Source organism: Barbus barbus (assembly GCF_936440315.1).
Source record: "Barbus barbus genome assembly, chromosome: 23".
Lineage (NCBI taxonomy): Eukaryota > Metazoa > Chordata > Actinopteri > Cypriniformes > Cyprinidae > Barbus > Barbus barbus.
In genome coordinates, this window is record NC_136751.1 from 11,445,484 (window position 1) to 11,557,330 (window position 111,847).

The 111,847-nt window shown below is 39.4% G+C and overlaps 4 protein-coding genes across 5 annotated transcripts; all 4 read right to left on the reverse strand.

Annotated features, from left to right (window-relative positions):
- Positions 1–400: 400 nt before the first annotated feature.
- On the reverse strand, positions 401–4,032 carry cyba (cytochrome b-245, alpha polypeptide). The gene is made up of 6 exons (XM_079373838.1): positions 3,781–4,032; positions 3,270–3,339; positions 3,021–3,095; positions 2,736–2,819; positions 2,528–2,609; positions 401–981 (listed from the first exon to the last, which is right to left on the reverse strand). Exons 1-6 carry the CDS (start codon positions 3,836–3,838, stop codon positions 790–792), a joined length of 561 nt encoding a protein of 186 aa, XP_079229964.1. The 5' UTR covers positions 3,839–4,032; the 3' UTR covers positions 401–789.
- A 10,042-nt stretch (positions 4,033–14,074) lies between these two features.
- On the reverse strand, positions 14,075–46,028 carry mvda (mevalonate (diphospho) decarboxylase a). Of its 2 annotated transcripts, none has more exons than XM_079373529.1 (10): positions 45,994–46,028; positions 43,353–43,423; positions 43,110–43,224; positions 42,874–43,020; positions 33,406–33,608; positions 26,117–26,191; positions 24,581–24,799; positions 15,925–16,040; positions 15,697–15,805; positions 14,075–15,314 (listed from the first exon to the last, which is right to left on the reverse strand). In XM_079373529.1, exons 1-10 carry the CDS (start codon positions 46,004–46,006, stop codon positions 15,219–15,221), a joined length of 1,164 nt encoding a protein of 387 aa, XP_079229655.1. In that variant the 5' UTR covers positions 46,007–46,028; the 3' UTR covers positions 14,075–15,218. The 2 variants fall into 2 exon arrangements, with proteins under 2 accessions (XP_079229655.1, XP_079229654.1); XM_079373528.1 differs by lacking the exon at positions 45,994–46,028 and adding an exon at positions 44,035–44,281.
- Positions 46,029–54,301: 8,273 nt separating this feature from the next.
- On the reverse strand, positions 54,302–65,920 carry LOC306842664 (programmed cell death protein 5-like). The gene is made up of 6 exons (XM_079373661.1): positions 65,677–65,920; positions 63,381–63,424; positions 62,967–63,028; positions 55,602–55,693; positions 55,445–55,516; positions 54,302–55,335 (listed from the first exon to the last, which is right to left on the reverse strand). The coding sequence occupies exons 1-6, from the start codon at positions 65,740–65,742 to the stop codon at positions 55,288–55,290; spliced, it is 384 nt and encodes a 127-aa protein (XP_079229787.1). The 5' UTR covers positions 65,743–65,920; the 3' UTR covers positions 54,302–55,287.
- A 7,359-nt stretch (positions 65,921–73,279) lies between these two features.
- Positions 73,280–77,061, reverse strand: uraha (urate (5-hydroxyiso-) hydrolase a). Its single transcript, XM_079373834.1, has 4 exons — positions 76,782–77,061; positions 75,214–75,356; positions 73,850–73,985; positions 73,280–73,486 (listed from the first exon to the last, which is right to left on the reverse strand). The coding sequence occupies exons 1-4, from the start codon at positions 76,950–76,952 to the stop codon at positions 73,397–73,399; spliced, it is 540 nt and encodes a 179-aa protein (XP_079229960.1). The 5' UTR covers positions 76,953–77,061; the 3' UTR covers positions 73,280–73,396.
- Positions 77,062–111,847: the final 34,786 nt, after the last annotated feature.

Below are 111,847 nucleotides of genomic sequence, written 5' to 3' on the forward strand. Positions count from 1 at the left end.
GAACAATCAGATCTTTCTGACCTACAGAACTTATTTCTTCAATGTACATGACAGTGAATTTAACATTAGATATCAAAGAAACAGTCATAATCAAATGAGCACAAAAGACAATGAGTTTCATTTTTCTTTGAGCAAGATTAACTTCCTTGTTCCTTGTTGAGTAATGGAGGATTACGAAAACATGTGATTTACATTCTGCCATAATATAATGATCATTGTACATGGCTTTATTTCTTTAGTAATGAATATAGACATTTAAGGATGACATGCATTTTAGAGGAAAAATGTCGCTACGTTTAAAACATTGTGTAAATAAAATAACATTAGGTTATACATATGCACAACACATAAAAAAGGGAATGAAGCTTGGCAATATTTCAACTCTATAGATGACAAATGATTGAATTAAACATCCTGAGTTTATTGTAAGTACAAATGATGACATAACTATATACACTCTCTTGAGGTAAACATACACAATCACTGTTAACATTTTAACAGCAGCCCAATAAAATGATTTTTTTCTTCAATGATTATATAAATGATAAAAAAAATCTCTTACATAAAAATTTCTCCTCTATTAGTAGCAATAATAACTGGGATGTTTCAAATTGATCAAGAGTTACACACCATAGATATTATAAAATAAACATGATACAAGTCAGTGCTAGCTCTCTCTCTGTTTTGATGCAGTTTGTTAGTATAAACTCATACATTTTTCATATCAATACAGTTACTTGTTACTGAAGCCTCCTTGAATAACGGGTTACTGTTTTCACAATGGAATCCTTATTCATTGACGGTCACAGACATGGGATTGTCATACGCAGCAGTCTCCAGTTTATCAGCTTTCTTCCGGCGGAGTTCAGGAGGAGGCCGAGGTGGAGGGTTTATTGGAGGTTCTTTGATGCTATCCCCAACACGCTTTGGTGGCTCTGTGCGGGGCAGTATGGGCTCCCAGTGCTCTCCATGAATAGCTGCCTGTGATGCCAAAGTTGAAAATCATGCATGAAATCAAAGGCCACACAACCAAATGCATCTAAAAATAGATGTTGTCCAAAGAGTTCTTCTCCAAGTGACAGTTCATGAGTCAAATTACATAAAGTATTATACAAAAATACTGTGGGATGGATCATCATATTACACTCACATCAGCACATCAGTGGTCAGCGCAAATAATCAGATTCAGAGACATTTTTAAAACTTTAGTTAACTCAAAATTCTGTCGACATCTACATCATTGGCTGCGCCTGCGTTTACACTTGGCATTAACATGCGACCTGTATCCGGATGTTGTCCACATACATATTGAAAAACCAAGAAAACGCGCTTCTGATCGGAATGTTATCCGATCAGCGTGTCCTGCTCCAGAAGTAGTCGAGGATGTATTGTGATCGGATCTCAGTGTAATGTAAATGCAATCCAGCCATCGTGTCTGCATTTGCAGGTCGACATCATGCAAAATGCCGCCCTCTCTGCCATGAACTGTCAGGAAAAAAGACGGAGAACGTGTGGAGCGAGTCTACTACGCTTATCTACGCTTAAAATGCTTTTCAAAATAAAACCCACCACTTCAGGTTGACTTTGCACCGGGGCCATTCTCTGCAGACTTATTTAAATAATGCACGGAAAAGACAGATCCAATCGGTTATTCATATAGAGAAGTCACCTGATGTTGCCAAGTGTAAACGCGCCCTGTTCAGATTGACTGATGATCTGATCTGCTTGATCGGATCACAGTGATCACATGTTAATGCCAGGTGTAAACACAGCCATTCATACTCATGTCATAAAATTTTCTTTCTTCTGTGGAACGCAAAAGGGTAATGTAATGGCACTTTTCCACTGCGTGGTACTACTTCGCTCGGCACGGCTCAGTTCGGATCGGTTTGTGTTTCCACAGCAGTTTAGTACTGCTTTAGATTTAAATCTAGCGGGTCTGTTGTGTCTTGTGCTGAAAGTTCAATGACGCAGGCCAATCAGTGATCAGCAGAGTTTACACATCATGTTTTGGTAACGGTACGGCTCGCTTGGAACCTCGAGCCCCCCCCAAAAAAAGTGAGCTGTACTGAACCGTACCGTGCTGTACCATGCAGTGGAAAAGCGCCATAAGAATGTGCATATGAACTGCTTTTTTATATTCCGGTGCTTTTTGTAATTTTTGAAGCTTGACGATATCTGTCCCCTTTCATTTTCATCATTTAAAAACATTTTTCTAAACACTTCCATTTGTGTTCTACAAAAGAAATACAATCATATGGGTTTGAAACAACATGCGAGTGAGTAAATAACAGAATTTTCATTTTGGCTGAACTGTTTCTGCAACAGTTTGAATGTGAAAAAGGGGATTTTATAGGAGGAAGCAAATGAGCATGAAGCAATATCTTTTTTTTTCTTCTTCCTATCTTCTTTTAGTTACAGTGGTATTCACATTCATTCAGTCATGTTGTTTATCTGGAGTTCAGATGAAAAAGTACTGAATTGAATTGACTGGTCTTTTGAATTTACAGAAATTTACTGAACTTACTGAAAGATAGATTAAACTGGCAATTCCTAGACACACACATCCCAGAACTGTGGCTAACATGAACCCTCCAGGAACACACAGCCTGCAAAGTAAAACACACAGAGACAGACATATTTGTGCATTATTTGAAACACAAGTAAGATGGTATCTTATATGACAAGAGAAGGGACATGCATGACAACACCTGACTGAAATATAACAGACTTACGCAGCGTGCAAGAATGCTCTGACGTAATAGTTTCTGGTCAGGGGTCCAAAAGACTTTACACAAACTGTGAAGCAGTACTGACCACTGAAATCAAACAGAAAAGCTTTCCATGAGAAGTTTATGATTCAAAGCACACAAAGGAAGTCTTCATTATACAAATGACTCAGTTTAAAATATTTTGCATAGGAATTATTGAAATGAGTGTGTTGAAATAACCAGCCGGTACTTCCTGCAACTAGTTACAGTCTCAAATGAGTTCAGATTGACTCTTCATAAAACACTTACGTTCTCTCAACGCTGGTGCCTTTGCCCCGTTTGCTTCGTGGATATTCAAGCAAACACACAAACACACCGGCAGCACTATTACAGTCAAGGATATAAACGAGTACGCTTGAAATACACTTTGGTACTTTACCAAAAAATGTGGACTTCACAAGTCAAAAGACAAGAAGCTCACATGAGGAAATGACAATGAGGGCAAATCAGAGTCTCACGCATTTATAGGAAAGAGCCATGTAGAGGTTGTAAGGATACATGCCGAAAGCTGCAAACTGCCAGCCTCTGAACTGACCAGCCACCCCAACGATCCCACCAGTCGCATAAACTGTAACAGGAAAAAAAGTTAATTTCACTTCCTCATTTACATTTCCTCATATTCACACTAGACTACATCAACTTAAATATTATATTTCAAATATAAAAAATAAAATAAAACCATCTTTTTAAATATTGTTATTTTACATTCAACGTAACATTAGCTCTGAGAGTGGTTTTTTTAAAAGATAAAAAAAAGAGATTAACACACAATCTAAACAAAATAAAAATAAAACAATAAAAACAAAAAACACTTGAATGACAGCTGCTAGATTTATACTTTAAACACCATGTTGTATGTAGTTGCGGTCTTCTCTTTAGTTTTACATATCTATAGTCACGACAGTATTCGAGAAACATTAATGTAAGTAATACTTTAGTCCTTGTCTAAATGTTCTAGAGCGCCTGAAAAACTAAACGAGGTATAGAATTAGAGTATGTGTGTTCTTACTGAGTCCAGCAGCCAGAGCTTGCTCGTTTGCCCACATCGCCCACTCAATTTTCCCCATGATCACTTGAGTGCGGACTGACACTGATAAGTGAAGTTTATTTTCAACTTAATTCTATAAAAGAAAAGTAGGAAGTGGCCAGCGTGTCATAAACCCAGCCCTTTTCGTTTCATCACCCGTTAATAAAACGAAGTAACACAGGAGGCGGGACGACAGCAAACTGGAACTTTCTTCTTCTTCTTCAGTTTTATGGCGGGGCATTATCGCCACCTACTGTATTGGAGTGTGGACCAGAGTTTACCCATTTCATAATGAAAGTGAGGAGGTAACAAACAAACAAAATGAAAAGAAATAAACATTTTTTAAATAAAGAAATTAAACCTCTAAATGCTCTTAATCAGCTCTGTTCTCTTGAGATAAAGAGGAAACAAACAAACAAAATGAAAAGAAAAACATTTTCAAATAAGAAATAAAACCTCTAAATTCTCTTAATCAGCTCTGTTCTCTTGAGATAAAGAAATAAACTCTCTAATCCACAAGTAAATAATATATTTTTAAACTTTAGTTAATCCATTCCCACCTTCCTAAATTCATTCTTCATTGTTTCTCGTTCATTAGTATACTTTTGACAAACAAAAATAACATGTTCTAGTGATTCCTCTTTTCCACAATGCTCACATAATCCTGTTGGATGTTTATTTATTATTTTTAAGGTTTTATGGTGAATAACCAACACTCTCTCCACCCTCAATACCACGACTGAGGTGAGACCCTTGAGCAAGGGACCGAACTCCCAACTGCTCCCCGGGGGCCGCAGCATTGGCTGCCCACAGCTCTGGGTGTATGTTCACTACTGTGTGTACACTTGGATGGGTTAAATGCAGAGCACAAATTCCAAGTATGGGTCACCAAACTTGGCCACACACCACTTCCCTTTCCCTTATTCAGCATAGTATCCAACCCTTAATCTTGTTAGAATATTTTCTTCTTTGGTGCTTCTTTTAGTTATCCTCACAGGAACTTTCTCGTTGGTCAGATATGTCTATCCCATACGGAAAGGTAATATATTCACATATATGTGAAGCACTGTTAAATATATTGTAATATATTTTGAAAATATATTTTAAAAATGCATAGCTTTTATGCTCATGTTGTGTGTGTTTACAGGCTATTTGTGAAATTATATTCATGCCTCATATGATGTATTTTTAATCAATGTGTTTTTGCAATGCAGCAATGCATTTTGTTTCTACACTAAGTTTACCATTTTTAAAGCTATTATTATATTATATTATATTATATTACAAACCCGATTCCAAAAAAGTTGGGACACTGTACAAATTACGAATAAAAAAGGAATGCAATAATTTACAAATCTCATAAACTTATATTTTATTCACAATAGAATATAGATAACATATCAAATGTTGAAAGTGAGACATTTTGAAATGTCATGCCAAATATTGGCTCATTTTGGATTTCATGAGAGCTACACATTCCAAAAAAGTTGGGACAGGTAGCAATAAGAGGCCGGAAAAGTTAAATGTACATATAAGGAACAGCTGGAGGACCAATTTGCAACTTATTAGGTCAATTGGCAACATGATTGGGTATAAAAAGAGCCTATCAGAGTGGCAGTGTCTCTCAGAAGTCAAGATGCCAAGAGGATCACCGATTCCCCCAATGCTGCGGCGAAAAATAGTGGAGCAATATCAGAAAGGAGTTTCTCAGAGAAAAATTGCAAAGAGTTTGAAGTTATCATCATCTACAGTGCATAATATCATCCAAAGATTCAGCGAATCTGGAACAATCTCTGTGCGTAAGGGTCAAGGCCGGAAAACCATACTGGATGCCCGTGATCTTCGGGCCCTTAGACGGCACTGCATCACATACAGGAATGCTACTGTAATGGAAATCACAACATGGGCTCAGGAATACTTCCAGAAAACATTGTCGGTGAACACAATCCGAAAATAGGTCAAAAAAGAAGCCATATCTAAACATGATCCAGAAGCTCAGGCGTTTTCTCTGGGCCAAGGCTTATTTAAAATGGACTGTGGCAAAGTGGAAAACTGTTCTGTGGTCAGACAAATCAAAATTTGAAGTTCTTTTTGGAAAATTGGGACGCCATGTCATCCAGACTAAAGAGAACAAGGACAACCCAAGTTGTTATCAGCGCTCAGTTCAGAGGCCTGCATCTCTGATGGTATGGGGTTGCATGAGTGCGTGTGGCATGGGCAGCTTACACATCTGGAAAGGCACCATCAATGCTGAAAGGTATATCCAATTTCTAGAACAACATATGCTCCCATCCAGACGTTGTCTCTTTCAGGGAAGACCTTGCATTTTCCAACATGACAATGACAGACCACATACTGCATCAATTACAACATCATGGCTGCGTAGGAGGAGGATCCGGGTACTGAAATGGCCAGCCTGCAGTCCAGATCTTTCACCCATAGAAAACATTTGGCGCATCATAAAGAGGAAGATGTGACAAAGAAGACCTAAGACAGTTGAGCAACTAGAAGCCTGTATTAGACAAGAATGGGACAACATTCCTATTCCTAAACTTGAGCAACTCCTCAGTCCCCAGACGTTTGCAGACTGTTATAAAAAGAAGAGGGGATGCCACACAGTGGTAAACATGGCCTTGTCCCAGCTTTTTTGAGATGTGTTGATGCCATGAAATTTAAAATAAACTTATTTTTCCCTTAAAATGATACATGTTCTCAGTTTAAACATTTGATATGTCATCTATGTTGTATTCTGAATAAAATATTGAAATTTGAAACTTCCACATCATTGCATTCTGTTTTTATTCACAATTTGTACAGTGTCCCAACTTTTTTGGAATCGGGTTTGTATACAGTATTATATTATATTATACTATAGAATAGAACAGTATATCCTATATTCTCATTCAATTTAGGCCTACCAACTTAATATGTTATGAAGTTTCAGGACAAGTTTCTAATTTTATGTACTATGTACACTGCGGAACTTTGATGTGTTTGATGGGTACTCGCGTTGAACATTCGAGGCGCCTTTAAACTGGAGTGGAGGGAGTTACCATGGAAACGGGGTGTCAACTCAGCTGACAAGGAGCAAAACTAAGTCTCTCACTGTTGTTTTTACTGCTCTCAGGTAAGTTTAGTCCCTAAAATTACACAAATAATACATACAACTGTTCCTGACACTTTCTTGCATGTAATTGACATGCTTCTGTTGAATATTTACTTTAAATGGTTCAGTGTCATCGGAAAAAGTATGTTAGCGTCACAACCGTGAGCCAACTATAGAGGCTAACTATAATAGGTAAGCTAACTATAGATTCGAGCTCTTATTTATGAAAGTTTTGGATTTTAATCACACATTATGTGTAGATGAGCGGTTTTGATAGCTTTGTAAATGTTTTGATGGCAATTTGTTAAAGGGGTGATCGGATGCCCATTTTCCACAAACTGATATGATTCTTTAGAGTCTTAATGAAAAGTCTATAACATACTTTGGTTAAAATTTCTAAAAATTTTCTGGTAGTGTAAAAAAACACATTTTACCCTGTCAAAATCAGCTCTGTTTTCATCAAGCCATTTTTTTAGTCCATGTCCCTTTAAATGCTCATGAGCTCTGCTTGCCCCGCCCCTCTCTTCCGTGGGGTGACGAGCAGTACTGTTTACTTTAGCTGCGAAACTGGCTAACTAGCACATATTAGGAAATGTGATTAGCAAAGATTCATAAAAAACCCTTATACTCACTTCTTCTGTAGATGAAGCTGGATCACAAATGATTTGTGCGAACATTGATGCATTTAGACAGATCAGGGATCAGCACATTCACTTCAAAGCGAAAGTAACGTTAATCCTCTGCATCTTCAGTGGCTCAGATGTCGGGAGTAAATGATGACTGCTTTATTCATTATTACATCCAACAACAAAACACCTCAAATCGCTTAATCGGAGACATCTTTATGAAGGTAAAATAATGCCATAAAGATTTGCATGTGCAGGGTAAGATTTGTGAAAGTGTAAATCACGTTTCAAGCGCAAGAAAAAATTATTTGCTGTTACTCGTAAGTGTAATTCATGTATTGTGAAACTGCATCTTCATGCTAACCCAAAATAAATATGTTTTGCATTCTTATGACTTCCATTTTTATGCGCTTACACTTTTGGCATGTTTTTTTCGCAAAAATGTGGTCAAAAGCACTGCAAGCCTGTGAACAGTGATTTGCAAGCGAAAACAACAGTTTAAAGAACTGTAAAACGGATTGACCGCGTAGAACCAATCTGTATGTGTAAAAACACAGACTGTCAAATGTCTAAATGACTTCTTGTGTATGTAGGGCAGAAAGTTCCCGAAATAATCTGATATGTACAGCTCCGTCATTCTTTTCTCTGCGCTTACAGTTTTGGCACCATTCTTTCACTAACTGAGTTTTGCAAGCGTGAGGGGGAGGGCGGGTCCACCTTCTCTTTGTAGCCAATCAAATGAGGCTCTTGCTGACTCTCCATTTACTCTGTCTGATTGGTTCAAATAAACACATCATAAGCCAAGACATTTATCTTCATTTAGTTAGGGAATGTTCTCGATACTTTTAACGTACACATACAGTAAAAATAAATAAATAAATAAATAATATTAAAAAAAATGATATTTTATAAGTCGTGTTCCTTTAGGCTAGACTCCCATGTGTTCATACTGAATTACAAGCTGGTGTTAACATTATTTGGTTTGGTTTTGCTTTAAAATGAAATTTCATAATCTGTTTACACCACTGATGTTAAACTTTATAATTAAAATGATGTTATGTGACAATGCTCAACACTTTTTTTCAACACGCAAAAGAAGATGAATAACTAGATAAAAAAGTCTGTCAAGACAAACTTTAAGTTGGCTTGGGAAAGCCGGATCAGAAAGTTTGAAAAGTTTAAAAAGTTTAAGAAGCTTAAAAAAGTTTTACGTTTAATGGTTTGCAGTCTGAAATAGTTTAAAGTAGTTTTAAAAGCTTAAAGTTTGAATGTTTTAAAGGCAATACAGCCTTTATAGAATGTTTTTAGCATAAGCATGCTACTAGCATGTTGCTAGCATGTTTCTAACATGATTAACATGTTACTAGCATGTCGCTAACATGTTTCTAGCATGATTAGCAAGTTACTAGCATGTTTCTAGCATGATTACCATGCAACTAGCATGTCGCTAACATGATTAGCAAGTTACTAGCATGTCGCTAGGATGTTTCTAGCATGATTAGCATGTATCTTTACATGCTGAACTTTAACTCACACTCAGATTGTTCATGTCATTTCCCTCTCTCTTTTGAATTTATTCATGCTATACCTTTCCTCCCATTTGAAAAGACTTTAACAAATACAAACTTAAACCATTGCTAGACAAGGCAGCTAATTTTCACAGGAATAAGGCATTTATCTAAGACTGGTCTCTTCCCCTTGTAGTTAGACGCAATTAATGCTGGGCCTTAGCCTCATTGCTTTGATAGGAAGATAATTCATTTAATTATAGTTGCGCTCATGATTTTAAGGATATCAGCGTGTGAATTGCTATGAAATATTTGGAACTGATAATTTAATTTCATAACTATTCCCAGATGTGAAATTAAACTCATTTGATTAAAATAATTTCAGTTCCTGATTCCATATAGACTGATTGAGATAATTATGTGTGCTCTGATAATTTAATAATAACATTAAGATCTTAATTATTAACTATCAATGTGTTTGATTGTCGGGTCCGGGAGAAATTTATAATTGAGATGGTAAGGATTGATTTGTTCTGATGGTTCTAATGACACAAGGAGGAATTAGTAATCTGTTAGGTTTAGGGATGTGGAATTTGTAATTTAATTTCATAATTAATTACAGTTCCTGTTTCCATACTGGTTCCAGTTGTTGTCATGAGTCCGGGTCCGGCACTTCTCCCTGTCGCCACAGGAGGCCGCCATCTCCCGTCCTCATTTCCCATAACCAAATACACCTGCCACATTACTCACACCTGCCGCATCATTATTACACTCACGACACCCGCAGCTGTTCCCCATTGCCACAGACTATTTAGTCTCCCCTCTCCCACCACTCTGCCTGGTTGCGTTATATGATATTTGATATTTGTTATCTGATGTGTTTTGTTTCTAGTGTCTGCTCGGATCTGGGATACATGCACTGTGTTGCCGTTTTGTATCCCAGTCCGTTTCTGTTTTGTTTTTTTTGTGCCGTGTTGGCATTTTTGTTTGTATTAAAAGCACCTTACCTGCACCTGGACCCTGACTCCGTCTTTTCGCGGCGCCGCTTCGCGGTTGCGTGACAGAACGCAACCAGCAATCATGGGTCCAGCAGGGAGGTTGCTCAACATCCGCCAGGGAGACCGGAGCATGGAGGAGTATGCCAGGGACTTCATTGGAGTGGCTCGGCGGGCGGCTATGGATAAGACCTGCCTCATGGTCTTCTTTTACGGAGGCCTGGCCGAGCCCTTCAAGTCCCTGGTGCCATACTGGGACCCCGAGGAGTCGCTGGAAGACTACATCGACCTGGCTCTGCAGGTGAGCGGCTCATTCTTCAGGGTGGAGTTAGCTGCGGAGCCCGTTCACAGTTCTCCCGAGGCGGCGATCCGGGGGGCGGCGGAGGCGTCGTCGGCCGCGCCCAGTGCCTCACGCCCGCTTCCGGAGTGTCCTGGGCTGATGCGCAGCGTGTGGGAACCCCAGCTAATGTCGGTGCGAGCGGCGTTGACCGCTCACGTTCCTCCCGAGAGAGCGGTGCTTGCTCACGAAGCTCCCGAGAGCGCGGTGTTCGCTCACATTCCTCCCGAGGGCGCGGTGTTCGCTCGCATTCCTCCCGAGAGCGCGGTGTTCGCTCATGAAGCTCCCGAGACAGCGGTGCCCACCCACGTTCCTCCCGAGAGAGCGGTGTTTGCTCACGTTCCTCCCGAGACAGCTGTGCTCGCTCACGAAGCTCCCGAGGCGATGGTGACCGCTCACGTTCCTCCTGAGACAGCTGTGCTCGCTCACGAAGCTCCCGAGACAGCTGTGCTCGCTCACATTCCTCCCGAGACAGCAGTGTTCGCTCACGAAGCTCCCGAGGCGATGGTGCTCGCTCACGTTCCTCCCGAGACAGCTGTGCTATTCACGAAGCTCCCGAGACAGCTGTGCTCGCTCACGTTCCTCCCGAGACAGCTGTGCTCGCTCACGAAGCTCCCGAGACAGCGGTGTTCGCTCACGTTCCTCTCGCTCACGTTCCTCCCGAGACAGCTGTGTTCGCTCACGAAGCTCCCAAGACAGCTATGCTCACTCACGTCCCTCCCGAGACAGCTGTGCTCGCTCACAAAGTTCCCGAGAATACAAAAGTGTGGGTTACAGCAAGTGGAGCCACCCGTTCAGACGTAAACCTGGTGCAGGCTGGAGGGAAAAACTGAATATCTCTGTCCTAGTGTTGCACAGTGAAGTTCCGCAGCAGGCCTAGCAATCAGATGAGGAGTCAACAGGCTGACTGGGAGAAGGTGCAGATATACCACTTTGGCTAGCTATTGACTGAGGTACGTCAGACTCCGGGTCTGCGCCGACAGGATAACTCCCGAGATCTAGCCCTGCCCCTCTTCAGGCCAGCAGTTAATGACGTGCCTCACCCGTGTCTCAGCCCAGTTGTGCCAAAAGCCACACCTGTTTGAGAGGCTCACTGCAACTACGGTGGGGACTGAGTGTGCGGCAGGACCCTTACAGGAGCTCACCTGGTGTGCTAGGGCGGAGGGCCTTGCTGCTGTACTCCACTGGACCAATTTAATTCCTCACCCTGCCTAGGGCACAAGAACTTAATCTTCTAATTAGCCAAACTCCAAAAGAAAATTAGGTTTTTCTCAATACTTAGGCCAGCGTGTTTTACCCTACTAAAATTAGCAAAGTCAAACCCCTTGGTGCATCAACTCAACTGCGCCACCACGCTGCCACCCTTATTACTAATCCTGACATTGGGAGTAAATCCTCACTCTTCTTGTTCTCTTTTCTCCCTGCCACTATCTTCTAATTTGACTACTGCTGCTGTTTGCTGGGATTTTGCCTGAGGGAAAGCATAAGCAGAGAACTTTAGCAATTGAATAGGTATTTGTGAAACTTGAGAATGACGTTTCAAAATTGTTTTCCATTTACCTTCCTCTTTGTGAAATCCTACCCCACCAGGCTAAAGCAGATCAACGAAAAGGTAGGCGTTGGCGAGATTTCCAGCATGCACGAGGGACACTCTAACTAGCGTTGTGGTGTCAATCTTGCCATTACGGGACCAGTACTGTCATTGTTATTATTTTTCTTCACCTTGGAGAAAAATATTAGTAATCATAGACTTACAAAAAAAAAATCCTTTTACAAATCTCTGACTAAGAAGCAACCTTCTAACATCAGACTTTAAAAAAAAAAAAAAAGTCTAATATCAGAAAGAGATATTTTGTTCTTGTCCCTCTCCCTCACTTTGGCATTAGCCTAATCTTCGTCCTTGGGAAAAAAAAGAAAAGAAAAAAGAAGGGCTTTCCTTTACAGGAAAAGGTGGAAGCATTCAATTATCACCTGGTTCCTTGCTCCATTGGTGTTCTTCTTCCCTTCATCTGTTCTCTAGCTGTGCTATCTGTGTGTGTGTGCTCAATTTTTCCCCACAGAGGCAACAAATTAGAAGCACAGAGAACCACACTCACCTGCTTTAATACACACTCAACACTAGTACACACGCTACAGTGCATATCTACACCCCTTGTTTGTTTGAATCGTTTTGTTTGGTTTTTGTTTTGGTTTGTTTTGTTTTTCTCTTCAAGGTCTGTGTCAGTTGCGGTTTGAGACCTCCCTCACCCCGTCAGAACATGTCTCGCACGACAGAACATGTCGGTCACTGGGAGGATCTGGAAACATGGCTAAGTGTTGCGACAGACAGCCTCCTCCCTAAAGCCGCTGAAGCACTGTAACACCAGTCACAGGACCAGCTGGATGAAAACATAACAAGTCTCATGGCACAAGACCCAAGTCAAAGCTACAATAACAAAGAATTAGCTAAGATCACTGGCTCCTTAAGCCACACACTCATCGCTACCGTCAAGTTGAGCGACAAGCACGCTGCACAGCTCCAGCAGGAGCTGACACGCGCACAACGACGCATCGAGCAGCTGGAACTGGAAGCTCAGGAACGATGGGAAAGATCCGATGAGGTGGGACAAGGCGCTGAGGAGGAGATCAAAAGGCTACAAGAGACCCTAGCAGCTACTAGCCAAGAAATGAAACAAGTCAAGGCAGACTATGCTGATCGGTCTGAAAAGCTACAGTACGCAGAACAGCTGCTGGAGAAAGCAAAGGCCGACTTCAGGGCTGACAGTTTCCAAGAGGAACTCAAGCACACTTATGAACTGCGCCGTGAGCCATCGAGGACATGACACGCACCGACCTCACCCCTGCCAAGCAGGACTGGGTCACCTGTTCCTGGACTGACACGTGAGCAAAAGGTGGAGGGGGTGGTGTTGAAGCATTCACCAACTCCCCCTGGAGAACTTTACCTCACTTTACCTCAGCCAAAAGAATCTGCGGCAGCCAGCCACAGATCATCGCACGGCTTGGACCTAAAAGACCTCGACAAGCTCGCCAGGAACATTGGCAAATTCACCCAGAGCGTGCCAAATAGCCAAACTGTCCAAGCTTATCTCCAAGATATCGATTTACATCTGGAAATGCGACCTAACGTTACGGACAAAGATTGACTCTATTTACTCCGAACGACATCCAGTTCTGAAGTTCGCAGCTTCCTGGACAGGCAGCCTGCTCACACGAAGACTGATTACCAACTGCTCCGAGAAGCCCTCATTAAAGAGTTCTCCGACCCGGAGTCCGAACAAGGCCTAGTGGCTGCCCTGGAGACAAGACAAGGACATCACGAACCTCCGCAAGTCTACTACAGCCGACTCAAACGAGCATACTTCGGAACTCGCAACGAACCCGACATGGAGGACGAACTAAACTTCAAAACTCTCTTCCTAAGGAACCATCACCCCGGCGTAAGCCACCATCTTGGCGTTCTCGCATGTCCACGCACAATGCTCAACTGACCATCCCAGCACATAACAAGTCAAACATAACATCACAAACAAATGTCATAACCTATTAAAACCTATTATTTCCTATTATTATAGACATAATTTCAATATCTTTTTAATTTACAGCATGCATTTGAGAAAATGAGCATTCATATTTGAAGTTACCAATGCTTTGTCAATGTTAAGATTATTTTTAATACACTAATAAAAATACTGCAGGCTTTCTTTGAGTCTTTATTGCTTTATTAAAATTATGCAAAACAAAAATGTTTACTTTCATGAGCGGTCACGTATTTGCTCTCAATACAGTGTTTTCTCTCAAAGGTGGCATTTAATGAATCCTCAATATCAAGAACACATCCACGTATTTCCATCTGTCCTCTGCACTTGTGTTCTTGATGGCTGATTACAAGAATACAAGATAACTTAAAAAATGTAAATAAATTAAAGATTTCTTGTCTGTGACAAAATAACTGTAAAATTATGTCCAACCTAAACCACGGAGGTCATGCATCAAGGTTTCTGATGACAAGATGACGCACAACACTGTTTATGTATATTGTTCTTTTATGTTGATCTATTTGCTGGTTGAAAAAAACAACTCATTGCTGTTTTTGTTTTTTATAAACATCCGTAACTTACACTGCCCTCCAAAAGTTTGGAAACGCCCTAGAAAAGTGGAGTTTTGGACAATATTGGCATGAATCCTTTTTAATTTGAGATAATTTTGCACTAAGGGACAACGCAAACTATGAAAACATATTTCATTACATACACAGTTTATACATAAAAAAAACTTACATTTTCGATTCATCAAAATTATCCACCATTAGCAGCTCTGCATAATCTGGGCATCCGAGCTGTCATTTTATTCAAACATTGACTTTGAATTGGCAATCAATTGTTGAAGCTAGAAGGTGTGCCGACCCAAAAATCTTTTAAAAACCTGGGCCAAGTTTAAACCAGTAACCAGGCATCACAGCTGGCAAAGGGGCATGTCTGGTTTGACATGTATATATTGCCATTATTATGTTTTATTGCTGGTCTTCAAAGATAATGTCAAGTTACTTTAATGTATTTGCACCAAAAAATGATAAGGATTTATGCTGATATCATCCAAAACCGCACTTTGCCAGGGGTGTTTCCAAACTTTTGGAGGGCAGTGTAAATGTCCCCCATTCTTTAAGACTAATTTATATGAGTCTAAACAAAGATCAAATGCAGATCAGACAAAAAGACAAACTATGTCATCATATAAATCACTATTTTAATCAGAATAAATTCACTCTTTACCAGCAACTTATATTGAAATATATTTACAAAATATCTTTAATGATGCAAAACATATTTTTTTCTTTCTCTATAAGGATCTTTAGGGTTCATCTGAAATAGCACTCTTCTTGGGCAGCCCATCAGCCCCCAACAAATGAAGGTTTGGATCCTTCACCACACATGGCCCAGGACCAGCCTAAAAGCACATTATGCAGCAATTATGGTAAACAGGTCATACATACATTTTTTTCCTGACACAGGATTCAATATAGGGTATAGTGTTATATATTCTCATAGCATCATAAAATTACAGCTGAATCACTGATGTCACATAGACAATTTTAGCAATGTCTTTACTACGTTTTTGTGCCTTGACCATAATAGTACCCTTGCTGTCCATGGGGGTTCAGAGAGCTCTCAGATTTAATCAAAAATATCTCAATTTGTGTTCCGAAGATGAACAAAGGTCTTACAGGTTTGGAAAGACATGAGGGTGAGCAATTAATGACAGAATTTTCATTTTTGGGTGAACTATCCCTTTAATAAAGTACAGATTGAAGCCATTTTCAGACAGTTACCTCAGTGCTGATAATATAGCGTATACCCTTGGGCGTGGCATCCATATTAATGTCTCTCTTTAGCTCCTCAGAAAGGTCAGCTGAACACACAGGAAGACCTTTGACAAACCTGCAAATTAAAATGACTGAGCTTAGAGTTATGATCATAGCATGATGCACCTGTGCTCTCAATTTTTTTATTATTTTTTTTAAAATGAATACTAACATCATGCCTGATTTGTAACTTACTCTTCTCTGCTGACATCCGGGGGAAAGACATGACAGACCACCTGCACAAACTCTGGCAAGTGGTCTTGCAATGTGTAAATAACAGCATTAGGACCAGCATCAAAGGTATATGCCACCTGAAACAAGGCAAACGTTGCAAATACATCAATTCACTTATATCTAAACATAACAGTATGCTATAAGAATTAATAAAGAGTCAGAATAGGCTCAGTATTCAATACAGAGGCACCGATGTATCAGCTGCCAATATTTATGGGCCAATTTTTTATCAATTTGAAATCACTGGCATATCGGAAATGTCCAAAATGTCCACCCTGTCATTGTTCCAAAATGTCCTGTCGGCCATTTAGACTTGATAGAGTGGATTGAATGAAAATTAATGGGGAGGGGTCAGTATATCAGTGTGATTAAGGATGTAATTATATTATTTATTATTATAATATAATTTTTTTAGAAGTTGAATAAATGTTTCATTTTCATATTTTGTCATGATCAGTGTCTTCTGCATTATTTTAAATAATTCAATCATATCTATATAATCCAGTGTGGTCAATAGCTAGGTGTGGGGGCAATAACATGCAAACAAAAAACTGCATCCAAATATCAGTTTTCTCCAAATAAGAAAAAAAAAAAACAAACGTGTGAATTGTATGAGCTTCTTTAAAAACACATGGTTTACATCAAATCTTTTATTTCTTTATAATTTGAAAGCAAACAAATAACCCTGTTTATGAAAGGGACATCATACCTTTCAGAAAATATAATTTGCATCTTAATTTTGCAATGAAAACCTATTTAACAGTAATATATAAGTCCATGACAAGGTGGACATATCTTATGGTTTATGCTTTGAATAATGGCCCATAATTATCTAAAAACAATGTGTGGGAGCGCAGCTAATATGTTTCTATAGTACTTGAGTGTCTACTATTTTTGATATGACAAAGCGAATTGGAAATTAAAAGGAAAATGTTTGAGTATTGTGAGGGTTGAAAGGCACTCTATGGTCATATTGACCCATTTATATTGATATAATATGCTGTGATGCTTGGAAATACACGGCCTTTTCTTATGTAAACTAAATACACAATACAGTGATAGAACGCTAAAGTAGAATGTGGCTAATGTGATAGCTCAGTGAAAATGATTAAAAATTCACTTTAACCTTAACAGTTTACATTTATATACAGGTATAATGAACATTAACATAAATCTGATAATTACTTACAAGTGATGCTGACGCAAGGTTAAAGATTACAGAAATATACGCCGTTTAAAGAGAGCCATCGTTACCGCTGCCCGCATGGAGCACTCACTATTTCCTGATTCACATGAACACCAGAAATCGCAATTTAAAGTAACATTAAACTTGCAACTAGATGGAAGCTCTAAACTATTAATAAAGTGAATGGGAGAATTACTGTCATTAAAGAATTGTACTCAATAAACAATTGAATCTCTAATCAAATTAAACATTAAACATGGAAATTGTTTAAAGTGAAGTGATGTGTGGCCAAGTATGGTGATTTGTGCTCTGCATTTAACCCATCCAAGTGCACACACACACAGCAGTGAGCACACAACACACACCGTGAACACACACCCGAAGCAGTGGGCAGCCAATGCCAAACTTGTACCAGCACACTCCCCGTCTGGCGTGGGTAACACGCCACTACCACAGGTAATTTAAACTGACCTAGTCAAGTTTCTGAGGAGTGAGAAGGATTGTCTTAGTGATAGGCCGTATGAAAATCGTAGGGCCTTCCTTTTTAAAGACCTTGACTTCTACCTTGCAGACTTTATTGTCCTTGCTTGGGAAGACTTGAGTGACACGTCCCATTGGCCATTCATTCCTTTTTTGTTGTTCATCTTTCAAGAGCACAATGCTTCCTGGTTCAAGGTCAGGCTTACCAGAAGGCCACTTTTTTTTTCGGTTGCAAAAGAGTTAGGTACTGCTTTTTCCATTTATCCCAGGGGTGTTGTACCCTGCGCCACTGTCGGTTGTGAAGATTTTTGACCCAATCAGCAGCTGGGACAGGTGCACCTTGTGACCTTTTGGGTTAAGAGTGCATTGGGTGTTAGTTGAATGGATAATCTGGGTAAATTGAGGTCTGGCATTAATTATAGCAGCAACTTCTGCCATAAGAGTGGAGAGCATCTCATGTGTTAGAGCTGGAGTCAAGTCAAGTCACCTTTATTTATATAGCGCTTTTAACAATACAAATCGTGTCAAAGCAAATGCACAATATCAAAATAGGAAAATAGTGCGTCAATAATTTAAAATGACAAGATTAAACAGGTTGTGGACAGGTGTCTTTTATACTGATAACGAGTTCAAATAGGTGCCATTAATACAGGTAACGAGTGGAGGACAGAGGAGCCTCTTAAAGAAGGAGTTACAGGTCTGTGAGAGCCAGACATCTTGCTTGTTTGGTGGTGACCAAATACTTATTTTACCGAGGAATTTACCAATTAATTCATTAAAAATCCTACAATGTGATTTCCTGGATCCTTTCCCCCCATTCTGTCTCTCTGTTTCCCCCCATTCTGTCTCTCTGTCTGTCATTCTGTTGAAGTGTACCTATGATGAAAATTACAGGCCTCTCTCATCTTTTTAAGAGGGAGAACTTGCACAATTGGTGGCTGACTAAATACTTTTTTGCCCAACTGTATGTGTTCTCTTCATGAAGAGTCGTTTAGAAGAAACTTTGGTCCATAAAGCCAGTTGGTGTCTTGGAGATGAGCAGCAGTGTCAGACCTTGTTACAATGTCTGCTGGGTCATTCCATGTCAACTCAACCGGAGGTCTCGACTAAATGTTAATATTTATTCTGAAGAAAGATAAACATGTATAGAGGTGTTCATGGTCATCTTCACTGTTTTGAGTGTGTTGAGCTCCAGGTTGTTGAGACTGCACCTGACAGCCAGCTCTTTAACCTCCAGTGATGAGTCTGCTTACAGACAGGAGGTTAAAGAGCTGGCTGCCTGATGCAGTCTCAACAACTTGGAGCTCAACACGCTCAAAACAGTGGAGATGACCGTGGACTTCAGGAGAAACCCCCCTGCACTCCCCCCACTCACCATCATGGACAGCACTGTAATGACAAGTGGAGTTATTCAAATTCCTAGGCACCACTGTCTCTCAGGACTTGAAGTGTGACACTCACATTGACTCCAAAAAGGCCCAGCAGAGGTATTTCCTTCGCCAGCTGAGAAAGTTTAACCACAAGATCTGCTGAAACAGTTCTACTCGGCCATCATTGAATCCGTCCTCTGCACTTCAATAACTGTCTGGTTCACCTCAGCTACCAAATCTGACCTCAGAAGACTACAGAGGATAGTCTGGACTGCGAATCACTGGTACAACCCTCCCTACTCTCCAAGAACTGTACTTATCCAGAGTGAGCAGGCCTGTAACTCAAAAAGCATTAAAGATATCTTAATGCTCTTTTAGATATTGGGTCTTAAAGCTCTCCTTTGGCATCTTCATTTTAAAGGCCCTTAGTAAGGTTTCACAAAATAAAACGGAGCAAATAAGTGTAATGATATTAATAAAAACAGTATTCTTCCACCAAACAATGTAGTTCCTCAGAAACAGTTGTGGTTGGGACCTATGGTTGGAACAAAGTGGTTGCCAAGCAACACACAAACAAAGGTGTAGGTTTGTAGTGTAATTTACAACGGCTTCAAACGTGGCTCAACCAATCAGAATCAAGGACCAGAACAATCCGTTTTATAAAACCAAATGTGATCACTTTGCAAAAATATGATAATTATTTTCTTTTAAAGAAGAATGTCTGAAGAACAAATAATGTTGAAACTAGAAATGTATCTCATTTCCTTCTGTCAAAACAACTGCATTGAACATACCTGCCTTGAGTGCCATAAGTATTTTTCTTCCAAAGTTTGTGCTCAAGAAGTCTTAAAGATATCACATTATAATTTTAGATTCTAGTTCTTAATAAACTTTTCTTTTGGAATCTTTATTTTCAAGGCCCTGTATCATCATGGTGACAGACTGAAAGCAGCTGTTTTTTTTTTTACAGAACATTTATAGTTAATAATAGTCTACTGGTGTTATACCTTCAGTCATTTTGAAGTTGAACTGCCTCGACTTTTCAGATTTTTTTAAAGCATTTTCCTCGTATTATTTCTGAACATATATGTACAAGACAAGTTTGTACAAGATGTAGTTGTAGTTCATGCATCTTTTCAGCATAGATATTTAAAGGGGTGGTTGATTGTGATTTCACTTTTTTTTTACTTTAGTTAATGTGCAATGTTGCTGTTTGAGCATAAACCATATATACAAAGTTAAGAGTTCAATGCAAACAGAGATATTGCGTTTTAAAATCATGTCAGTTTATTGCCTACAAAAATGGCTAGTAGGGACTACCACAAGCTACTTCCCGGGTTCGTGACATTACAAACCCAGAAATTTACATAAACCCTGCCCCCGGGAACAAGCAACAAAGGAGGAGAGACCATGTTGCATTGCTTTAGAGAAGAGGAAGACTTGTTGCCATACCGTCAAAACTAGGGGTGCACAAAAAATTATATTCTTATACAAATCGTGATTCTGTCTTCTAACGATTCTAATGGATTCACAAGTTTCAAAATCAATGGTCTAAAGCAGTGGTTCTTAATCCTGTTCCTCGCATCCCCCTGCTCTTCACACGCTCTGCTCTGCATCTCTCTCGCTCTCTCTCTCAGCTGAATCAGATCATCAGCTCATCAGGTCCTTCAATGAACGGTGTTCCAATTATGTACTTTAGACAGATAGATATTTTTCACATAGCTACGAGAAGCGTTAAACATGGATGTGCACATGGTTGCTGTGGTAGTAGCTGGCAAACACTTCTTACTGTTACTGCTACAACGCAATCATGCATTCTGCTGTATTACAGCTTTAATCAGGATAAATTTGCTGATTAACATTTACAATTAACAGAATGTATGAGATAACAACAAACAAAGAAACATGCCATTCTGAAACGTCCTGTAAGAGCCGTGCTTGCACAGGTTCTGCGCGATCCTCTTCACTAATATTCTCTGGGTCTCAATCAAGCTCAAATTGATAAGCAATATTGACATTGTTTACAATACAACCAGAGTGCATTCTGAGGTGAGGGGCACAACGTTTCTGAATGCGCACTACGCGGTTTAGCGAATCACAACACACTGGACCAGCTAACCAATCTGAGCCCATTGCGTATTTCTGAGGGAGGGGCTTCATTAAACCAGGAAATCATCAGATCGTTCATTGGAGGACAGAACAGTGTAGAATAAAGGTAAATTATGTGAAAATAATGCGTTTTAAAAAAAAAAGAAACATTAACATGTTAGACTGATCCCCATAAACACAATAAAGCCTAGAAAAAAATCAGTCAGTGATTTGTGATTTGTTTAACATTTACATCATGTTGACAACTTCATGTGTGGTGCACTTGTAATAGAATTTTCTTTAACTAGAGGGTTAATAAAGAAAAAGCTACTTGAATCATGTTGTAGTTACATTTGTTGACAAGTTAAAAATCGTAAAAAAAAAAAAAAAAGAATCGGTCAAACGTTCTGAAAAAAAAAAAAAGAAAATCAAGATTTAAATTTTTTGCCATATTGCCCAGCTCTAGGTCTTCTTTTATTTGTGTATAGTAATAATAACAACAAAACAATGTGTGTTTGTAAAATAAAGAAAACAAACAGGGTGCACTCTCTGCCGTCTGAATCTGAATCTTGCGAATACTTGCCTCACAGACATGATAAATATATGTATCAGTGGTGTTTCCTCCGAGGAGGCAAGGGAGGCAGTGTGTCCTCTCCTCAAAATTGGATGAGAAAATAATCGATATTAAAAAAATAAAACGGCGCAAATATGATTAAATATGATATTAAAAGTCTTAAGGTCACTAGTTTTTATAAAGTAACACTGTCCAACAGCGACACCTGCAGGTAAAGTTACAGTGGAGACTGCCTCCCTTCGGTCCATTGACTTTCTACAGAGACCTCTTAGTGTGCCGTGACTTTTCTGGAGGCTTATTGAGATGAATGGGGGAAAGTCACGTTAGAGGAGGCAATGCCTCCATCGCTCTGTAATTGGATATGACCGGTTATGATTGGATGTGATTGGTTCTTGAGATAAATCCTGCCTCTTGTTTTCGTGCAAGCTCTCGATCTGAATGAAGAAAATTATGGCGTTATTGACTAATTATAAAGTAAGTAAGCAATTCTCCCGCTTAAATATCACTGCTTTGTGTCATGTCAAAATGAAACATGAAATGGCTTGAAAACGTGATGACTGTCAATTTTTTGTGAATATTCAGCTTGATGAAATGAAAGATGTATCTTCGTGCCTGTGACAATGTTTGTGACAGGGCTTTTATGACGATGACCTGAAAATAAGTTGACTATTAAAAAGAACAGCTGAACCTCAGTTCACAAATACAAAACAGAATGTCTATTTACAAGTGCAAATATTGGCCGCCTTGTTGGCAGAGATTATTTACACTAACTCCGCCCATCAACATGTGATTACAAAGTACTACAGCTCCAGTGGCGCATATGGAGAAGTGTGTCGAAGTTGTTTTTGACACGATCGACCGGGGTTCGAATCCACGTTTTGCCAAACTTTTTTCCTACCGTTTCAAATCATGTCGGAAAGGCATATTTTCAATAATAATGAAGTAAATGATCTAAAAGTTGAACATAAAGTATCGGGTAGGGTTAGGGTAGGTGTAGGGAGGGATTTATTGTCCCAATAAGGTAACATCCATTTAATAATTTGAATTAAAATTATATTTTACACTCAATATATTATTATTGCATACTGTTTTATAATGTACTACAATACTGAAGTGCAGATAATTGTCACTACTTGCAAAAAGTAGTATAAATAGCAGAAAATCCTGCTAGGTGTAAACAGAATAGCTATTTGCACTTAGTGTAAACATTAAGTGTAACAGGGACATGAATATATATATATATATATATATATATATATATATATATATATATATATATATATATATATATATATATATATATATATATATATACACATACAGTGCCCTCCATAAGTATTGGAACAGCAAAGACAAAATTGCTCTGTTGGTTACAAAAAAAATTCTGCTGTACTTAAGGTTCCTAAGAGCACAGTGGCATCCATAATCCTTAAATGGATGACGTTTGGGACGACCAGAACCCTTCTTAGAGCTGGTCGTCTGGCCAAACTGAGCTATCGGAGGAGAAGAGCCTTGGTGACAGAGGTAAAGAAGAACCCAAAGATCACTGTGGCTGAGCTCCAGAGATGCAGTCGGGAGATGGGAGAAAGTTGTAGAAAGTCAAACATCACTGCAGCCCTCCACCAGTCGGGGCTTTATGGCAGAGTGGCCCGACGGAAGCCTCTCCTCAGTGCAAGACACAAAAAAACACCTGAAGGACCACAAGATGGTGAGAAATAGGATTCTCTGGTCTGATGAGACCAAGATAGAACTTTTTGGCCTTAATTCTAAGCGGTATGTGTGGAGAAAACCAGGCACTGCTCATCACCTGTCCAATACAGTCCCAACAGTGAAGCATGGTGGTGGCAGCATCATGCTGTGGGGGTGTTTTTCAGCTGCAGGGACAGGACGACTGGTTGCAATCGAAGGAAAGAAGGAAAGATATCCCAAGTACAGGGATATCCTGGACGAAAACCTTCTCCAGAGTGCCCAGGACCTCAGACTGGGCCGAAGGTTTACCTTCCAACAAGACAATGACCCTAAGCACACAGCTAAAATAACGAAGGAGTGGCTTCACAACAACTCCGTGACTGTTCTTGAATGGCCCAGCCAGAGCCCTGCCTTACACCCAATTGTGCATCTCCGGAGAGACCTAAAAATGGCTGTCCACCAACGTTTACCATCCAACCTGACAGAACTGGAGAGGATCTGCAAGGAGGAATGGCAGAGGATACCCAAATCCAAGTGTGAAAAACTTGTTGCATCTTTCCCAAAAAGACTCATGGCTGTATTAGATCAAAAGGGTGCTTCTACTAAATACTGAGCAAAGGGTCTGAATACTTAGGACCATGTGATATTTCAGTTTTTATTTTTTAATAAATCTGCAAAAATGTCAACAATTCTGTGTTTTTCTGTCAATATGGGGTGCTGTGTGTACATTAACAAGGAAAAAAAAATGAACAAATGATTTTAGCAAATGGCTGCAATATAACAAAGAGTGAAAAATTTAAGGGGGTCTGAATACTTTCCGTACCCACTGTATATATAAACCCCATAATCCCCAACCCCTCCACCCTCAACCTGCTGTGGGAATTCTCAACTCCCAGTTGAATTCAAAAGTTGGCAGCCCTGCATCTGTGTTTGGCATTTGATGGCTTTTTTAGGGTTTGTAAAGCTCCTTAGTCTCAAACTCAGGTGTCGTACCCACAGTCCTCTCTGATGGAATATTTCATACAGAAATGCTTTCTAGTGACCATTGTTGTGTTTGACTAATTTAACATCGGTTTCATCTGTCTGCCAGGAAACAATATTTGTGTTTACAGGGTAATAGGTTGAGATTATGAGCTCTTTTCAAGGATGAAATAATGATGGGATTTCTCAAAATTTGCATGGTTAGTGACATTAAATCTCTGAATATTTGAATGTATTACTTGCACTCACCCTGGTCTCCCCATAGTACTGGTTGTAGCGGTGCACTAGGCTGATGATCTGGTGCGATATGTTGTTCAGGTAGAATATGGGTGGGTAGGTGTCCAGACAGATGGCATGAAACTGATTACTGTCTTTCATGGTCAGCTCACCAAATGCTGGAAAGTCTCGTTGTTGTATAACCCTGATCATCTCCTCCATACGACTGGGGACCACAACATCTGCCCGGTACTGTGAAAGAGTATAGAAGGTGAATTTATTTGTCTACAAACCTATGTAAATTAAACAACCTAAATTATTTTCCTTGTATTGCACTGCTAGATTACAAGATGTAAATTCTGATTGCAAAAAATGTGTTAAATAATTTCAGGTTACATGCAGGTTACATTGTTACATCAGTAGAGTGGATCACTGTGGGTCACTGAATCACCCATTCATGAATTGTCCCAAAATCCACACTTGTGGTCTTTGCACTCGTCCACCTGCCAATTTGCATGACGTATTTCCTTACAACATGCTTTTGTTTAGATTTTTTAATTGGCACAGCAATAATACACAAGTTACTCAACATTAACTTGTTTTTTTTTCCTATTTCAGACTGAAGATCATGATCATGAAGACCAGCTGTGATAATCTGTGCTGATATGCACAGTGCTGGTAGATCACTTGCAAAATGTAATCTGTTACTGATTTCAAATTACATGATGAAAATTGTAGTTAGAAACAATCTATTAGATTACTTGCTTTAGGTAATGTGCTCTGGCTACTTTTTGATTACTTTTATAAAAAGTTTTTACCCAACTCATTTATTACATAGATATGAATAGCAGTATAAGCAGTGTTCAGTAACTTGCAAAATTATCTCTCTCATGCATGGTCTAACTGACTGAGGTGCTTTTGTTATAGATCACAAATTTATTTGTGATATTTTTATGCCATTCTATTTTTATATTCTATATACACAGTAGGATTTTTAGAGGTGATGAATAATTTAATTGATTATTCATAAAAAAGCAACTATAATTTGTGAGCATTTTAAAATGTTATACAGTCTTAATTTAATATATAAAGTTACATGGTACTTAAAGGGATACTCCACCCCAAAATGAAAATTTTGTCATTAATCCCTTTCCCCCCATGTTGTTCCAAACCCGTAAAAGCTTCGTTCAAATCAAACCACTGATGGCAGATGGACTATCCTGATGATGCTTTTCATACTTTTATGGACCTTGACAATGCAATTTACTATGCAATCAATGGGACAGTCACAAACCTCCCGGTTTTCAGCCAAAATATCTTAAATTGTGTTCCGAAGACGAACAAAGCTTTTACAGGCTTGGAACAACAAGGGGGTTGGTGATTATTGACAAAATTTTCATTTTGTGGTGGAGTATCCCTTTAACTTTCGGAATCTGATTGCATAATCTGAATATGATATCATCATATAAATTGATACCCAGCACTGTTCACAGAACAACATCACTTGCACTTGCTTGTGTGATATTGCTAAAATACATGCCAGTAGAATGCAAATAGAAATGACAAAACCTTCAGAAGTTGGCTTGTCTCCACACTAGTATGCATTCCAGATGTGCTCCCAACAGACTTCTGATCAGCACTCACCTGAGAAGAAACATCTACAGATCAGATACAGAAATGAGTAGCTGACAAATGGACATTAGCATTTTTCAAGATCTCAGGGTAAACTGATTTTATCTGTATGAGGCAAGTGTATGATTTAAGATCCTTTAACTGGCCACCACATTCAGAGGTGGTGTGAGTCCTCTAGAATGCATCTTGCAGGACATTTAATGATCTGACCAGTAAAAACACGAAATGAGAAAGTGTAAATACCCTCTTTCTGTCATTCTGTCACATTTATAGTGTAAAAGGTAATGATTTCTGATACATTATATACAACACGATTGCTTACCTGTCAATCAATCACTGCACAAAAAAACAAGGGCTTATACTTTGACAAAGCTGTCAAGTCAAGTAAAGAAAACAACAACTAATAAATAAAAAAGTGAAAGAAAAGGAAAAAGTGGAAAAAGTCAAAACAAACAACACAAAGACTTAAAAGAACATTTTGAACATGCCGTAGATTATTGAACATGGTGTATATGATTTGCTTTGAACAAAAGCTTGTTAAATGAAAAGTAGATAGAAGTAAAACATATTTTAAGTTTTAAAATAACCCCTTCTAAAATGACAACATTAATTTTGTTCATAAAATCATGTATGTTGAGTAAAATCAAGTATTTGGAAGTAACAGTATAGCAGATTTTTTGTGCCTTGTCATTAATGTGATGACAGGAAATAGATATCCAGGTGTTAAAGGTATTTAAACTCTTTTAAAAGAGTTTAAAAAGGTTTGTTAAACTCGCTTCTTATCTGAGAAAATGTTTTCAGCAATTTTACTGAACATTCTTAATGAAACTCACCAGAAAGATTCATGTTTACCAATAAGGACTGTCACGTCATAGCTTGCTTTAGTAATGTTTTCATTGGACTCTTTTGCCCTGATGAATAATTGATGCTCGGAAAGTAGCAAGGCTTCCAGTTGTTTAACTTCCTCTTATTCGCTGTCGGAGAACCTCTGATATAAGTTTGCATGCATTGTCTTGTAATACCTCTTCACTTTATATTCTTTCATAATGGAGACTGTGTCTTTGGCAAAGGAGACAAACACAATTATTATGACTGTAAGTGAAAAAAATAAATAAAATCTGATTTCCAGCACTAATTAAATCAAAAGGGCTTTTTATGGATGCTTCTCAAACGGAAGGACACATCCTAGTGAGGATGCGCTCTTCCTAGTCCAGTCCTCCTAAGGCTTCAATTAGGAATGCAACGATTAGGGTAAACATACCTATTAAGCTCACGTACCCATTAAGCACACTACCATTTTGAGCTCAGATTATAAAAAGAAAATATAATGCATTATCCTACTTGAGGTCTTAACCAATTGATGTGTTTGTTACTACCTTCCGCCTGTAATTTCAAGTCAATCAGATCATTGCACACTGAGATATGGGTCTCCGTGTGTTCACACTGTCTGGTGGCCATTTTGAAAGCCGTCTAAAAACTTTCACCAAAAGAGCAGCTCCTTAAATATGCATTTTTTTTTTTTTTTAGATGTTTAAACCTTTATTTTGGGCAAATTTCACTACTTACTGTAAAATTAAGAGATGAATATTTATACTTTTGCATATTATAAACTGGAACTTGGATGTGGGAAATAATTACAGTTAGATCCAAAAGATAGTTTTAGCAACATAGCACAGATGCTACAGAACACAGTTAGCTGACTAGCTGTATAAAATTGTGTGCTATGCTAATATATTACTTCACGGGCATTACTAGTTTGTAATTATAAATCCATAATATTATAAATTGACAGTTTATTGCTGGTCTGTGGTTTTACACTGCTGTAATTCTTAACAATTTCATATTATTGCAAGGTGAGCTTAAAGGGTGCACTACTATGAAAATCACAGCTTCAGTGTCAATAAGAAAAACTATCATTTCATAGATATTGTTAATTGTAACATCTGCTTATGATTCTTGATGGTCGTTGGAACTTTATGTCTTAAGAGACCCCTCTTAGCCTTTTGACATTTGCATATAATTCACAGACCTGGCCCCACATTCTACCTTTATATGGGTGCTAAATTGCCAATGGTTGCCCCCACTGTAAAAAAGACGTTAGATAGACTACTATCTGTTCTCTCCATCGGACTTCAAACACATTCCAGAGAACTAAATGACCCTCGATACCAGACACCAACGCACTGGCTGACCAGTGGACTACCTCCATGAGTACAACACACACGCATAGAGACATTTCCTTTATTTAGACCATAATTAATCAGTTACAAAGGTATCTGGTATAGGCATGTGTTGTTTGTATGTTTCCTTATTATATTAGCCTAATGACCACTCGTGATTTGTATTAGTAAGCTCTAAACACTCATATTCAGGTGTATGAATGTATCTCTGGTTTAATATATTTTAGATGTCACTTTCTTGATATCAAAATGATCTGCTCTTTATTTCTCAAACAATGATGTACACTGTGACCTCGTGAAATGCATCATACTATTCTTACGGCACTGTGGGAAGAATTACACCGATTGAGCAGAACAGTCATAAAACATGCAAATGAGGTGTCAAGTGAGACAAAGAAACACTTTCCCGCTGAAACTATGTGCCTTGTTATTGGTCAAACTGACCAAAATGGGTATTACAGGGAAACCAGATAAAACTTCTCCCACACCCAAAAGGCAAGTTCTTCTCTTCACCTTCGGTGCGCTGGAGACACACATCACCGTGGAAACCTCTCGACTCCCCTTTCGGGGGGAGTCCGAGCTTCTGGCAGTTTTGAGCTCAGTAAATTTGGCGATTTAATTTCGGACCAATCAACCTGTGGCTGGAATGATGAAGCTTTCACTCCTAAAGGAATTCATCAAGAATCTACGCATTATACATGCACCAGGACACTTTACTCAGCACCAACAAAACCAATATGCAAGTAACCGCTTGTTAACTATTTAGATGCGCTTCCAGGCTTCGACCCCTTTTGATTAAGGTGATGTAATTCTTTGATGGTTCTAACAGGTTGTGTTTAGCTGATGTGCAAATCCTGCCATTATGCTCTCTCTTGCGCGAGCGCTTTCTTTCCATGCCTTCCGTGCGTGTGTATGTGTGTATACACATTTATTGTGTGTATGTTTGTGTCTAGTTCAATGGTACATGTTCCCCTGTAGTGTAGTTTAATAAACATCCATATGTATTCACGCTTCTTTGTCTGTGTCTGCGGCTCAAAGAAGGTCACTTTAACGTTCCGGTTTCATTACATGCTCTATGAGCAGTGTGTTAGTGAGGAAATTATTTTTCGTGACCAGATAAATTATTTTCCTTGGAGTCAATAGATGATTAAAACTGTCCGTACTGCGGACGAACAAATCATTAATGCTACAGTTCATTCCTGAAGATTAATATAAAATTGATAACAACCCATTATGATTAATTATGTTCATCTCACTTTGAGCTAATTTGCTACATAATAATAGTTGTTCATATTAATATATGTATAAACTTAATACATGCTTAATACATGAGATTATTTATTTTGCAAAATCTTGTCATTTTAATCAATATTACATGCAATTTATAAAAAAATGTTGCTGCTCCAATTAAGCTCAGTGTGCTATCTTTAAGCTTTTCCACATTGAACGTGTATGTAAACACTTCATAAACAGACTTTTAATATTAACTGATGGTTGTCATTTTAAATTCAACTTTCCTTCATTCTGTATATATATATGTGTGTGTGTGTGTGTTTTGCTTAGTTTAGTTGTGTGTTTATGTAAGCTATAGTTTCATATATTTAATCCCTTATATTCACAATTGATTGTCTCTGTGTTCTGCTCACGATTCGAAGTCACTGAATGCTACTCCTTGCTACATGCTAAACTACTGCTATACTGTTCATGTAGGAAGGCTCTTGTTCCTTGGCCAGGAAAATAATCTTTCCTAGAATTGATAAATAATTATAGTGCCTGCTCGGTGGACGGACAGATCAAATAATTGTAATATCGATTCTGCTACAGTTAATTCTAAGATCTAATCTAAATATTTATTATTAATTATAACCACTTATAATTAATGATAAATATTCCCCTTTTAAGCTAATTTGCTACATAATGTTTTGAATGTGTAGGTTTCATAAATGTAGACCGTTTTCAAGTCGTGTTCAAAGGAATTTAATGAAATCCATTGAAGTAAGTACTGGTAATATTCAAATACAATTTCTTAAATATTGATCAAATATGCATCAAGCTGGGTTTGCTGTAGTTCTTTTACAAGATTTAAATTTGAAAGAATTTCTCAATTTTTTAATTAATAAAAAGTGGTTAAATGTTGTAATAGCACGGTAAAACCTGTTAACATTAAATATTTGCACACTCTCAATAGAGACGTTACTCATTAATAAATAAACTTATCAAAATTATTTTGTAAATAATTTTTTATTGTAAATCCCATTTTATCTTTGACCTAGTGCAGTGGTTTTCAAACCTGTCCTGCAAGCACCCCTGCCCTGCACATTTTGTATGTCTCCCTTATCAGACACACCTGATTCAACTCATCAGCTCATTAGTAGAGACTGTAAGGCCGTTTCTCAATACCAAGTTCGCAGAGTCTGGACTTCCGTCCTTTCGAGTTTGGACTTGCCAAGTTCGACTCGGAAGAACGAACTCTCGAGGATGAACTGAATTCTGGGTTATGGCCCGTATCAAGTCCGCACAAGTCACCTCTCGATGCATCCTCGGTAAAAGGGGCGGATCAAGAACACATCCGGGGATTTGAACTGGACTTGGCTAGATGTGAACTTTGAATTGGAACAGTACTTCGGCAGCGACTGATGACGTTTCACAAGTCCACAAGAACACAAGTACAGATAAGTACGCATATTGAGAAACGGCCTAAGACTTGAAGAATTGGGTGTGTCTGATAAGGGAGACATACAAAATGTGCAGGGCAGGGGTGCTTGCAGGACAGGTTTGAAAACCACTGACCTAGAGGAATGCAGCTGCTCAAAACTTCAATATATATATATATTTTTAATAGTTCATGAACATTTTAAACCTTTTTATTTGCAAATCTGTAAAAAATATAAAGAAAATGAATTTAAAAATAGGACTTTATATTTGCTTTTAAACCGTAAACGTTTTTCACCAAGCTGTTTTTCCAATTTTTCAAGTTCTACAGTTTCTCCTTAGCTCCATGTCGCAGTAAGTTTTGGGAGTTCATTTTTAGTCCATCTCCTATCCTGAAAGTCTGTCTTACAGGACTGACTTAAATTGAGCTCTTAAAACTTACTGCCATATTCTGGAAGATAAATTATTCAAACAGTGATACAAGAGGATGTGGTGCCGGTCCTTTATGAGTCACTCTCAACTTATCTGTCTATAAAGCCTATAAAAAAAATTCATCATCTATTTCACAACACTTCAGCATGTTATTCTTATTAAGTGAGGATAATATTTTAGGATTTTTAATAATTCTGCACACCTGAATATAAGGAGTTTTTCACTTCCAGCTTCATGGACAATTATATAGGCCTATCACTTATAAACGATTAAATACAAAATTAAGGGAGTTAATTGGTTAGCTGATGTTCGGGAACAGGGCCACGCCCCAAATGATCACCTGACTTCCCGAAACCTCCATACATCGGGCCGCCTCATACCATACTGTTTGTCTCTTTCTCTCGAACCCACCCTTCCCTCCCTTTCTCATCCATTCAGACAACCTTATCCTACATTCTTTTTCGTTCAGGTTGTATCGGGGGTCCTAATTTTCTGGCCTAAATATATGATTGAGACAGTACCCCCACAGCCGTTTCCTTCTGTCTTTGACAGCACATATAGGACCAATTTTGAAATAGCGCCATAAACAAAATTTTTTTTTTATTTAATTCAACCACTTTCAAGGACCCATGTTTGTTTTCAAGTACTTTCCAGGCCTTGAATCCATATGTCTGAAATTCAAGTACTTTCTCAGGGGCCATGCTAATCTTCTCTCTATCGATCCAATTTTAGTATATGTGTCGCCGTGGCGAGTACAATTCAAGTAATTTCAAGAAGCGTGGGAACCCTGGAACGTTATCAAAAGTATTTGTGTGTTGCTCATCCATCATTGCAAATGGGCTGTAAAAACTCTACAAGTACATAAATGTATCAAATAAATATTCTGAGATGTCCTGGTTCATCCTCATAGCTGTTTCTCTCCATCTGTGTCTGACTCCGGTGCATACATGTAATTGAAGACCGGCTCCCTCGCTCTGTCATGTTGCTTCTACCAGCTGTTTACTGCTGTAGATATGCAAAGTAGAGATGTATGCGCTACGCCCTCTTCTGAAGACGGGGCGGGAATACTCAGCTCATTTGCACTTGAAGTAATGCACACCAAAATATCTCTTTTTAGACAGCCCTCATCCCCCTCCCCCACCCCCTGCTATTTTTTTTCTTTCACATTTTCCATTTCATAATAAATGATGAGCTGAAACTTCACAGACACATTTGGGGGACACCCAAGACAATATTGCATCTTGTAAATAGGGGCATAATAGGTCCTATTTAAGAATGTGTGGGGGGCCCTGAAATGCCCCTTTTGTCTGATTAGTCAACCTTCTCCCATCTTCTGTACTACACCATACACAGCAATTCAAATTTAGTTCATTTTCGATAGGAGAGACATGGCAGGCGAGCCAAGCTTGTTCACGAGAATCTTGCAGCTTTGTAGTGTAGGCTGCTGGTGGCACTTACAAGATTTAAAAAAAATATATATATATTTTTTTTTTTAAATTGCGGCTGCTGCATTGTTTTGAATCAGGAATGACTATTCATAACCACTAAAACAGAATTTGACTTTGGTTGATCTTTTTTTTTTAGTTAATTTTTTTATATAATATCATTTGTGTTTCATGGTGAAAAACCCAATCCTATTAAAAATAATAATAATAATTAATAAAAAAATATGAAAAATCTGGCTTAATTTAAAATTTTCCACTTCTTAAACAGAAAAAAAAATGACCAGAAGGTACACAGACCCCGAATACTTGTTTTTTTCCTTCTCATTATTCTATTTTCAATATTATATAGAAAATCTTGTGATAAAACATTATTTTTTTATCAACTTTTAACCCCAATTTATATGCATCCTAGGAGATACAACTTGTTAAAGTAAAAAAATTCAAGAAAATTTTTTAATAACTTTTTGGAACAGTATTTCTATGCTACTGCCATTATAAGGATTAAATCCACACTCACCACTAGGATCAATATTCTGAGCTGTGGCCAGTACGACTCAGATTCCACTTGTTCAGCGAGACTGTCTTTCCCGTCCGACCGTTCCCCCAGGTTCCACTGGACAAAGCCACCATACAAACTCCTGCATGCACTGCCAGAGCCCTGTCGTGCCACTGCAGACAACTGCTCGTTCTCCACACCAAACAACTGTGACAGCGTGTACACTAAAAACATACAAAATTTTCACATCATCATCATCATTAGGAGAACAGGATGTCCCCCCCAGACACTGTAATAATTCACAAATGTCAGATTTTCTGAAGATCTATTTAGTAACACTTTAGTACAGGAACTAATTATCACTATTAACTAGTTGCTTATTAGCATGCCTATTATTAAAATATTGGCTGTTTATTAGTACTTATAAAGCACATACTACACGACCATAGTCTACATCCGTAATCCTACACAAAGCTAAACATAACTACCTTACTAACCAGTGTTTCCCCTGCCATTATATTAGCGGGGTGGCCCGCCCCCCAACGGCAACCCCCACCCCCCTTGAAGGTCAAGTTAATTTTATTTTCTCTATAGCACCAGATTACAACAGAAGTCATTTGAAGTTACCTTTCCTATAAAACAGGTCAATACCTTGTTCTTTTATTAAACAAACTAAATAGCCTCTTAGGTTATTTATCTTATTTACACGACTGCATGTCATTTCGGTCTCTACATTACATAGTCGCGCTCTCTGTATCGCGTACAGCGGAGTTCCACCACGATGCGCTCCCACACACACACCAGGGTAGAGTTGCACCAGCCATTCGTAAGTTCTTACTTAAATTAGAATGTTAAGTCCACACTAGAGGCTTAGTAACGACTAGCTATTTTGTAACTAAATCTATACATTATTTGGTTGCACCAGTTGTTCGTAAGGCAGGACGTAGCTAGTAGTTTGTAAGCTCTCCGTAAAGTAACGCATAGTCGCATAATATGACGTTTACCCTAAATCATCCAATAGAAACCTTCAAATACGTGAGCAGAACTTGATTAAATGCTATGAATTTTAATTTATCCTTCATTCTAACTTCTTTTGCCTCACGTACACTAACGGTAAAAACAAGTTTCCATTAAAAACGATATTAATTACATTAGTCTATATGTAAGCTATTTCATATGTAAATAACATTCAGAAACTGTAATTGAAATAAATAAGGATCAATAAATACTGAAAGAAAAAAAACATAAATGCCATTTGTTTATTTCATCTGACATGTGCAACTATAGATGAGGTGTTGAAGACGCGCTAATAAAAACAAAGTACGTTTATTCACACTCTGAAGTATGTTTATTCTCTATTAATATGTACGTGAGTGTAAATGTCAGCAGCATCATATATGCCTAAATGATTGAAGGTTGTTGAGTAAAAGAAGAGCATATTGATGCAGTTCACTCAGTCTGCTATTTTATTCCAACCGTTACTCCTGACCAGGGTTTCTGCAGGATTTTTAAGATCAAATTTAAGACTTTTTAAGACCTGCAAAAATAAAATTAATACCATATGAGCGGGGTAGGGCAATGTCTATAGTACCATATTAAATTGTAAAATGACTGTCAAAAGCATAATTTACAATTCAGATACAGGTTTTCACAAAAACAAAAAGTTTTATAAAATGATAAACTTTACATTTCAGCCTTTAAACCATTTTTAAGAAAATGGATAAGTCAAAAAGTATTAATTATATTGATTTTAACAATTATCAATAAATTATTATATAAATTAAATAACATGAACTAGGGGTGTGAGAAATTTACAAAAAAAATTATATCTTGATATTTTCTGGAATTTTATCGATAACAATAATTAGACGATATTTTGCTGAATGTGTTATTGTACTGGTATCTTAAAGATTACCATGGACAGCTGACTCCTGAATTTGTTTTGACATTCTTCATATTCTGTGTGGTCAGTTCACATCAGTGATAGTAGTAGTAGCCCTTTGTCACTAGTCACAAGTACCAGCGAAATTAGCCATCAACCTGTCCATACATACACAAACATACATACAATACAATATGACTGGGGGGTGGACAGGACAGGAAGACAGGGAATTGAGGAAGAAATACAGCTTAAACATGAGGAAGGAGGGGAGAAAAAAAAAATAACCCCCAGACTATGCTCCTATGGGAGTACAGTGTGAGAACAGGAAAAACACCCCAGCAACAAAAACACATAATCAATACACCATAGACACACGACTTGCAACAGGTGGGGGGTAATCCAGCTCCTACAAACAGCCATCCGGTCCAGAAGCTATTCTCAGCGCCGGTCACAGACCCGCCTGTCAGACTGGCGGAACAAAGCGGCTAAGACGAGGGATCGGGGGGGGGGGTGAATGGAATGTATATATGGGTATGTGTGTGTATGTATGTGAGTTCGTGTATTTGTAAGCCTGGAGATTCACCACGCTGGTATTCAAATCAAGTTGTCTCAGTCCGCAGATTGTGATAGCGACACAGCAATTGCCATGGAAACGGCCTTGATCGGGACCAGGTGTCTGTGCAATGGGGGAGGAATGTAAGAGCATCTCACTGCAGCGCTCTTCCGGGGGGTTGTTTTGGGAAGCCGAAAGAAGATAAGATTGCGAATTGTTTGGTCTTGGGGCGAGTAGCTGCATACCAATTTCACAGCTACTCTCTTTGTCCATTCTGGTCTCCAAATCCATCAATTTTTCTCAGCAAAGCCGTGAGCTTATCCGTGATAAAATCCATATTGCGGTTGATAGTCTCAGTGCTGACCGCTCTGCCCACTGCTTCAATCATGACGGGCAGCCTTGTGAGGCTTTGGACAGCTGTTCCCGTCTCCTGAATTTTCCGATAACCCAGGGCAAAGCCTAATCCAATCAGCAGAAACCCCATTATCATGGTTCCGAATAGGTAGATGTCTTCAATGTCCTCCACGGAAAGAGCCGCACACGAGACACACGACCCCGCCATCTCTCCCATGCGTCCATCGTGTAGCCAGTAGCGAACGTTCCAGCAGGACAGCCAGGTTCCCCGAACCCAAAAATGGGGTCAATTGCGTTGGGAGACCAGTTGATCAAATCCATGATTTTTCAGTTTGGAGAGCAGTGCAGAGAGAGTCTCTCAAGTATTAGACAGTAGACGAGACGAGACGAGACGAGAGAGCAAAGCAGGGAGGGTAAGGGTAGGAGAGGAAAGAAAAGAAAAATGCGTCCGCCTTCGTTGACAGCCAAAGTAGAAGAAATGAATTTAAAAATGAAGATACTTTAAATGTGAAATTAAAACCGCCAGCAGGTGGCAGCGAGTCACTGTTAATAAGTGAGTCATTGCGATTGAACTGAATCAGGAAAATGGTGTTGAAAACGTAAGTATCTTAATATTAACTTCTTGTTTACTGAACAGTTGCATAAAATCAAAATCACATTTGTAATCATGCTGACTTTTGGAGAAAAGTATGGCACTCTTCATGTGATTATTAACTATATGAAATGATATCAAGTCAAGTTGAGCTTTATTGTCATTCTGCTACATGTGGGGACATACAGTGGAACGCAGGACCACGGTGCTACATAAATACAGACATACAACAATGAAGTAAAAAAAAAAAAAACTATAAACCTATACACAACTAACCTACTGACAGATTTAACTAAGTATACTATATATATATATATATATATATATATATATATATATATATATATATACAGTTGAAACCAGATATTTACATACACTTCAGAAAAAAACACAAAAACGTTTTTTTCTTTACTGTCAAACATTAAATCGGAGTAAACTTTTTCTGTTTTATATCAATAAATATTAACATATTTTTTGCATTTGTTAAATGTCAGAATCGAGCGAGGGAGAATTTTATATATTTTTTTTTATCACTTTCATCAAAGTCAGAAGTATACATACACTTCCTTAGTATTTGGTAGAATTGCCCCGAAACTGTTTCACTTGGGCCAAACGTTTTGGGTATCCTTCCACAAGCTTTCTACAATAGTTTGCTGGAATTTTGGCCCACTCCTCTTGACAGAACTGGTGTAACTGGGTTAGGTTTGTAGGCCTTCTTGCTCGCACTCGCCTTTTCAGTGCCGCCCACAAATTTTCTATGGGATTGAGATCAGGGCTTTGTGATGGCCACTCCAATACCTTGACTTTGTTGTCCTTAAGCCACTTTGTAACTAATTTGGAGGTATGCTTGGGGTCATTGTCCATTTGGAAGACCCATTTGCGCCCAAGCTTTAACTTCCTGGCTGATGTCTTCAGATGTTGCTTCAATATATCCACAAAATTTTCTTTTCTCATGATGTCATCTATTTTGAGAAGTGCACCAGTCCCTTCTGCAGCAAAGCAGCCCCACAATATTATACTACCACCCCCATACTTCACAGTTGGGATGGTGTTCTGAGGCTTCAAAGCTTCGCCCTTTTTCCTCCAAATATACCGTTTATCATTATGGCCGAACAGTTCAATTTTTGTTTCGTCAGACCACAGGACATGTCTCCAGAAATTAAGATTTTTGTCCCCATGTGCAGTTGCAAACTGTAGTCTAGCTTTTTTTATGGTGGTTTTGAAGTAATGGCTTTCTCCTCCCAGAGTAACCTTTCAGCTCATGGTGGTACAGGACTCGTTTTACTGTGGATAAGGACACTGGTCTTACCAGTTTCAGCCAGCATCTTCACAAGGTCTTTTGCTGTTGTCCTGGGGTTGATTCGCACATTTCGCACCAAAAAACGTTCCTCTCTGAGACTCAGAATCTGTCTCCTTCCTGAGCGGTATGATGGTTGTACATTCCCATGTTTTTATACTTGCATATTATTGTCTGAACGGATGAACGTGGGACCTTCAGGCATCTGGAAATTGCACCTAAAGATGAGCCACACTTGTGGAGGTCCACAGTTCTTTTCCTGATGTCTTGGTTGATTTCCCCATGATGTCAAAGAAAGAGGCTCTGTGTTTGAGGTGTGCCTTTATATGCATCCACAGGATTAACTCAAATTGACTCAAATTTAATCAATTAACCTAACAGAAGCTTCTTAAAAAGAAAACTCCAGATGATTCCATTCTGAGCTTGTTTAAAGACACAAGAAACTTAGTGTATGTATACTTCTGACTTTGATGAAAGTGATAAAAAAATACATAAAAATTCTCCCTCGCTCGATTCTGACATTTAACAAATGCAGAAAATATGTTAATATTTATTGATTTAAAACAGAAAAAGTTTATTCTGATTTAATGTTTGACAGTAAAGAAAAAAAAGTTTTTGTGTTTTTTTCTGAAGTGTATGTAAATATCTGGTTTCAACTGTATATATATATATATATATAAGTATTTACCCTATACAAACTAAAAGAATAAAAACATACAAACTATACGAATGCTTCACAAATACTGTACATGTGCAAAGAGAAACATTTTGAGTCAAGCAGCTGGTTGGGGAACAGTGCAGGATGATTTGTAGTGCATGAGCATGTAAACATACATATATTGTATATAGTCTTTTGTGGGATTGTATACACGAAGCAGTGTGTGTAAAGTGTCTAGTGCACATAGAGGAGAGTGTGTTACTACAGGTGGTTTGTACAGGCCCACTCACCTGTGTGTAGCACACATCGAATTGCACAACAAAAAGAAGTTCCATACAGTTTTTTCTTTGGTGTGGTAAGTTTGGGGGGGGGGTCAATCTTTCAGGAGGTAGGGGTCTGCATGGGGTTTCAGAGGGGGGCGGGGTGATTCGAGTTCAGGGCTCTCACAGCCTGGGGGAAAAAGCTGTTGAGCAGTCTGGCGGAGCGGGCTCTGATGCTCCGGTACCGTCTTCCTGATGGTAGGAGCTGGAAGATACTGTGGGAGGGATGGGTGAAGTCCTTCACGATGCTGTTGGTTTTGCTGGAGCATCGTGTAAGAAAAATGTCCAGGATGGAGGGGAGAGGGGCACCGATGATCTTTGCAGCTGTGCTCACTGTCCGCTGGAGGGTCTTGCGGTCAGCAGCACTGCAGTTCCCGTACCAGACAGTGATGCAGCTGGTCAGCACACTCTCAATGGTGCCTCTGTAGAATGTGGTAAGTATGGATGGAGGGAGACTTGCTCTTTTCAGCCGATGGAGAAAGTGTAGGCGCTGTTGTGAGAGTGACGCCTTTTTGGAGTGTGACATGGTGTTGGTGGTCCAGGTGAGATGTGCACCCCCAGGAATTTAGTGCTGCTGACTCTCTCCACAGTCGAGCTGTCGATGGTCAGTGGGGGGTGGTCAACGGAGTTTCTCCTGAAGTCCATCACAACCTCCTTTGTCTTCTCCACAGATTGTTAGTGCCACACCATTCATCAGCTGTGCCACTTCCTCTCTGTAGTGCGTTTCATCGTTGTTGCTGATGAGACCTACCACTGTTGTGTCATCAGCAAACTTGATGATGTGGTTGGAGCTGAACTTGGCAGTGCAGTCGTGGTTCAGCAGTGTGAAGAGCAGCGGGCTGAGCACACAGCCTTGTGGGGCCCCTGTGCTCAGTGTGGTAGAGCTCGAGGTGTTGTGGCCGACACGGACTGACTGAGGTCTTCCGGTTAGAAAGTCCAGGATCCAATTACACAGGGAATTGTTAAGGCCCAGCAGGTTTAGTTTATTTATGAGCTGTTGTGGGATTATTGTGTTGAATGCCGAGCTGAAGTCAATGAACAGCATTCTAACATAGGAGTCTTTATTTTCTAGGTTGGTAAGAGCCAGGTGGAGGGTGGAGGAAATTGCATCGTCCGTAGAGCGGTTTGGACGGTATGCAAACTGGAGCGGGTTGAGTGTGTTGGGGAGGTTGGTTTTGATGTTGTGCATGACTAGCCTCTCAAAGCACTTCATCATGATTGGAGTCAGTGCTATGGGACGGTAGTCATTGAGACAGGACACAGGTGATTTCTTTGGTACCGGTATGATTGTTGTGGATTTGAAACATGTCGGGACGACTGCCTGGCTCAGCGAGGTGTTGAAGATATCTATTAGGACATCTGTCAGATGTGCAGCACAGTCTCTCAGAACACGGCCAGGTATGTTGTCAGGACCCGCAGCCTTGCGTGGGTTAATTCTAGATAGGGTCTTCCTTACGTCGGCTGGAGACAGACAGAGCGCCCGGTCGTTGGAAGGTGTGGGCAGTTTTTGTGCAGGTGTGTCATTCTGCATTTCAAACAGTGAATAAAAGCGGTTGAGTGCATCGGGGAGGGATGTGTCCTCATCACAGGCCTGTGGCGGGGGCTTGTAGTCAGTGATGGTCTGAATGGCTTGCCACAGGCTCAGTGTGTCTCTGCTGTCTGTGAAGTGGTTGTTGATTTACTGTAAATGTAGGCTATACATTTTCTGCCCCCATATCTTAAATGATGTAATCATTCTAAATGCATTTTAATAGACTGAATCGTGCAGTGAAACTCGTACGCGCACTAGTTTAACCTATGTTAACTTACTCTCGCGTAGCCAGACCTTCAGACTGACGGCTGAAGGTCTGGAATATATGGCCGTTTTCATTCGCCAAGGCCTGCCCATGAGGCCATTTGACTGACATGTCAAACAACCAATCATAGTTCGCTTCGTTTAGTTAGGGGTGTGGAAATGTCGCCACAATAACAAACTGGTGTGTGAAACTCTCGGATGCATTTTAAAGACTATATGCCACGAACATTAAATATTTACAATAATAGATGGCACTCCTGGAGGTATAGGAAAACAAAGTTCTTTATGAACCGCAGGAATAATGAAGATTGTAATAAAGATATAAATACTAAAGAAAAGGCAGTAGAGCTGACTTTCTGTCAATGGTAAGTTTTAATTTAGAATGAAAAATTCTACATAAGAAGGCGGCTTCAATCAGATGGTGATCGAATCGGCAGATACTGCTTTCTGTGATCGCCGAACGGCCTCAAAAATCCTGACCGGAGCTCCCGTAGTATTTATCATGTCAATGTATTTGCTGAGTTTTGGTTCCGTTTTGGTGAAGCATTCCTGTTCAAGATCAAGACTGCAGAAAGTCACCCCGTTGGTTTTGTTTATTTTATGTCGGCGTATTTTAAATTTCCACAAAAAAAATAAAAATATGCAAGTGATCGCCCTAGTGCCTAGTTCTTCAAAGTTCGCTGCAGCTTCTACTCTTAGCACAAACGATTGGATAGGCCTATTCATCACACATTTATCTTAATTTTTTTTATTTATATTGTGAAATGAATGAAATTATTTATGTCTCAAATCGTGTTTATTTGAGGAGGCTAAACTGATCAAACATATGCTCAACTCACTGTCTGGCCCTGGCCGCTTGGTTTAAAAAACAAACAAACCAAATAAAACTTGAATTTAACAAACATAAAATGTTCCAATCATGTTTCTAAATTAGCTAACTTAATAAAGAAAAAAACTAAATATAACCACTTTGCCATTAAAAACCAAAACTGTACTTTTTAATGGCTGCAACAGCAGCTGTATAAACGGGCACCTGCATACTCTGCATACCCAGACGCTACGCACCTTCTTTTGTTAAACAAACTCTTTTCCTTTGCTATTTGCTGGTCCATGTTGGCTCTCGTTCATGTTGCAATTTGGAGCTGGTTGTAACATTTGTAAATACTGTAAATGCCAACAATCATACCAATAAAGCTTATATGTGACCCTGGACCACAAAACCAGTCATAAGTAGCATTGGTATATTTGTAGCAATAGTCAAAAATACATTGTATGGGTCAAAATTATATAAATTTTTTTTTGCATCATTAGGATATTAAGTAAAGATCATGATCCATGAAGATATTTCGTAAATTTCCTACGGTAAATATATCAAAACTTGTTTTTTTATTAGTAATATGCATTGCTAAGAACTTCATTTGGACAACTTTAAAGGTGATTTTCTCAGTATTTTGATTTCGGCCAAATATTGTCATATTATCATAAACCATACATCAATGGAAAGCTTATTTACTCAGCTTTCAGATGATGTATGAATCTCACTCAATCATGACTGTACTTCTGTAAGCCTACACCAGCAATAAATAAACTGATTTTACCATATGGGAATTTCTTCATCATATATCATATATATTTCTTTGCCTAGTCAATTATAAGCTACATTAGTATGTAAGTATGTATAATTCTAAACACATAATTAGTGGAATGACAATACATAATGTTAATTAGGTGGAAAAGTTGAAAATAAAGCAAATCTCGTTTTATTAATTTGTTAATTTTTTTTATATATTTTTTGTGAAACTCCTGTATATATTGGTGGATCTTATTTTTAAATTTGTTTAATAATTGTAAATACCTTTACCTTTATTTGTGTCTCAAAATATATTTATCTGGAAATATGCAACAATCCTAACCCCATAACTGATGTCTTGGTTAAACTGCTTTCATAAAGTTATGTTCACGGGAGCAGAATGTCTTACAGGTCAAGGGGGTTGAATAATTTTGATTGCAACTGTATATGATATTTGTTTTCACTCACCCAGACAGGCGTAGCCTGATGCAGATGATGCCAGGCCAGCAGCAGTTGGAAAATTATTCACAGAGCAAATATGGACCTTATGCGACACACTGTTGACGTCAGAAGTGGAATCACCAGTATTTCGTCTCTTGCGAGCAAACCTTCGAACTGGTGAATTTAAATGAGATTGACATCACAATGACAGCTCCTGACATACAGTTTAACTTATTTTAATGTTCTGAAAGTCAGGAACGTACTCTCCTGCAGACATGACTGCAGCCTGGGGTTGCTGATATCCTCTTCTTTGCCATTCAACCAGATGCGGTCTTGCTGGAAATTTCTGCTGCATGCAATTGTTGTGGTTGTTTTGAGCTGAGAAAGAGAGTTATAGTATATAATGGTGACTTCATTGTTTGAGCTAATAATCTGGAGCTCTTTAAATGAATTGAGGTACAACGACAGATGCTGACAGGGTTAATAATATCGGGACTATCATTCACCTGGTCCTGATGCAATGTTACGCTGAGGGATGAATTGATTGGCAGAATGAGATCTTCATCACGTTTCCCCCCTGATTCAATGTCAATAATTAATAACTCAACAAAACAGATGAAAATATAAGCAGAACATGTTCAATGTTATTTTCCGTTCATTTTCATTGTCTACACTTTTGTAAATAATATTAATTTTATTAACAACAAAATTTTCAGTGTCACCAAAATGTATTTGGTCACTTAATTCACACTAACAAATGTGTGACTGTCACTGCTTTGTATAAAGTGTCTCTTCTTTATTCCCCCCCCCCCCCCCGGCCTTTTTAGTGTTTTGGTGATTTTAGTAGATGCATTAAATAGGGTCTCCCTAAGATTATACAGTTAGCAGTATAGTTCATCACATTAACTAGAAACATGTTCCACTAAAATTTTACAAACTCAAAGTGTTACAATATGTTTTGCCTTTATCCTCAGCACTATATGTTTTAACATTTCAAACCTACAGTAATTTAACAAATACGCTTTGCTGCCACGGTGTATATAAAGGGTTACAAACATGAAAATGACATGGACTTGGTAAATTACAAAAAGAAGACACTGAACACTTTCTCAAAACAAAAATAATGATAATCTTACATCATAATAATCACAACTGAATGTTACTGTTACTGAACTTTGATGCACTTACAGTATTTGATGACAGCGATGTTTACCGGTGCTGTGCAGGTGACCATAGCGAGATTTTGTTTACCGTTTTCTGGCATATTCACAAGTTTCTAAATATCGACAGATAATTGCCGCGCAGATAATTTAACAAAAGTGAAAGATTATTAACAAAAACAACTTGCACTGGTTACCAGCTATTGTTTACCAGCCTGAAACACTGTAAAATCAAATGAAACACAACCTTGAGTGTAGATTGGTTCACGCTGAACACGAGGATCCGTATTTGACCAATTAGAAAAATCATTGCACAACCCTATATTTAAGGGACCCAATCATTGGCGTCGGACCATGGTCTTACAAGAACCAGAGATGGCCTTATTGTGGGGAGATACTAACCTCCGCGGCTCCACCTTTGGAGAAAACGTCACGGCCAACTGGATCATGGAGAAGGGTGTTTCTGCACAACCATAGATATACTAGATGCCTCATTAGCGACTGTTTCTATGGGCCGCTATACGTAAGCCTCCGCCATATTGTAGCGGTATACTTGACGTCATTCTCCATAGTAATCACTGAATATTCGAAAGATGCCACAATCCTGCACAGAACGGCTTAACGCGAACCTATAGTATGGTGAATGACATCAAAAATACCGTTCCAAGATGGCGGCCGCATTTACGTGCCTGGAGCGGTCGATGGCGCCGCCATGTTGGTCCGGGCAACTCTCCAGAAAACATACCTGACCGGCGGCAGTCCGTCGCACAATAATAAAAACAGATGTCGGGGTAGCATCTTTCACAGGTAAGACTGAATAGTTGTTTCTGGATGTTTTTGGTCATTTTTAACATTATGTTGACAGTTTAATTAGACACCAGTGTCAGACTATTAATAGCTAACGTTAGCGATATCGCTAGTAAGCTGTGAAAGCTGAGACTTTATAACAAATCAAAGTTTAAATGAATTCTAATTAAGTTTTAACTTGTAGTTTATATCATAAACTAAATTGTGTTATGAGCACAATATGTACAGTGAGCACTTTGACAAGACAGTGTCAGACTATCAGGAGAGGGATGGACCTAAAGCATCTTTAATTTCACTACACATTTACAAAGAGCAAGTTTATCATAACTAGATTATAAGGATTTCATAGTTTATCATAAAACTGTGGACTGATTTATATATATATATATATATTTTTTTTTTTTTTTTTTTTTAGCCAACTGCAAACAGGACAACGCAAGCCTCGAGAAAATCTGAAGAAAGCCTGTTCTCTGCATTTCCAAGAGACTATAACTCCACAGCCTAATGTTGTATTTGTACTAGTTATAGCCCTGAATGACCGGCCAGAATGACCCTGATCATACTCAAACCACTCTCTCTTCCCGGAACAGACTTCCTGGAGCATTTATAACCTTTGTAAGGGTAATTTTTATTACAATACAATTACCTTATTAAATGTTTCTGTCGTTTTTGTAAAATATTGAAAAATAACCAGTTTCTTCAGTCAATCACAATACTATAGTTATTCTTCATTATTGTCTATTCTGTATTATTCCACCCTTGATATTACATATTCTGTTTGCTATTATTCATCTATTGTTATTCATTTGTTTATTTATGGTATTACACATATAATTTATGCTATTATAAATCTATTATATCACTTATGTTATTGTGCTGTTGTACTCGCTTTTTATATATATATATAAAAAAAAATATTCACTTTACTGCAACTTGTACTTCATATACTTCATAAATGAACAATGCAATTAATTGTCTACCTATTAGATTGTTTTAACATCTAAACCTTTTGTTGGTTTTGATTGCTTATGTCCTCATTTGTAAGTCGCTTTGGATAAAAGCGTCTGCTAAATGACTAAATAAATAAACCTACCCTAAACCTCCCCCTTACAGGAATGAAAAAATAGTAACTATTGTTGTACATTGTGACAAAAATTACGCTGTATTGATCTGTGCATACCCGGTAGCGCCATACGTATCCCTTCTAGCCTTAATCTGCACAACCGGAGGAGCTGCAGTTTCAGGACCGCAGTACTGGAACCCCATCTTTTTTGTAACAGCGCCACCTACTGAATTGGATGATATAGCGGAGGCTGTAGTTTCAGGACCGCATTTCTAAGACCCTAGTGGTTTAATTTGTAGTAATGTTTGTATATGTTGTTAAAGATATTGAATCTCAGAAACATTTTTATTTCCTGATATTTTGATTTATAATGAAATATTATTACAAAGTGTTTAATGCCTGCTTTTGAGTAACAATTTTAAATTTAAACAATTTATACTTAAAATATAAATGTATTTCAATCTTTAAACAACTGAAAAAGTGGAGTATCTTAAGTCTTAATTTCTTGAAAAATATTGATTAACCCCCTTAAATTTAACTAATTAGCTCGTTATCAGGTATAGCCTAATAAAGATGGAATCAAATGAAATCAGCATTTGCAGTCATTAAATTACAGCCAGATGTTCAAAAGTTTGTAAAGAGGCAAGACACAAGAATGATTCAATAATTTAATTTCTGTACTCATTTTTGCAATAACATGTAATACAAAATCATAAAAAAGACCCCCTTTTCCATCAGCTGCTGCATGGACAGATAGGCTTCATCTCCTGAGAGAGATAAAAAGAGAGCAGGGGGGGTTGAAATAAGAAACGCATTCTTTAACATGTTTAACTCTGTAAAATATCTTTCTGTTTTAACACTTATGCACTGTTGGGGTTGTAGAGAGAGGGAACCAAATAGAATAATCATGTTACTGACATCTAACTCTAAATTTAAGCATATAAGAGCAATACCCACAAACTGAATCTTCTTCCTTCTTTCCTCAATTGTTTGTCAATCCAGTAACACCTTCTATGAAGCCCGTATTTATAATACATTATAAGGATATTCTTAAATCAAGTCAAGTCAGGTCACCTTTATTTATATAGCGCTTTTAACAATGCAGACTGTCAAAGCAGCTTTACAGTATTAAATAGGGAAAATAGTGTAATAAGTAATTATAATGAATGCATAAAGCATTATAAAAAACCTTATGTTGTATAATCTCATAAATAATCATAACAATTATAATACATTAGAATACTTACGCATTTGTGGTTGTAACTATTAAGAGTACGATTATGTATAGCACACAGTGAATACCAAAATAAATCGACTTAATTTACAATAGATTATCTCATATCTTGACATTGTATATTTAAGATCTGGACAGTATCTTACTACATCTTGTGAGTGGTTGAGTGTTGCCTGTGAGGTTAATGTTAATTTTGCTAGTTTAAGATCAGTTGTAATACAGTCAAACTAAAAAAATATATATTTTTATTTTTTATATTAGATTACATTTTATTTTGATGGTTCCCTTTAGTCTCTTGACTATAAGCAACTTTGCAACTATATGTAAACTAACACTCATTAAAGTATTAGAAGGATTAGGTTAAGGTTAGGGTTGAATAACTTGTGTAATGTGTCCCACTCTGCTCCGAGCGTGTCAGCGGACGCGCTAACAAGGAGGCTAAAGACTGCAGCCACTAGCGTCAGTCGCTAGTGTGTCTCTTGAGCTCAGGGGAGTGAGGTTTACCTGCACAGCACCTACTAGCTGGCCTCCGTTACACTCATCCCCCTAAACCTCACTCCCATCTGGGTCACGGCACCATTGTAACGGGTCCCACTCGCCTGCTCTGAGTGGGTCTTGAACCCAGTTCTCCGGCGTGGGAGACGGACACGCTAACTCGGAGGCTAAAGACTGCAGCCGCTAATGTCAGTTGCTAGTGCATCTCTTAAGATCAGGGGAGTGAGGTTTACCTGCAGAGTCAAGTGAAGTCAAGTCACCTTTATTTATATAGCGCGTTTAACAATACAGATTGTATTTCCAATAACTTTCCAATATCAAAATAGGAAAATAGTGTCAATAATGTAAAATTACAAGATTAAACACTCAATTTTCAGTTAAAGGCATTTCATTATTGAATTCCATTATGTCATCGTCCAGCACAGTTACGTTTAAATAGTATCTGTGCAATCAAGTCGACGATATCGCTGGAAATTAAGTGTCCCCAACTAAGCAAGCCAGAGGCGACAGCGGCAAGGAACCAAAACTCCATCGGTGACAGAATGGAGAAAAAACCTTGGGAGAAACCACTCTCAGTCGCGGGGGCAGTTCTCCTCTGGCCAGACAAACCAGCAGTTCAATTCCAACTGCAGCAAAGTCAGATTGTGTAAAGGACTCATCTGGTTCCCGAGGTCTTGTCCTGATGGCCGTCTAGGTGACAAGGTCTTCAATGGGGATCTGTCTCTGGGGCTCATCTAGGTGTCCTGATCTCCACTGACGTTCAGGGCTATAGAGGTCGTCTTTGGGTGCTAATCCACCATTTGATCTGGATACGGACTGGATCCAGGTGACTGCAGTGACCATCTGATCTGGATACGGACTTGATCGGGTGGCTACGGTGATCTCGGAGTAAGAAAGAAACAGACTAATATTAGTGTAGATGCCATTCTTCTTACGATGTAACAAGTACATTGGGTGTTATGGGAAGTGTTCCTGGTTTTGGTTGACCTAATTAATGCAGCCTAGCAATACTTTAACGGATTTGAATATTGGAAGCGTATTAGTGTATTATGTGTAAACCAGGTTAAAGAGATGGGTCTTTAATCTAGATTTAAACTGACAAGAGTGTGTCTTCCTCCCGAACAGTGTTAGGTAGATTGTTCCAGAGTTTTGGCGCTAAATAGGAAAAGGATCTGCTGCCTGCAGTTGATTTTGATATTCTAGGTATTATCAAATGGCCAGAGTTTTGAGAACGTAGTGGACATGGAGGACTATAATGCGATAAGAGCTCGCTCAAGTACTGAGGAGCTAAACCATTCAGGGCTTTATAAGTAATTAACAAGATTTTAAAATCTATACAAATAGGGAGCCAGTGCAGTGTTGACAGAACCGGGCAAATGTGGTCATACTTCCTGGTTCTAGTTCTAACTCTAGCTGCTGCATTTTGGACAATCTGGAGTTTGTTTATTAAGCATGCAGAACAACCACCCAATAAAACATTACAATAATCTAACCTTGAGGTCATAAATGCATGAATTAACATTTCTGGTTTTGACTTTGAGAGCATAGATCTCAATTTAGATATATTTTTAAGATGAAAAAATGCAGCTTTACAAATGCTAGAAACGTGGCTGTCAAAGGAAAGATTGCTATCAAATAGCACACCTATGTTCCTAACTGATGACAAAGAATTTACAGAGCAGCCATCAAGTGTTAGACAGTGTTCTAAATTATTACATGTGCGGGTTTTAGGTCCAATAAATACGTTTTTTTTCCAGAATTTAGCAGTAAGAAATTACTCATCATTCAGTTTTTTATATTGACTATGCATTCCATTAGTTTCTCAATTTGGTGTTTCGCCGGGCCGCGAAGAAATATACTGTAGAGCTGAGTATCATCAGCATAACAGTGAAAGCTAAAACCGTGTTTCCTGATGATATTTCCTAAGGGTAACATGTAACGCGTGAAAAGTAATGGCCCTAGTACTGAGCCTTGAGGTACTCCATACTGCACTTGTGATTGATATGATACCTCTTCATTAACTGCTTCAAATTGATGGCGGTCAGATAAGTACGATTTGAACCATGCTAATGCACTTCCACTAATGCCAACAAAGTTTTCTAGTCTATTCAAAAGAATGTTGTGGTCGATAATGTCGAACGCAGCACTAAGATCCAGTAGCACTAATAGAGCGATACAACCACGATCGGATGATAAGTGCAGGTCATTTGTAACTCTAATGGTAGCAGTCTCAGTACTATGAAACGGTCTAAATCCTGACTGGAAATCCTCAAATAAAGCATTTTTCTCTAAGAAGGAATATAATTGTGAGAATACTACCTTTTCTAGTAACTTTGACAGAAAAGGGCGATTCGAGATCAGTCTGTAATTAGATCTTTGGGGTCAAGTAGTAGTTTTTTAATGAGAGGCTTAATAACAGCCAATTTGAAGGTTTTGGAAACATATCCTAATGACAATGATGAATTAATAATAGTCAAAAGAGGATCTATGACTTCTGGAATCACATCTTTTAGTAGTTTAGATGGAATAAGGTCTAACCTGTTGTTGGTTTCGTTTTAAACCACTGACATTACAACTTAGAAGATTAATTTCAGTCATTACTATCAAACAAGAAAATGAACTGAACAAATGAGAGAAAATAATACCACTGCAAATTAATTATCTCAAGTCTGCCTTTAACCTATCCTTCCCTCACCGAAAAATCCATTAACAAAGAAAACCCACCCCTTAGAACTTTTACAGACTGGGTTGAAAACAAACCCCAGTCTGCAGCCCTCCCGTCTTAGTCAGTGACATTAACATGACAGCCAAAGAAATTCTCTAGAACACTGCCATTAGCCCTATTGTAAGAGAACAGAATAACTTCAAATTCACAGAGTAATAAAGTAGGGTAAAGAAAAGGGGTATGTATACTTTCTATAATGAGGAAGCAAACACAAACAATTGCATCATGTGCACCGAAAACTGCACATAAGGGACTGCCAGTAGCCGATTGTTACATGAAGATCCAGACCAGCAAATCAGAAGTCGAGTCGGTGTTATCAAACCCTTATGCCACGTCTATCCCAGGAGAATGAGGAGCAGGAATCAAACTCAGGAATTGACACGCTTCGTCCGGTGAGTGCATTAGTTTGGTCTCGCCGTGACAATCTTCAGAGTAGCTGGATACTGAAGAAAGGTTTACCGACCTACCTCTTTCAATTCCTTCCGTATTGTACTGAAGGAGCTCCACGTCTTTGCCGTCATGGGAGAGAAGTCGGGGAAAAAGCTCAACATCGCCCCATCACCCACTTTTACAGGACACGGCGGCGTCTTGCTTCACTTAGAATCAAATTCCTGTCATTGTAGCGTAACAGTTCAAAGAGAAACAGTCGTGGTTCGGAGTGATTCATTGAAGCTCTGGAGTAAACTTGATGCGCACGTTCGATCTCGATATCTTTGCCCCAAAGTGATGGAATCCAGATTGGCAGTGACCATTTCAGTAAGTCAATCGGGTCATCCTTTTCGGCCCCTTCAGGTAGTCCCAGCAGGCGGAGATTACTGCGTCTGCTGCGGTCTTGTAAATCAGTCACTTGTCGCTGGAGGGTAGTCTTGTATAGCCAGACCTTCAGACTGACGGCTGAAGGTCTGGAATTTATGGCAGGTTTCATTGGCCATGAGGCCGTTTGACCGACATGTCAAACAACCAATCATAGTTCGTTTAGTTCATAGCGTCATGTTTCGGGGCGTGGAAATGTCGCCACAATAACATTTCCATGAAACTGTGAAACTCTCAGATGTATTTTAAAGATTCTATGCTGCGAACTTTAAATATTTCACATACTTTTGAAAATCCAGTGTTTAGTTGACCCTGATAAGCATTCATTGTCACATTTGTAAACACGACGGCTTTCTTCTTTCGTGAGGGGGTTTGGCGCCACGGAATCTTTGTTTCCCGGCGGACCGAAAATAAACGAGTGTCTGGCGTCTCCCGGAAATCCGGTTTAATTCAACCAGTCAGATGACGACTTCGACATTCCTGAAGTGTTTCCAGAAAAGCATGCCATATGCATCAGACGTTTAGCCAACGTTCCGTGGGTATGACTTCTGAGGCATCCAGACGCACAGTGTGTTCGTTGATTACCTTTTTCTGCTCTCTCTGTTCCACGATTAAATAGCCAACTTTAGAGCATATATTCTGGATTGTAGTCATGTGAGATGCGAATTCGGTGCGCATTGCTGCTAATTCAGTGTTCAAAATGTCCTCGAATCTCTTTATAGTGATTGCCATATTGTCCTCCTCCATGTCTGCTTGGCCCGCTGCGGCGGCTGATTTAGTTTTCTTCTTAATTGGCGAGGATGACGGTGAAAGATAAGCGAGTTTATGACTGTGTGACATCTACAGACCAACGCCACACGAAAAACTACCCAAATGTAAAAAAAAAAGTTGAACAACAGTAAATAAAACGGGCTACATACGCGTTATACTCAGCTAATGTGCGTCTCAGCTCATGAAAGCGTCACCGCTCAGGGTCTTTTCAAGGTGCAGAAGATGGTCTTCCCAAGTCGTACTGTATATGATGACATCAACTAGAAAAGCGGCTGACCATTCTTCACAGCCTCTGAGGACTTGGTTAATCGGATGTTAAAATGTTGTGGGTGCCCCATGCAACCCGAATGGTAGAACGGTGAAATTATTCAAACCCCTTAATTTTTTTCACGTTTTTTTTGTTGTTGTAGCCTTATGTTAAACTGCTTTAAATTACTTTTTTCCACCTTAATCTACACTCTATACACTTTAACTATACAACTACACATCTACACTTTAATTTCCTCACAATTAAAGTGCATTAAGTAGCTACAAAATTAGTTGTTTACCAGTTTAGTATACCAAAAGTACAAATGCAGGATATTTTTATTAAACACTTAAATATTTAAATGTATTTGTAGTATACATAACATAACAAAAAAGCCAAAAAAAAAAAGCCATGTAAGCCAAGATAAAAAAAAAAGAGGCTTTAAAAGTATAATTTCATGTTAACTATTGTGTAGCACATTTTGTCACATCTCTGCATGATGAGGTATAAGGTATAATATTTATTTTAATATTGTGTTTATGCATAAAATGCATTTTTTATGAATAAACAGTTAAGCTAACAGATGACTGTATATAAAAAAAAGTCATCTTCAGTCTACCTCACTAATAAATATTTGTCATCATAAATATGACTATATGTACAATCCCCTGTAATGGGCCATATGTACAATGCCTTGTAATCTGTGGAGTTACAGATAGCAGCAAGTCAATAGCAACATGACCAAATCGTTTTTTTGTGTCAGTGCAGTACAGTGGTCCTCAAACTGGGGGTCACAAGCCCCAGAATAATTTCAAGGGGTGACGAGAGGGTTTAAATTTTTTTATTTTTTTGTGATTATAATAGCCTAAATATTTTTCAGTATTACAAGTAAATACTACACAAATATTTTCAGATTTTTAAAGATATTACTGAGTAATTTTTAGAGACTTGGCGACTGGCTCACTAATTATCGCTGCAGCGCTCACCTGCATGTGGAAACAGCAACTGCAGAGATGGATAAATTTGTAATTTGCAAACCTAAAAATGTTGAAGATATTGTGGACAGTTTGCCTGAGTCATCGGAACAGTGTACTTCGACTAAAGCCGGGCTCACACTGTGCGATTTTTAATAATCTTTTGCGATTGCTGCTTGTCACACTGTACGAACATGATCCCCATGTCAGACTGTAGGATCTCAGTTGTCTTAATGTCAGACTGTACGACAGTCAAGACGCGATAAAAACGGATGTACGCAAGAAGAATTGTCCGGAGTTTTACGTCATCAATACGTGACCCGTGTTCTCTCGCTATAATGGTAGCTAGCAAACAACAGCAACGTGTAGCGTTAGTTTTATTAATTACATGCCTTGATGTAAAAAAAAAAAAAAAACCCCGAAAAAGACGACGTGTGTGGAGCAAGTCATGGCTGGGCAAAAGAGGACTTTATGGACTTCCAGTTCTACAGAGCGAACTTGAGGTAATTTTGTTATTCGAGTTTAAACATCCTGCCCCTTAATAAATAAACTTTAAGTAAACTTTACGTTGTACATATATTGTTTTTACAAATAATGAATGGTTTGAAGTTGTCGCGCTAATTGCGTCAAGTTCAGTGCTCCTATTGGTTCTTGGTTTCACGGTCGTCGTAGGAGATGTCACACTGCAGGAAAGTGTCTGAAATCTTCTGACACTGCCAGAATTTAATCGGAGGAAAAAATTGATCGCAACGGCCATTAATCGGCTGTCGGTGAACATGTCAAACCAGCGATCTAGACAACCGATTTTAGCCTAGGATTATTGGAATCTTTTAGGATTTTCAAAATTTGTCTCAGACGACCAAATCGTGGCCAAAATCGCACAGTGTGAGCCCGGCTTAAGTATAAGAGCAAGACCCCATCAGACCAAAGTAGAAAACGTCGTAAATATCAAGAATAATTAATAAAGTATGGATTCAGTTGCTCTAAAGTTACTGTCAACAACAATCTGCGAGTAGCTGCATCCACCATCAGATCACAGATGAAGCTTTTGTGATGCCAAAAACAAGTACACCCATCCCATTGAAAGGTAAGCCCAAATTAATTTGATGTATAGTAAATATAGTTAAAATATTGTGAACGGCTTAAAATAAGTTTGTTTATTTTTTGTGTATGCTTTGGTAGTGGGGGTCGCGAGTTCTTGTCGCTCTTACATTAGGGGGTCGATGGCTTAAAAGTTTGAAACCACTGCAGTAGAACTTAATGGAGCTTTCCGAGCCTCAGACAATATGCCCTCACTTGCACCATGCATCATTATTGTTTGGGAGCTACACACCCACGGCCAGAAACGTCCTGGGCACACAAGAAAATTCAGGGCAGTGTATCTGCAGATAACCCCCCCCCCCCCCCAAAAAAAACCCCCCACAGTTTTATTAGATTAACAGAGATTATTTTTGTACAAGTCTATACTTTATTTTTTGGACAATTCTGCATGGTGCACCTTTAAAATCAATGCTTTGTAAAGTGAACTTTTGACCAAAACGGTTTATGCTTACCAGCATGGAAAAAGACTACAAAACACATGTCTTTGCACTTACGAGTTTGGCATGTTTTTGAAAACTGAAGGGTTATAAGACTGAAATAATATCAGTTTAACAAAAACAAAATAAGACAATATTTGCTCCATCAAATCTCAAATAAAAGTATTTTTGTGGCATGACCCAGAGAAAAGTGCAGTTTGGTTACAAGCAATGAAACCGATGTAACAAGTATTTCTTGAAATTTTTGTTCAAGACCTTTATTATGTAAACCGTTGCACATATAGGTTTCCTCAAAAAAAGTCCACACAATCAAAGATATGGGGCAAGTTCCAATTATTGCAATAACAAGAGATCAGAATTGTCCACTGTATTCACAAAAAAAGTCTCTAAATGTGTAGCAGCTTTGCTGCAATGTGCTGAATGAAGAGAATCTGCTAAACTAAAGATGAAAAACAGTAACACAGTTCCTGTATCATCACAGATCAAAATTCTTTGGCTGTGATTGTGATTTGGGCAGGGCAACTGATCTGTCACTGTCATGTCCGGGTCAGCAGACCAGAGTATCAAAAGTATCATGAGTACAGAAAACCTAGTTGACTCATGACACCTCCATATCAGTCATCATCCTCATCATCTGAGTCCATTACCCGTCGTCGGTTAAACTGGGAACAAAACAGAGACATTCACTGGACACTTGTGTTTATAGATTTATGAAGCTTAAATTTTTACAATCTTGAGAACGTATTTTTAATACAATCACAATGTTCTTACTTTTACAGTCGTTTTCTTCTCTGTTTGTTGACTGACTTTCTCCAGGATCTCTATTAGTCCAGCCTCTGTAATCTAAAGATACAACACTCAATGCTATAAAAAACACATTCTAAAATTATTAAACACTTTATGAATGATGCTTCATCTGTGTTCTTACTTTTCCTCCAAGCTGTCCAAAGCGAGCCATCTGTATCAGGTAATTCTCCACTGCTTTTGCTTTATCTGGCTTTACAAGAGCCAAATTACTCACTAAATAATAATAAAAAAAAGCAACAACACCGTTACTGTAGATCTTAGTTTTAAAATATTTAAAGGTACAGTATGGAATATTGACAGCTAGCAGTTGAAATGAGTACTGAATCACAGAATCACAGAGACCAAAAGCAAAAACAGATATTCTGACACAGAACACATCTCAAAATACAATAACTGGCTGGAGCATTGAAACAAGTGTGTCAATTTAGGATGTTTCCTAAATATCTGCAAACATATTATGGTATTATGGTATGGTTTATGCTTTAGTATAGTCAAACAAATTACATACAGCACCTTTAAAAGGGTCCACAATAAAAATAAAAATAATTTAATCCTTTACTCATCCTCATGTTTTTCCAAACCCACAAGTCTTTTGTTCATCCTTGGAAAGCAAATCAATGTACATACATAGAGCACATCAATAAAGGTACAGAAGCAAAAAAATGGATTGCATTTTGTATTTGAATTTTAATTTGTTTCCACTGAAAACAATGCAAGTGTTTGTGCTGGTGTCTCCATGTCCTGCAGAGCGCGCTGTGCACATTATTATTATAGCGCAGGTTTAATGTTTAAACATTGTTATATACTTGAACTGTTTAAGTATATCTATAGATTTTATTTTAGGCAAGTCGTGATGATATGAGAAGGCTAAATTGATCAAACATAGGCTATGATCAGCTCATGCCGCTGGCCGCTTGGTCATTACTTTAAAAAAAACAAAAACTTATAGGCTATTTAACGAACAAAAATGCTCCAAACGTTTTTCTAAATTAACTTAATAAAAAAATGAAACAAAATAATAATTTTGCCATTACACACAAAACTGAACTATTTTAATAGCCGAAACAGTAGTATAAACTGTTTTAGGAGAAAGGGGAAAAAAAGACAGGGTCGGACTCGGGCCAGTAATCCTGATAAGATGTCGGACGTGGGCCGGGTTTAGGGCCTGAGCGTCTCGGGCCAGGGCCGGGCTAGGGCCTAAATTTGTGGCTCGTGCAGGGCTCTAGACCACAAAACCAGTCATAAGGGTTTATTTTTATAAAATGAGATTTATACATCATCTTTCCATTGATGTATGGTTTGTTAGGATAGTACAATATTTGGCCGATATGCGATATACAACTATTTTAATATCTGGAATCAGACGGTGCAAAAAAAAAAAAAAAAAGTTATAATAAATAAGTGTTGATATTTTTATGGTAGGAAATTTACAAAATATCTTCATGGTGCATGATCTTTACTTAATATCCTAATGATTTTTGGCATTAAAGAAAAATCGATAACTTTGACCTATACAATGTAGTGTTGGCTATTGCTACAAATATACCTGTGCTACTTATGACTGATTTTGTGATCCAGGGTCACATATCTGATGTGATCTAAGTGCAGTAGTCAATGTTTCCATGCAGGGATACACATAAGTGGTGTGCATGTGCGACCAAAATAATAAATGTGCTGGGTAAATAAGTTCAGACCGCTCATACACTTCATTCATGCTTCAGGTTTTTTTCTAGGTTTGAAAATTATGAAAATTCATATAAAAGACAAAAATGGAAAAAATAAAATTTTTATATTAACAAATAATTGTAGTTTATTTAATACTCAATTTTTATCTTAAAATAAAATAGCATTATCATACTATGTTTTGTTATTTTGTTGAAAAACTAAATAAAGTGCAATAACATTATTAATTATTTTTACTTTGTATAGTTATATTTAACGGGTCACACCATGTGCAGTGTGAGCACCAAACCAAATCTCCAGGTGCTCTCATGAAGATGAAAGTCTGAAGGGTTTTGAATGACAGCACAGAATAAAATATCTGGTAAGAATAGAGAAAATAGTATCTACAAGCATGCATGCAAGGTTGGGGAGTAACGGAATGCATGTAACAATTACATATTTAAAATACGAAATATGAGAATCATTAAGATGCATTGCGTTGTCTTCTTGAGCATCAATAAAGGTTTAACCAAAAGGAAAATAAAGTCCAATGTTTGGCAGATAGCAACAAAATCCGCAACAAATTACTTTTTAAAGCATGCGTTTTGTAAATTTTCAGAATGCATCAGGATACCTCTAGAATCGATTCTGAGCTTAGAGTTAACAGCAGATGGCGCTCTACTCTAGTTTTTATCCGCATACTCAAAAGCTCAAGAAGAGCGCTTGTGCGTTCGGCCGAGTCATGTAATTTCACCTCAGCTTAGAATGCTTTTATGACGCGAGATTAAAGGGGTCATATTATGTTGCTAAAAAGAACATTATTTTGTGTATTTGGGTGTAATGCAATGTGTTTATGTGGTTTAAAGTTAAAAAACACATTATCTTCCACATATTGTACATTATTGTTGCTCCTCTATGCCCCACCTTTCTGCTTTTACAAAGCTCATCGTTCTGAGAAGCGAGACGGGCTCTGATTGGCCAGCTATCCAGTGTGTTGTGATTGGCCGAATACCTCAAGCGTGAGACGGAAATGTTACGGCCCTCACCGTCTGATTTCTACTTTTGTCCTCTTTTGGAAGCCCAAACAAAGTACTTTCGCTTTCACAATGAAAGACAGCGTCTCCACGACATGCCGCCGGCGGCAGCAACAACAATACTAAAGCGAGAATAATAGTTCCGCCTTCTTTCATTGTGTATACATTTGGGCGGTGCTTTGCAAATCTTCCCACACCGTGACGTAGACGTGGGGATGTGTTTAAATGAGCCGTTTTAGGGGGGCGTGGCAGAGTCTTAACTTTTATAAAGAATATCTCTTTGGTTTTGAAACTTTAGTCTTTGCAACTTCAGGGATATTATCTATGCGCAAACAGCTTGTAACACTCCAAAGAGAAAGGAAAACTTAAAATCGCATCATATGACCCCTTTAATGTAAACAGCCCACTGTGAACACCCTTGTAATTCGCTTCAACCTTTTCAAATTTTATGAATGATTATTTTAGGTTCAAATGTGTTTAAGGATTTGGAAACAAGCACAGTGCAGCTGTTTCTAAAGCATGCAGTGCCATCTGTTATAATCTAAGCTCAGAATCGATTCCAGAGGAATCGCGATGCATTCAGAAAGTCTCAGAATCGATCCATGAATCGATTCTGCATCGATTTATCGTCCCAGCCCTAGTATTTTGTAATCTGCAGTGAAACACATTTTAAATGTAACCGTCCCAACGGCTGCATTTACACTGCACAGTTCAAGTGACCCAATTCCGCTTTTTCCTCCCATGTGGCACAGATGGGATATGGCCCACGACCATGTAAACAGGGAAGAGAATAATTGAAAAAATAAATAAATAAAAACCAATCGCATGGATTCCGATATTCTCCAATCGGTTTCAGGCCTCATTCATATGTGGAAATAAATCAGATATGAATCGGATACTTCCCTGTAACTCCGTCATCGAAAAGTGATTTTTTAAGTAGCAGTTGAGTAGTCTACTTGAGTAGCAGAGGATTAATTAAATTTGTTTGCGTTAAATAAAAGGCGATCTGACGCTGAAATGTGGTGCTTTTGAAATCACGCTGAGTGCTCGTTGCTGCTATTGTCACAGACGAGCGCTTCAGTCCCGTTCATGCCATTGAAACCACAAAATAAAATGCACACAAATATGTCCCTGCCTTTGATATACAATCACTGATGAACGCATTTGGTTTTAATTACTAAAAAAACACAGACGATGTGGCATGCTTAACAATATTTACCACCTGAGTATTATTCGACAAGCTTTCAGCAGAGCTGCAAACATCACTGTCCTGAAGAATTTGTTCTAGGCTATATAATAATTTTGATGTAGGCTATAAATATAACTATTGCATTACAAACGTTTCTACTGTATATGAATTCCATGTCAATAAATTAACAGTGTGTCTATTTACACTAAGTGCAAATAGCCCGCCTGTTGGCAAAGGCCATTTACACTAACTCCGCCCACTAACGTGTGATTGGGATAGTCAACACAAAAAAACCCCCGCTTTTTCCACATCAGTTTCCGTGGCATAGATGGCAAGACGCGATCGACCCAAGTTCAAACCTGCCTTTTGCCAAACTTTTTTTCTCCCTTTTCAAATCTCACATCACATCAGAAAGGCATTCAATTTTCAATAAAAAAGAAGGAAATCAAAAAGTTGAAAATAAAAGCATCGGGTAGGGTTGTAGGGAGGGATTTATTGTCCCAATAAGGTGGCATCCATTTAATAATTAGAATTAAAACTATAATTTACACTCAATTCGTTATTACTGCGTACTGTTTTATAATGTACTACAATACTGAGGTGCAGATAATAGCCACTATTTGCAATAAGTAGTATAAATAGCAGAAAATCTTGCTATTTTAACAGTGTAAATAGAATCTATAGCTATTTGCACAGTGTAAATAGTACCTATCGCTAAAAAATATGCTATTTGCACAGTGTAAATAGCATCTAATTGCTATTTGCACTTAGTGTAAATAGAATCGCATCGCTATTTACACAGTGCAAATACCTGCTGCCATAAATTAAACTCAATGTACTATTCAAATTGATTTGTGATGTCATATGCTATTTTTGGCTCGTTTCACCAAGTGCAGAGTAAAATACCCACTTAAGGCCTCGTTTACACTGCAGGTCTTGATGCTCAATTCCGATTTGTTGCCTATATCCGATTTTTTGTCCGTCCATTTACATGTTCTTTCAGTTGTGACCATAGACTGTAAAAAAAGATGGACGACACGTCTCCACTTCCTTCCACTATAGAAAAGTGAAGCGAATACATTTCAGTATGGCCGCTGCCATAGAGTAAATGACGTAATTTGGAGGCCGAGTCTGCGCAGTAGAGCTTCGTTTGGAGCCAGAGTCTGCGCAGTAGTGTCATGAGGTGGAGCCATGGAATCAAACTCCCGCCCAAACTCCCGAAGTACCAATCAACCATAACGTCACGCCCTGTTTTTATAGCATCAAATTACTATCTAAAATCAAACTTACCGCAAAAACGAACAATTGAACATTTATCAGCGTGATAACTACCTTAAATGACCAAAAACATATTTCGGAAAATTGTATTGGAAGTGTAAATTATTTATTTTGACTGAAGACCCATTCGTTTACATGGAGAGGGTGGGGTTTATGACCTGTATTGCAGCCAGCCACAAGGGGGGTGATCAAAGAGCCCGCAGCTTCACTTTTAAGGATGAGTGAGACACACCCGGTTGTGACCCATATCCGATTCATGCGTTTACACTTGTCATACCATCTGAAACATCCCGCATGCGTTGTCGTCATTTAGCGCCTCCACACGTGCTTGCTGAGAATAATGTGACCTATGCTGACAAAACGAATCGAGCAAATTTGAAATTTTTTTTATTTTTATGTTCACATTCTCCATTAAAAGACCTTCAAAATAATGTATGATTTTTTGGAATCAGACAAAAAATGTTTGCTACACCCCTTTAAAGTATAGAGTCAGCAAGGTTGATAAGAAAGATTAAAGTTGTCCTCCAGTTCTTTTCTTATTAATAATTAGGCCAGTTATTTTCTTATTAATAATTAAGCTACCATATTAATAATCACAATATAGCTGTTTTTTATTTCATCTTTCCTATTATAAATAAAAACAGATGAAAAAAAAACAGTATAGGAACAAATAGCCTAGAAACAAACAAATAATGCATTACCTTTATAATTTCACATCTAAACAAAAGCATTCATATAGCCTGCTAAAAACAAGTTATCAAATGTAAAAATTCACTTCAGTGTGTTCATTACAAATAAATTGATTTTTAAATTTACAAATAAAGTGCTACGAGTGATTCCCTCTTTTCTTTTAGGCTATTGATAGATAACACCGAGACAGACGGTAATGCACGAATCATATAAAGTTACACATCAGATGTTCCCCAAGCTTTCACTTAAAACAGAACAGATTATTGTTTGCGTGAATACTGAAATACTATAATTCTGTGTATTTATCGAGATCGCGCAGCGTTATGCGCGCTCTTCAGATGACAGTCAGCGCGAGAAGCGAGCGGAGAAAAGGTAATCCGCTCAGAAAATATACAATTAAAGATACTTTTAGATGTTTAATTACTAATTGGAGCATTGGGATCGCTAAACGAGGTCTTAATTAACTATTTGTTGTGAAAATCTCAAATGCAACTAAAATCAACATTTTTCCCTTTTATTTATTTTTGCCTGTAGCTCAAAATAGCCCGTGTGCATTTACATGATTTACACTCATATGACGTCATTAAACCGTGGCGAAGTACTAAATTGTCGCAGTTTTAATGACGTACAGAACGCGATGCCTCAGAAAATCCGATCTGCCTGTTTACATGACAGTTGCATTGGCACATATCCGATTTATTTCATATGAATGAAGCCTGAATCCGATCTCACTATATCCGAATGCATGCGTTTTTTTCCTGTTTACACTGTCATAGAACAGATCCGATCTGTGTCACATACGAGCAAAAAAAAAAAAAAAAAAAAAAAAAATCGGAACTGGGTCACATTTAACTGACAGTGTAAACGGGGCTTAGAATAATTTTCTTCCTGACCCAACTGTTCCCATTAAATTTAGATCTCATTTCCAGAATCTCACATTTAAATTTCCACTACTGAAAATGAGAGATAACAAATAAAAATGTAGTCTGCACAAATATTGTATTTGTTATTTTATTCATCTTAAGATACAAAATTCATTTAATATTTTTAGGTCAACACTGTAGGAAAAAGTGTCGCAGAGAAAATAAAAATGTAGGTTGTACAAAAATTGTAGACTGTTATTTTTATTTGTCTTGTCAAAATACACAATTCGTCTAAAATTTTGCTGTCAACACTGTAAAAAAAAAAAGAAGTGTCGCACAGAAAAAAAACAAAATGTAGGTTGTACACAGATTGTAGACTTATTTTTTTTCGTCAAAATACAAAATTTGTTTAACATTTTGCTGTCAACAGTAGGAAAAGTATCGCAGAGGCAAAAAATAAATAAATACATATGACATTTGTCATTTAAACTTACAAGCAAAATATGAAAAATATTTGAGTGCAGGCTGTAAGATAAGAATGAGTAAAGTCGGGAACGGGATATTGTTAGACCGCCCGTTGCCGTTTAAATCACACCAGAGTTACCAACCACTACCGTGTTTTATTCGGAAATTTAATCCCGAGTCGCAAGAAATCTGGTCAGGTCCCACGGTTCCCGGGGGAGAGCCACGGGAATGCAGACCTCTAGTCCCAACCCTGCTTACATGACAATACTAGTGATAGCTTGCAAAAGGTTTGTAAATGAACTTACACCTGGCACGGGCAGACTGATCCAAGACTTGAGCCAATATGGAGTTTCTCATCTCCGTCTCTCTGTGAAAGTGACAATGATAATAAAACTGTTCAGACATAATCCTTCTAGACAACAATTAAGCAATGAAAGAAACATTTTGTGAAATTACGTAATAGAGTGAAAATGGTCTAAATTATCTGAATTCCTCTAAATAAATGTGGTTAATTTCAATTAATGTTGCCTTTCATAAAGCAGTGAAGTTAAGTTGAATTTAATTGTAATAAAATGTGTTACATTGTTACATAAACAGATATTTTAAGTATTTGAGCATGATCAACATTGGGTAACAGAAATAATAATACTTTTCAAAGACCAATAACTTTTAATTTAATGTATCAGAAAACTTTTGTTTGTTATTATTGTTTGATGTACCTCTGTTTGGTCTCCTGCTGCCCCTGCTGGTCACTAGAAGGATCCTAAAAGGGGATATGTAAAATTCATATGCATTATCTCTTTAGGGGTCCAAGCACCTAATTCCAAATTTCTTCTTTCCTGCCCTAAATGGGTCCATACTTCAGAAACCGTAAGTTGTAGAGACACTAAACTATAAAACTATATGCCATTTCTATTTTGGTTCATATCTCTAGAATCGTACAGGCTAGCTTCAGATTTGTTTTCCTCTGAGGGGGCATTTACATGCCACTATTTTAGAAAAAAAGGGTAGGCATTTTGCCAGTTCATTTAGACGACAACAGTGTTTTGGGGGCCTGAAAATGCAAACTTAAAAAAAAAAAAGGGTTTAAAATTGCAAGTTCTTGGAAACAATACCATTATGGTTTTCGTGGAAACTATAAAAACATGTGCATTACGTGTTCAGTCTGTAGGAATGTGAGAGATTCTTTACAAAGTTACCCCAACTACTCGCCCAGCATGCATAACAGCGTTTTTAGTATTCTTCGTGGATCTGTGTGAAGGGGTTTGTTGTCTGTATGTGAAACTTTCCAAAAACACAACAGAAAACTTTACCTTTTGTAGTACATTAATTGTCATGTGAAAATACCTTGAATCATTGATTCATGTCCTACAAAATGTTGGTCTGCATTGAGGGGGTTTGGGTCATTTTAATGAATTGAACTATATCACTAAAACGCAAAGTCGGACCTTGACAGTTCCGCTTCAGTTCCGTTAACTCTTCAAATATATACTAAAATCATAAATATAACTCTCTTAACTTATAATCATTATGAAGCTCTAGAGCCCATTAAAGTCACAAAACATTAGCCTGTAACATTTCACTTAATTCAGCCATTCTTGAGACACGGGAAAAAACATGTCCAGCAATTGTAACTGCTATTAGGTTTAAAAAATAAAAATATTTTCAATTGTAAATGTTATGGGGATTAATAATAGTATGTATTTAACACAATTATCCCCTTCAATTTAATTTTATATTTATTATGTGAAATCTATGACACTTATTGTCTTCTCATTACATCGAGAACAGTGTGTCCACAGAGAAGGGTTCAATCATTCATATGCTAAAAAAGTTGATAAAATATCAAAGCAAGGTTGTTTTTTTAGTGACACGCATGTTTCATAAGGCTTCACAGTTGTGTCCCCAATTTTAGTCAACACTGTCAGACATTCATTAAAATCAGGGAATATCAGGGGCAGCTATCACTCTTTAAAGGACCCCTTGCCACAATCCTTCTCTGCAGAGTGCATCACTGTCAGACAGACTTTGGTCAGTTTTATAGTTTTAGAATATTTAAAATCCTAATGTTAATATCTCCTGGTCACAACCATTATATGTCAACACCATCTTTCAATTTCTGAGGAAATTATTTGAAATATTTAGATCATTTTATTCTCCTAAACAGGTCCCATTAGCATCCACAGAAAAAAAAAAACTAAATGGCTACTACATGAACTCCATTTGTTTTGTGAAAGAAATGCCAAATTTGTCACCACCGTCAGATTTTGTTCCAATAATATATCAAAATACTTAAATGTGACTCGTGAATAAAAGCTTTATAAACAATAGCATACTCACTGTTTGATGTGTTTGTTTTAAAACAGTAATTGATTGATTCAATGTAGTTGACAGTTAAAAAAAAAAAAGACAACAAATTCAAGTTTTCACCTCCGTAAGAGGAATATTTTTGATAATATTTCATTATATTTTATATTTGTTGAGGAATTGTTGGTCACATGTGAAAGTGACTTCTGTCTGCTAACACGAGAATGTGTTTAGAAATGTTAAAAACACATTGAATGCTGTGAAATATTAAGTTGAAATTATATTACACAGTTAAAGGTAAAAAGCACATTTTGTTAAAAAAAGAGAAAAGTTGGGAGGTTGAATCAAAGCATAGCTCGGTAGCTTATATATAATATAACGTTAACTTACATAAATGTAGTTTCATTTTTCTGCGTACAAGGTTTTATTTGTTCCATTTTGCACCCCGTGTTGTCCCGCTTCTCAAGAATGGCTGAATTAACTCGGTGGCTAATGTTTTTCTGTCGGCTCATCAGTCAGCAGCTCGAGAGCGAGATGTAAATGTATTATAGAGAACGTTTAGATGGGTTTTAGGGCGGTCTAGGCGACAATAAACGCGAACGGCGAGAATAGATTTGATTCATACCGAAGGGCCTGATGTAAGTTACAGTTCAATATACGTCTAAAAATACTATTAATTTTGCTCGTTTCTTTCCCCGTTTCTCTTACCCCATGTTTCGCCTGCAGTTCTGCCATACGTTGCCGCCTAATGGCTTCCAATTCTTCATCAGCCATGATTTTTAAATACAGAGCAAGCTTTCAGAAAGAAATACGACACGATTGGCGTGCGTGTTCTGCTTCTGCATGGAGAAATACAGTGAAGCTAGCAAGCTACGTTGGTTCCAGGTTGTGTAAATCAAAACCAGAGCGATCGAATCATCGAACCTCACTCTTTCTTCTTCTTCTTTTAGGATTTAATGGCGGTTCGCAAACCAACTTAAAAGGTGCATTTCCGCCACCTGCTGGAAAGAAGTGTGAAGCGCACAATGAATAGGAAGTTTAGAAACAAGAGCTAAAAAAAACACACAATAAATAAACCGGTATCCTAAATCTTATTGATCAATCCTGTTTCCTTTAAATAAACAACTAATTCACGATATATTCTTGATTGTTTAGGTCCATCACCTAACAAAACCTGGATTGACATATTTATTTCAAAATATCTTAAAGCTTGACTTAGTTGGAAATGTTCTCTTTCATAAGCCTCACATGTTATCACTACATTTTCTATTAACCCACATTTGTCACAATTTCCATTCTCATGTTTTCCTATTCTATGTAAGCACTGCTTTAATAAACAATGTCCAATATGCATTCTTGTTATTAAAACATCCTCTTTCCTGTTTCCAAATCTTCTTCTCTCTGAAATAACTTTCTCTTGTATGCAGTATAATGTTCCTTCTTTCCATTAATTCTGCCATATTTCCTGTACTCCTTTCGCTATTATTGCTTTTATTTCTGTTTTACTTAATGTTACTTCAGTGTCTATTTGTGAATGATTTAATGCCTGTTTAACCAGATGATCAGCCTCCTCATTTCCTTTCACAACCGTATGTGATGGTCTATATATCTATATATTTCTGTACAACTAAACTTTCTAATATTTGCTTCATTATTATGTTTTTCTTTATGCAACTGGATATCAATCAAAGGCATTGGGAAAAGCCAAGAAGGAATTGCTGACCTAGCCACAGTAAGGGGCAATATGTCACGTAAAACCATTTTCTGTGCTTCCTCATTAGCCTTCCATCCAAAGCTTGATAACTTTTTATATTCATATTCCCGACAGTCCTTCAACACCATTTTAACTGGATGACTATCCGAATGTCCCTTTATACTTATCCAGTACCTCATCCTTAACTTGAGCCTATGAATTTCTTGAGGTATCTCGCCCATCTCTACATGAACTGCTGATAATGGGGATGATCTAAAAGCTCCGCAAACAAATTTGCATTGCTTGTGATTGTGTTGCCTCTAATTTTAAAAGTTGTGTTTTACATGCAGAGCTATATACCATACTGCCATAATCAATATCACTCTTTCTTCTTCTTCTTCTTGGTTTTTAACGCGGCTGACAACCAACGTAAATAGGTGCATTATCGCCAGCTTCTGCTCCAGAGTGTGGAACAGAGTTTTATATTCTATTTATCAATCCCGTCTCTCTAATAAAATCATAGAAGGCTTTATTATTTACTTCACTTGACCATTTAATTAAAACCTTAAAATTTAGATCCTGAATTCCATTTTTCCTTAATTCTTCTATCATTTTTCCTCTTTCTTGTTCATACTTCCTAGATTCAATAAATACATGAGGTGTTGTTTCTTCAACATTACAGTATTCACACAATCCATTTGGATGTTTCCCTATTATTTTAAGAGTGTTATTTAAATTTGAGTGCCCTAATAATATTCTGTTAAAGATAACCTCATCTTTCCTTGACTTTCCTACACTTTATATTTTGATTTTCATTCTTCTTCTTCTTCTTCTTTTATGGCGTTAAGCTGCATTACCGCCACCTACTATACTGGAGTGTAGACCAGAGTGACTAACAGAACTTTATTTATAAATAATAAATAATAGTAATAAAAAAATGTAAACTTTATATTCTATTTATTAACCCAGTTTCCCTCAAGAATACAATTAAAGAATTATAATTTGCTGTAAAAAAGAGAAATCCAAGGCACTCTTCTTCAAAATAATTTAAAAAGCCTTTAGTATACTATTTCATGATAGAAAATTTAAAAGACTTGGGAAGAAGCAACGCACGCGTAGCGGCGCAAAACGCCTTCTTTAGGGTGTGCTTCCCAGACAAACAGTTTCCCCTTTTGTGTATACAATGATTGCACCAAGTAATCTGTTTTTTACCAAGTCATCTTCCTGCCAAAAAACAGATTACTTTGCTTCACAGACAGTTAAAAGGTACTTACAAATGTGGGTCGTGCAATCATCGTTCCAACATTAAAGAATGCAAACAATTTTGTGATTTCAAGACAAATAAGATGTACAACATAAAAGCATTCATTAATTGTAACACTACTTTTGTGGTATACAGGTTATCATGTAAATGTGGATGCTTTTATGTAGGCCGAACCAAGAGATGTCTCAAAGACGGAATATCGGAGCACAAAAATGCCTTTTGAAAAGCCAATTTAGATTATCCTATGGCAAAACACTTCCAAAATATGCACAATAGCAATCCAGAAGGCCTAATGGTTGAGGGTTTAGAAACTATCAAAAAGAACATTCGGGGTGGTGACTGATTAAAATTACTTTTACAGAGAGAAACATTTTATATATAGAATTTACAGGCCACAGTGTACCCTGGGTTGACTGAAGAAATAGATTTCAGTCCTTTCTTGTGATCATTTTCTCTCTCTCTCTCTCTCTCTATATATATACAGGTATGTATATATTTGTTTGGGTTTAACTTGTAATGTAGCCACCTAGTGGACTCTTTTTGTATGTGGATATTTACGATGTATGGCCACCTAGTGGACTGTTTCTTTGTTTTTTTTGTTTTCATTCTTTTGTATGTGAACATTCAGAGTCAGCCACCTAGTGGATTGTTTTGATATGCTTCATGTGGTAATTTACCATATCACTCAGGTGTTTCTAATCAGTATACACAAAAGGGGAAACTGTTTGACTGGGAAGCACACCCTGAAGAAGGCATTTTGCGCCGCTACGCGTGGGTTGCTTCTTCCCAAGTCTTTTAAATTTTCTATCATTAAATAGTCAGTATAATAAAGGCTTTTAAAATTATTTTGAAGAAGAGTGCCTTGGATTTCTCTTTTTTACATCCATTTGTATTCCCGGCCCCAAAGAGCACCTTCAAATATCTCATTGAACTCCCTGAGCACCCTGGACTTTTTTTTGTGTTTTATAATTTCCTGTTTGACCAAGTATTTGCTTTGGATCTATCGCCTGTGGTGTCCTTCTGAATATGTCTCTTTCTGTAATATATTTTTGCCAGTGACATAGTGACTTAGTACAATACATGTTGTACTGATTCTTCCTCCTGACCACACTCACACAGACCTGTTGGATGTTTTCCAATGAGATGTAATCTCTTATTTAGTCTTGTGTGACCCAGTCTTAACCTTGATATTATATTTTCCTCCTTGGTACATCGCATTGTCATCCTCATCCTTCCCACTTCCTTCTGGATGGTATAAAGATGTCTGCGTGTACTTCCCTTGTTCCATTTATCTTGCCATTTGCTGATGATTTTACTTTTAATTATTGTCTTTATTTCTGTTTTGCTAAATAAAATGTCCATTGTGTTTTCCTGCCTGATTGCGTCCTTTGCTTATGAATCTGCTATTTAACTCCCCTGTGAGCTGGCACCCACATAAATGTGAACACTATATTCAATTTATGAAGTCTGAAAAAGTTTCATATATTTCATTAACTATGTCTTGCCTACTCCAGGATGAAAATGACTGTAAAGATAATAACGCTAAACTGAGCATGGAATAACTTTGTTTAGTTTAACTGGCTCTACCCAGTGTAGAGCTGTTGCAATTGCTATTAACTCAACTGTATAAACTGCCAGTTGATCTGATGTTCTCCTATTGATAGATACTTGTAAAGATGGAATGGTAAAATGCTGTTCTTCCTGTAGGATCTTTAGATCCATCAGTATATATTGTTACATAACTCTAATACAATGTTTGAATCCTATCCTCCACCAACACTGGTAGATTTCCTGTATCTTTGAATAGATTACTATTTTTCCAGTTGATATAAATCAACGACTACTGAGAGAAATAACCATGGATGAGTTACTGTTAATGGGACTGTAAGAATATATGTTTCCTGATCTAATCCCATTTTTCTTGCTATATCCACTGAGACCCATGCAAAACATTTACTCTTAGCTCTCCAGAGTTTGTACAAGGTGCGTAAAGTGCTTGAAGTACTTGAATTTGACTTTTTGAAATTGAAGTCCTGGAAAACCCTTGAAAACAGCCACATTTATGAAAAGGTACTTGAAAATAACTTGAATGCTTAAAAGGCAGTGTAAGAAAATATAGTCTGCCTCGACCCAGATTCCACTCCACAATATATGTTTGATCATGCTCATTTCCCAAAATGGCTTAATTATTATAGAGTAGAATAAAGTCAACAGTTATGTTGTTTGTAGACCATTTGGGATGATCACATCCTGAGCAAATGGTCACCAACTGTAGAATGGGAGCGGGTGTGGGACACCAACTACCTCAGACAAAGGGGTGTCAGAAATTAATTAACATACAGAACAGTTACAAATGACCTGCTTCTATCATCTGATCGTGGTTGTATCTCTTTATTAGTTCTACTGGATCTTAGCTCTGCGTTCGACAATATCGACCACAACATTCTTTTGAATAGACTAAAACACTTTGTTGGCATCAGTGGAAGTGCATTAGCATGGTTCAAATCATACTTATCTGACCGCCATCAGTTCGTAGCAGTGAATGAAGAGGTATCATATCGATCACAAGTGCAGTATGAAGTACCTCAATGCTCAGTACTAGGGCCATTACTTTTCACACTTTACATGTTACCATTGGGAGATATTATCAGGAGACATGGTGTTAGCTTTCACTGTTATGCTCATGATACTCAGCTCTATATTTCTTCGCGGCCCGTTGAAAACACACTAAATTGAGAAACTAACGGAATGCATAGTTGATATAAAAAACTGGATGACGAGTAACTACTTACTGTTAAATTCAGAGGTGTTAATTATTGGACCTAAAAACCCCACATGCAGTGGTGTCAAAAGTATTCACATTCATTACTCAAGTAGAAGTATAGATACTAGGGTTTAAAAAGTATCAACTCAAGTTTTTTACTCAAGTAAAAGTATAAAAGTACTGGTTTCAAAACTACTTAAAGTATAAAAGTAAAAGTAATGGAAGGAAAAAAAATGCCATTAAGGACAAAAGCTTAGGCCGCGGCACAGGGGCCTATTGTGCACTACCCCACCTCCTCAAAAAATTTTTTTTCTAAAGGCCATAATGACTATAATGTTATATTAAAATGTTAATGTTGAAAAATGTGGGATGCACTAGGCTACCTGTTTCAGCCGGATATGTGCCCGCTGAAAATGAACGCATTTTAGTACAATGCAAATACATTAAAAAACCATATATGTGTACTACTGAGCATTAACGTGTTTCATGGAGCGGAAGATATGATGACTAGTTGCCTGTAAGTATTGTAATGGTGCAAAAAGTCAAACTTCAGAGGCATGTCATCAATAACCTTTATTGGAATGTAAATGTACATCCAAGCTTAGCTGCAGGAATCTGTGAGGGCAACGGACGAAGAGAAAGCACCCATTTGATAAATGAGCCAGTAGTGGAGAAATAATAACTTTTAAGAAATAATCTTTTTTGAGTGTGACGTGATTTGTGTCATGTGCAGGTGCGATGGATCGCGTACAAACCAATAGGGTGTCAGAATGGTATAGGTTTATATTCTCATCCAACCACAATTCACTCTATCCGGATGGCGCGATTTATCTGGATAGGTTTTTATTTTATTTTTTAAATTTTTTGAGCGATGACCAAGGGCGATGCTAGGATTTTCATTTTAGGGGGGCTCAGCCCCCAATGATGGTATAATAATAAAAAATAAATAAATATTTACAAAAAAATTTATTAATAGTACCCTGCATATACTAAACTTATTGCAGTATTCCACTGTATTGCATAGATGGGTATAACATCCGAGTACAAGCCAAATACAAGTCTACCTGATCTCACACACACACACACACACACACACACACACACACCTGTTTACTGTACAAACCAAAAATGTCACTGTTTGCATTACTAGTACAAATCTTTTTCTATGCTTAAGTACAAACAGAAAATTGTAAACATAAAACATCATATCACTTTAAACTTACACTGACTATCCATATTAGCAATATAAACAACACAGCTATAAGGCTGGACAATGGATTAAACTATGTGGGTGCCGTGATTAACTTTTAAAAGTAAAAACAAAAACAAAAACAAAAAACAGCAAAACTGAAGCAGTCTGTGAGAAGGACACACAATGTTTCAATCTCTGTCAATCACTCTGATATGCAATTAAAATGAGTGCACTGACTGAGTGCTGTCTGTCACTGTCTTTAATCACTTCTATGCATAACTGTATTGTAGTTAATGCCACATGCACTGTAATATTAAGTTCTATATTGAAAGCTAAATTTTCAAATGAAAATAGCAATAACGTGATCGTTTTATAAAGTATGCGTATAATGTGTTAAGGGCTTTCGCTGAAGGAAACAGCTGTGGTGTGATGAGTGGTGAATGCAGCGAAAACTTTACAGAAGATTGGAAACCGATTGCTCTCCCATGACTTTTTGTAAACTGTATTTAAGACAAAGAACTGCACAGATGTAGATATTATAACAATCTATCGATAAACACACCTTGTCCTCTCCTCTGCGCCACCGCAGTCTGTGGATTGAAGAACGCGCAGAAAGATGGGGAGGAGCCGAAGTCTGCTGCCGTTTGAAATTTAAAGGGGAAGAATCGCAAGATTTTTAGGGGGGATGAGCAGAAATTTAGGGGTGCTAAAGCCCCCCTAAAAATGACCTAGCAACGCCCATGACGATGACAAGCCGGAATGAAAACGAGCCGAAATGAAATAGGAGTAAGGAGGCTATTTTTAAGATGTAAGGAGTAGAAAGTACAGATAATTGTTCAATTTCGAAATCCTTCAATTTTACAATGGTAATTAAAAGTTTTGTATGTTCATCCCAAAGCTGTCACAATAGGTAATAGTGAATGAGGCTATATGGGCAATTTCAGACACAGTCTCAGTCATAAAATACAGTGTGGATACTGTATACAACCACAGTGGTGTTAATTCACAATATATCACAGTAAATACAGTATCTTTATAGGAAACAGAATGCACTGTTTTTCACAGTATAGTACTTTTTTAATGTAAAATATTATTTGACTGGTTTTACAGTATTTTATTACAGTGTAACATACAAGTACTTAATGATACAAATTGTAATTATGTTTAACAAATTATACAGGCTACTGATTATTTACTAGGGATTTGGTCGTTATTTGTTCATGATCAACCAGTGTGTATCAAGATACCAATTCCAGTTTCAAGATACCAAGTGAAATAAGTGATTCATAATATATCTTCAAATTAAGTATTTAATAATGATTAGTTTGTAATGATTTTAAGATTTACAAAAACAATTTTATGACAACAAATTTGTAAGTTAAGACAAATATGTATTAATGTTTAGTAAATTATTAACTCATTATTGACAAAAACTGAACACTATTATGAAGTGTTACCACAGTAGAGAAAACATTTACTTGTGCATAGGCATTGAAAGATGCATTCACTTTACATCTAACTTCCTCTATATGTACTATAAGAGAAACGGCTCAGAAGCAGAGGAACATGGTACTTCTGTAAAGGATCAGTAATGGTGAAGACAACCTGGAGAGAGAGAGAGAGAGAGAGAGAGAGAGCGCATACAATGATAATTAACACAATAACAGATGATTTTAGAAGGACTATAAAGCAGTGGTTTTCAGTCTTGTCCTGGGGATTTGCACATTTTGTATATCACTATTAAACACACCTGATTAAGATGCTATGAGAATATGAAAATATGAATTTAACTGAGTGTGTCAGGTAAGAAAGACACACAAAATTTCCTCTGCAAAGTAGTGTATCACCAGGACCAGGATTGAAAACCACTGGTGTTAAGTGTCTGAACATTTCCTAAAATCACATTTAAAATAATAGCAAATAATTATCCTAGGTAATTGTTTAAAAGGAAGTTTAATTTTCTCATACCTCTGCATATGGATAGAAGCATGTCTCCCCCAAAGCATCCCAGTATTTTCCAGTCTCAAAATGTATTTTATACACACCGGCAATGAAGCTTTCTTTGCTGATTAAGCCAGGACACCGTCCATCATCATTAGTTATCCTATAATTAATACATTTTTTATTATCTTGAGAAGCTTTTGAAATTGATTTACTTGGAATTGACAAAACCGCTACATCATCTTAAATAGGCATACAATCAGACTGGTCAGTCAGATTGTATGCCTTCAGTTTATACAAAACTGAAGACCAGTGTTGGGGGTAATGCATTACAAGTAACGCAAGTTACGTAATCAGATTACTTTTTTTCAAGTAACTAGTAATGTAACACATTACTTTTTAATTTACAAGAAAATATCTGAGTTACTTTTAAAAAAAAATTAGGCCAGTTACTTTGTTTTCCCATTTACTGACTGACAGCTCTCCTGTCCCCATGTTGGGAGAAATCGGAAGTACAGAGGTGTTGTGTGTGAACATGATGTTACTGTAGTTCTAGACTAAATGTGAATATGCACTAATTCATCTCACTCGCAAAAAACTGATTTAGTATTCATCAAAATGAATTAAAACAGTGCAATACAAACTCAGAATATGACGCAACCCAGCAATAATTAAATGTTAAATGGTGGTGGTGGCGCAGTGGATAAGACACATGCCTTTGGTGTGAGAGACCCGGGTTCGAATCCACTGTGAGACACCAACGTGTCCCTGAGCAAGACACTTAACCCCTAGTTGCTCCAGAGGCGTGCGACCTCTGACATATATAGCAATTGTAAGTCGCTTTGGACAAAAGCGTCTGCTAAATGAATAAATGTAAATGTAAATAACACATATCTATCTAATCCCATTTTATTAACCGATGTCTTTGCTGCTGATCTTTGATGATCCAGTTTAACCATATTAATAAGCAAAAATGACTTTAGATAAACTAACAATTGTGCTTCATTGTTTTTTTTTATTGCTGAAGAGTGTTGAACCTTCTTCTCCTGCGTTCTACTGTACAGACGTGAATTTACTTTTCCTTCAGCCTGAGGTTTATTCATTACACGTTTTGGTGTGAAAGGGCTTTTACTCTGGCTATAAATAGAACTTCTAATATTAAAAACAAACAATCAAGCCTTGCTCATATTTAAAAAGTAACCTGGAAGTAACGCAAAAGTAACGTAACACATTACTTTCCATAAAAAGTAACTAAGTAATGTAATTAGTTACTTTTTTAGGAAGTAACGCAATATTGTAATGCATTACTTTTAAAAGTAACTTTCCCCAACACTGCTGAAGACATTTAATCAGTGGAATAATTTGACACTACACTTGAATTATTTGTTTACCTTGTTGTGAGTAAATTCCACTCTGATGAGATGGGGTTTAGGTGATGGAGGCTAATGGTCATGTTAGCTCCAGGAACTCCATGGCCTATATTCAGCACATGAGTTGTGAGGGGGCTTGGCAGGGTAGCAACTATGTTCATATTCTGTGGCAGAATGTGATATTACATTAATGCAATATAATCCAGCTGCTGTTAAGACATTTTTAATTAAATGAGGATAATCTGTAGAAGCTTAATGATAGGAATCCTGATCAAACTTCCAAAATGTTTACATTTGAAAGACCTGTTAAAATACAGTGCGTTTTTCTTGACATAATCAACACAAAATGTTAAAACACACCATTTCAAATTTTTGAATATTGAGAACATCAATGAGAACATGATTGTTTTTCTGTCAGTTGAAAACCAGAAACCTTTTGTTTTGCAGAATGAATTTTAATCATTTTTAATAATTTTTAAAGATTACTATTTAATGAGCCGAAAAGAACGCATGTCACACCTCTGTTCATCAAATTGCACTGGCTACCAATAGCTGCCTGCATAAAATTTAAGGCATTAATGTTTGCCTACAAAACCACCACTGGCTCTGCACCCCTTTACCTAAATTCACTGCTTTAGACTCATGTGCCATCTAAAAGCTTGCATTCTGCAAGTGAATGGCGCATTATTGTACCATCCCAAAGAGGCACAAAATTACTTTCACAGACTTTTACCTTAACTATTCCCTCCTGGTTCGATGACCTTCTCAATCTGAGCAGCCAATTTGAGTCCTTGGCCATCTTCAAGAAATGGCTAAAAACACATTTCTTCCATCTTTATTTGACCCTCTAACTCTAGCACTTTCTATTCTAATTCTATTTTATCTACGTTTTATTTTTTATTAAAAAGAAAAACACTTGCACTCTATTCATTTTCTAACTCTTTTCTTTAAAAAAACAAAAAACAATAAAAAACCTTGCTACGTGTTCTGCGTTAGGATAACTGAGACTTGTCATAGCACTGGCATATGATTGCTATTTTGTTTATTTTGATTGCGTGTATTGCCCTCATTTGTAAGTTGCTTTGGGTAAAAGCGTCTGCTAAATGACTAAATATAAATGTGATGTAAATATAATGGTGTGCTGTGGACATTTGAAGCATTTTGATTAAAACAGGTAGGTTTATTGAAACATCTTGGAGATGTTGCCACATTTCTTCTGGATTGAGTCTGTCTACATTTGTTCTGTTTCTTTATGTTATTCCAGATCAGATCTGTGTGGAGCACTGGCTGTTGTCAGACTCCTTGTGCAAACAAAAATCTCACTGGATTATTACAATTAATGGCAAAATGAATGTTTGGAAATGTAAACTGATATTTCCTACTGACACACTACAGCAAAAGATAGAAATAAATGACTTAAAACCATTTTTTAGCTGGTGAAAATACTAGTGTTCTAATAATTTTGGCCACCACTGTATGTTACAAAAGATATCCTTTAGTGACTGACTCAATGTCATCAGGTACTTTCATATTTACTTTATTGCTAAACAAATTTAATTGCTGATGTAGATACACAAAAATAATCTTACCTTATCTGCTGAAACAATATGACCCTTGATATGTTCAAGTCTGTTCATCTGAAGTGTGTCTTGTGGTATTGCACACCAGTGGTGTAAGTTAAATATAAAATGCAGTGAGGAACAATAAAAGGAGCAGCGATATATGAGCAGAGGCAGTATCACACATGAGAGATCACACATGAGCCAGCACCCAGCAACCCATGAAAGACTGTCTTGTGAGAAGAAAATTTTAATCGGTTTGATACAGATTCCTCAGCTGAGCACAAATGCTGGTTGTCTGATTTCAGAGTTTTTTCACTAAACATGTGGACTGTGTGTCTGCAGAAGTGTAAACAACAAGTCAGTGACCTCTGGGTAATTTGCCTTGCATTGATAACTCGGTGCAAAGGGCAATGAATGTTTACAAAATTAAAATTACTGTAAGGAGCTTTATAAATTCATATTGTATACACATAAACACCAAAATGATCCTTATACACTAATTTAAACTTTTTTTGTTTGTTTGTTTAAATTATGTTTTTCTTGAAGCATGGGACTCAAAAGGCTATACAAGTGCAAAAATAAAATATAATACAAATAAATAAATAAAAACCTTTATGCAAAATCCCGTCAGAAATGAAGAAATTGGCATGATTTGATGCTCAATAAACATTTCTTTTTTAAAATTTTCAATGTTAAAACAGTCATTCTTGAGAAGTGGGACAAAAAAGGGTGCAAAATTTAAAATATAAAACCTTGTACTAAGACAAATGAAACTACATTTACAGTATCTCACAGAAGTGAGTACACCACTCACATTTTTGTAAATATTTTATCTTTTCATGTGGCAACACTGAAGAAATGACACTTTGCTACAATGTAAAGTAGTGAGTGTACAGCTTGTATAACAGAGTAAATTTGCTGTCCCCTCAAAATAACTCAACACACAGCCATTAATGTCTAAACCGCTGGCCACAAAAGTGAGTATCATGCTCTGCTTCAGACATGTTGGCATTCATGGTTCCCTCAATGAACTGTCGCTCCCCAGTGCCAGCAGCACTCATGCAGCCCCAGAACATGACGCTCCCACCACCATGCTTGACTGTAGGCAAGACACACTTGTCTTTGTACTCCTCACCTGGATGCGGCACACATGCTTGACACCATCTGAACCAAATAAGTTTATCTTGGTCTCATCAGACCACAGGACATGGTTCCAGTAATCCATGTCCTTAGTCTGCTTGTCTTCAGCAAACTGTTTGCGGGCTTTCTTGTGCATCATCTTTAGAAGAGGCTTCCTTCTGGGACGAGAGCCATGCAGACCAATTTGATGCAGTGTGCGGCTAAATTTTCAACTAAAATTATTTGAGGTCCAGTAATGAACCCTCCCACCAGCCGAGGTCCGGACAATTCTAAAAAACAATTGATGGTTTTTGCTAGGCCAGGGTATATGCAAGATATTTAAGCTTAATTTCAAGACTTTTAAAGACCTTTTTTAAGACCTGCACAAAAATAAAATAAATAAAATAAAACGACTGTAAAAAGCATGATTTACAGTTCAGACGCAGGTTTTCACAAAAACAATCAAGTATTATATTAATTAAATAACATATATAAATATATTTTACTGCCTTAATTGTTTACATTTTACAACACATTATCTTCTTGTTGATCCACCAGTTCACATTTACAACTCTGCGTGTTTGCTGCTTAAAATCATGGGTTGTTTTCACATTGGTCTTTAACAACAGCAGACGTACAGACTGATTGAAAATGGAAAATCATTCTCTTCCAGCGGGTGGAGCTTTCGGAACGGCAGTACACAAGCCCAAGAGACAGACTCCACAAAGCAGCGCAGCAGCTGAATCTGAAACGTGCAGTGCTCATATTTATTGAATGAATAGCCTTGTTTATTTGAAAATTTTACATTTTTGAAAATGCTATCGTTTTCACTCACTGAAAGTTTAATCTGTCCGCGCACATGCAGCGCACCGCTCTTTGCTCTCATCACTGCATGCTCGACTGCACCCAAATGGCTCTAGAGTTGACTTTGATGTGCTTAATATAAATTTGATTGATTAAATTAGCATTTGGTATTTATTTATTTCATTATGTCAAAAGCCTTCACGAATTCGGACTGGGGTCTGCCAGTTGGCAACCCCACTACCACTACCGTAAAGACTACAAAAGCTGGGCCGGTTGAAATAGAAGCGCCCCGTCAGGTTTAAACCTTAACCTTCTGTTTTGGCTGTAGACGGGTCCGCATGGGATGGCTTTTGGGTCCGGACCAGGACGGCGGTCCGCCTGTTAGTGACCTATGATGTAGAGCAACAATTCTTTTTTTCAGATCCTCAGAGAGTTCTTTGAGAGGTGCCATGTTGAACTTCCAATGACCAGTATGAGAGAGTCAGAGCAATAACACCAAATTTAACAGACCTGCTCCCCGTTCACACCTGAGACCTTGTAACACTAACAAGTCATATGACACCGGGGAGAGAAAATGGCTAATTGGGCCCAATTTGGACATTTTCATTTAGAGGTGTACTCACTTTTGTGGCCAGCGGTTTAGACATTAATGGCTGTGTGTTGAGTTATTTTGAGGGGACAGCAAATTTACACTGTTAGACAAGCTGTACACTCACTACTTTACATTGTAGCAAAGTGTAATTTCTTCAGTGTTGTCACATGAAAAGACATAATGAAATATTTACAAAAATGTGAGGGGTTTACTCACTTCTGTGAGATAATGTATGTATCTTATATGTACTAAGCTACCGAGCTATGCTTTGATTCAACCTCCCAACTTTTCTCTTTTTTTAACAAAATGTGCTTTTTACCTTGGACTGTGTAATATAATTTCAACTTTATCTTTAACAGCATTCAAGATGTTTTTAACATTTCTAAACACATTCTCATGTTAGCAGACAGATGTCACTTTCACATTTGACCAACAATTCCTCAAAAAATATAAAATATCATAATGAAATATTATCAAAATATTCCTCTGACGGAGGTGACAGAACTGACGGAGTTGACGGGAAACCTGAATTTGTAGTCATTTTAACTATGAAATACATTGAATCAATCAGTTACTGTATTAAAACAAACACAACAAACAGTGAGTATGTTATTGTTTATAAAGCTTTTATTCAAGATTCATATTTAAATATTTTGATATATTATTGGAACACAAAATCTGACAGTGGTGCCATCTGTAGGTGTTGACAAATTTGGCATAGGCATTTGGCATGTTCCCTTCATAGGCAGCCCTATGAAGGGAACATAGGAACATGATGAAATTTGGCACACTTGTAGTGATGGCCATGATTAGTGATCTGACCAACTTTGGGGTCTCTAGGACTAACTCCATAGCACCACCACCTGTTCAAATATTCAACATTGAAATGGTAATAACTCCTGAACCCCTAATTCTAGAAAAATTTATCTTAGTACACCTGATTACTCTCATCATGCTGATCACATAGCTTACATTAAGACTCCACCCATTACAGTAGCGGCCATTTTGAAAAGTACAGTATTCTTTCTTTTCGCTACTACTCCTTCAAAATCTGTCCAATTCTTCCCAAAATTGGATCACATGATCTTCGGACTGAGATCACAGAAATGACTGAACATATATATTTTTAATTATCTTTGTTCAAAAGTTATGATGTTGTGAATTTAACAAAGTCGACCCAAAATTGGTTCAGAGGCTGTATCTCTGCCAAACTTTGATCAATCAAAATGAAACTTGGTATGCTTCATCAACACCATGATCTGAGGGTCCATGCCAAAGTTGGGAACAGCGCCACCTATGTGTCGTGAGATACCAAAAATGACCATTTTCGCTTATAACTTTTGAACAGTCAGTCAGAAAATTATTATCTTTGTGTCTATGGATTCCTTGGGTATCCTTGTAAATTTTGCCAGGATTGGCTAAACCACGTGTCCGCCATTTTGAAATTAGTCATAAATTGCTTTATCTTTTGAACCATTTCACATATCTGCACAAAAATATGTCAAAAATATGCACGGTAGGGATCATCAACACGATGTTCTGGAGGTACCCCGGGAAGAATGGAGACAGCGCCACCTAGTGTTCCAGAGATATAACTATTCTTGCAAAAACACATAACTTTTGAAAATATTGTCCAAAATGTGTCATTTTTATGTCGTTTCGTTCCCTGTGTTATGCCGATTCTGACGATGTCTCATTTGTCATTTTCCATTAATGTACCTGTCAGCCATATTGAATTAAATGAAAAACAGTTTTATTACTACTCCTTCAAATTCTTCCCAAAATTGGTTCATATGATCTTTGGACTGAGACGCATAGAAATGACTGCACAGAATGTTTTGACCTACTGGTGAAAAAAAAGTTATGATGCTGTTAAGCAATGTTAATTTCGTTGACGATGACAACGACGGAAAATATTCGTCAACGAACCTTTTTTCTGTGACTAAGACGAGACGTTGACGAGCTAAAACTAATATCTGATGATAAAAACTATGACGAAATTTATGCTACATCTTTGTTAACAAGACGAGACGGGACTAAAATGTTATTTGAGGACTACCGGACATTCAAAATACATCCTATAGGCTAAGTTAACTGTCTTGTCTTTCAAAATGTGCGTCTCTGTCATTGGATAAGGTGCGTTTGCATGGCAGTGGACTGATAGCCTACCAAAACGCAAACTAGCGATCTGAAACAATGGCCTCAGCACCCGAAGGGTTAGGGAGTGGGTGACTAGACGTCCCATTTTTCCCGGGAGTCACAATTGTTGATTAACTTAAAGTTAGTGAAGGTGCGTTAGGCGGAAACGCACTGATAGAAGTGCTCTCTCTCGCGCACGCTCCACTTCTTCAGTTCTCATACAGCGCGCGATCAGTTCTCAAATACAGACACAGCAGTCCAAATGTCTATCATGTAGAGTATCTCACGGAAATACAGTCCGTTATGGTTTAAGTGAGCTTAAACAGGTGGGTGAAAACTGAATGTATGTCAGTAGGCTATTACATGCATATCTTCCGTCTTAAATGGACAGCATTCCTAATTATCTGTCATAAATGTTAACCAACAAAAGATGTTAAATATATGTCTACTTAAGTAAACCTACTGTATCTGAAAAATACCAGTTTTTCCAAATTCAATCCTTGATTCAAATTTCTCATAACTAAGCTTAATTGATTTGGTCTAAAGAGAGAAGAATTGATGACTGTTTTTGTTTGAATACTACATATAAAATAGCTACCAAAAGAAATGTTGGTAACTGCAGTTTGACTAAAAGTAATGACTAAAAGTTGACAAAAATGCAATGACTTTTCGACGACTAAAACTAGACTAAAACTATGAAAGACTCAAATGACTAAAATGTGACTAAGACTATTAAGCTTTTTCGTCTCAAGATAAAGACTAAGACTAAATCAAAAATGCCTGCCAAAATTAACACTGCTGTGAAGTTAACAAGGTCTACTCAAAATTTTTTCAGAGGCTGTATCAATGACACAAAACTTGGTCCGCTTCATCAACACCATGAACTGAGGATATGTGCCAAAGTTTGGAACAGCGCCACCTGTGGGTCATGAGATACCAAAAAATGCACAATTTTGCTTATAACTTTTGAAAGCATTGTCCGTTTTTTTATTTCTGTATCCTTTGATTCCCTGGGATATGCCGATACTGACGATGTTTCATTTGTCATTTTCCATGAATGTGCCTATCAGCCATATTGAAGTAAATGAAAAACTGTTTTTTTCGCTACTCCTCATTGAAATTTTGTCCAAAATCGAATCATATGATCTTTGGACTGACCTGCACAGAAATGACTGAACAGATATTTGATATTCACTACCGTTCCTGAGAAATACCTAAATGCTAAATAACTTAGAAATGCTAAATAACTTTTTTTGTCAGCTCATTCTCACACCTTAACCTCTCCTCAGCAGCATGTGGAACGTGAAGCGACTGAGTGGCGCGCTCTGCTAAGCCACTAGGAGCATTTGAACTTCCTTTGAAGTTCAAAACCTGTGGTGTTGTGGGTTTGAATCCTGCGTGGAGCAACTTTGTAATGTTGTGCTGTTTTGATTAGTTCCTTATCCAGATCAGCACTGTACATTGTAGCATTGTAAATCGTTCATTCTCACTCCTAAACTTCTCTTCTGGAGCCTGTTGAACATGTATCAGCTGAGTGGTGTGCTCTTCTAAGCCACTGGCCCCGAAACTTTCATGGTGTGGATTCGAATCCAGGGTGGGTCAGCCCAGACCGCAAGAGGTACCGTGGCCAGAAGTGGTGCGAACATGGCTTTTGTTCCAATTGTTGGATCTTCCGTGCTTGTTCCTCTTGAATCAGAAATGTGTGTTTGGTCGTTCTCATCTGAACTTCTGTTCAGTTTTGAACTTCTGTACTTCTGAACCTTACTGTTTTTTTGATGTACGTTCTATTTCCGCTGTTTTTGCTCTTCCCGCTCTGTGCCGCGCTACAGGCCCTTCGGGGACTTGGACCCGGGATCACTGCTTGCAGCTATATTTAAGTGTTACTTCTGCTAAAACAAGACAATACAAAAAATTGTCCATTTTAAAGCATATGAATGATTGAACCCTTCTCTGTGGACACACTGTTTCAGATGTATACTGAGGAGACAGTAAGTGTCATAGATTTCACATAATAATGATAAAATTAAATTGAAGGGGATAATTGTGTTAAATGCATTCTATTATTAATCCCCATAACATTTACAATCGAAAATATTTTTATTTTTTAAACCTGATTGCAGTTACAATTGTTGGACATCTTTTGTCCAGTGTCTCAAGAATGACTGAAAAACAGTTGTGCTACTTAATATTTATGCAGAAACCATGATATACTACCATTCAAATGTTTAGGGGTATGTGTGTTTGAGTGTGGATGTGTGTGTCTGTTATTCAGAAAATATGCACCAAATTGATCTAAAGGGGCATTAAAAACATTTACATACACTGTCTGGTGCTACTTGGCGACACCACCATCATAAAAGCTGTGAAAATGAACCATAAAAGACATGTCTGTAAAATCACCAACAACTTCCAGAAAGCTGGGGTGATGCTCTGACAATCTACTGTCCTCAGGAGACTTTGACACAGAATTACAGATGCTACACAGCAAGATACAAACCTCTGACCAGCACCAAAAATAGAAAGGCAAGATTAGAGTTTGCAAAAAGCACAAAGGTGAGCCAGAAGTGCTTTTTGGAACTGTGTTTATGGACCGATGAGACAAAGATGAACCTTTATCTAAGTGATGGGACAGCAAAAATGTGGAGAAAAAAAGGGAACTGCAAATGATCCCAAGCATACAGTCTCATCTGTAAAGCATGGTGGAGGTGTTGTCGTGGCATGGGCATGCATGGCTGTTTCTGGAACAGGCCCTCTCAACTTTACTGATGACTTAATGTATGATGACAGTAGCAGAATGAATTTGGAAGGATACAAAACCATCTTGCCTACCAATATTCAAGAAAATGCCACCAGATTCATTGGGAAGTGCTTCATATTGCATCAGGACAATGACCCAAAACACCCTGCCAGTTCAGTCAAGGAATTTATAAGAGCAAAGAAATGGAAAGTCACCTTTATTTATATAGCGCTTTTAACAATGTAAATTGTGTCAAAGCAACTGCACAGTATCAAAAAAGGAAAATAGTGTGTCAATAATGTAAAATGAAAAGATTAAAAAAGATTTTCAGTTAAAGGCATTTCATTATTGAATTCAGTGATGTCATCATCCAGCTCAGTTCAGTTTAAAATAGTGTCTTTGCAATCAGGTCGACGATATCGCTGGAAATGAAGTGTCCCCAACTAAGCAAGCCAGAGGCGACAGCGGTAAGGAACCAAAACTCCATCGGTGACAGAATGGAGAAAAAAACCTTGGGAGAAACCAGGCTCAGTCGGGGGGCCAGTTCTCCTCTGGCCAAACGAACCAGCAGTTCAATTCCAACTGCAGCAAAGTCAGATTGTAAGGGCTCAACTGGTTTCAGTGGTCTTTCCCGATGACTGTCTAAGTGGCGGGGTCCTCACTGGGGATCTGCCCAAGTCAATCTCCAGATTTAAATCCGATTGAACATGAATTTCACCAGCTAAAGAGGAGAGTAAAGGCAGAAACGTCCCAAAACAAGCAACAATTGGAATTGGCTGCATTAAAGGCTGGGAAAAGCATTTCAAATGATGAGACCAAGAGTCTGGTGATGTCTATGGGTCACAGACTCACTGCTGTGATTGTGCGCAAGGGATCTGCAACTAAATAATAGCTTTTAATCTTTTATATCTGCCTTATGTTCAACTGTCCCAATACTTGTGCTCACATCAATGAGTGGGATGAACTCTAAAAGTGCTGTTCTTTTTATTTGGTAAAACGTGTGTTGAAATGGCTAATAATAAAATGTGACATTCTGTAGTTTTGTCTCATATTCATCTTTTAATCATATTTGCAAATGTCTTGACTCCACAGCCAACAGAGCAATTTTGTCTTTACTGTTCCAATACTTATGGAGGGCACTGTATATTCATAATGAAGTGTCATCTAAGCACAATGCAACATCTCTACTAGTCCACGTTCAGCTAAGTAACACATTCAAAAATCAGATAAAACAAACCAATAAAACATTTAATTCATACGGATGAACACAGAAACTAGCCTCATTGTGAAACATCTTTTTAAATGGATGTTCAATTTTAAATTATCTATCATCTCTTATGGCTGGAGTACACTTCAGGATTTTTGCCTTTTTCCATAGATATACAGACCGGAAAAGTTGATGCTAGTTGCCAAAGATCAGAGCCAGTCTACAGATTTGAGTCGACAGAATCCATAGAAAATTGATTAACTTAACTGACAACCATCAGTTAATATTTAAAGTCTGTTTATGAATAGACGTTCAATGTGGAAGAGCTTAAAGAGAGCACACTGAGCTTAATTGGAGCAGCAATAATGTTTAATAAATTTCATGTAATATTTATTAAAATGATAGGATTTTGCTAAATAAATAGTCTAGGTCATGTATTAAGTTAATACATTTTTAATATGAACAACTATTATTAACAATATCTATGAAATTATACTTGAACTTATTGATGTCAGCAATAAACTGTCAATTTATAATATTATGGATGTAAAAGTACAAGCCAGTAATGCCTGTGAAGTAATATGTTAGCGTAGCACACAGTCTTATACAGCTAGTCAGCTAACTGTGTTCTGTAGCATCTGCGCTATGTTGCTAAAACTATCTTTTGGATCTAATGTAATTATTTCCCACATCCAAGTTCCAGGTTATAATGTGCAAAAGTCTGAACATTAATCTCTTAATTTTACAATAAGTAGTGAAATTTACCCAAAATAAAGGCTTAAACATCTAAAAAAAAAACCCACATTTAAGGGGCACCTCTTTTGGTGAAAGTTTTTAGACAGCTTTCAAAATGTCTGCCAGACAGAGTGAACACATGGAGACTCATATCTCAGTGTGCAATGATCTGATTGACTTAAAATTATAGGAGGTATATAGTAACAAACATATCAATTGGTGGTAAAGACATATCAAGTAGGATAATAAATGATTTGGTAACACTTTACTTGAAGGGGTGTGCAAGACTGACATGAGACCTCCGTGAAGTTGGCACTCCATAAAAATAAATAATGACCAAAACTATGCCATTCGTTTGTGCTGATTTGTGCCGCAAAAACGAATGTTTGTGCTGGTTTGGTGTTTGAGATATTAAACATTCTTTTTTTGACCATGTGACGTCACTCGCCACCCCATTTTGTCCAAATCGCTCCAAACCAGCGCAATTCGTTTGTGCTGGTTTGTGTCATTAAAACAAACGCTGTGTCTATTTTCCTTCCTTAGATATAACCAAAATATTTTCAGGATCTGTAAATCAACCGGATGGCGCCGGTGAGATCGGCTGCCGTCACGACTGCTCCGACCAAACTTTGTCTTCTTTTGTTATTTTATCGTATTGTTAACTATAAACACCGGTTTCTTTTTGTAAGATGGCCATTCTTACATACGACAGGGCCACTCTTATTTCTATTGGTGCACAATGCACTAACCTTTCGCCGATTTTGAACCCGGACCCATCCTGGCCAAGCGAGATCCTGAGGAGGAACAAAGGACGTGACCCGTACCGGCGTCCTCGAGGGAAACGAGCCGGCGTCAGGAACAGGCTGAGGGCACGCGCACAACGCGCTCCCTTACCAAGTGTCCTGCTCGCCAATGTCCAGTCGCTGGATAACAAACTCGATGACCTCAGGGCAAGAGTCAGGTTCCAGAGGGACATTCGGGACTGCAACCTTCTCTGCTTCACTGAGACATGGCTGAACCCAGCGGTACCAGACCACGCCATCCAGCCGGCCGAGTTCTTCTCGGTTTACCGCATGGACAGAACGCTGGACTCGGGGAAGAGTAGGGGAGGTGGAGTATGTCTGATGGTGAACAACCACTGGTGCGACAGCGCGAGCATTGTAGCCCTCTCACGCTCCTGCACACCGAATCTTGAACTTCTGACCATCAAATGTCGCCCTTTTTATCTCCCTCGGGAATTTAGCTCGGTCATCGTCAGTGCCGTTTATATTCCACCTCAAGCGGACACGGACACTGCGATATGGGATTTACATGAAACACTACACCTTCACCAGACACAGCACCGGGACGCCGCATTCATTGTTTTGGGAGATTTCAACAGTGCCAACCTCAAGCGTGCACTGCCGAACTTCCATCAGCACATCAGCTGCCCCACCAGGGGCGAAAGGACATTAGATCACTGTTACACCCCATACAAGAACGGCTACAAGGCACAGTCACAACCACCGTTTGGGAAATCGGACCACGTCGCCATCTTCCTCATGCCTGTTTACAAACAGAGGCTGAAACAGGAAGCCCCGGTGCAGAGGGAGGTCCAACGCTGGACGGACCAATCGGTGGCCGCTCTGCAGGACGCGCTAGATGACGCAGACTGGGACATGTTCCGGCGCAGCTCTGATGACGTCAGCTTGTTTACGGAAGCGGTTGTGGGATTTATAGAGAAACTAATGGATGATACGGTGCAGAAAACCATCATCAGGACGTTTCCCAACCAGAAGCCGTGGGTGGATAAAACCATCCGCGACGCCCTGAGATCCCGCTCCGCTGCCTACAACACAGGGCTCATCACCGGGAACATGGATGATTACAAGGCTGCATCTTACAGCGTGCGCAGATCGGTGAAGGAGGCGAAGCAGCGCTACGGGAGGAAACTAGAGTCGCAATTCCAACATGGCGGCTCTAGGAGCCTGTGGCAGGGACTTAGAACCATCACGGACTATAAAACACCACCCTCCAGATCGGGGAATGCGGACGCTTCTCTGGCTGACGAGCTGAACACTTTTTATGCTCGCTTCGAGGCTGCAGCTAATCACGCTAACGGCGCTAGCAGTGCTAACTGCATGCACGCTGAGGAAGCCGGTGAGGACAACGTATTCACCATCACGGAGCATGACGTGAGGAGGGCATTCAAGAGAGTGAACATCAGGAAGGCAGCAGGACCAGATGGCATCACAGGTCGGGTTCTGAAGGCCTGCGCTGACCAGCTAGCACCGGTGTTCACCGAGATCTTCAACCTCTCCCTGGAACAGTCCATAGTCCCCTCATGCTTTAAGCAGTCCACCATTGTTCCTGTCCCCAAGAAACCGCAGCCCACCTGCCTAAACGACTATCGCCCTGTAGCCCTCACATCAGTGGTGATGAAGTGCTTTGAGAGACTGGTCAGAGACTTCATCATTGCATCACTACCAGACACACTGGATCCACTACAGTTTGCATACAGACATAACCGCTCCACGGAGGATGCCATCTCACACCTCCTCCACACCACAACAAGTCACCTGGACTGCAGAAAAGGGAATTATGTAAAAATGCTGTTTGTGGACTACAGTTCAGCGTTTAACACCATAATTCCCTCCACACTCACCTCCAAGTTGGAGGTCCTTGGTCTCAGCACATCCTTGTGCCAATGGATCTCCAGCTTCCTGAAGGACAGACAGCAAGCCTTACGGATGGGTAAACACACCTCATCCTCCATCACCCTAAGCACTGGAGCCCCTCAAGGTTGTGTTCTGAGCCCCCTGCTGTACTCACTGTACACTTATGACTGCGTGGCCACTTCCAACTCCACCACCATCATCAAGTTTGCTGATGACACTGTTGTGTTGGGCCTGATCTTAGACAACGACGAGACGGCCTACATACAGGAGATTAAGAACCTGGAGAGTTGGTGCCACGTGAATAGTCTACACCTGAACATCAGCAAAACTAAGGAGCTGATAGTGGACTTCAGTACGAAGCAGGAGCGGTCATACCAGCCGATCACGATCAACGGGACTCCAGTGGAGAGAGTGGACAGCTTCAGATACCTGGGTGTTCACATCACGCAGGACTTGACTTGGTCCTGTCATACCAGCACCCTGGTGAAGAAGGCCAGGCAGCGTCTGTACCATCTGAGACGCTTAAAGGACTTTAGACTTCCCTCTCGGGTGCTTAAGACTTTTTACACCTGCACCATCGAGAGCGTCCTGACGGGCAGCATCACTTCCTGGTTCGGGAACTGCACTATGCAGGACAGACGAGCCCTCCAGAGGGTGGTGCGTTCAGCGGAACGTACCATTCACACCGAGCTCCCTGACCTGCAGGACATCTACAGCAAGCGGTGCCTGACCAGGGCCAGGAAGATAGTGAAGGACCTCAGCCATCCCAACAATGGACTCTTTTCTCTGCTGCGTTCAGGGAGACGCTTCCGCTCCATGAAGGCGAACACAGAGAGAATGAGGAGGAGCTTCTTCCCGCAGGCCATTCGGAGTCTTAACCTCTCTCCACTATAATCACATCACCCCACACTTCCACTTTGCACATTTTTCAAGTACAATCTGCACTAATCTGTAGAAGGTTACGTAAGGATAAACGAGTGGGATTTACATACCATTTGTCTTTGTCTTTAGTATTCCTTTTACTCACTTATACACTTTACTGCACTGCACAGCACACGGACACTTTATCACTGACATACACTTTACTTTTTATAGAATCTATATAGAATCATATTCTATTTTTTATTCCTCATATCTATTTTTATTCTCATATCTATTTGTTATTTTATTTTATTGCTAGTTTATTTCTGTATATATGTTTACTGTACTTTTTCTATTTGTATTTTTGTAAACTTGAGGTTTTTCTTAATTTTGTTGGACAATTTGTTGGTCAGTCGTACAATACATTTCACTACATGTCGTACTACGTATGTATATGTATGTGACAAATAAAATTTGAATTTGAATTTGAATTTGTAACGTCACTCTCCACCCCAGTTCGTCTAAATCGTGCAAAACTGCTGTCATTCGTTTGTGCTGATTTGGGCTGTTGAAATAAATGTCAAATATATTTTCCCTTCTTAGAAATAACAAAAACACTTCTGGCCAGTGACGTCATTCTCCACCCCATGCAATCTAAATCATTCCAAAACGGTGCCATTCGATTTGTGCTGGTTTGTGCAGTTCAAATTTACATTGTATTTATTTCCCGTCCTCAGAAATAAACAAATACAAAACGGGCCAGTGATGTCACTCTCCACCACATGCAGACCAAATCTCTCCAAACTGGTGCCGTTCATTTGTGCTCGATTTGTGCTGGTTTGTGCCACTAAAAGCAACAATAACCATGACCTCTTCTTAAATATAACGAAAACTTCACTCTCCACCCCATTTAGCGCGGCTGTAGAGTTTAATAAAAAATAAAACAATAAAAAAATGTTTGTGTTCGTTCTGCCTTGACATTTTAGGTTTAAAATAGACTTTAAATAGAATTTAAAACATTAAATTCAACTTTCAATTATTTAAACTTATATATATATATATATATATATATATATATATAAATAAAATAGCAAAATAATAGAGCTATTCAAAGCATTAATAAGTTGTAGTACTGGGTGGTTGGATGACCCCACCCCCCATATATTCTTCTTTACTTGACAGGGCTTTATATTATAAATATAATATATAAACATTGCATAAAAACTACTATGCTATTTATAAAATTTACTGATGAAACGTAAACAATTTCCTTTTCATTGGCAATGTGGTGCACAACAGATGCATAAGATGGTTAAATTTTAAACATGGATGAAAAATTTTGAAATTGTTTGATATTCCTTAAAAATATTTGATACTGTCAGACACACTCTTCCAGTTTAAATCTAGATTAAAGACCCATCTATTTAACCTGGTTTACACATAATACACTATCACATTTCTACAATTCAAATCAATTAAAGGATTGTTAGGCTGCATTAATTAGGTCAACCGGAACCGGGAACACTTCCCAAAACACCAAATATACTTGTTACATCGTTAGAAGAATGGCATCTACGGTAATATTTGTCTGTTTCTTTCTTATTCCGAGGTCACTGTAGCCACCAGATCCAGTCTGTATCCAGATCAGATGGTCACTGCAGCCACCCGGATCCAGTCCGTATCCAGATCAGATGGTGGATCAGCACCTAGAGATGACTTCTACTGCCCTGAACGTCAGCGGAGACCAGGACAACTAGATGAGCCCCAGAGACAGATCCCCAGTGAAGACCCTGTCTCCTAGACGGCCATCGGGATAAGACCACAGAAACCAGATGAGTCCTTTGCACAATCTGACTCTGCTGCAGCCTAGATTTAAACTGCTGATTTTGTCTGGCCAGAAGAGAATGACACTATTTCGACACACTATTTCCCCGCCTAAATACTGTAAAGCTGATATAAAGCCACCCAATTTTATATCAAACTGATGTAAACCTGCTTTGACGCAAATTGCATTGTTAAAAGCGCTATACAAATAATAGTGACTTGATATTCCTTATTGATATTACTTTGAGAAGTAGTAGTGTTTGCTTCCATCTGGTAATATTCCGTAGCCTGATGGCAAAAACTGAGAGACTTAGGAGGAGCTTCTTCCCCCAGGCCATCAGGCTCCTAAACTCTAACTCTGTGTCATAACATCACTTGACTCCATGTAAATACCACCATATCAATAAGCTATTCATAATTTTTCTCTACCTCATATTGCTGCTATTTAAATACCCTGTACAACTTTTTTGCACATTATTTTTGCACATTCCTCTTATTACTATTTAAGTCAACAACATACTGACCTGCACATTTATATTTATATTTTTTATCTTATCTTTTATTTTATTCTTTTATTTTTTTCTACTTTTCTTCTCTTAATATTTGTATACTTTATAATTGCACTGTCCTTGGAGCGGACCTGACCTACATTTCACTGCTGGTTATACTCTGTATAATTGTGTATGTGGCAAATAAAACTCTTGAATCTTGAATCTTGAAGTACATTCTGCCTGTCATGATCCCTGTTCCGTCTCCTGTGTTATGCTGTGGACTCTAAGTTTGAAGTGGTTTTCTGCCCGGTGTCTCTATCTTCACTTTCTGAGTTTATTCTGTTTCTTTCATAGACATAATAGAGATAGACGCCGCATTGGCTGCTGGAAACGAGAAATGCGGCCGCCATCTTGGACCGGGCATACTCTGGAATTGATTACATCGCGTAGCAGCAGCAGAAGTGAGAGAACATGCCTGAACACTGTGTAGGATATTCTTGCTCCAATCGGCGGACCATCGAAAGCAGGGCTCGGGGGATTACTTTTCACAAGTAAGATTTAACATTACTATACTATTGGTTGTATTTTGTGAATAGAATATTACCAGAGTTGAGAAGTAGCAAGGATCTTTGATGTTACCGTAACGTTAATGAAACGATGCTAAGCTAATGCCAGTTAACAATGCTATGTTTACTGTTCACCCGGCTATGAAGTGAGACTTGATAAGTCATATTCCGTAACACTGACTTAGATTAAAACTGACACAAGAATGTTATTGTAGAAATACAACAAATATTACTGGTATAAACATTGGCCAGCGGATTTTAATTCGTCTTCACTATCCCACCGGCGGGACAGTTATCCACCCCAAACATTCTAAATCAGTTGTATGCACCATATTGGTATATGCTATGTTTTTCAATGTACAATCTGTATAGTGCATTATATTGTCAGATTAATCTTACTATGTCAAATTTAATCAAAAATGCCCTCCTCCTTGTGCTTCTACACAAAAGGGTTCATATGCAGTAAGCATTTGATTGTCAGTATGCATTTTGGATAACCAAAAGTCCTATGGGGAGTTTCCATAGGGCATTTTTTTTACAAAACGCATGAGCATATCTTGACAAATAATGGTCAAATGGCAAACAAGCTTATTCACAATTTCAGCAACTTTGGTTCATTATCAAAAGATATGCATCAAAATAGGAGTTTCGTTGAAGAGAGGTCCTAAGAAATGTGAAGGAAGAAAATAAGCTTGACCTTCTTTGTAAAATGTTTTTGTGTAGACTATCAAATCTTCCATTTTCATTTTGAAGGTTTCCCAAGGACAACGATGTGATGAAGAAGTGGGAAGTGGCTTTGAGAAGAGAAGGATTCACTGCAAGTGCTTCATCAGTGCTTTGCAGTCAACATTTTAAGCAGGACGATTTTGATAGGACAGGTTAGATTGTCCGACTCAAAGATGGTGTTATTCCATCAGTCTTCAGCTTCCCGGTTCACCTCCAAAGAGTAGGTGCATCATCATAAGGCTGTTAGCATTCATAAATGTAAATATTCTATTATCAATCACAGGGCAGGGTGAGACACTTATCCCTTTATGTTGTATTATGTATTATGCTTTTTCATTTCAGTTGGAAACTGGCAGGACTACATCTACCTCCAGAAGAGCTAAAGAAAGCCTGTCCATGGCCTCTCAGGATTACCAAGAAATGGCAACCACACACCAACAACCTCAGCCTAATGATGTGAATATTTCTACTTTAAACATCAGATAGATAGATAGATAGATAGATAGATAGATAGATAGATACTTTATTGATCCCCAAAGAGAAATTCAGGAATATCATAAGTATCATATCATAAGTATAAGTATGTATAAGCTTACTCTTTTGATCCCGTGAGGGAAATTTGGTCTCTGCATCACAATCCGTGAATTAGTGAAACACACTCAGCACACAGTGGCTTTGACAGGTGATGACTATAAGAAAGAATGTGGGCCATAAACTAGTGGTGTCAAAGTGATGTTTGTGAAGTGAAACATTACTCAAACTATGTTCATCCCTCTTTCTACTAGGATTATGGCTATGCCTTGCCTGCTTCTCCTACCGCTCTTAAGACCAGACTCAATGAAGCCTTGGCAAGAGTGGAAAGTCTGGAGCGGGAGAAGAAGAATGCCATGGCCAGAGAAAAGAGAGCTAAGACTACAGTGAATAGTCTTTTGGGGGATTTGAAGAAAAATAACCTCATTTATGAAGAGCTCAAAGAGAAGCTTGAATTCTACTCCGGTAAAATAAAATTAGCACTTTGAAATTCATGTACATGTTACTCTTGCTCTCTTTATTAAACTTCTTAGTCTATAGAACTTACCTTACTTAACTTACCTGAGCTTTGACCTTCGAAAATACTTACCTTTGATAATACTTACCTTTTTGACCTTTGAAAATACTTACCTTTGGGGTAGAACTTGGTCCCATGTCTGCAAGGGGACTTACTCATTTTAAATCATAACATTTCAGATCTTCAGCTAGACCTCATGGCAAAGCAGGGCCATGAGTACACAAAGGAGTACAGAGAGTTCGTGCTCACACTCCATTTACACGGTCCAAAGGCGTACAGATACCTAAGAGAAATTCAACATTTTCCCCTCCCACATCCACATACATTACAAAGGTGGGCTTAATGTTGTCCGATTGAATTTGTGGAAATTACTGATGTAAACAAGTTAAATAGCTTCTTCTCAATTTTTGTACAGGTGGCTGCGTTCGGTGGATGCCAAGCCTGGTCTGAACATGATGATGCTAGACATGCTAGAGAGAAAATGTCAGGGAGATCAGGCTAAATATGGACGTGTTACACTTATGTTGGATGCCATGTCCATCCGAAAACAAGTGCAATACAATCCACATACCCAGTCAATGTCTGGTTTTGTAGACATGGGTGATGGAAGCAATGAGACTGATGTTGCTACTGAGGCTCTTGTGTTCATGGTGGTTGGCCTACAAGGACATTGGAAGGCTCCCATTGCTTACTTCCTGACCAAGTCTCTCTCTCCAGAAACGCAAAGGGTCCTTCTCAGTCATGCTTTGGAGGAGCTGCATGCACGGGGCATTCGGGTGGTATGCGTAACAATGGATGGGCATGCCTCCAATGTCAGCATGTGCAACCAACTTGGGTGTGACCTGAAGGGAGACCCACGAGAGCTGCTTCAAACCAGTTTCTCACATCCGGTGACTGGCGAGAAATTATTTGTAATGATGGACCCTTGCCATATGCTTAAGTTGGCACGTAATATGTTGCAGGTAAATGATGATCGTTGTAGACCTATTTGTACAAGTTATGCCTCTGCTGCTAAAAGTTATATCTAAATATTGTTGTGTATACATTTGCACAGTTATGGCTGGACATGATCAACATTTTGCCTGATGTACTTGTTTGACCAGTGACTGATTCTAACTCTGCAGGCATACAGTCCAATTGCAACGACCACCGGACAGATCAATTGGAGGTACATCAATCATTTCAATGATGTGCAAAAAAAAGACGGACTGCATGCTGCCAACAAAATTACAGATAAACATGTCTACTTTGAGAACCACAAGATGAGGGTGTCCCTGGCTGCACAAACACTGAGTCGCTCTGTGTCAGTGGCTCTCCGCACAATGCGGGATCTTGGATACTCTCAGTTTAAAGACTGTGAGGCAACGGCAGAATTCATTGAGGTAATACAATTAGCGTTTATAGAACCACATACATGTACATGTTTTTTTAAATAATTCATCAGCAGTGGTAGCATACCTATGGAGAGAAGGAAGTCAAGCAAATACTAATACTTGCATGTTTACTTATTGAGCATACAGTTTGGAAATATGTACTGTGATCTCTGTATATTTTGAATAGAGCATTGATTTCAACTATCTGATACCTATTGAAACCCTGTAATGATAGTGATTTTAGATGGTGATATTTCTTCATAGATTATTGACAGGCTGTTTGATGTAATGAATGGTGCCAAAGGATTCAAAGCTCCCATCTGTGAATTAGAATTGATTCAAAGCTCCCTTGGGTGCTTTGAATTGGATGGAGAGGAAAGCGTTTTTATCAAGAGCCAGGGAGTACTTGCTGACTTTGGTGACAAAAGAAGGAACACCCCTTCACCGATCTAAAATAGTGCTTGTTAAGTTCATGACATGAGTTCAACGATTGCCTTATGCATCACGTTCCTAAGATGCTCTGTTGTTCCGTTATGCATCACGTTCCTGAGATGCTCCGTTGTTCCGTTATGCATCGCGTTCCTAAGATGCTCCGTTGTTCTGTTATGCATCGAGTTCCTAAGATGCTTTGTTTATGTCTGAATTGTCTTGTATTCAGTGTGTTTTTCACACTAAATGTTTTAAATGTTTCTACAAGGAGATTGGTCTCTGCATTTATCCCATCTGTGAATTAGTGAACACACAGAGCACACAGTGATCACACAGTGAGGTGAAGCACACACTAACCCGGAGCAGTGAGCTGCCTCTCGGGGAGCAGTGAGGGGTTAGGTGCCTTGCTCAAGGGCACTTCAGCAGCTCCCACTGGTCGGGGATCGAACCGGCAACCCTCCGGTTACAAGCCCGAAGCCCTAACCAGTAGGCCACGACTGCCCCCCAAAAGGTATGTATTACACATCAGCTTTATGCAGGAGTAAGAAAGATGATATGTATGTTGAAATTATGTTCTCTTGTTTAAATGTTTTTCAATATGCAGTTTTGTTTCTGTTGGAATTGTCTTGTATTCAGTGTGTTTCAGGTCCTAGATGTTTCTACATGGTATGTATTGCAATAACAATGTTCCAAGTTATTGTTCTATTGTCTACAAGTATACTGTATAAGTTAAACAAGAAACTGATCCCATTCCTAAAAACAGGGATGCAAACTAATTATGTATCAGCCCTGGTAGCTGTTTATCATTTTCATTTTCTGTGAGTTTGCACCCCTGTAATAGGCAATGTAACACTCAAGAATGGGTGATTACACGTTACTGATGATCAGAGTAATAAAACTTTTTTTTTTTTTTTTGCAGGTACTTGTCGGTCATTGGATTTGTCATCAATATCGACACATTGATGCGGATGATTCCTGAACTGCTCCAAGTTCAGCGGTATGTGCTCACATACAGGTTCAGCCAGGATCACTTGGAGCTCCTATTTAATTCAATCAGAGCATCAGGTAGGGTTGGTGTTCTTTTAATTACAATACATTCTGAAAATATACTTAATGAATATCTTTGTTATATCTTGTGAGTAATGTATGTATTGTGTGCCTGTTTTCCATACAAGGCGGTTGGAATAACAATCCATCGGCACGCCAGTTCCAGGCCATCTTCCGCCGTCTGATGGTTCGGTGTGGTGTCTCACCTGGTGAGACAGGCAATGTGGCTGCCCAAGATAGCACTGTGTCCCTGTCTGCTGTGGAGATGTCCTCTGCTGAAGAGCACCCATCTCCATTCACCAACATTTCAGCCCTTCTGTGTGACCACAGTTATCTCCCCACTCGGTTTGGTGGTCTGGTGGAAAATGCTCTGGTCTACATAGCAGGGTTTGTAGTCCGGCAGGTTCTACGAAAGCTGTCCTGTGATGTGTGTCATGTAAGCTTGGTCAGTGATGCTGTACCATCTTCATTTGACAAGAGCTACCACCTTCTAACCCTGAAAAATAACGGCGGCCTAGTGATTCCATCACAAGGCACAGTGAAGGTTTGATTTTATTATCTTGTTTTTTTCATCTTTGTATATTAAGGTTGATTTGTTCTTATTTCCTCTGTTCTATAAAGTGTCTTTGAGCACTGTGTAAAGCGCTATATAATTATAAATATAATGTATTATTTTTATTATTATTATTATTATAAGGTGCTGAGAGCTGCAGAGAGGGTGATCCGCCAATCTTCAACAAATCAAGCTCCGAAGGTGTCGACAGTCACACACATCGTCCGGGAAGAGATTGGAACAGAGGATGTTTTTCTACTTGGGGAACACATTGAGGACACACAGTTTGGGATTGACAACCATCATTTCGACCTGTTGTCATTGGTTGTGTCTGTGTTTCTCAAGATAAGGCTGCACCACATTGCCAAGCTCACCTCTCTTGAACTTCAGAAAGGGAGCACGAGAAAAAAACAGTCCTTTTTCAGGGTTTTTAGTGTATGTGTGTGTGTGTGTGTGTGTGTGAGCGAGAGAGAATGAAATACTCCAAGTAGACTCTAATGTAATATTCATATAGTGTTTCTTCAACTTATTAAAATACCTTTACCGTCACTATCTGTTTCTGCTTCTCTATCATATTTATAGTGTGTGATTTGCAAAATTCCTATCATAGCCTACACCTCATATGGTTATGGTTGCGCTTTTGTCCAAAGTGACATAAATACAAAACAATATAATACTTAAATTTAACAGGGAACAGATTGAGATGTTGGTCAGATTATAGCTAATAAGGAGAATAGCAAAAATGAACAACGTCAATTCAGTCAATAGCATAATGAAATAAACAATGAAAATGAGGGAAAACAGCAATAATAAACAATGTCAATTCAAGCAAAATATAATAACAGCATGGTAAGACTACATTAAGGAGAATATCAGTAATGAACAACAATGTCAAATTAATAAACAGCCAAATGAAAATAGAATAAAACTATACAAACCATAACGCATTAGAAGTGCTTAATGAACTAAGTCCATGTTGTAAGTCTTTAGACCCTCTTAAAAGACCCAATACTATCACAGGAACGGAGATATTCATTATATTACTGTTAAGATCACTATCAATATTAAAATACGCCAAACCATGTGTCATGTATCACAGCTACATTTATGACCATTGCAGCAAAAAAAACCGTGTGAAAATCAGTTCGGTATTCCGTGAGGTATGATTAATTAAATGCGTTGACAGCTCATTACACCTGCCAAACAGATTACACTGAATGGAGCGGGTGACCGGTCCAAGATGGCGTCCCCACGTCTCGTCAGCCCCAGTAGGGAGTATCGGTCGATGCTGCGTCTACTCTCTATTATGTCTATGGTTTCTTTAGTCTGCTTGTTTGTTCCCATAGTTAACCTTGTGTGTTCCTATGACAACTGCCCACGCCCCCTTCTTATCTTGTTGAGCTTGTTTGTCTGTGTGTACTTAAACAGCTTGGTTTTCACTTGTGATGCTGGTCGTTGTTGATGCTTCCTGTGTTGTTTCCTGGATGTTCTTGGTTCCTGCCTGATGGATAATCTGTATCTTCTCAATTAAAGTTGTGTGTGTGCAAGTGGATTCTCTCTCTGCCTCATCTATTCGTAACACTGCCACACAATATAGCAATATATTTCTGTCATAAAGTTAAAACTAACTTTTATTTTGGTGGGTTGTAGTGAAGAGCTTTGAGTTTGTGTGTGTATCTGACGATAGTTTTCTCAATGAAATGGAGAAATCCTAGTGCCGTGACTCTCAGAGTAGCGCTGGAGATTTTTTTTTTCTTTTTCTTTTGGCGACGAAGTTAATGTCCTCTTATAGTGAGACAGTAGGAGAGCATCATGCGTACTTGAGTATGTGTAGTAGTCGAGCTCCACAAATCCCTTGCGGCATTCTCTGGAACTGGTAAAACCCCACCAGGCAGATGAATGCTATATTTTCGTGATCTGCTTCACTCATAGGGATCTGATAATATCCACTCCTGAGATCCAATACATTGAACCACTTGCTCAAATTCAAACAAGCCAATGCATCTTCTATGCGTGGGACAGTATATTGGTCTGGGACAGTCTGTCGATTCAACGTCCTGTAATCCATGCACATCCTGATCTGCCCATTCTTCCATACTACGACAATCGGAGAAGCATAGGGACTCCTGGACTTTGTGATAATCCCCACCCCTTTCAACTTCTCCAGATGTTGCCAAACATCTTCCAGGTCAGCTGGTGCAAGCTGTCGTGACCTCTCACGAAAAGGCTTATCCTCTGTTAGTCGAATGTGATGCTGGGTACTCCTCGAACATCCCACATCAAATTCATCACATGAAAAGACCTCCTTTCTCTCCAACATCTTTTTAACCAGCCGTTGTCTCCATTCCTCTGATACAGGGCAATAACCAAAGTTAAATGAATTCTTGTTCAGTTCAGTCTGACCACTACTCTCTTGGGGTTTAGAGACTGTAGCCACAACCTCAACTGGAAACACATGAGCAATGGACATTCCTCTTTTAATCATCACTGGGTGAGAGGAGACATTTCTGATTGTAAATCCAATCCTTTTTGACTGGACAATAGTAGTAGACTGCACTTCTGGTGCTACTAGCAGTTCCTCGGGAAACGTCTCAGGTTACTTATGTAACCGTGGTTCCCTGAGAGGGAACGAGACACTGCGTCCTCTAGAGGTCGCTATGGGGAACTCCATCTACGTGACCCGTGTCTGAAGCATATATACAAAAACACCAAATATTGGCCGGCGACAGCCTATGACGTCACTCCTGGTGCGCCACAGTATAAAAGGGCGCCGGGAGAAAGCATCATCCACTTCTTCGTCTGAAGCTGCATCCGAAGCATGGCCTAAAGTCTAGAGGACGCAGTGTCTCGTTCCCTCTCAGGGAACCACGGTTACATAAGTAACCTGAGACGTTCCCTATCAAGGGAACTTCGAACTGCGTCCTCTAGAGGTCGCTATGGGGAACGATATACCCACGCTGCCATGCTGAGGGAAGTGCATGCCATTCCAAAGGCGAGCACTAAGCATCAACTCTTATCAACGATAAAGGAGTTGTCCCTGGGATGAATTGACGGCTGTCAGTGACATTATCCCCTTCGGCCAAAGGCCTGAGTTTCATACCCCGGAACCTACCTGATAGAGGCCGGACCTCGTGGACCTAGGGTAAAACTCAAGGCTTGGAATCAGAAAGAAGGATTCCTGTAAGGGGATACGACCAAGCGCTTAGGATAGTAACTAAGCCTGGCCTGTCACCCAGGGGCTACTGCTTGCTCCTACAAGAGCTCGCTGAAGGAACTGTATCAACAGATCCTTAGTAGTAGTCCCCGTACAAATAGTATCACTGGGGATACATAGGTAGAGTGGGGCCCAAGGAGACCGGGGCCTAACCGACTCAAAGAATGGGACAAAGCCTCAGCGCGTAACCCATACCATACAGGATTTTTAGAAAGGACCACAAAACACTCTGTGTGCGATCTTACCACAGCGTGGCTTTCAGAAAGTGCACAAAGACTAGCGTGCGCACTTACCATAACATGGATTTATAAACATCGTTCTTTTCATATGCTCTGGAGGGAGCAGCAAGCTCATAGATAACCCTCTATAGCGAGGGGAGCAGTGCCGGCTCGACCAACAAGGAGAGCTCGTGAGGGAGCAGCATGCTCAAAGTAACCCTCTATATCGAGGGGAGCAATGCCAGCTCTACCAAGACAGAGCTCCAGAGAGCGGAGAACTTAACTCTCAGTTCATGAGAGGATACTAGCACATACATGAGTAGAGTGGGGCCCAAGGAGACCGGGGCCTAACCAACTCAAAGAATGGGACGAAGCCTCAGCGCGTAACCCATACCATACAGGATTTTTAGAAAAGACCACAAGACACTCGGTGTGCGATCTTACCACAGCGTGGATTTCAGAAAGTGCACAAAGACTAGCGTGCGCACTTACCATAATCATGGATTTGAAAATTCTATTCTCCAAATGCTCTAGAGGGAGCAGCATGCTCATAAGTGACCCCCAAAATGAGGGGAGCGATGCTAGCTCTACCAAGGCAAAGCTCTGAAGAGCGAAGAACTCAACCTTCAACGTAAGAGGGGACTCAGACGCTCGTAAGGGAGCGGCATGCTCATAAGTGATCCTCTATAGAGAGGAGAGAAATGCCATCTCGACCCACAAGAAGAGCAGCATGCTCATAGGTGACCCTCTATAATGAGGGGAAGCAATGCTAGTTCAACCAAGGCAGAGCTCTAGATAGCGGAGAACTCAGCTCTCAGCATGAGAGGATACTCAGCACATACATAAGTAGAGTGGGGCGTAAGGTAAAAACCGAGGCCTAACCAACTCAAAGAATGGGACGAAGTCTCAGCGCGTAACCCATACCATACAGGATTTTAGAAAAGACCGCAAAACACTTGGTGTGCGATCTTACCACAGCGTGGTTTTTAAGAAAAGTGCACAGAGACTAGCGTGCGCACTTACCAAAATGGATTTTAAAAACCGTATTGTCAGAAGACAAGGAGGCCTAAAGAAAGGCCTGACGTGCTGAAATTTCTGAATAACGGAGCTCTGAGAGCGGAGACTTGACTCTCATAAGAGGGGAAACTCAGACGCTCAGCAGGGAGCAGCATGCTCATATGTAACCCTCTATAAAGAGGAGAGCAATGCTAGCTCTACCAAAAACAGAGCTCTAGCGAGCGAAGAACTTAACTCTCAGTTCATGAGAGGATACTAGCACATACGTGAGTAGAGTGGGGCCCAAGGTGAAAACCGAGGCCTAACCAACTCAAAGAATGGGATGAAGCCTCAGCGCGTAACCCATACCATACAGGATTTTTAGAAAAAGACCGCAAAACACTTGGTGTGCGATCTTACCACAGCGTGGCTTTCAGAAAGTGCCCAGAGACTAGCGTGCGCACTTACCATAATCATGGATTTGAAATTTCTATTCTCCAAATGCTCTAGCTTTAAATAACGTTACTCTCTATCAGATGCTCTCTGGAGGGAGCAGCATGCTCATAGTCAAAAGTGACCCTCTAAGAGAGGGGAGCAATGCTATCTCGACCAGCAAAGAGAGCTTCTGAGGGAGCAGCATGCTCATAGGTGACCCTCTAAAATGAGGGGAGCAATGCTAGCTCTACCAAGACAGAGAGGATACTCAGCACATATTCACGAGTTCACACTTACATATATTTAGCACGAGTTACGTAATGCGTATTTGGCGAGTATGGTAATACGTAGTTGGCGTGCTGTCCTGGGGAAGGGCCCGAACCCAGAGTATCCCCCCGTGGTATGGTGAGAACTTAGTGATATTGGTGGAGAAGGGGTGGTGGAGGGATGCTGATAGACCGTCAAATGAGTGGAGGTATGTCAGCTGTATTTATGTCCGTGAGTTGATTGACTTGATTGCGTACCACTTGTGTTTAATTAGGCTAAGTATCTGACATGCTCCTCCCGAACTTTGTTAATAAAACATCATTTCACGAGTTCACACTTACATATATTTAGCACGAGTTACGTAATGCGTATTTGGCGAGTATGGTAATACGTAGTTGGCGTGCTGTCCTGGGGAAGGGCTCGGAGCTCGGGAATGGCCCGAACCCAGAGTATCCCCCAAAAAGCAATGGTTGTAGGACAGCCGCCAGACAGATCCCCCCCAAAATACGCACTAGAGATCTGGCGGGAGCTAGTTACGAGGAGTGGCCAGTATTGCAGGGCCGGGGGAGCCTATGAGCTCTGAGGGAGCGTATTGGCATGCATGGTTAGGCCCCACCGGTCGCTGGTGTGAACTGCGTGGTTTAGGGCGACCGGTCGGGGAGGGCTCAACCGAAGCTCAACGGTGTGCTCATCACGTTGGGACGGGTGAGCCCTGCCCGCCGATGGAGGAGCAGCTGGTTAAGGCCCTGACCAGGAGGACCCGAGTTGCCTGCAGTGGGATAGTTCACGGAGTCGGCGTACGGGCTCTACTGGCTGTCAGCCCCTGCTAATCAGAGGACAGAGGGCGGTTGTCTGGCCGAGGGGGCCCATGAAGCCTCCGGCTTGAGCTCAATACTCCAACGTCGGACAAGTGGGTCCCATCGGCTTGGCAGATAAAAAGAGTTTGGGACGCCCGGCAAGGACGCTCTCGCGACATCCGACGGGAGATCAAGACTCACGACATCGAATGGATGAGCCTCGCTTGCGGGCGTCAAGCATAGGAGCCCACCGGGAGACCAGCGTCAACGACTGACACGAGATCAAGACTACGATGTCAGACGGATAGCCTCGCCGACGAGTAGGGAGAAGAGAAAACCCGGAACTGGGAGGGCTCTCGCAGCATCCGATGGGAGATTGAGACTCACAGAGCATCGAACGGGTAAGCCTCGCCAGGCGGGGGGAAAAGGTGTGAGGCTAGAAGAGACAGTTGGACGGTGTTCGGCAGGCGGACGAGACCCTTGAAAGCTAGGCCTCGTCGCCCGTCGGACGGAAAATTAGGTGGGTGGCCAAGACCGACGCCGACGCTCTACGGGAGGCCAATACTCACTGAGTCTAACGGGTCGGTCTTGCCGACCGTAGGATGAAGCGGTAAGTTGTCTGGCTGTGATACTCTCGCCGACGCCCGACGGGAGCACAATACCCACTGTGTCGGACGGGTAAGCATCTCCAGCTGGACTTGAAAAGGTGAGGTTGTCTGGCCGGGAGGCTCTCGCCGGCGTCCGACGGGAGATCAAGACTCACTGTGTCGAACAGGTAAAGACGGAAAGGTAAAGTTAGGTCGGGACGCTTAGCCGACATCAAACTGGTGGGCTTGCTCACCCGTTTGATGGGCCAGCGGCGCTGGCGTAGGAGGAAAAGGTTAGGTTGTCCGGCCGGGAGGCTTTCGCGACATCCGATGGGAGATCAATACTCACGAGTCGGATGGTTAAGCCTCGCCGGTGGTGGACTGAAAGCTAATTTCTTGACCGACCGGATGTGTGGCTTCGACGAGGGTTTGATATTGTGGCTTGAGCGGACGGAAAATGAAAGTCTGTCTTGGCTGGGAGGCTCTCGCCGACGCCCGACGGGGGCACAATACTCACGGTGTCGGACGGGTAAGCCTGCTGAGCGTGGGACTTGAAAAGGTAAGGTTGTCTGGCCGGAATAGCTCTCACCGGCGTCCGTCAGGAGATCTGGCTCGCTGAGTCGGACAAGTGAAGACAGAAAGGTAGAGTTTGTGTGGTCGGGAGACCTCGCCGACATCTGTCTGGAGACTGGCACTCGCAGCATGGATGGGTAAGTCTCGCCGGCCGTAGGATGGAAAAGGTAAGCTTGTCTGGCTAGGGGGCTGTCGCCGACGTCTGGCGGGAGCTCAATGCTCGCTGTGTCAGATGGCTAGGCCTTGCTAGGCGTGAGACTAGAAAAGGTAAGGTTGTCTGGCCGGGAGGCTCTCGCCGGCGTCCGTCGGGAGATCAAGACTCGCTGTGACGGACAGGTAAAGACGGAAAAGATCAGGTTGTGTGGTCGGGAGGCTCTTGCCTAGCATCCGACTGGAGATGAAACTCGCAGTCTGGATGGGTAAGTCTCGCCGGCCGTGATATGGAAAAGGAGAGTTGTCTGGCTGGGGAGGCTCTTGCCGGCGTCCAGTGGGAGCATGATACTCACTGTCTCGGACGGGTAAGCGTCGCTAAGCATGAGACTTGAAAAGGTAAGGTTGTCTGGCCGGGAGGCTCTCGCCGGCGTCCATCGGGAGATCAAGACTCACTGTGACGGACAGGTAAAGACAGAAAGGTAAAGTTGGGTGGCCGGGAGGCACTTGCCGTCATCTGACTGGAGATGGAAGCTCGCAGCCTGGATGGGTAAGACTGTCCGGCCGCAGGGTGGAAAAGGTAAGTTGTCTGGCTGGGAGGCTCTGGCTGGTGTTTGACAAGATGCGAAGATTCACAGTGTCAGAAGGCTGAGCCTCGCCAAGCGTGAGACTTGAAAAGGTAAGTTAAGAAAGGCTGGAAGGCTCGCACCAATTTTTTATATTTTTTTTTATTTTATTTTTTTATATATATATATATATATATATATATATATATATATATATATATATATATATATATATATTTTTTTTTTTTTTTAAACTCTCTCTCCTCTCCGGTTTCGCTATAGAGAACTCTTAGGTCTGAGATAGTGGGGTTGGTGTCCGGATCGAATTTAGAGGAGATGGTGAGCTCTGAGCACCTCAGAAACCCGACAAAGGCTAAAATGAAAACGGCGTCCGACGGGAGATCAATACTCATGCATCGGACAGGTAAGCTTTGCTGGTAGTCGGACAGAAAAAGGCAAGGTTAGCTCAGCCGGGAGGCTCTCGCCGGCATCTGACAGGAGATCAATATTCGCTGTGTCGGACGGGTAAGCTTCACCGAATGGATGGGTATGGCTTGGAAGCTGAGGTGATGTCGACTTTTGCCAGCCAGGTGCTAAGACCCATGATTTATCATGGATTGCATGATCAATGTCCTACTATTGGGAGAGAATTCGTCGAGGGGAATCGAGGTGTTTTTGTCAAAACGCATAGTTATGCGGAGCTGAAAAAACCTTTAAGGTTTTTTTTTTTTTTTTTTTTAAACCCCAGAATTTCCTATCAGCCACTCCAATGGGCTAATGCTGAGATCATGAACCCTCGTTTAATTTGCGCCGCTTAGGGGAAAACTGAACAGATTATTCCAGTGAAACGGCTGAACATAATGGAGAATTTGAAAGAAAAAAAAAAAAAAAAAAAAAATGGCAACTATTGATTTCCATATCTAATAGTTTGTTCAAGTTCATTTGTCTAGCGCTTTTTACGATACAAATCGTTGCAAAGCAGCTCTACAGGAAATTAAGTTTCCACAACATATTTATATATTACAGAACCTTAATATGTGTGTATATAACGTAGAATGTGTACTGCATACTGTGTATAATGTGTATCGGTAACTGTATGTCTGTCTAATAGTACACTGTGTGTACTGAGTATATGTATGTGTATATTACACATTGTCATCTGTATAAGTCTGTACGTATGTATGGTAATGTCTATATGTAAATTGTTTTTGCAGTGTCTGGAGCACGCTCTCAAGAATTTCACTCACGAAGGCACACGTGCTGTGGTGATGTGACAATAAAAGTGATTTGATTTGATTTGATATATTTAACTTATGGCAAAATTGGGTAATTCTGTATGTTGTCTGTATATTGTCATCCTCTGAGGGGTTGGCATTATCTTTTCTCAGGTGTTCAGTCATCTCAGATTATTTAAGGGTTGGATCCAGACTGAAGCTTCTGTAATTCCTAGTTACCACAGGATGTTAATCCCGTGGTAGAAACAGAGAAACAAATAGAGACATAATTAGCGTAGCTACTGTTCCATCCAAGCAAAAATTATTTGTTCAACCCAAGCTAAGGAATAATGATAATGTACATTTGATCAGATATAACTGCAGTACAAGACTACAAAATGCATCACGTGAATGCTTGGCCAAAGAGATGCGTCCCCGATCCAGATCCAAACAGAGAGAATGCGTCCGAACCCCGAACGCCACCAGGAAGGCTACTCCGGAGCCCAGGAGCCAAACGTGAAAAATCTCCACCTTCCCCAGTGGACTCTGCCATCCTAGGCACCACCAAGTCCAAGAGCCCTGCGACCCTAGGGAGCGGGCTGGACCCCATCGTGGTAGAAGACGAGCTAGGTAAAATAATTTACGACTGATGCTGCGTTTCTGTCGTAAAGAAATGGACAAATGTTAGAGATTAGGTGGACATTTGTATGGATGTTTTAGCCGAACGAGGATAAGATCGCACGGTGGCATATAGGCCATAGGTTCCCAACTCATCCCGGGGACCCCAAGCCACGGCACGCTCCGCATGCCCCCTCCCACTTGACACATCCGATCCAACTCATCAACTCATTGATAGAGTCTGCAAGACTTGAAATGGGCGCAGCCCGTGAGAGAGACACACAAAGACGCGCAGTGGCCGGGGGCCCTGAGAACCACCGATATAGACAATTGTCTAGCTATTGGAGCCCTCTGTAGGCTTTGGTGTAATGCGTATGTGCATGATATTGTTTAATACATTATATTAAGTTTAACAAAACCATATGTTACTTACTCTTGATACTTTATACAAATGATTATGGCCTATTGGGAAACTGATAGAAGCGTTAAAAAGGGAGAGTATGAGAAAAAGATGTGTGGGTCTGTGTTGCAAGCGGATGCAGCCTTGCGCTTGCGTCGCTTGCTGTGGCTGTAGGCCACAGGAAGGGAGTCTGGAAAAACTTGTGTAGCCTGCGCTGCTAACGGAGGTAGCCTCACGCTAGTGTCTGCCACTGGAGGCTGCTGAAAGGACAAAAAGGGGTTATTAGTAGCGGGAGGAAAAAGACTGAGATGTGTGGGCTTGTGTAGCAAGCGGGGACAGCCCCGTGCTTGCTTTTGCTGCTGTAGGCCACAGAAAGTGGCTTGAGATCTTAGCTGGACATGCCGGAATGTCCAGTTAGCCTGCGGCGGTGCCGATAGCCATTTATTGCACTACCCTAGTAACTTGTTTTTCAAGCAACTAGCAGCAAATGTGGGGATTTAAAAATTAAAGTGGTAAAGTAAATTATATATATTGGTCCACTGTGATCAATTGTGAAACTTCCTCTTCCACTGTTGGTTTTACCTACAAAACGAAAATTAATCTTATTCATCTTTTCTATCCATTCATTGAAATGCAATGTGTAAATTAATTGTGGGTAAAAATGCTGGTGAAAAATAAGGATAGTTTGAGTAATCCCAGTGTGTATCCCAAGCACTTGCGCCATGGTTACATAGTGGCATTAACATTCAATGATGTCGCGACGTCCTTTAACAACTTTCATCAACAAATTACCTGCCTTTAGCGAATATACTTGATTATTTGATAACACTGGTGGTTGCGCCGCTAGTGGAGGTTGCCTCGCGCTAGCATCTGGAAACAGAAGCTAGAGGCCCGGCTGCATGAGACGCTGCGGCCGGCAGAAACGCGGTGAAGGCTGAGCCGAAGCAGGAAGCGAGTGAGGCTTTGCTGCGGTGAGAACTGGGGCGGGGCCCAGGCTCGTTAAAGGCCTGCGGCAGAGACCCGACGCTTGCGGAGAGCTGGGTCTTTAGCGGGACAATGGTGGTGTCTGCGAGGCGATTTCGGGCTTTCCTCGATCTATTGGCGGCTGGAGTGGATTTAGGAGTGAGGTTTGCGGGGTGATGGAAGATCGTGTAAATCTGCTTGTTTACCTTCCGCGAGGACGGTGCGTCGGATTTAATCAGTGTTTACCTCAGGCTTGAATACGATCTACATTCCGATCTGAGGAATAAAGCCAGGTTCGGACGGTAATTGTTTCTCATATGGACGTCTGTAAAGATTAATTTACATATCACCTCTCAGTGATAAAACTCATGGATTCGACGGCAATTTATTCACAGTTGAGAGTGATTTCAGTGATCCTGCGAACGCGCTGCTCACGTGGCCAGTCACATGATTGTGTGCTGTAAATAGAATTTATTTTTATTATTATGTAAAATATATTCTTATTATTCCAAGCATATTTTATAATGTATAATCCTATTTATTATTTGATTATTTAATCTCCTGTTTAGAATAGGGATACGTCCTATGGTTGTATACAAGCGATATGCATCCGTTTATGATACACATTTTAAAATTGTATTGCATACTTGCCGCTGCCATAATAAAAACCCACTTCGAATGTTTACGTGATTTTCTTTTTCTGCTTTCACTCGCTGTGGTGGAGCAGTTATGAAGTATTATTCTTTTAAATACTTTCCAGCATTTCAGAAAATATTTATGCAAATTACACCGAAGTACAACAGACGTACGGTGTTCGGGAGTGTTCAAAAAGGGGTTAAACGCTGAATTTGAATCGATTTCTTCTCGTAAACTCAGAGATGTGGATTCGGAAGGCAATTAATTACCACACAACCTTGGTGTTTGTCAAAAACCGTAGATAATTCGGCCGGGGATTTTTACGGAGGTGGTGAGAGAAAAACACAGGCGTCTTGGATTCGGACGGCAATTAAATCACCAACTACCCCCTGTATATAGTGAAAATCACTTACGTCCCCCTGAGAAACAATTACCGTCAAAATCGGGCTTAAGACGCCGGTGGAGGAGAGCGTGTAGCTGGTTGAGCAGAGAGCAGCGGCCGTGTCTGGTGGAGAAAGACCGATCCTGGGGCCGGCAGATTGGCCGGAGGATCCGAAAAGATTCCCAGCATAGGTCTCGTGGTTTGGACGGGAGAAGCGGAGTCTGTGATGTAATAGCAAGAGGTGTGGACCGAATGCTGATAGACCGTCAAATGAGTGGAGGTATGTCAGCTGTATTTATGTCCGTGAGTTGATTGACTTGATTGCGTACCACTTGTGTTTAATTAGGCTAAGTATCTGACGTGCTCCTCCCGAACTTTGTTAATAAAACATCATTAAGTAGAGTGGGGCCCAAGGAGAAAACGGGCCTAACCAACTCAAAGAATGGGCACGAAGCCGCAGCGCGTAACCCATACCATACAGGATTTTAGAAAAGACCGCAAAACACTTGGTGTGCGATCTTACCACAGCGTGGTTTTTTAGAAAAGTGCACAGAGACTAGCGTGCGCACTTACCAAATATGGATTTTAGAAACCGTATTGTCAGATGCTCTCTGGAGGGAGCAGCATGTTCATAGATGACCCTCTAAATGAGGGGAACAATGCTAACTCTACCAAGAAAGAGCTCTGGAGAGCGGAGAACTCAACTCTCAACATGAGAGGGAACTCAGACACTCAGAAGGGAGCGACACGCTCATAAGTGACCCTCTAAATAAGGGGAGCGATGCCAGCTCACCCAACAAAGAGAGCTCAGAAAGGGAGCAACATGCTCATAAATAACCCTCTAAAGTGAGGAGAGCAATGCTAGCTCGACCAACTATGAGAGCAACCTGACAAGGAGGCCTAGAGAAAGGCCTGACGTGCTGAGGTTTCTGAATAACAGAGCTCTGAGAGCGGAGACTCGACTCTCATATGAGAGGAAACTCGGACGCTCAGCAGGGAGCGGCATGCTGAAAGGCAACCCTCTAAGTGAGGGGAGCAGTGCCAGCTCGACCAACAGGGTAGAGCTCGGAGGGGTACAGCAGCAACGAGGATCAGGTTGTTAAGTAACAAAGCTCTGGGAGCGGAAACTCTACTTACAGCAAAAGAGTTTCAGACACTCAGGAGGGAGCGGCATGCTCATAATAACCCTCCACATTCTAGGCGAGGGGAGCAAAGCTAGCTCGACCTACAAACAGAGGGATACCTAACCACCCGCTGGAAATAGTATCAGCTGCTGAAAATAGTATCAGGGTAATAGGTAGCTGAACAGAAGGCAACAAGGGGTCAGGGAAACTGCTACTTAAAACCCTAATAAGGGTGAGCAGTTCTAACCTAAACCTCTATGCACCTATCATGGCCTCGTTTGAAGAACAAAGGGCCAGACTAGAAAATGCTGCTCCTCAGAGCCAAAGCATTGTAATAAAGTTGCTCAGCACTACACCTGATACCAGCCTGCAGTACTGGAAGAAAGGTAGTTTGAATGGTATAAAACACATATACCAGCGAATCTGATAAAATTGGATCATACTCACCCATCCATGGATCCCGCGCCTTTAGAAGAACGGTCCAGTGTAGGGGCTGAATAAGAGCGCAGGAGGTGCTCACCTAACCTCGGTCAGGTGGTAGAAAAAGAAAACTGAGGTTGCAGGGGAATTAGAGAGGGGAAGATGAGGGCTTTAGATGTACAGGCCACCTGAGGGAAGGAGAGATGTTCAACTCTACCCTGGCCGGAGAGATGTTCAACTCTACCCTGGCCTGGACGAGAGCGTCGCAATGCCTCGTCCGGACCACCTCCCTCAGGTCTTGCTACCTCTCTTTGACCCGTGCCACCCTGAAGCCCTACCCGCAGGCGGGGAAGGGCGCGAGTCGCGACACTAGCCTTCTGTACCCATTTCTGATCCTCAGATCGGGATGGGCCAGGACCCCTGCGCTGTTTGAGCTCAGACCTGGACCTTCTCGTTTAAATGAAGGTTTAAAAAGCCGCTGAACGTGCCTTCGCCTCCTTAAACCTTTCAACCACCGACTCGACGGAGGTACCAAAAAGTACGGAAGGCGAAACCGGAGCACTTAGAAGAAAGCCCCTCTCTCTCTTCTCAATAAATGCCAGGTTCACCCACAGATGTCTTTCCG

Bases quoted from the DNA above. Each gene is read 5' to 3' on its own strand.
- uraha (XM_079373834.1), bottom strand. From the start codon at position 76,952: ATGTGTGATCTCTCATGTGTGATACTGCCTCTGCTCATATATCGCTGC. The intron at 75,357-76,781 runs GTAAGATTATTT...ATTCTGCCACAG, and splicing joins ATATTGTTTCAGCAGATAAG to AATATGAACATAGTTGCTAC. The intron at 73,487-73,849 runs GTATGAGAAAAT...CTCTCTCTCCAG, and splicing joins GCTTCTATCCATATGCAGAG to GTTGTCTTCACCATTACTGA.
- cyba (XM_079373838.1), bottom strand. From the start codon at position 3,838: ATGGGGAAAATTGAGTGGGCGATGTGGGCAAACGAGCAAGCTCTGGCT. The intron at 3,340-3,780 runs GTAAGAACACAC...TTCCTGTTACAG, and splicing joins AGCTCTGGCTGCTGGACTCA to TTTATGCGACTGGTGGGATC. The intron at 2,820-3,020 runs GTAAGTGTTTTA...GTTTGATTTCAG, and splicing joins GGCACCAGCGTTGAGAGAAC to TGGTCAGTACTGCTTCACAG.
- mvda (XM_079373528.1), bottom strand. From the start codon at position 44,110: ATGCCAGAAAACGGTAAACAAAATCTCGCTATGGTCACCTGCACAGCA. The intron at 33,609-42,873 runs GTGAGTGAAAAC...GTATGTTTTTAG, and splicing joins ATCAGGCTACGCCTGTCTGG to TGTACACGCTGTCACAGTTG. The intron at 15,315-15,696 runs GTAACTGTCTGA...ATGTGCTTTTAG, and splicing joins GCTATATTATCAGCACTGAG to GCTGGTCCTGGGCCATGTGT.
- LOC306842664 (XM_079373661.1), bottom strand. From the start codon at position 65,742: ATGGCTGATGAAGAATTGGAAGCCATTAGGCGGCAACGTATGGCAGAA. The intron at 55,694-62,966 runs GTAAGTTCATTT...ATTATTATTTAG, and splicing joins TCAGTCTGCCCGTGCCAGGT to TGAGTAATTTGGCTCTTGTA. The intron at 55,517-55,601 runs GTAAGAACACAG...TTGTATCTTTAG, and splicing joins TTGGACAGCTTGGAGGAAAA to ATTACAGAGGCTGGACTAAT.